Genomic DNA, 144179 nt, shown 5'->3' with positions numbered 1-144179 from the left:
AGGGTTTAACTGTAGCAAGGAACAGAGCATTGGCTATAACAGGAACCAGGACAGAGCTTTGGCTATAGTAGAAAGCAGGAATGCAGCATTGGCTTTAGCAAAAAGCAAACACAAGCTTTGGCAACAGCAGAAAGAAAGAACAGGATTTAACTGTAGCAAGGAACAGAGCTTTGGCTATAGCAGGAGCAGAAACAAACTGTAACAGCAGGAATCAAGGCATGCAGGAATAAAGCCAAGCAGGAATTAGATCCAAATAGGGAACACAAGACAAGATTAAGAGACCTCTTGCAAAGGCAAAGCTGAAAGTTCCAGGTGCATTTGCTGATGATGTCACAATTTGAATGAGGCTTGAATAGACTGTAGTGACGCTTGGATGCCGGAACACCAAAGCGAGGCTTGGATACAGGAAAACAAGCAGGAGAATCATCAGTGCATAGACAAGGCAGTCTGGAGAAGCCACAGAGCCAGATCACTGGAAAGAAGGTGAGTCTGGCCACAGGTGCAAAGCCACAACCATGACAGTATTATTCTGATTGATAGTATGTTCAGTCATTGATACTTTTAGTAATTATGTCTCAGTAATATACATTTTGATTGGATTTGTGTGTTATGTACCTAAGGGCTAGGTTTACTAAGCGGTGCTTTGGGTGAGTTAGCATTTATTTATTTATTTTATTGCATTTGTACCCCACATTTTCCAATCTATTTGCAGGTTCAATGTGGCTTACATAGTACCGTCAAAGGCGTTTGCCCAGTCGGTTGATAACAGATACAAGGTTGTATAGTGATCGTATAAGTTATAATTGGAGGGTCGGAAGGGATGAAGATTGCGTGTTGTCCAGTACGATTATAGTCTTGTTGTGTGCTGGGTGGGAGGTTTATGTGGGGTCATGGGGGTAGGCCGTTTTGAAGAGGTTGGGTTTTAGTGATTTCCTGAAGTTCAGGTGGTTGTGTATTGCTTTCACAGCTTTTGGGAGGCCATTCCATAGTTTTGTGCTTATTTAGGAGAAGCCGGAAGTGTAAGTTGTTTTGTATTTGAGTCCTTTGCAATTTGGATAGTGTAGGTTTAGGTGGGATCTTGACAATTGACTTGGTTTCTTATTGGCAGATCTATAAGGTCTGTCATGTATCCTGGGACTACTCCGTATATGATTTGTGAACTAAGGTGCAGATTTGAAGTGATTCGTTCTTATAACACGCATAAATGGGTTTACGCATGTAAACACTAACACGCCCATAGAAATGTATAGGCGCGTTAGCGTTTAACGCGCCTTAAATTTACAAGCAAGTTAAAAATGCTAATGCACCTTAGTAACATAACCCTAAAGGTTCATTACTATTTTAAAACCTATTTTCGGAGTTGTGCTGCATCTTGAAGAGAGTATATTTGAGCCTTATTTACTTCTTATTGTAGTATGACAATATGAGTATGAATTTTTAAGAGATCTATTTGTAAATACATGCATATAAATATCTCTTTAGTAGATATTATTTATCTTTATATAATTATTTGAACATATGCAATTTTATGACATTTAGTTATAATATTGTTTTATGTTAATATTTTCGCTCCTGGCCCAGCCTAAAGGCAAAACATGGCCATGTTGGGTTTAGTTAATAAAAATAAGTTTTTAAGGATTATAATTCTCCGTGTATTTATTTATTTGGATTTTGCTCACACCTTTTTCAGTAGTAGCTCAAGGTGAGTTACATTCAGGTACACTGGATATTTCTCTGTCCCAGGAGGGCTGACAATCTAAGCTTGTACCCTGAGGCAATGGAGCGTGAAGTGACTTGCCCAAGATCACAAGGAGCAGCAGCGGGATTTGAACCGGCACCTCTGGATTGCAAGACCGCATATGCCTTCGATGTTTTTGTGGTCTTTTTGTATTGACCAGCCTCTCTGTGCCTGATATACAACTGTACAAAGAACTGTGTTTAAAAATCCACTTTTTTAGTAAATAATAGTCACTGTGAGGCTCATTTTCAAAGCACTTAGCCTCCCAAAGTTCATAGAACCTATGGAACTTAGCCTCCCAAAGTGCTTTGAAAATATGCTCTGTGTATTAAAAGAATTTGGTTTGTCTATTCTGCGATTATGTTCTATTCCTGTAATTCCTCTGATGTATGAGATTCTCTTTGAGGCCCTTTTACTATATCCGCATTGGTGCCTATGAGCGCACAAACGTGCGTCAATTTGGAATACCACCCGGCTACCGCATGGCTCCGGGCGGTAATTTCATTTTTACGTGCATCTGCTAAGTGCGCCGGAAAATATATTTTATAATCCAATGCACTTCACTAGCCAGGCAGTAATCGGCATTGTTATGCACATAGACAATTACTACTCGGTTAACGCATGAGATCTTACCGCTAATGAATGTCCGTTGTCAGACAAAAAAAGGCATTTTTTTTACAGGAGTACTGAAAAATGGTCTGCACGTGCCTAAAACATACACCTTTACTAGCGCAGGCCATTTTCAGTGCACCTTAGTAAAGGACCCCTTTTGGGTAACTGCTGTGAATCCTTCACAGAATAACAGTTGGTATATAAGACTCAGAATAGAATAGAATAGAAAAATGAGGAATGCAACCTTTGCAAAACCAAGAAGAGAACCAAAGACAGCGAAGGTGGTTCCAGGAAGAACAAATCAAAGATTCAGATTAAATATTTTTATTGAAGAAGGCCCGACTTGGCCAAGTTTTGACAACATTGCACAGGCTGCCAATTCAACCAAGCAGCTGTTCAGTGTAGTAAACAGCCTACTGCAACCCCCACAACAAAACCAGCCTGCCCAGTCTAAACTGAACTGCAATGATTTTGCTGCATACTTTGCCAACAAAATTAAATGTCTCCACCAGGATTTACAGGCAATCCCACCCAGTGCCCATCCAGTCAACCAGGGGTGCACCACTCACCCCGTCCTAACAGAGACAGATGGAACATTTTTAACCTAATGACAGAGGAGAGCCTTGACAAAATCCTAAGAGACCTTCGAACCAACTACCTGCTCCCTCAATCCCTGCCCATCAAAGATAGTGCAGCAGGCAAGTATGGGACTTATAGAAGGTGCCACAAAAATTGTGAACACCTCTCTTCTAATGGGCAACTACCAACAGCATTAAAAAGGGCAGTGGTTCGCCCTCTGCTGAAGAAAAACAACCTTGACCAGGACAAACTTGAAAGTTACAGGCCAGTATCCAACATCCTGTTTCTAGGGAAACTCATAGAACAAACAGTCTGTGTTCAACTTAATGAATGGCTAGAAAAGAGTAACTGGCTAGATCCATGTCAATCTGGATTCAGACCTGGTTATGGAACAGAAATGGTCCTCGTATCCCTGCTAGATGATCTTCACAGAAACCGAGACAAGGGATTTGCCTCGATGTTAGTACTGCTAGATTTTCTCAGCAGCTTTTGACACTGTGGATCATATCTGGCTAGCATGACTGACAGAAACAGGTATCAATGGAACAGTACTTGCCTGGTTCAGATCCTATCTATCAGACAGGCAATAATCCATAATGACTGGCAGCAACTCATCACCACCATGGACACTGACCTGCGGGGTACCACAAGGATCGATACTGTCACATATTCTGTTCAATATCTACTCAAGCCACTAGCTGAGCTGATTCGGTCAGTGGACACTCAGTTCTACATTATGCGGATGATATGCAGCTACTCATACCCATTGAACCTGACTTACCTACAGCCTTGAATAAACTGATCACTTGTCTAACATCAGTTCAAGAATGGGCTAAACACAACAAACTTTGCCTGAACCCAAGTAAAACCGAGCTTCTCTGGGTCCCTAACACAAGTGGATACATACCTGACATCAAAATCCTTTTTGGGAAGTTATGAACTCCCCCTCAAATCATAAGTTAGGAACCTTGGAATACAGTTAGATTCAACACTTACTCTGATTCCCCAAATCCAAGCAACCTTCAAGAGCTGCTTCTACTATTTGCAACAGCTACGCTGCCTCTCTCCTTACATCGAGAAGGTAAATCTCATCCCAGTTGTGCCTGCCATGGTAACATCAAGACTGGATTACTGCAATGCACTATACAATGGTCTGACTACAAAGGGCCTGCACCAGCTCCAGTTGATTCAGAATGCAGCAGCAAGACTCATAGAAGGTTGTAAGCGTCGTGACCACATCACACCATTTTTGCACAAACTTCACTGGCTACCAGTACAATACAGGGCTAAATTTAAAACTCTATGTCTGATCTTCAAGGCCCTGAAAGGAAATGGCCCCAAGTATCTGAAGAATAGGATGATCCTCCACACACCTCCAAGGACACTAAGGTCCTCCCAAGGACTTTCACTAACTACAACCCCTCTCCAAAAGATGCAAAAGGCAAAAGGCAAGCGAGCCTTCTCCGGAGTAGTCCCCACACTCTGGAATGCATTGCCTGAAAGGCTCCACTTAATACAAGACTACCTCTACTTCAGGAAGTAGATGAAAGCTTGGCTCTTCACCTAGCCTTTAATGGAAGAAGTAACTAACTTGTTAAGTCTCACTTACACACACAAGGATTGACTCGGGCTTCACATACTGCAGCGGGACATGTTTCCACTCCTACCGTAGCTGAGATAATACTTAACTATCTCTCTGACCTCATGTGCAACTTTCTTCAAATCAATCACCTTACTTTCTAATTCTTCCTACTTTCTTTCTCATCTATATGTTACAACTTTGCCTTACCCTTCACTACCACTTATAATGTTCTAGTACATATTGTGTTGTCATTGCAAGTAGTATACCATGCCATACTTTGTATTGTTGTTTGAATATTTTTACTGCTGTAATTACCTACTGCTCATATTTGACCTATTCTTACTATACACCACCTTGAGTGAATTCCTTCAAAAAGGCGGTAAATAAATCCTAATAAATAAATAATAAATAAAAACAGCCTTCATCTGGAGTCATCAGATTCTTCAATAGGAAAAACAATGGACACACACGTCATTGCATTCACAGAGGATTGTGTCCTATTGTGTGTCCATTGTGTTTTTCTGTTGAAGAATCTGATGACCCCAGATGAAGGCTATTGTCAAAACTTGGCCAAGTCAGGTCCTTCTTCAATAAAAAAATATTTAATCTGCATCTCTGGTTGTTTCTCCTTCCTGGACCACCTATGCGTCTTTGATATACAACAGTGACATAAGGTTATTTGAAAATTATATCATAATATCATAGCCCTTTTTTTCCTTGTTTTTTTTCTGTTGCTTTTTATTTATTTTTCATTCTTTAAATGTCATTAATAGCCACTTCTCAGGATTCAAAGTGTTCTTGGATTGATGACATCTAAAATATAATCATCGTTGATTTTTAGATGTCTCTGACTCAGGCAATACATGACCATGTTAGGCTCAGTGCTTACAAATAACGGTTTTCATTATGTCAATTATGATATGCTAATTTGTTTATATGCGAAGGAGTGTAGAGGAAAAGCCTAATGCTTAATGCAGGTGGCCTGAGAACCAGCAGAACTGGGTTAAATTTTCATTGCAGCTACTTGTGACTCTGGGCAAGTCACTTAATCCTCGATTGCCCCTGGTGGAAAACAAGTACCTATAGATAATATGTATATGTAAGCTACTTTGATTGTAACCACAGAAAGGCAGTATATCAAATCCTATCACCTTTCCTTTGCATATTGGAATTTTGGTTGTTTAAATATGTTTAATTTATTTATTTATTGTGGTTTAATGTATAATAAGCCTCTTCTTTTATATATAAGACCCTTTGGACACCACTAGTCACCTTTCTTCATTGAGAACCATTCCAACAGGATAATTCTCTTTCAAAATCAACCCCAGGATTTAGGGCTATCCTGGTTGGAATGGTTCCTTCCTGGATAAGTCCTGCTGACCGGCTCCTTATTTGGATATTCAGTGGTATTAGCTGGATAGTGCTGCAGACTGCCTCAGCTCAATCCAGATATTGCTGGGTGTTATGAAATGCCTAACCACCACCTAGGGCAGTGATGGGCAACCTTTTGAGCTTGGTGTGTCAAAATTCGCCAAAAAACCGAGCATAACTCGGGTGGTGTGTCACTTTGAGAAAAAAAAAACATAATTTCGCGATATTTATAGTTAAATAACAAAAATGTATAATTGTAATATATAACTGTATTTAATAAACCAAAAACTAATTATTTAACTTACCTGCTTAGTGACTTCTTTGTTCATCTGTCAGTCGGTTTCTTTTGTTGGTCTTGATATTATTTAACTTGGGTGGGGTGCCGTGAACTAAGATAAGTGAGGGGGAGGGGGAATTCTTTAACTAATCTGCCTATTAGTGACTTTTTTGTTGCTGAATTTCATTGGCTAAATCTTCAATTGAAGGTTGGTATTTGTATACTTCTGCCATTTTTTTTCTATAATGCCATACATCTCGGTCCATGTCTCTTGAAAGGGTTGGCTACTGCTACTACCACTTCCTTTACTTAACCTGGTTTTTTATTTTTTGGGTTCTCCATCAGGGGGGCAGTGACAGAAGATAGAATTATAGATAGCCTGTTAGCCCTGCAGGCAATTAGGGGTTAACTAGCCTAACTGACCACCTTATGTAAATTAAGATGGCTGCCGCTATTTCTAATGGCGGGAAACGGCACCCATAGCACATGCCCTCGCCTCTCCCAGCCTCCCCCTCACCTATCTCAGTAATGATGGTCAATTAGAAATCCACGACACCCCAGAACAGTAGATTGGATGATGGTTGCTGTGGTTATGTGGTTGCTGGTAATGGCGATCACAGGGTCCCCAGAGATGCGTCCCCCATGGCATTCCGCTGCTCTCTGCTCCGCCGGCAGGAAGTGAGGTCAAAGATCCCCTAACGGCCGTGCAGGAGCCGGGGTAGAGGGAGCAGCAGGGAGGGAACGAGCGGAGGACTCGGAAGGAGCCAATAGGAGCACACACGGCACCCCCCCCAGCGGGTAAACATGCACCGGGGGGGGGGGGGGGGTGATTTCGCCGGGGGGAGGTCGCGCTGCACCTGGGGGGGGGGGGGCGCGCATCGGCGATCCGCCCCGGGTGTCAGCAAGGAACACCGCTGCTTCTCTGTATGCGGCCACGTGTCACCGAAAATGGCTACGCGTGTCATAGGTTTGCCATCAGGGACCTAGGGCTAACCCTGTGGCTTCCTAAAGTGTCTGTCTGAACACTGCTTAGTAAAAATGACCTCAGCGCATGGGAAAAACCCTCGTAAAGGCGCACTGAGGCCATCTTTTTCCATAACTTAGTAAAAGGGCCCTTAAACTACAGCTGGTAACATTGAGGGGGATAATCGAACGGGGGCGCCCATCTCTAAGGACGGCCCTGTAAAGGGGCAAGGCAACCCGTATTATCGAAACAAGATGGACGTCCATCTTTCGCTTCGATAATACGAACGGGGACGCCCAAATCATGAAATTTAGGTCGACCTTAGAGATGGTCGTCCCGGTTTTTGGCAATAATGGAAACCAAGGACGCCCATCTCAGAAACGACCAAATCCAAGCCATTTGGTCGTGGGAGGAACCAGCATTCATAGTGCACTGGTTCCACTAACTGAATGGAAAAAGCCCTTCCCAATCTGGAAAGGAACAGGCATGCATGAAGGAAATTGCATGCAAATGAGCTGCTTGCTGTTAGCTCATTTGCACACAATTTCCTTCCTAAGGAGGGGAAGCGACGACAGTTGAAAAAGTCCAAAATGTGGATGTTTCTGTGAGAAGGACATCCATGCCTTTGCTATGCCTCCGACACCCTCTTTAATTTATTTGAATTTGGATCACAAGTAGCAGCAGTGGGATTTGAACCAACCACCTCTGGATTGCAAGACCAGTGCTCTAACCACTAGGCCACTCCACTCCCTTGAAATTTGGCCGTCCCTGTGGGGGGCAGTTGAGGACGTCCAAAATGTTTGAAAGGACGTCCACGCCTTCGTTATGCCTCTGCTGACACACACATACCTCCCCCCCCAGGGACCTGCATATTGCCCCCCCAACAGGGATGGCCAAATTTCAAGGGAGTGGAGTGGAGGAGTGGTGGAGTGGCCTTGTGGTTCAAGCACTGGTCTTGCAATCCAGAGGTGGCTGGTTCAAATTCCACTGCTGCTACTTGTGATCCAAAATCCAATAAATAAATAAATAAAGAGGGTGTCGGAGGCATAGCAAAGGCATGGATGTCCTTCTCACAGAAACATCCACATTTTGGACGTCCTCAACTGCCGTCACAGGGATGGAGACATAGCGAAGGACATACTCTAAAAAAAAAAAAAGACAAAAGTTTTTGAAGTTGTTTTTTTCGGGGTGGGAAGGTGGTTAGTGACCACTGGGGAAGTCAGGGGAGGTCATCTCCGATTCCTTCCGGTGGTCATCTGGTCAGTTCAGGCACCTTTTTGATGCTTGGTTGTGAAAAAAAAATGGACCAAGTAAAGTCGGCCAAATGCTCACGAGGGACGCCCTTCTTTTTTCCATTATCGGCCGAGGACGCCCATCTATTATCCACGCCCCCATCGCGCCTTCCGGTACACTGCCGACACACCCCCTTGAACTTTGGTCATACCCCGTGAACAAAAGCAGTGAGGACGCCCAAAATCGGCTTTCGATTATGCCGATTTGGGTGCAATTTGTTGTCGAGAAGAATGGGCGCCCTTCTCCTTCGAAAATAAGCAGGGATTGTGTATTTCTGGCTACAGAAATGCAATGCTAGTAAGCACCTGTTGTGCTAAAAAATATATTATGGAAAAATAATGCATGATTTTGCCGATTAACATGTTATTCCGTTAGACCTACCACCTAGGAATGCTAAAAAATCATCTCGCACCATTCCTTAATCATTTCCCCAACTGTAAAGGTCTAAATATAAACTAATGCACGCATCAACCTTTTCCTATATGAGCACACAATTCTGGAACGCGCTGCTTGCGCAACCTAAAAAACGATCTACGAACTAACCAGCTTCCGCAACTACTGAAGACATCATTTCTTCAACAAGATGTATCACTAAGATCATCACATGTGAAATCCCCCACATGTACCCAGAATTATCTTAAAATGTTTTCTTGTTATTTCACTATTATGCTTTATCATTATCATGTAACCCAAAATCCTTCTGTAATACCAATTGCCTATTCTCTTCTCATTTCCACTATTCATGATGTATTTTAAGCCACATTGAGCCTGCAAAGAGGTGGGAAAATGTGGGATACAAATGCAACAAATAAATAAAAAATAAATAAAAATAAATAATGCATGTTAGTAACTAACTCTATAAATACCCTAAATCACCTCCACCACCAGCACCCACATGACTACCAGCCAGGATTCCTCTTCTCCCTGAATATCTTATTAGCACGTGCTACTGCATTAGCACATGGTAATTTCGTTAAAGCAAGTTACTTTACCACAGACTCCATTTTTATTTATTTGTTACATTTGTATCCCACCTTTTCCCACTTATTAGTAGGCTCAAAGTGGCTTACATAGTTCCGGAGACGTTGTTACAGACTCCGGTGTGAAACAATACAGTGCAAGGGTACTATTACAGTGACAAATACAGTAAAGAAATATCGTTAAATAGGTTGGGGTGTTTCAGACAAAATGTTAGGGTGATCATGTGGCAGGATCTACTTACTAACAATTTGGTGTATGTGTGTATATAATTGCATGATAACAAACATCATAACAACAGGAGTCTTAACGTATATATCGTACATCCCTAGAAGAACGGTTACAACACTATTTTATAATTATTTACAAGTTACTTTCACTCAAATAACAACTATCCAAATATAATAAGACATAGTTTCCCAAAGGGCCGCCCTCGGCCGATAATGGAAAAAAGAAGGCCGGCCCTTACGAGCATTGGCTGGCTTTTACTTGGTCCATTATTTTTACGGACCAAGCCTGAAAAAGGTGCCCCAACCTCACCAGATGACCACCGGAGGGAATCGGGGATGACCTCCGCCGTACTCCCCCAGTGGTCACCAACCCCCTCCAACCCTTAAAAAAAAAAAAACATTTTTTGCCATCCTCTATGCCAGCCTCAAATGTCATACCCCAGCTCCATCAAAGCAGTATGCAGGTCACTGGAGCAGTTTTAGGGGGTACTGAGCAGTGCACTTCAGGCAGGCGGACCCAGGCCCAGCCCCACCCCTACCTGTTACATTTGTGGTGGTAAATGGGAGCCCTCCAAAACCCACCCGAAACCCACTGTACCCACATGTAGGTGCCCCCCCTTCACCCATAAGAGCTATGGTAGTGGTGTACAGTTGTGGGGAGTGGGTTTTGGGGGGGATTTGGGGGGCTCAGCACCCAAGGGAAGGGAGCTATGTACCTGGGAGCTATTAATGAAGTCCACTGCAGTGCCCCTAGGGAGCCCAGTGTGGTGTCCTGGCATGTCAGGGGGACCAGTGCACTATGAATGCTGGCCCCTCCCACGACCAAATGCCTTGGATTTTGCCGGGTTTGAGATGGCCCGGCATCGGTTTCCATTATCGGTGGAAAACCGATGCTGGCCATCTCTGACAATTGGCCGGGCCAACCGTATTATCGAAACGAAGATGGCCAGCCATCTTGTTTCGATAATATGGTTCGGGACACCTCTTTACAGCGCCGGCCTTAGAGATGGCCGGTGCCGTTCCATTATGCCCCTCTAAGTCACCAAAAAAGGTGTCCTAAATGACAAGATGACCACTGGAGGAATAATGTTGTATTTTGTATTCCTGGTTTAAAGTCAGATTTCAAATCAGTGAGAGTAGGGGAAGAGACAAATGCACTCCCACTGAGTCTATTATACAACTTTTTCCATGTGTGACAACAAGGAACTGCTAAGTTCACTTGTCATGAAGCCATGGCTGGTTCAAATTGTATATTATTTGGATTTTGCTCAAACCTTTTGGCTCACTTATTGAATCCACATGCCAAAATGTTCACCTTGTAGATCTAGAGCATAGCAAGAGTGGGAATGAGCAGGCAGATATTCAGGAATAATTCCTCCAAGTCCTTTATTGTTAGATAAATTATATCAAAACAAATAGCATGTGATGTTTAATGAACAGCAGACCCTATATGGGTCGTTATTTCATCAGGGGTCCTCACAGAAAAGATACAGATATAAAATAAGTAGTGCACCATAAAGAAATAACTGGGTATGTCCTCCTTTAGGTTCCAGGCTCTACAGGTCGTCCAGAACGCGGGCGGCACATTGATTACTAGAGTATCTAGATCAGAACATATGACTCCAGTATTAAAAAAATTGCATTGGCTGCCTGTTATATTTAGAGTTATGTTTACGGTTCTTGTGTTGATACCCCAACGAGTATATGGGATTGTTCCTTTTGTAATGTTTTAAAAAATGTACAAGCCAGGACGATCGTTAAGATCTGAGAAATCTGAACAGCTCTGTTTGCCTTCTCCAGCGATGTATCACTATGCGGATACAAAGATGTGAACATTTTGATTGCTGGTCCTCTGCTATGGAATGGTATGCCCGGACATTTAAGACTGTGCGATAATATTCAGCATTTCAAATGATTCCTAAAGACTCACTATTTTTAAAGGCCTTTCTAGAAGAATAGAAGAATGAAGTGTACTGAAGTAATTGTTTTTTCAGCTAATTGTTGTTAACTATTGTTGCTTGCTATGTTTTAGTGTTTTTGTTAATTGTATGTATATTTTTCTGTTACCCACTTTGGGTAAAGGGTGGGATACAAATAAAATAAATAAATAATTTATATAATTTTGCACTCACCAGTGTCTGGCTCACCTGCCTATAGTTACCTGGATCACCCTTAGAGCCCTTTTTAAAATCTGGTGTTTGTTTGGACTCTCTCCAATTTTTAGGTACCATAGACAATTTTAATGATGTTACAAGGGAAATTACTGATGATAGATTTTGCAATTTAATTTTTGAGTTCTTTTGTAAAGTAGGGCATATACCATCGGGTCCAGGTGATTTGCTACTCTTTGTCAGTTTTCCCTATGCTATCATCCAGGTTCATTGAGATTTGTTTCAGTTGATCTAAATCATCACTGGAAAATGCCATTTTTAGCATATAGCTTCCTCAGTAAAGATCAAGGCAAAGAATTTATCATCAGTCTGCTATGGCTTTGTCTTCCCTGAGTGTGCTTTATGTCTCTGCTTTCTACATTTTGTTAATTCAATTTGCTGATTCTTGTTTCATGGAATCCCAAATTAACTTTAAAGGCAGAATTCAACAGAGTGTAAAATCACCATTAGAGGTAAGCTTGAAAGGTTCAGGGAAGTATGACTTGAGGATTCAAAATGAGCACAGTCATTCAGATTTAGAATGTATGTAGAGGTATCAAAAGAGGGGCAAAGCATCAATAACATGAACAGCCTAAGGCGGGGGAAAAGAAAAGGTCCATTGAAGTCAATTGGGAAAACAATTTTGCACTCTTAAGGGAGCAATTCTATAACTGCTTGTCTAACATTTACACACCCACAGCTCATCCATAGATCTGGTATAACTGTAGTTGCACAATTGCAGCAATATTATATAAAGTTGCATGTGTAGGGAAGCTCTGTACATTCCCCCCTCCATAGGCGGACTGACCATTTGGGGCAACCGGGCAGTGCCCGAGGGCCCAGAGGCTCTGCCCAGATGCCCGGCATGCCGCTGGTGATCTAGTGGCCTCAGTGAGAGAGGGGGGAATATGTTCTTTTCTGCCTGGCCAGCTGGGCTGCTACTATTCCCCCCTCCCCCCACCTGGCACCACCATATTTTAAAAATGGCAGCTAGACTCCCTGCGGAAGTCTTGCAAGACTACTGCAGGAAGTCTCGGCCATTTTGAAAATACAGCAGCGCCAACAGGTCCCCACCTGCCCACCGGGCTGGAAAGAACATGCCCCCCCCCCCCCCCACAGAGGCCACCAGACTACCAGGACCCCTCAGGTATGACCAGGGCAGTGGGGACATCGGCTGCGATGGCAGGGGGGTGTTGGGCAGCAGCCCAGAGCACCCTCAGTCCACCCCTGCCCCTCTTATATGCTCCACAAGTGAATGTCCACTTGCATTTACATATGATGCAGCTTATGTGCACCTTCATGGAACAGCGCCTAGTCACTTTGCTTGCCACTTAAATAAACTTAACCATGACAAGGCTGGTATTCTGTACATTTATGCACTCAGCGCTCTAAGGCATCGAGTGTTGTGAAGACCCCTACAGAACCAAAAGAAAGGCAATGGGCACTAATAGTGGCAGTCAGGGTGGCAAAGAAGCACAGTGGGTGGAATGAAGACCTCGAGGTACAGGGATGAGAGCAATACAGCAACAGGATTGGCAGGAAGATGTCAAGTAACAGGGGAGCGGTATAGAAGCCACAAATGTAGCTAGAACACCAAATGATACAGGGAGAGGGGCAGAGCACACAACACACACTTTGCCAAGCAGTATATAATAATCCTGTGAGGACCACTCCAGACTACCCAGGGTAACATGCATGTTAAATATTTCCTTACTCATACACAAGCCTTTTGACCTTTGTTATTTACAATGGTGTGAAAAGTTAAAACTTGACACACTCACTGACCCTGATATGAATGCCTTCTCAGTAAGACCTAAAATCAGTGATAAGCACCTAAACCAGTGGTTGAATGTGGGTAATTCCCAGTGCGTTTCTCTAGCAAAAAAGGTTCCGGTACTCAAATACCAGGCCAGCTTTCAGGGGTGGGGTGATCACTGAGGGACCCACCCCACAATAGCCAGGCCCTCTGCAAGCAGGCACAGAATCTAAGACGAGGCAGAATTTGTATGTAGAGCCTGAGATCTTTCATTAAAACTTGGGGACCATGGTCAATTTAGCAGACAATGGAAAGGTGCCGATACTCAGTACCCCCCCCTCAAAAAAAAAGCCCTGGTAATTCCTAATCTCAAAAGAACTTTGGGGGTCTTTTACTAAAGATTAGTGCATGTCATCTGTTACAGGAGCTATTTTATTCCTATAGGACCCCCTTTGTTCTTAACAAAGCATGTGAAAATCTGCTTTCCAAATAGACATTAGAATCCTATCAGTCATTATTTCAATAACTTAAATTCTGTTTGGGACTTAAATTAATCAAGCTGTTTGTTCAGGGACATCTTGGAACACAGTCTCTTAAAGATCTCTCCAGGCTGTGTGTACTACTGAAAGAAATCATACACTAAAGAGATGCATGCCGAATTAATGACATTATCATTACCTACAAAGTTCTGAATATTTATTATTGATCATTTTTAAGATATACATTGGGAGTGGAGGAGTGGCCTAGTGGTTAGGGTGGGACTCTGGTCCTGGGGAACTGAGTTCAATTCCACTTCAGGCACAGGCCAGCTCCTTGCGTCTCTGGGCAAGTCACTTAACCCTCCATTGCCCCAGGTACAAATAAGTACCTGTATATGTAAGCCGCATTGAGCCTACCATGAATGGGAAAGCGTGGGGTACAAATGTAACAAAAAAATATATATATGTAGTTAAACTAGTCTGCTTTCATCTATGCCTCATTAGTCTGGAATAGTTTATCTACTGATTGTGTGTACAGGAAATAATGGATTATTCTGTAACTGCACCAATCTTTATATTTATCACAGCATCTTAATGAGAATAAAATAGTGGATAGCTCTATAATAGCATTAACAAATGAATCTCACAGCATAAATGTTATAGACCAGAACAGGACTGTAGATGGAGGACTCTCGCTTAGCTTAGAGTGAACAGTGCAACCATTGCATCTGTTTTACATTTCTAATTCTAACAATACCTTGTTAATATCTAATTCAGCTCACTATGGTTTATTAGACTTGATAAACTACCTTTCCTTGTAGCAAAGCAGTTGACAATTTAAAACGTTTGTGGAAAGAAAGAAAAGAACACCATCACATAGCAGGCAAGGATGCAGTAACACTCACACAGAGAGAAAAAAATATGCCATCACTCCAATAGGAGAGAGAGGCTAGAGGACGGACTGAGATCAGGTCCCAGAATGCTGCTCTCCACCAGCTGAAGAAGGAAAAGTTTAGATAAAAAGATTTAAAAAAATGATGGCTCCACACACAGTTCTCTTTCATAGAGAAGGTGCAATAAAACAAAAGGCCAACCGCCATATCTAAGTGGGCCGAGAAACTGGTGGGAGAAATAAACAACCATCCTGTAACAAACATAATGCTTTAAATGTGTGAAGAATGACCAGCAATGAGAAAAATGAAGGTGTACCATTATATATTTGTAGGTAAGTATTAAATTTTGAAATTGAACTTTGTTACGAAAAGGGAGTCAGTGGTACTGGATCAATTGTGGAGTGATGCGGTCGTATTTCTTAGCATTAGAAGGAATCCTAAATACAGTATTTTGCACTGTCTGGCATCTGGTTAGGTACAAAACTTCTCCTCCAATGAACAAAGTTTATTATTTACCTTCTTTGATTAAAATGCCACCTGAAGTATCAGAGGCTGGTAACCAGATTCCTCAACAGGATATTGCAGTGATATGGAATAGATCAGCTATTTTTGAGGACTCACTTTCTGAAGTAACTGATTGAGCCGCACTTTCGGTGTCTTTTGTTTTTGAACAGGACCTAAATACATGACCACCTAAACTTCAGGAAATCATTAACAACTCACCTCTTCAAAACAGCTTATCCCACTGATCCAACATAAATCCCCACACCCAGCAACACAACATAATCAATGATCGTACTGGACAATTTACTATCCTCTACCCCTTGACCGCATGACGCCTGATTCACTTCTACCTCATTTGAGCACAACACAATCTTGTATTTGTTATAAACCTAAATGGCAAACGCCTCTCAGTACCTTGTAAGCCACATTGAGCCTGCAAATAAGTTGGGAAAATGTGGGATATAAATGTAACAAATAAATAATTATGATTGTTCTTTCACAATTCTCAGAATCTGGTTTGTGATCAAAAGGTTTGGATATACTACACTGATGTGACTAAAAGTACACAAAGACAGAAGAAAATTTTTCTTAGCTATGAGATCAGAACCACATTCCTTGGGAGCATCTTACTTGTTAGCATACCCTTGTAAATGTTTGATGCATTAATTGGGTGTGAAATATGTATTTTTTAAACCTCAGCAGTTAAGGGCCTTCTTAGATAAGAAGATCAGTGAAATAGCATCTACTACTACTACTTAACATTTCTAGAGCGCTACTAGGGTTACGCAGCACTGTACAGTTTAACAAAAAGGACAGTCCCTGCTCAAAGGAGCTTACAATCTAACGGGCAAAATGTCAAGTTGGGGCAGTCTAGATTTCCTGAGTAGAGGACCGGTGGTTAGGTGCCGAAGGCGACATTGAAGAGGTGGCCTTTGAGCAAGGATTTGAAGATGGGCAGGGAGGGGTCCTGGCGTATGGGCTCAGGGAGTTTATTCCAGGCATGGGGTGAGGCAAGGCAGAAAGGGCAGAGCCTGGAGTTGGCGGTGGTGGAGAAGGGTACTGAAAGGAGGGATTTGTCTTGAGAGCGGAGGTTACGGGTAGTAACGTAAGGGGAGATGAGGGTAGAGAGGTAAGGAGGGGCTGCAGATCGAGTGCATTTGTAGGTTAATAGGAGAAGCTTGAACTGTATGCGGTACCTGATCGGAAGCCAGTGAAATGACTTGAGGAGAGGGGTGATATGAGTGTATCGGTCCAGGCGGAAGATAAGACGTGCAGCAGAGTTCTGAACGGACTGAAGGGAGGATAGATGGCAAAGTGGGAGGCCAGTGAGGAGTAGGTTGCAGTAGTCAAGGCGAGAGGTAATGAGAGAGTGGATGAGAGTTCGGGTGGTGTGTTCAGAGAGGAAAGGGTGAATTTTCTTAATGTTATAGAGGAAGAAGTTATGTGTGGTAATCAATAGGAATAAAACAAAATAACACTTGGAAAAGAAAATAAGATGATACCTTTTTTATTGGACATAATTTAATACATTCTTTGACTAGCTTTTGAAGAATGTATTAAGTTATGTCCAATAAAAAAGGTATCATCTTATTTCTTTTCCAAGTGTTATTCCAACTGATTACCTTTAAAAGTGGATTAACACGGCTACCACACCTTTCCACTCAGTTATGTGTGGGAAATCGCTCAGTTGAAAACCTCTTATTTTTTATGTTACTTTGTTTTACCTCCTTGTATTTTTTGCTGCCCCTCCCCCCCGTTTATGGTTGTCTAAGGAAGAGTTAATATGTTTGTTTCCTTTGGAAGATTATTCCTATATTTAACTACTTTCCCTGTGTTTCTTTCACAAGTGTATACTTATAATAAGTTGCAAATATTATAAATAAAATGTTTTAAATGATATATAATTATTAAAAAGAAATGGCATCTTTAAAATGTAATGTTTCTACGCCAGTAAATTACTACATAAAATTTAACACAAAAAGATAATTCACATCAGTGATTAGAAATAACTCACTTCAGTACAATTAATTGAAAAGGATATTTTATGTTTCAACAATTTTATTGATGACAACAGAAGAAACAACCAGTCAGATGCATAAACCACAGCTGTGATCCCCTATAATGAATTACAAACAATATGTTGAGTTGGTCATCAAACACATTTACAGGAATTGTTCCCATCCCCTCCCCCCCCCCCCCCCCCCCCCCCACCAACCTCCAACCCTCCCCATCCCTTCCACAATAAAACAACAGCTCATAAATCATATTCTAGGGAAAGAAGAAAAAAAAAAGGGGGAAAGGAGAAAGTGTGCACTGCTCACCATACTCACTACAAACAACCCGAGTCCTCAAATCAGCCCACCCTTTCTGAAAACAGTCTCCTCGCACCACCACCAAGGCACAAAAATCAATTTGGATTAAGAATCAGACTCCTGGCTCTATGTGGCAAGGACCAAATGTACACATCCCACACTGCACAAAATACCTTCAGGCGTTTGGGGGAGCACCTGGAGTACTGACGCTCCAAAAGCATTAATGCATGCATGCGATTCCTCCAAGCCCAGAAGGAAGGAGCCTCCTCCCCCACCCAGACCCCCAGGATAATTCTCTTACCTATAGCTCCCGCCTTACGAACAAACAAAACCTTTGAGCGATTTGACATATGGAAAACTTCATATTTATCCAACAAGAATCCAACTGGAGAGCATGGCACTACTCGGCCTAGCAACTTAGTCAAATAACTAGTGACATCGAGCCAGAACCTCCTTATCTTCGGACAACTCCAAAATGCATGAAAAAAAGTTTTGACCCTGGTTACACTTCTGGCAAGTTGGGGACTCTATTGTGCCCATCTTAAAAAGTTGTTCTTGCGTGATATATGCCCTATGTAAGGTATGATATTGCCACTCCCGCAATTCCGCACTTACTGAAATCTCTGGAATATGTTTAACAAGAGTACGTGGTTCCACTAAGGCCTGAAAATATATTTTAATTCAAGTATGTACCAATTTTCTTAAAATGACAAAAAAAAAAAAAATATATATATATATATATATATATGGCTCTCTCATTCCCAGTCCAAGACTGGTTGGATTTTCAAAGCTCCAGTGTTTTGGCTCCCAGTGTTCACACCAGGACTGAAATAAGGTCGGAGTGTTCCCACAAAATTATCAGTGAAAGTGAAGAGATGAGATTTCTCATCTACATTATAAAATGAAACCTTTCCTGCTTCATAATCTACGAAAATTCCTATTATTTTTGGTTTCACTAACAGGAAAATTTTACAGCTGGTGAATGCCAAATATTCTTTTCCCTTCCACAGCCCTAATGCCCAATATCCATTGCCAGGTGAGAGTGCGATCTTCTCATTCCTGCTCACAGAATCTTTACATACTCCAAATGCCCAATCAGTAGCATCTCCCACCTTCACTTCCCAGTAATGTCTGCCTGTAGTGATACCGTGACACCCCAGGACACTAATAGAAGCATCAAATCCCTCAGGAATGTCTGGCATTTTCATTGCTGTGTCTCTATGTTGCACACTTTTCCGATCGTTGGACAGTATGATTTGAGGATGAGCAGTTTCGGGATCCAGAGTCACATCCACTGTAAATGAACGACAAACATGAATATACCCATCACATTGACTCTTCATATTTCTACTTCTAAATGTTAGTTGCTGATCCCCCTGTCACTAAGCTGCTATAGGCTTCTACTCTCTGGTAGACTTCTAGAAAGAGACTGGGTAAAAACTAGATCCAACCATTTTTTTTTTAGCAACTCCACTTCAGACAGTAACATGTTATCAGGAGGGCTTTGATATTTGACATCAAAAAGGCCAGCTTCCCCCTCCCTTCTGCCACCTCAGGGTCAAGGCTGCTCCCACTTCCTCCAGGTTCTCAGCAACTGGGTGGATCTGGAAGATGATCCAGTGTGCATAGATAGTGGGCTCAGATCTGACATACACAAGTTGCTCAGGGCCTGGAGGTGGAGTGGCCCAGACCTTGGGAACGCACCAATGCCTGTGAGCCCAAACCCTAGCTACAGTGATAAGCAGCTGAGAGATCCGTCTGCCACAAATGAGACCCCTGCAAGAATTTCAGTGGCATGCTACAATACCTTGGCATACTGGGCATGCAAGTTGGCAATCTGGCTTGAACTGGCCAAGGCTGTGCAGCACTTCTTGTCCTGCCCACAAAACCAGTGTGCCCAATTAACACATATTCTCCAAGCCAGGGGATATTGTGGGTCCTCATCATTCACAAAGAGCTCCAAAGTTAGTAGAAAAGCAACTGTTTAAAAAAAACACCTCACTTTGCTTGGTTTCCCTTAATTTTCATGTTAACCAGGAGGACAAATGAGGGTAGTGCTTCATTAAAGCCCAGCAGCCACACTATATGCCTTCAGTATCTTGCAGTATTTTTGACAGTTTCCTCCAAGCTGCTGGGTTTCCTGCAAGGTATTTTGCCCTTACATGCCAAAATTTAAAAGAAAAAGAAATACCTCTTTGTGTTTCTCTGCCACTGCTGCCCGTGTCAGTGCTGCCACCTTTTTCATTACGTATCTTGTTTCTGCCTGGTGTTATCATCCACTGCTCTGCTCAATTGTAGCTAGTGCCATTCACGTGATGCCTGCCCTAGTTTCCAAGGGGTAGCTTTATACCCACATGCCAAAACTTAAAAGAAGAAAAAACCCCTCTCCCCTTGTGTATCAAGGTCATTGCCGCCTTCGTCAGTGATGCCACTTCTGGTATAGCACTTTTGGTGCAGATTTTCCCTGTTCTCAATGACTTGAGATCTTCATGCCACAGTTGTTATGACCTTGCACCTCTTCTGTTGACTTGGGGGGGGGGGGGGGGAGGCATTCATGCCACCTCTCTTTCTGCATTGCTGAATGACCTGTACCCTTTGGGTGGGGGGGAGAGGGCTTTTTGTAATCTTCCTCATCCTTCTGCTCTACATCTTTCTAGGTGCTTTGGGGGGTCTTCATTCTACTACTTTCACCCCCTTTTTTTTTTATGAATTCCTTAAGGGTTCGTTACTACTTTTTTTGTTACACTACTCTATGATTGATGTCTTAGTAGGTTGATGCAGTCTTTCTGCTTCTATTTTACAAACTTACTGGCTCCCAGTCTTAACTGCATTGTTATTGCTGCTTTAATACTGTTCCACTGGCCAGGTTGTTGTTCCCAATGCAGATGTAGTTTTTCCCCACTCCTAGTACATTGGTTTCCCTTGTCATTTAAAAGTGCCTTATGATACAATTCTCCCCCCACCCCAATAACTCAAGGACCATTATGGGGGGGGGGGGGGGGGGCAATAATGAAAAGAATTTCTGAGCAAAAGAATTGCCATACTAAGGTAAGACCAAAGGTCTATCTATCCCAGAATCCTGTTTCCAACAGTGGATAATCCAGGTCACAGGTATATGGTAGGATACAAAAATAAAGTAGCAGAATTCCATACTACATACTCCCAGGGACAAGCAGTAGCTTTCCCCAGGTCTAACTTAATAATGGTTTATGGACTTATCTTATTTGTGTCCAAACCAGCTTTGAGCTACTGTTATTTTTCCAGGAATAACACAGCTTGCGCAGTTCACCACAAGCTGTGTTATAAGATTTAGATAAGGTGTTTTGCATGTATTTGCATGCTTTACATCTCAATACTGTGTATCCTGTGATAATTGATATTAACATGCATTATGGTAATATAATGCATGTTATTGCCATTTAATGCACACTAAGGGGTAAACACCACAAGTTATTGCCATAATGTGCCTTATTTACTGCTTTCCTTAGGTGTCTTTATTCCAGTTATTAACTCAACTTTCTTTGTGTTATGAACACCAATGCCAAGTGGCCTTAACACTATTACCTCCTGCATCAAGTCCTGCCTTCCATTTAAGACAATATCTAACATAGCTCCTTCTCTTGTTGCTCCTGAACCAGCTGCTCCATAAAGCGGACATTTATTTAGTCTACGAACTTTACCTTCCTAGCAATTCCTACATTATAATTACCCCAATGTTGACTGGATAAACGTCATCATCCATTAGAGTGCTGCCAAATCTGATAGCATCCTTAATTTCTTTTAATGCTTCGTTACCTGTTATTCACTCTGGCTGCACAAATGCCTTTTTTTTTTTAAATTCAAGGTGCTTGTATTAATAACTCACAAAATACCCAAATGTATCCATTCAAAAATAGAAGCATGTTTGGGGCAGAACAAAGGTGGTGAAAAATGTTATATGTTCAGTGGTGAAATTCAAAACTTCAAATCACACTTCTTCAAAATAATATACATAGCAACAAATATTTTATTTAAAAAAAATCATTATAGTTGTGGGCTGTGAAATGTTCTTAACTCAATCCACTAGTTTCACAAGCAGCCTTCTGCTGTTGTAATCATCAGTCCATTATATATATATAGTTTTAAAGAATTTTATCCTAATTAATTTTGTCATGAGACTTTATTCCAATTTACACTTATCTTTTAAATACTGTTCCATCCAGATGTATGTGCCAAACCAAACGATACTACATGTACTTTTGTATTTTCAAATAGGTGTGTTGTGGGAGTCAGAAAAGAATTACAAGTGTCTGTTAGATACAGTTTCCTTATGTGATTTTGAAAAGGAAAAGTATATATATATATTTTCCTTTTGAATACTACTGCAAATTCCACAGGTAAGGGGTACCCTTGGACTTTGCAGTGATGTGGACAATGTGAACTCTCCTCCCTACCACCCCAGAAAAAGGATTTAAATAATACTGAGATACTACAAATAGAAGCAATCAGAAGCAAGGGTACGTGAAGGAGGGCATTCACCTAGAGGACTGTGTAACAAGGGGTGCCACTGAAAGCCCCAAGTGTATGTGTGTGAACTAGGGTGTCATCAGTACACCTCACTTATCCAGAGGGAATACCATCGACATTCTCGCCCAAGGAACCCCCTACCCCCAAATCAACCCTGATTAAAAACAATGATCTTAACGACGCATCAGATTTACAACAAAATTCTTCCGTTGCTGAAGGGACTTTGAATATGTCATCCTACCATATACATTACTGCACTTTCGTTCTCTCACTTACAAGATGGCCTGCTCTCTAATTCTGCAATTTATAATCAGAAATTGTACAAACTATTGCCAATCATATGGCGCCTAATACCATCTGCACATAGCAAACTCCTGAGATAAAGATAAACTTACTCCCTGGCAGCTGGCTCATTGTGCTTCATAGTTGTATATCAACTTTAGTTACCTGCATATCTGGTATATTTTGTCCACCATTCTGAATTAGAACAAAGATAAAAAGTAATCAGAAATTAGATAAAACATAAACAATAAGCATAAATATATTCTTATATCTGTGAATTAAACAAAAACAAACACCTTACCGAGTTCAGTATAGTGTGTTTCTGTATGTCAGAAAAAATAATAGACAAATGTTAGATAATGCAGTATATACAAATATCCAAAAGTACACATATAACAAGGCCTTTGATAACAAGCTTAAACATTGCTTTAGATATCCTGTAATCAAAAATGTATGGAAAACAAAACAGCGAAGATGACTCACAAAAACACAAATAAAAATAAAATGGCCCAAAAATGGAATAAAATTATCAAAATATAAAAATAATCACAGAATATGTATTTAAAAATATAAATACATTAAATAGACGACACTTTGGTTATAAAAATTAAAAATAAATGTTATTAGCCAAAAGATAGCAGGGAGAAAGGGACTCGACACAGTTGTGTTTCGGCCATACAGGCCTGCGTCAGGAGTCTTCTCACTGTATGTAGATTATGAATTCTATCCAATTATTGGAGAACCATATATCTCTTTAGAATAATGTAGCGTTAAGTCCTGCCCGAAATGAAGACAAGCGGGAAGGATCGGAGCAGCGTCTTGTGCCAATGAATGTTTTATTTTCTGTTGTTTTTTTGCGAAGACTGGTTTCTTCTGTTTTTTTTGTATCAAAAATGTATATGATTTTCAGACTATTATGCTGTTTGAGATTCATTAGAATGAGAATTTAAAAAACTGTTTACAAAATTATGTCACATCTCCCATACATCCTGCTTATCAGGGGAATTTACTTTTTTTTCTTACCATAAGAATATGGCTGTCATGTTAATCTATTTAATGCACAGAAATAAAGATTATCAAATAAAATTTAAAAAATAGGTAATACCTTTTAATGGGCTAACAGTACATTTTTTTGATTAGCTTTTGGGAAGGGATGGGAAATGGGACTTGATATACCGCCTTTCTGAGGTTTTTGCAACTACATTCAAAGCGGTTTACATATATTCAGGTACTTATTTTGTACCAGGGACAATGGAGAGTTAAGTGACCTGCCCAGAGTCACAAGGAGCTGCAGTGGGAATTGAACTCAGTTCCCCAGGATCAAAGTCCACTGCACTAACCACTAGGCTAGGCTACTCCTCCACATCTTCCTCCACCATCTTCTTCAGGACAGAATAAAATAATAGAGTACTAAAATAATGCCAGAAAATCAGTAAATCATATAAAGCCTTCCAATAATACTCATAAAGGGGTAGGTGCTGGTGAGGGAAAAAGATGGAAGAAAGGTATTGTGTTCAATTCTGGTCGCCATATCTCAAAAAAAGGTTTAAAGAAGAGCAACCAAAATGATAAAGGGGATGGAACTGCTCCTGTATGAGGAAAGGCTAAAGGGGTTAGGGCTCTTCAGTTTGGAGAAGAGACGGCTGAGGGGGGATATGACTGAGGTCTACAAAATCCTGAGTGGTGTGCAGCAGGTAGAGGTAAATCGATTTTTCACTCATTCAAAAAGTAAAAAGACCAGAGGACTTTTAATGAAATTACATGGAAGTACTTTTAAAACAAAATAGGAGGAAATATTTATTCATTCAAAGAATAGTTAACTACTACTACTATTACTACTATTTAGCATTTCTATAGCGCTACAAAGCGTACGCAGTGCTGCACAAACATAGAAGAAAGACAGTCCCTGCTCAAAGAGCTTACAATCTAATAGACAAAAAATAAAGTAAGCAAATCAAATCAATTAATGTGTACAGGAAAGAGGAGAGGAGGGTAGATGGAGGCGAGTGGTTACAAGTGGTTACGAGTCAAAAGCAATGTTAAAGAGGTGGGCTTTCAGTCTAGATTTAAAGGTGGCCAAGGATGGGACAAGATGTAGGGGCTCAGGATGTTTATTCCAGTCATAGGGTGTAGCGAGACAGAAGGCGCGAAGTCTGGAGTTGGCAGTAGTGGAGGAGTGGCCTAGTGGTTAGTGTGGTGGACTTTGGTCCTGGGGAACTGAGGAACTGAATTCGATTCCCACTTCAGGCACAGGCAGCTCCTTGTGACTCTGGGCAAGTCACTTAACCCTCCATTGCCCCATGTAAGCCGCATTGAGCCTGCCATGAGTGGGAAAGCACTGGGTACAAATGTTACAAAAAAAAAAAAAAAAGGGATCAGTTAAGCTCTGGAACTCGTTGCTGGAGGATGTGATAATGGCAGTTAGCATATCTGGGTTTAAAAAAAGGTTTGGACAAGTTCATAGTCTGTTATTGAGATGGGCATGGGGGAAGCCACTGCTTGCCCTAGGATTGGTAGCATGGAATGGTACTATTATTTGGGTATCTGCCAGATACTTGTAACCTGGATTGGCTACTGCTGGAAGAAGGATACTGGGCTACATGGACTATTGGTCTGACCCAATACGGCTATTCTTATGCTCTTAAGATGGGCGAGAGGATCCAATAGAGATGTTTAAACATCTATGTTGCATAAATGCAGAGGAGGCGAGTCTCTTGCAATTGAAAGAAAACTCTGGAATGAGGGGACATAGGATGAGGGTGATCGAGTTCAGACTCAGAAGTAAACTGAAGAAATGCTTAACTTCATGAAAAGTGATGAATGTGCAGAACGGTCTCCCAGTGGGGGTGGAGACAAAAATTGTATCTAAATTCAAGAAAGCTTGAGACAAGTATATAGGATCTCTAAGGGAGCAAAAGGGAGAGTTGATGGTATGGATGGGCAAACTAGATAGGCCCTATGATCTTTATTTGCCTTCATGTTTTTTCATTTTTTCTGTTTCTATCTTAATTCCATTTCTATTTAATTCCTTTATTCAGCCTATCCTGAAATATCCTGAGGTCACAATTGATTCAGACCTCTCTTTCTCAGTACATATTTCTAATGTTGTTAAATTTGACTTCTATGTTCTGTGTCAGCTTCAAGCAGTCTATAGTTATTTTTTTTATGATACTCAACATATGTTGTTTCATGCTTTCTTAATCTCTGAGGGGCCCTTTTACAATGTTGCAGTAGAGCTACCATGGCGTTGTCCTGTGCCAACCTGGCACTACAGCTGGCCTACCACAGAAGCCGGTGGTAGTGCCGCCCCCAGCATGTACCATTTCCTGTGCAACAGAATTATTATTTTTTTTTTTTTTAACTGCCAAGTTAGCTCAGGAGCCCTTACCACCTCAAGAGGTGGCAGTAAGGACTGCCCCTGGAAATGGTTGCACAGAACATAAGAGCATACTGGGTAATAAAAGTAGCCATACTGGGTCAGATCAATGGTCCATCTAGCCCAGTATCCTGTTTTCCAAACAGTGGCCAAGCAGAAACCCAAATTGTGGCAACACGCCATACTCTAAATCCTAGGGCAAGCAGTAGCTTCCCCACGTCTGTCTCAATAGCAGACTATGGAGTTTTGCTCCAGGGATTTGTCCAAACGTTTTTTAAACCCAGATACACTAACCGCTGCCACATCCTCCTGCAAAGAGTTCCAGAGCTTAACTATTAGTTGAGTGAAAAAAATTTCCTCCTATTTGTTGGTCTGGGGACGTGTGGACTGCCCGCAGAGTGACAGCTTAGCTCTGATCCTGCACATTATACTGGCTCTTTAAAGATAAGTGCTTTTTTGCTGGTGCATTACCAAAATTTAATTTGTTATGGATACAGTTTGCTTCAAAATAACATAATGAGAAGCATTATAAAAATAATACAATGAGAAAAAAATTAAAAAGTTTTTTGGAAGGTTTTTGCCAATGATGAATGAGTAGCAGACTGTCTGGATCCTTTTCAGCTCTTTAAATCTTTTTAGATTTTGAGATCTTTGAGGCTTTTCCTTCCTTTTTTTTTTGTCATACGCTGTACTAGTTATTTTTCATTGAGTGGATTTTTGAGTGTGGCTTTATCATACATAACCTTTTCACATAACTCAGTAAGTCACCTTCTAACAAGCATACAAAAAATATGATTGCATAAGTTTTATTGTGTAGCTCCCAACATTTATAAAATAACTTCATGTCCTACAAATAAAGAACATGAAAGTAATAGATAAAGGTTCATCTTTACCTCCAAGTTTTTTCATCAATTTTCTCAAAATTATAGTTTGCCGAGGGTAGCTCAGCTGCAAACACATTTTTCCTTCAGTAGAAGTAGCCTCTGGTTTGGGAATCTCTCTTTCCTGATACCTAAAAGTAAGACAATCACTAGAATTATTTCAGGAGCATCCTCGGCTTTCAGGGTTTCCAGGAATCTTCAGAGTGACATAAAAGATAATTCATCAAGTAGGTGCCTGAGGTTAGACATCCCTTTGCATGTATATAAGTGCCAAACAATAGTGCGTATTGGCTAGATTCTATAACTGGCGCCAAAAAACCTGCTTAAGTAGTATTCTAATCCACATCTAAAGTTCAGCCCAGTTTGTAGAATACACATTTAAGCAGAGAGTTGCATGTAAATTTACTACTACTACTTATTGTTTCTAAAGCGCTACTAGACGTACGCAGTGCTGTACACTTGAACATGAAGAGACAGTCCCTGCTCGACAGAACTTACAATCTAATTAGGACAGGCAAACGGGACAAACAAGAGATAAGGGAATATTAAAGTGAGGATGATAAAGTAAGGGTTCTGAACAAGTGAATAAGGGTTAGGAGTTAAAAGCAGCATCAAAAAGGTGGGCTTTTAGCTTAGATTTGAAGACGGCCAGAGATGGAGCTTGACGTACCAGCTCAGGAAGTCTATTCCAGGCATGGGGTGCAGCAAGATAAAAGGAATGGAGTCTGGAGTTAGCAGAGGAGGAGAAGGGTGCAGATAAGAGAGATTTACCCAGTGAACGGAGTTCCCGGTGAGGAATGTAGGGAGAAATGAGAGTGGAGAGATACTGAGGAGCTGCAGAGTGAATGCACTTATAAGTCAATAAGAGGAGTTTGAACTGTATGCGGAAACGGATAGGAAGCCAGTGAAGTGACTTGAGGAGAGGGCTAATATGAGCATAACGACACTGGCGGAATATTAGTCGTGCAGCAGAATTTTGAACAGATTGAAGAGGAGAGAGATGGCTAAGTGGGAGACCTGTGAGAAGCAAGTTGCAATAGTCTAAGTGAGAGGTGATAGCGTGGATGAGGGTTCTGGTAGTGTGCTCACAAAGGAAAGGGCAAATTTTGCTGATATTATAGAGAAAGAAACGACAGGTTTTAGCAGTGTGTTGAATATGTGCAGAGAAGGAGAGGGAGGAGTCGAAGATGACCCCAAGGTTACGAGCTGATGAGACAGGAAGGATGAGAGTGTTATCCACAGAAATAGAGAATGGGGGAGGAGGAGAGGTTGGTCTAGGGGGAAAGATAAGAAGCTCAGTCTTGGTCATGTTTAGTTTCGGATGGCGCTGAGACATCCAGGCAACAATGTCAGACAGGCAGGCTGATACTTTGGCCTGGGTTTCGGCTGAGATTTCTGGTGTGGGAGTCATCAGAGTAAAGATGATACTGAAAACCATGGGATGAGATCAGAGTACCAAGGGAAGAAGTATAGATGGAGAAAAGAAGAGGTCCCAGGACAGATCCCTCAGGTGCCTAAATTTAGGCACAGCCATTTGCGCCACTGAAAACGTGGTGCAAATGCCTGCGCCTAAAATTACACGTGGAGCACCGTTATTCTGTGATTACACGTGTAACGAAGCCACATCCCCATTCCGCCCTGAAATGCCTATGACCCTCCCATTTCTACGCCCCCTTTTTTGGAAGATGTGTAAATTTTAGACATAGATCCCACACCTAAATGTACACGTATTGGTCCCAATTAAATCTAATTACTGCCAATAATTGCTTGTTAAAAAGCCAGTGATTGGCTCTAATTGTATTGTTATTTAATTAAATTGTGCGCACAAATCATGAACACACCTAAATTTGCGTGCACAACTTCTAGTTATCTTTACAAAATCAGGAGGTATGCGCTTAATTGCCCTATAAGGAAGGATGTAATTGTTCTCACAAATGCAAGGGGAAGAACACTTGGGTGGAGCATGGATGAGACATAGAAGTGTCTCCCAGTTATACCGGATTCTATATATGGTGACTAGATTCTGCGCAGAGATATACACATATCTTAATTAGTACAACAAGGTAATCAGCGTTTTTAACAGCACTTAACAAGCAATAACAAATACTAATTGGCAATAATTACAAATTATGCACGGAAATTACTGTGTATTCTAGAAAGAACTGTGCCTAAATTGCAAAGTGCACAGTTAAAAATAAACGTGCGTAGCTTAAAAGGGGCGTGTTTATGGGCATTCCAAAATTCCCATGCAAAATTATAGAATGCGGGTAAGTGCGCCTAAATCTACGCGCATGAATTTACACCAGGATTTTATTGGCATAAATGGACAAACGTAGATTTAGAAGCGCATTTAGCTGTCTGTGAGTGCCTGAAAGAGACCCCTGTCTGTGATTGGCTGAGAGAGAACTAAAGGGGCATAATCAAAAGGGAGGGACATCCAAGGAAGTGGAGCTGTGGCCAAGTGGTTAGAGCACCGGTCTTGCAATCCAGAGGTGGCCGGTTGGCAGCGCCGACCCCCTTTTGCCACAGCTTGGTAAAAGGGGCCCTGAGTTTGCTCTCCAGGGGTGCCTAGTTCAAATCTCACTGCTGCTCTGTGAGATCTTGGGCAAGTCACTTAACCCTCCACTGCCTCTGATACCGCCGGGTTAACACAGGAGCCCTTACAGTCACCTCAATGGGTGGCGGTAGGGTCTTCCCACTGAAATGGCCTCGTGGCAAGTGCTTTATTGTCGAATGGCCACTTCCTATAGGAAAGCGAGACTTCTCTTTTACCAGCTGCGGTAAAAGGGGGCATCGGCGCGAGTGTAAAACACTCGCTGATGACGGCGCCGACCCCCTTTTGCCACAGCTTGGTAAAAGGTGCTATCCAGGGGTGCCTAGTTCAAATCTCACTGCTGCTCTCACTGCTGTGAGATCTTGGGCAAGTCATTTAACCCTCCACTGCCTCTGATACAAAATTAGATTGTGAGCCCTCCAAGGACAGGGAACTTCCTATTGTACATGAGTGTAGCTCACCTTGAGCTACTAATGAAAAAGGTGTGAGAAAAAATCCAAATAATTTATATTTTTAACTTAAGTTATGCTCCTAAAGTGAATTTTTTGAAACTTTAGTACGGTTGAGTCCTTAAATCTGAATGTAACTGGAAAAAGGCAGGAGATAAATGCTTAAATTAAAAAAACAAATACTCAAAATCTCAGTGAACTTCTAAATTTAGGATCACAAAATGTGGGTGCCAACAGGGGAGGTTTTAGGGCAGGGGAAAAAGATAACAGCCTAGCACTGATATTCAGTACCTGGCTCATAAGTTTAGGCAAATGAATGACGATCCTATATTTATAAACATTAAGATGACTTTTCAGCTGAAAACAGGACACAAATTTAAGAGCCTAACTTAGGAGCCTAGATATTTAGAATATCAGGCCCTAAGCATTTATTTTCCTGCTAATTTAAGAGATCCTTTTATTAAGGTGCACTAACAGGAACATAATGGGCATCTTATCATTTAGTGCACACCGATCATACTAAATCCATTAGCACACCTTGGTAAAAGGACCCTAAACTTGTAAGCTCTATCGAGCATGTACTAACGTTACATATATGTAGTAGTGCTATAAAAATAAGCAATAGTAGCTCTTTGAGAAAACAAGAAATGAGTGTTTTATCAGTGTTTTCATGGTAAAGATGTAATTACTGGGTACCTTTCAGCTTGAAATCAAATACACAGATTTATACAGTCAAAGAGTTGTAAATGAGAAAATGATACAAAAAAGAATGAAGGATCCAAAGCAGGCAAGGGGGAGTCCTCCCGGCCCCTCCGACACAAGTTTGGGGGGGGGGGGGCTGGAGATCCGGTGAGTCTCCAGTCCCCCTAACCCCCCTTGCATCCCCTAAAAAAGCCCTGACCCAGTGGGCCACAAATCAACCTCCCCACCCCCCCAAACCTGGTGGTCTAGAGGCCCTCTTTTCTGCCCCCCCACCCTACCTTTGTTGGAGGAGGGAGGTACATTCCCTCCTCTTCCAGCAGCGCCGCCTTGAAAATGGTGGCGCCCAGCTCTGCCCAGTGCATCCACATTGTTGCTGGCTGGGGGTGGGGGTTCAGTGGAGGCACAGGGCCATGCTGCTTGCAAGTATTTGAATGCATCCATCACATGCCGCCTTTGTAACTTAAAAAACAATTCTATATTCTTATAAAGAATAAACAGACGTTGGAACAAATTCATACCTGTTTAAGGAGTCCTTCACATCCTGAAAAGGAAATGAAATAGAGATTATTTCTAGCTCTAGAACGAGGGGAAAAGGGGGCACAGGATGAAGGTGAAAAAGGATAGACTCGGGAGAAATGTAAAGAAATATTTCTTTATGAAAAGTGAGGTGAATGCTCAGAACAACCTGCCAGCAGAAATGGTGGAGATGAGGACTGTATCTGAGTTCAAGAAAGCCTGGGACAAAGCACAAAGGATCTCTGAGGGAGAAGAAAGATAGTAGACCTCGTAGTAGTTGGGAAACAATGCTCTATCAATCTGCCCATTCGTACCAAGTCCAGTCCTGGAGTACTCCTGTTAGTCAGGTTTACAGGATATCCACAATGACTATGCATGAACTTGTTTGCATATATCGCCTCCAAATCTGCAAATCTCTTTTATGCCATTCATTGTGGATATCCTGAAAACCTGACCTGGCAAGGGGTACTCCAGGACCGGACTCGGGAAACACGGGATAGAGCGTATGGTCTTACTGTCATCATTTCTGTTTCTAGTTATATTTCACAGGTCAGAGAGTAGCTAACACACACTCAGAGGTCAATATTTCAAACGAATGAAAGTGTGACGCAGCGGTGCACCTCACACTCCTGTTGGGGAGACTTGGGCAAATCTACCAAGCCGCAGGGGGTGTTGTATATAGGATTATGAGAGCATGTTTTAACTTTTTCATATGTCTTATTAACAATATAAAACCCTGTTTACTAAGCCGTGCTATAGGGGCGCTAGCATTTTTAATGCACGCTAATGCTAGAAACACCCATATGGGTGTCTCTAACATTAGCGCACACTAAATTTTTTGAGCGCACTAAAACACTAGCGTGAATTAGTAAACAGGGCCCAAAATTTGTAATTTCTATTTTATCATAACAACAACAAAAAAAAGACATTATTTTAACATTTTTTCGATCTGGGACTGATAGAATCCATGTAAACATAAGGCAGATCAAGTACATATACAGAAATGTGTGTCTAGATTGTAATGCAACATACTCTTTCAGTAATTCAATCATTACATTTTGTAACAACAAAGTAGAAATATCAGTAATCTAATGTAATACAAGATTGGGCAGACTGAATAGACCGTACAGGTCTTTCTCTGCAGTCATCTGCTATGTTATTTATAATTCACCTTTTAAAGAGAACTGCCTATCAGTGGCGTCCTAGGGGGGCTGGACACCCGGGGCGGATTGCCGATGCGCCCCGGTCCCCTGGGTGCAGCCCCCCCCACCCCCCCCCCGGAACAGCGGACCCCCCCCCCCCCCCCCCCCCCCCCCCCCCCCGGGTGCCTGCCGGCTCTTCGTTTTCATGCTCCCTCTGCCCCGGAACAGGAAGTAACCTGTTCCGGGGCAAAGGGAGCATAAAAACGAAGAACCGACAGGCGCGCGGCACCCCCTAGCAGCATGCACCCCGGGCGGACCGCCCCCACCTTGGTACGCCACTGCTGCCTATACAAAGAAAACGTATTTAAATTCAACAAAATCAAAAGCTAAACCTTACAACTCCATTACTAACAAAATAAAAGGATAACGGAGATGCCCCCGTGGATTCTGCTGGCAGATTCCCTGGATTTATAATACAGTCTCACCTTCAGCAACTCAATGTCTGAGTGCTGACATTTCTTCTCTATCTCTAAGATCAGTTGATTGAGGGACAAGCTTTGCTCTTCTAGTTGGGTCATGCGTTCCCGGAATCTCTGTAGAATCTCCTCCTCTTCCTGTTCCAGCATTGACAGAAGTACCCTCTGCTCCTCATTCAGAAACTGGTGCAGCTCCTCAAACTCTAAAATAATCTTCTGCTTCTTGATCACTGTCTCAAGCTAAGTTGATCATCAAAATAGGAAAGATTAATAAAATTGCAACAGATCTGCTGGCAGTGAACTATGCCAGAGTCCTACTAACTCTGGGACCCTTATAGTAAAGGGAATTAAGCATTTACTCCCAGATTCTATATATGGCGCCTTGCGATAAGAGCACAAATCAGCATGCGGAGCCAATTTGAACGCATAGCCTAATTTAATAGTCAGTGCCGATAATTGGATGGTAACAAACAATTACCATTAACTGGCAATAATTAGAATTTACATGCAGTACTCACTACACATATTCTATAATGTAGGCCACGTAAATTCTACCACGTGAATCCCAAAAGGGAGTGTGGCTATGGGAGGAGCATAGGCGGGTCGGGGGCGTTCCAAATGTTTTACGTGCAGTGTTACAGAACAACCTGCTCCCCACCTAAAGTTAGGCATGGGCATTTAAACCAGGTTTTCACTGGCGTAATTGGCTGTGCTTAAATTCTAGTTGCGTGGACAGATTTAGGTGTATTCTGTAAACCGCACCTAACTTTAAGTGTGGTTTACAGAATATGCCTAAGCATGTTTTCCTTCAGCGTCAATTTTTTCTTAGGTGCCTTATATAGAATTTGGTCCTTAATACGCAGAAACAGGCTACCACACGACTGCAGTATGGGGTTTTGTGGTAGTTTGCCTGTTTCTGTGTGTTAAGCCGTGTGTTACTAATTTTTTCAGAATTTTTCTGTCACTGGGTAAGGCATGGAAGCCTTAGCCAGTACATAGTAACGCGCAAGCTGACTGGTTAATGCAAAGTTAATATGGAACCACTTACCGCTTCTTAAAAAGCGGGTGCTAACCCCCCCCCCCCCCGATTCTATATAGCATGGCTAAACATCTGTGCTGAAATCCAGATGTATTCTGTAACAGGTGTAATTTAATTGACTTAAGCTAATTAGCATTGATATCACCACTTAAGCAATAATGAGCACTAATTGGCACTAATTAGAATTTATGCGCATAACTCACAATGGGGGAAATTCTATATAATGGCGCCTTAAAACTACGCGGTTAGTGTGATTCTGTAAAGTACGCCTAAAGTAGGCGTAGTTTATAGAAAATGTTCAAGTGCCGTTCTTGCGCCTAAATTTAAGCACACCCATTTAGGTCACCTAAAAACCAGGCCTAAATACCTGTGCCTAAGTTAGGCACAGAGTGGATGCATTCTATAATAGCGTGCGTAGGTTTTTGAGACGCACAAAAAACGCAAACAAATGTTTTTTGAAACGCACAACTTGCACACGTTGAAAAAGGGGGTGTGGTTATGGGCATCAGAATTTACGCATGAGTTATAGAATATGCTTAGTAAGATGTGCACGTAAATCCTAAAGCCAATTAGTGCTGCTAATTGGTTAAGTACCAGTTAACAGCGCTGATTGGCTTGTTAATCAATTAAGTTGTGCACACAATTGGCTGTGTAGCCAAATTAGTGCACACAACCTAAGGTGCCATATATAGAATTTCAGAGTAAGCGTATCTGTAATGCAGAGTGCCTAACTTCTAACGAGTGAAGGCTAAAGGGGATGTTATGGCAGGGGAATGGGCGTTTTGCCGGCATTCCAAAATGCACACGCGTTGATATCAAATATGGCCTTCTATGTGCTGGGATTTATGCCATGTTTTTGTTGGTGTAAATGGATGCGCATATTTTTAGGCGCTGGGATATCAACTAAGCATATTCTGTATATTGCACCTAAATCTAGGCGTCGCTTATAGAATACACTTAGGTGGAAATTTTTTTCTGTGTGGATTTTTCAGGCGCCATATATAGAATCTGGCTTCTCCTACATCAGCACACAACTATGGAATGCACTACCAAAGGCCTTAAAAACAATGCACAACCTAACAGCCTTCCGGAAATGACTAAAGACCAACCTGTTCAAGAAGATATACCATAATGAGCTATCATAATTGACCTAACATCAAAATTCTACCAAAACCAGATAAAACCGAACTCTCTAATCCTGACTGCTTCAATCAATTTTCACCAAAGAACTTTAACGAATCACCTCCTTTCTCTCATCCCTGAAATGAACTGTCTATCTAATTTACTTTATATTTACTTCAACATTTATGATCTTTAATGTAACACTATTTTGTATTTCTCATTCCGGAATAGCGATCGCCATTACGGCATAATGTAAGCCACTTTGAGCCTGCAAATAGGTAGGAAAATGTGGGATACAAATGCAACAAATAAATAAATAAATAAATAAGTGCTTCTGCATTAACTGGGAATAGGTATCATGCACTAATCTGAATGTTAACGCATAGCCTGCAATAAAAAATGAGAATGTCCATATTTGTTGTAACATTAGTTTTGGGTTTGCCACACATTACAATTCTATATTATAATGTGTTAAACCCAAAACAGTGCATTATAGTAGAGGGCCCCTTTATGGCACAAGAGACCTCACGTAGAGGAGCATAATTGAACGAAAACGTCTATCTCCATGGGCGTTTATCTCCGAGAACGGGTCCATGAAGGGGTGGACCAAACCGTATTTTTGAAAAAAATAGACGTCCATGTTTTATTCGCCAAGTTATGAGCTGGGCGTTTTTGTTTTTCAGTGATAATGGAAAATGAAAGCGCCCAGCTCAAAAACGAATAAATCCAAGGCATTTGTTCGTGGGAGGGGCCAGGATTCGTAGTGTACTGGTCCCCCTCACATGCCAGGACACCAACCGGGCACCCTAGGGGGCATTTTACAAAAACAAAAAAAAAGGTTAAAAGAGCTCCCAGGTGCATAGCACCCTTCCCTTGTGTGTTGAGCCCCCCAAATCTCCCTCAAAACCCACTGCCCACAAGTCTACACCATTACTATTGTCTTGTCCTCACGTTGGTGAGCCCTTAGGTCCCACCAAGGCCGAAAGACCTCAGAGGACAGCCGTGCACCCCAATCTTCACCCGCGGCGACCGCCGTCACCGGAGGTTGAGCCCCCAGCTGCAGGCGGTCAGCAGGACTGCTGGAACACAGGGTGGACGGCTGACCTGGCTAGTGTCGGGAGTTGCGGCCAGCAATCTGTGGTCAAGGTTAGCACAGTCTCAGGATATACAAAAGATGCAACGCGACCCGCTGCACGGGCTTCGGGAACAGAACCGGAAGCAAGGAGGTCCTCTGGTTCCTGGGTTAAATATCGCGCCATCCCGCCCCCCGGGAAGAGACCCACCAATCCGGCCCAGGGGAGTCAGCAGAGCCCTAGGATAGGCTCTGCCCGAACTCCAGGCAGAGTCCTCGCCCGGGTTCGCCAATCCCGTGCGAGGTAGGCGGAGCTCCAGAGCCCTCCGGCTCTGGAGCGTAGGCGTCAGCTCCGGCGCCGCCATTTTGGGTGGCACGAACCTCTTCCCGACCACCCCTCTCCAAGAGGCCGGTGTCCGTCCTCGCTGGCCGCCTATCCCGACCCAACCCGCCAGTCCCGCGGCAGCGCCGGCTCTTCCGCGGACCCTCCCTGGCCGTCCTCCGGTGCCGGGGAGGCCGCTGGCTCCCGCTCCCCACAGCGGGAGAGCAGGTATGGGAGCGGGACGCGACAGTATCCTCCCTGGATGCCCCCTCTCCCCCGGGGCCAGGTTTAAGCGGGAACCGTGCGTGGAAATCTCTGACCAACTCTGGAGCATGTACGTTGGTCGCGGGTTCCCAGGAGTTGTCTGCGGGACCAAAATGCTTCCAAGATAGCAAATAGTATAACCTCCCCCGCCGCTTCTTTGAGTCTAGAATGTCCTCCACTTCATACTCCGGATCAGGACCCGCCTCTGGAACTACGGTCTCCTGACTTTGTGGATGCCACCGGGAACAGCGGAAGCTTTTCAACAAGGAAATATGGAAGGCATTATGCACCTGTAATGTACTCGGTAACCGCAACCGGTATGTCACTGCTCCAATCCGCGATTGGATTGTAAATGGCCCAATGTACCGGGGTCCCAACTTCTGTGAGGGCACTCGGAGTCTTAGGTATTTCGTGCTTAGCCATACCTTTTGCCCTGGCTGTAACACTGGGGCGGGTCGCCGGTGGCGGTCAGCAAAGGACTTGTACTTGGCGGCTGTTCGCTGCAACTGTTCTCGGGCCATCTCCCAAACCCCCTGCAGGCCGACGAAAAGTGGGTCTCAACCCCGAGGCCCGCCCACAAGGCTCTCCAAAGCGGTGAGGGTAAATTGTGGTCCCCGATCGCTGATGAATCGGGTGGGCAGCCCATGAAGCCGGAAAATGTGTTGAATGAAGTGTTGGGCTAAGGATGCCGCCGATGGAAGCCCCGGCAGAGGGACGAAATGGGCCATCCGGGAGAAACGGTCTGCCACTACCCAAATCACCGTGTGTCCCCGGGAGCTGGGAAGGTCGGTGATGAAATCCATCGACAACTCCTTCCAGGGGGCTGTCGGCACAGGCAGCGGTTGCAAGTCTCCTACGGGATGCCCAATTACAGGCTTCGTCCGGGCGCAGACAGGGCAAGTTGTAACGAACTGGAGGATATCTCGCCTCATCTGAGGCCACCGGTACTGTCTTGAAATTAAGCGGAGGGTCTTTTGGTATCCAAAATGCCTGGCCCATACAGAAGAATGTCCCCATTGCATCACTTTTCCCCGCTCCGAGGGGCGGTACCAGTTCCTTCACCGGAACGACCCCCCCCCCCCCCCCCAGCGGCCGCACTGAGACAGTTAGGGTCCAACATAGGATGAATTTCCTCCATCTCCTCCAGAACCTCAAAGGCTCTGGAGAGGGAGTCTGCAGGGGTGTTCTGAGCCGCAGCCCGGAAAAACCAGTTGAAAGTGGAACCTAGCAAAGAATAATGACCAACGAGCCTGCCGGGGATTCAGCCGTTGGGCCTCTTGGAGATACAAAAGATTCTTGTGGTCAGTAATCACCGTAAACCGGTGCTCGGCTCCCTCCAGCAAATGTCTCCACTCTTGCAAGGCCAATTTCAATGCTAAGAGTTCTCTATCCCCCACCATATAATTGCGTTCCGCGGGGGAGAATTTACGAGAGAAGAAGGAGCAGGGTTGGCGCCGGCCCTTGGCGTTGACTTGAGAGAGGACAGCTCCTGCGCCCAAAGCGGACGCATCCACCTCCACGATAAATGGTTTCTCAGGATCCGGGGCCAACAGGATGGAGGCCGCGTCGAAAGCCTCCTTTACTTGACGGAATGCGGCTTGCGCCTCTGGTGGCAAGTCCCGTACATTCGCATGTTTCTTTGTGAGCGCCGTCAACGGCACTGTCAGCTGTGAATACCGAGGAATAAACTGACGATAGTAGTTCGCGAATCCCAAGAATCGTTGTAGCGCTTTCAATCCCAGTGGTTGAGGCCACTCCCGGATAGCGCGGAGCTTGTCAGGATCCATCCGCAACCCCCCGGGTAACAGAATGTGTCCCAAAAAGGGCAGAGATCGCTGATGAAATGAGCACTTACTGAGTTTGGCAAACAGTCGGTATCGCCGTAAACGCTGCAGTACGGCACGAACATGGCTCACATGCTCTGCGGGATCCCGGGAGAAAATCAAGATGTCATCCAGGTAGACAATCACCGTGGAGTTTAACAAATCCTCGAGCGCGAAGTTGATGAATCTTTGGAACACGGCAGGGGCGTTGCATAAGCCAAAAGGCATCACTCGATACTCAAAATGCCCCTCATGAGTGTTAAAGGCGGTCTTCCACTCATCCCCCTCCCGGACACGAACCAAGTTGTAGGCCCCCCGCAGGTCCAATTTGGTGAAGATCTGGTCTCCCTGTAACCTGTCAAAAAGTTTTGGAATGAGCGGTAAAGGGAATCGATCCTTTACCGTGATGGCATTTAACCCCCGATAATCAATACAGGGCCTCAAGGAGCCATCCTTCTTGGTCACAAAAAAAAAACCCGGCCCCGGCAGGGGACGTAGAGGGGCGGATGAACCCCTTCTGAAGATTCTCCCGGATATAGCTTTGCATCACCTTGGATTCCTCCCGGGACAAGGTATAAAGACGGCCCCAGGGTGGCATGGTGTCCGCCATCAACCGAATCGCACAGTCAAACGACCGATGAGGCGGTAAGACCTCCGCTTCCACGGGACTAAATACGTCCGCAAAGTCCCGATATTCCACCGGCAGGGTGACCGGACACGCCAGCGCCTTCCCGGGGGCAACTGCCATCGCGGGACAACTGCCGTTCCGGCCCTTCAAACAGGTTTCCAGACAGGCGTTACCCCAAGACCGGATCTTCCCCTCGGTCCAGTCAATAACGGGGGCATGGCGCCATAGCCAAGGCAATCCCAGCACCACCGGATGAATGGTCCGAGATAATACCAGAAATTGAACCTCCTCCCGGTGATCCTCCCCTACCTGAAGTTCCAAAAAAGGGGTGATCTCCGTGATCGGCTGCGGTAAGGTAGTCCCTTGAATGGTTGTTACTTGCAGCGCCGGTCGATGGGGAAGCGTAGGCCAACCCATCTGTTGCAGAAGTTCGTGGCAAATGAAGTTCCCCCCCGACCCGGAGTCCACAAGGGCCCGGGTCTGGATCACAGTCTCATGCCATCGCAGTGTTACTGGCATGGTTACCAGTGGATCCGGTAGGGAAGCAGAGTGCCCCAAGACCCCTCCCCTCAGGGTGCCTTGGGGGAAACGTTTCCCGCTCATGCGGGGCAAAAACGGACAAAATGCCCGGCCTCACCACAAAACAAGCACAGTCCGCCCTGCAAGCGTTTTCTCCTGTCCGAGGGGGCCAATCGTTGACGGCCGATCACCATCGGTTCCTCACAATTCTCTTTAGGATCCCGAGTGCCCCGGCGGGGGGACGGTCCCTTGCCCGTCCGGGACGCACCCCTCGACCACTTCTGCCGTTCTGCCGGGCTCTAGCTCTCTCCTGGAACCGGGTATCCACTTGAATACAGAGCGAAATCAGGGCGTCCAGCTGTCCCGGGACCTCCCGTCCTGCCAACTCGTCCTTGATTCGCTCTTGCAATCCCTCCAGAAAGATGGCCGCCAGGGACTCCTGATTCCAACGCAGTTCAGTAGCTAGGGTCCGAAAACGAATGGCATAATCGGCCACCGTCCCCTCGCCCTGTTGAATCCGCAGCAATTCAGACGCCACGGAAGACGGCCTGCCTGGGAGGTCGAACACCATGCGGAAACGGCACTGAAATTCTGCATAATCGTCCATGAGGGGGTCCTGCTGCTCCCACAACGGGGACGCCCATGCCAGGGCCTTGTCCTTACATAGGGAAACAACATATCCCACTTTAGTCTAGTCTGATGAAAATGCCTCCGGTTGCATCCGGAAGGCTAAGCTGCACTGATTGAGGAAACCCCGGCAGCCTCCGGGGGCCCCATCATATCGTGCAGGCTCAGGGAACCGAGGTCCCGCATGGAACCCTCCCGGACGGGGAGCCACTGCGGCCCCCTGGACCGCAGCGGCCTGGTTCTGTACCTGGAGCGACGAAAGCTGAGAGCACACGTTCTGGAGTGCCCCCGACAGGGCGTTCAGCTGCTCCTGCTGCTGCTGAAGTACCTTAGCCAGGTCCCGTAGATCAGGCTGCGTAGGCGAGCTCATGGCTTCCGGTTCCTGTCTTGTCCTCACGTTGGTGAGCCCTTAGGTCCCGCAAGGCCGAAAGACCTCAGAGGACAGCCGTGCACCCCAATCTTCACCCGCGGCGACTGCCGTTCACCGGAGGTTGAGCCCCCAGCTGCAGGCGGTCAGCAGGACTGCTGGAACCGCAGGGTGGATGGCTGACCTGGCTAGTGTCGGGAGTTGCGGCCAGCAGACACAGTCTCTGGATAACGGCTAACAATCTGTGGTCAAGGATAGCACAGTCCCTGGATATCGGCTAGCAATCTGTGGTCAAGGATAGCACAGTCTCTGGATACCGGCTAGCAATCTGTGGTCAAGGTTAGCACAGTCTCAGGATATACAAAAGATGCAACGCGACCCGCTGCACGGGCTTCGTGAACAGAACCAGAAGCAAGGAGGTCCTCTGGTTCCTGGGTTAAATATCGCGCCATCCCGCCCCCCGGGAAGAGACCCACCAATCCGGCCCAGGGGAGTCGGCAGAGCCCTAGGATAGGCTCTGCCCGAACTCCAGGCGGAGTCCTCGCCCGGGTTCGTCACTCCCGTGCGAGGTAGGCAGAGCTCCAGAGCCCTCCGGCTCTGGAGCGAAGGAGGCGTCAGCTCCGGCGCCGCCATTTTGGGCGGCGCGAACCTCTTCCCGACCACCCCTCTCCAAGAGGCCGGCGTCCGTCCTCGCTGGCCGCCGATCCCGACCCGACCCGCCAGTCCCGCGGCAGCGCCGGCTCTTCCGCGGACCCTCCCTGGCCGTCGTCCGGTGCCGCGGAGGCCGCTGGCTCCCGCTCCCCACAGCGGGAGAGCAGGTATGGGCGCGGGACGCGACAACTATAGCCCTAAGGGGTGAAGGGGGGCACCTACATGTGGGTACAGTGGGTTTGGGGGGGGGGGTTGGACGACTAAGCATTAAGCAGCACAATTGTAACAGGTAGGGGGGGGATGGGCCTGGGTCCACCTGCCTGAAGTCCACTGCACCCCCTAACAACTGCTCCAGGGACCTGCATACTGCTGCCAGGGAGGTGGGTATGACATTTGAGGGTGAAAATAAAAAGTTGTGAAACATCATTTTTTGTGATGGGAAGGGGTTAGTGACCACTGGGGGAGTCAGGGGAGGTCATCCCCGATTCCCTCTGGTGGTAATCTGGTCATTTAGGGCACTTTTTGGGGCCTTATTCGTGAAAAAACAGGGTCCAGGAAAAGTGCCCTAAATTCTAGCTATAAACGCATACTTTTTTCCATTATCGGCGAAAGGCGCCCATCTCTCCTCGGCCGATAACCACGTCCCAGTTCCACCTTCGCCACGCCTCCGACACGCCCCCGTCAACTTTGTACGCTTCCGCGATGGAGTGCAGTTGAAAACGTCCAAAATCGGCTTTCCATTATACCGATTTATTCGTTTTTGTGAGATAAACGTCTATCTCCCGATTTGGGTCGAAATCTAGGCATTTTTCTCTTTCAATTATAAGGTGGATAGTGTGTTTCTAGGGGCTCTCCAGAGCCCATTAAAACCCCAAAATAACAATATTATATCAGACACAGATGAACTTATATTTTACTTTATAAGAAGTCAGTTTAAAGATGAAATTTGTATTCTGTAGTTCAAACAAAACATAAAAGTACACAAAGAAAACGATCAGAAATGTACCGTTTCATGATACAATTGCTCTTAGTTTTCCAGTAATAATCCTTTTCAGAGCATATAGTGATGGAAACAAAGACCCTGAGGGAGACAGACACCTACCTTCAGTTCTTTAGCCTTCTTCTGTTCACTGCATTTATACTTGAAAATATCATCCAACTCCTTCCTTAGTGATGTCAAGTGACTTTCAAATTTTTCCTGTAATATTTCAATATGTTTTATTATAACATTCACTATTCTGCCTGTCACAGTCACACACCGAAACCATATCAAACAAGTGAATTTTAAAGTCCTTCGCTCCAGAATTTCATTATTACTTTTACCATTATGATATAAGAGTTAAATGACTGGTCTTCCTCATTTTTTAAAGGCACAACAAAAGGTAAAATTATGTCTTACCTGATAATTTTCTTTCTTTTAGTGCGGCAGATGAATCCAGAAACAGGTAGCGATACAGATCACTGAATTGAACTCAGCCTGATAGGCCGATCAGCCCCTCCCTCAGTCAATATAATCGCATACCACTGCAGAACATAGGTCCATGAATCCTTGGCAACCTTCCTCACAGATATTTCAACAGAATAAAGGCAATCCAGGAATCCAAAATGTGCACGCTGCCTAGAGCAGAGACCCTTCAAAGGCAAAAAGAAAAACTGCGGCGCCATGCGGGATCCTGGATTCATCTGCTGCACTAAAGAAAATAAAATTATCAGGTAAGATATCATTTTATACTCTTTAGCATAGCAGCAGATGAATCAAGAAACTGATAGAATGTATGAAAGCAGTTCCTAAAGAGGGAGGAAAGCCACCGCTCCAGCAGAAAGAACAGCTGCCCCAAAACTGGCGTCCTACTGCGCAACCACGTCCAAACAGTAATACCTAGAGAAGGTATTCAGGGACGTCCACGTAGCCACGATACAGATCTCTTCTGGGGAAATAATGTAAGCTCTGTCGAGCAGGGACTGTCTCTTCATGTTCAAGTGTACAATGCTGCGTACGTCTAGTAGCGCTTTAGAAATGATAAGTAGTAGTAGGAGGAGGAGGAGGTTGCCAACACAAGTGGAATGCACCCACGAGAAGCCGAGGCAATCGCTTCCCAAATCCACCACACAATCATCACCTTCAACGTAGCATTGCCCCTTTTGGGCCCCAACAGAAGCACAAAAAAGATGATCCGACCGCCGAAAATCATTAGTGATCTGAAGGTAGTGGAGCAGAGCCCTGCGAACATCCAAGCACAGCAGGACCCCAAAGTCTGTTGGGTGGTCCTCCTCTCGAAAGGGTTATGGACAGGGTTGCCAGGTAGAATTTTTTTTTCCAGCCCAATCCGGGCCAGAAACCAGCCCAAAACCCGCCCAAACACAAAACCCCGCCCCTGACACCCCCACCCCCGCGTCACCGGCCCCGCCCCCGCCGTCACCGGCCCCGCCTCCCACGTCATCGGGCCCGCCTCCCCGTCATCAGCCCCGCCTCCCACGTCATCGGGCCCGCCTCCCCGTCATCAGCCCCGCCTCCCCGTCATCGGCCCCGCCTCCCACGTCATCGGCCCCGCCTCCCACGTCATCGGACCCGCCCAAAACGTCACTAACCCCGCCCAAAAACGTCACTAACCCCGCCCCCCGCGGCCGAAAAAAATCAAAAAGCCGCCCAAAAAGCCGCCCGGAAGCTTAAAAAACCGCCCAAAAAACCGCAACCCGCCGCGGGCAAAAATTTCCCGCGGCGGGTCGCGGAAAACCGCCCAATTGGGCGGTAAAACCGCCCACCTGGCAACACTGGTTATGGAATTTGTCATGCAACTATGCTTCTTTGTGCTTTGTGAGTGTTTGTTTTGGGTACTGCAGCCCTCAGCACATCCTGTTCACTGTAGCCAGAGGCCGATAAAAGTTTTATCTGCAAACTAGTATAAACCAGTTTTAGCTGGACATATAAGAACAACTGTAGGTAAAACATGTGGCAATGACCAGACACATGGGCGGAACCCTATGTATGTGCAGGATTCCTCATTGGGTAATTTATGAGGTGATGCTCTGTGATGGAAGTGTATATATTTGACTGCCCATCTAGGGAACACTAGAATATATATCCTTCTGGTAGGTAGGGAATACAAAAGAAACAAAAGAAAGAATGAAAGAAAGATTCTTAGCTGCAAAGGCCAAGTCCCCACCCATAGTCACGGGCGGGGGGGGGGGGGGGGAGAGCACACACATCCCCCCCCCCCCCCCCCCCCAATGACTACAGGTGGGGACTTGGTCTTAGCAGCTAAGAATCTTTCATTCTTTCTTTTGTTTCTCTCTCCTTTCTCTCAGCTTTGTGTCCTTCATATGATAGTTTCTCTGTATCATACTTTGTAGAACTGCTGCAGCTCAGAGCCAGTGATATGCCCTGGTGAGGAACAAACTTTCCTTCCTCTTTTTCCCTTATATCTGAGTTCATACTGATTCCTTTGCAAGTACCAAGGTTACTGATGTTAGGTTTTATGAGATTACTAATGTTTGCTACAGATACCAGCTCCTGTTGTAGTGAGTAATAAAACTTCCCTTTTTTCTGTCTTTTTGGTCTCTGCCTGACTTCTTCCTGAGAATAGCTCTAAACACAGCATTACAGAAGGCAAGAAGATGGGCTGATTGACATGAAAATGTCAAGAGGATTTTTGGCAAAAAGGATGGCACCAGGGCCGTGCCTAGGGCGCCCCCCTGCAATCATCAGTTGGCGCCCCCCCTGCAGACTATCAGTTGGCGCGCGCGCCTCCCGCCCCGGACCTGCATGGCTCCAAGGCACGTCTGGGGCGCGATGGAGGAAATGGCTGGGTTTGGCCTGAGCCTCCTCCACTCCATCCCCGATTCCCCAGCACTTTAAATTTACCTCTCTCTGCCTCCGGCTCTGACGTCTGCGCAGCATCAGTGAAAGCGCTGCCTGTCTGACGTCTCTCCACCAGCCTTCCCTTTGCTCGTTCGTTCCCTCTGTGTCCCGCCTTCTTCTGACGTCATTTCCTTGAGGGCGGGACACAGAGGGAACGAACGAGCGAAGGGAAGGCTGGTGGAGAGACGTCAGACAGGCAGCGCTTTCACTGACGCTGCGCAGACGTCGGAGGCGGAGCGAGGTAAATTTAAAGCACCGGGGAATCGGGGATGGAGCGGAGGAGTAAGTTTTTTTTTTTTTAAATACAGCTCGACGGCGTGGCGCCCTTTAAGGCAGGCACCCCCCGCGGCGCTTACCGCGATTACTGTGTTGGCACAGCCCTGGATGGCACCATCAGCACCATTACCCCCGATTCCGTGAACTGAAGAAAAGGCTCCCGACACGACAAGGCCTGGAGTGCAGAGACTCTCCGAGCTGAGACCATAGCCACCAGAAATACTTCAGAGTGAGATCCTTCTCTGAGACCTTGTGAAGCTGCTCAAACGGAGCCCACTGCATGGCCTGAAGCACCAGGTTAAAGTTCCATTCTGGGCAAAGCTTGTGAAGAGGTAGGATATAAATGTCATAAATAAAATAAATAAAAATAAGAGGTGGTTTGAGGTGATCGACTCCCCATAGGAAATGAACCACATCTGGATAAGAAACCAGAGAGGACCCCGACATGCAACCCCTATAACAGGCAAGAGCCGCATCCTGCACCAGGAGTGAGTTATAGGCTAGACCTTTCCGCAGACCTTCCTGCGAGAAAGCCAATAACTGTGGCAAGGATGCTGACAAGGGATCCCATGCCTGGGAAGAACACCATGCCTCAAATGTGTGCCACATGTGCACATACGCTGTAGTTTAGACACTTCCATGCTTGCAACAACTTTGCATTGACTGGATCTGAATAACCTTTTTTCCTCAGCCTAGAGCTCTCAAGAGCCAATCGTAAGACCAAAATAGGAGGCATTCATCCTCACTGGCCCCTGGAAGAGCAAATCAGGAGACAGGGGCAGATGCAACAGAGCACTTGCTAGAAGATGAAATCAAGTCCGCATACCACAGACGATGAGGCTAATCTGAAGCCACCAGCACAACCAAATCCTGATGATACCCAATCCTGTGAAGGACCTGGTCAATGGCCAAGGGGGAAAGATGTAGAGCACCCCTTCAGACTGCCAAGGCTGGACCAGTACATCCAGGTCCTCTGACCCGGACTCCTTCCTGCGGCTGAAAAACTGGTTCACCTTTGCATTGGCTCAGATCACCATGAGATCCATCACCAGAGTGCGCCACTGCCGTTCGATCAGACGGAAGGTGTCTGTCTGCTGATAGCTCCCATTCTACCCGGTCTAGAGCATGCTGGTTGAAGAAATCAGTCTTCAAACCAACGCAGCCCGCAATGTGTGCCACCGAGAGGCATGACAGGTGGTGCTCTGCCAACTGCAAGAGTAGTTGAGCCTCCGCCGCCAGGGCAACAGTCAGCGTGCCACCCTGCTGGCTGATGTAGGACACCACAGTCATGATGTCTGACATAACTCAAACCAGCTTGCCCTCAGCACACAAGCTATCGCCCAGCCGGTTGATTGGCCATTGGGCCTCCGTCACAGACCAAAGGTCCTGTGCATACTGGTGAAGACCATGAGCCCCCAAGCCAGAAAGGCTGGCATCCGTCACCACCACTACTCACTGGGGGGATGTCAAGTGTATCCCCCTGCTCAAGTTGGTGGGATGTAACTTTCAGCGTCACCACCATGGATCCCAGAACCTGGACATAATCCCATGCGCGAGGACTCAATACACCCAACAGTTGATGAACCTGGCCCTGCAGCTTGGCTATCTTGTGGTCCAGCAGGAACACCTTCCCAAACGACATGTCAAAACAGATCCCCCCTTCCGTAGAAATGCCGCCAACACCACCACCATGACCTTGAAGAAGGTGCGGGGAGCTGTGGCAAGACCAAATGGCAGTGCTTGAAATTGAAAGTGGCAACCCAAGACAGCAAACCGGAGAAACTTCTGGTGCTGTGGCCAGATATGGATATGGAGGTAAGCTTCCTTGAGGTCAAGAGCTGTAAACAAAAACTCCCCTGGCTGCACCGCTACCAGCATGGATCTCCATGCGGAAATGCTTCACCTTCAGGAATCAGTTAACCACTTTCAGGGCCAATACCAGCCAAAAAGAACCCCCCTTTTTGGGCACCATGAAATAGATGGAATATCAGCCCCGGCCCCTCTCGTGGGGTACCACCACCCCGAGATCCAACAAGGAGTGAAGGGTGTACTCGACTGCCAAACGCTTCAAGGAAGCATAGCACAAGGACTCCAAGAAAGAATCTCGGACAGGAGAGACATCTCTGATAATATCCAAGACCCACTGATCCATGGTGATGTTGACCCACTCCTCGTAAAAGAGCCGGCTCCCTATCCTGAGGACAGAAGAGTAAACTAGCACCCCAACATTGGGAAGAACATGCCACCTGGCCTGAACAAGAGGAGCACTGTTGGAACTTGGACTGCTGAATGGCGGCCGAGGACCTACCCGGTTGGTACTGCTCAACATCCTGGAGGTGTGACCTCGCCATCCTCGACCAGAAGGTTTAGGCTTGTTTTCTGGGAGCCGAAGCAACTTGGTGTCCCCCACAAGTCTTTCATCAGCTTCTCCAAATCTTCCCCAAACAAGAGCTTACTTTGAAAGGCCAGCCTGATGAGCCACTGTTAGAGGCGACATCCGCCACCCAGTGGTAGCATCATAACAGCCTGTGGGAAGTGAATGCCAACGCCATCTGGTTGGCGGAAGCGTGCATCAAGTCATAAAGCAAATTTGTTAATATACCACCAAAGATTCCATCTATGAAAGAGAGGGCAAGGTCAGAAGGAAATCCAAATCCTGCTCATCTGCCTCCTGCACCCAGCTCTGGTATGCCTGGGCCGTGTAGGAACTACAAATGGCAGAGACCTCAAAGGAGTGCTTTAACAAAGCCTCCGGCTTCTGATCCTGTACATCCTTAAGGGCCACACCCTCCCTCGACCAGGAGAGCGGTCTTCTTGGTGACAGCCGCTACCAAGGCGTCCACCCTAGGCAAAGCAAACCTCCACCTTGAGCCCGAGCCTGGGGAGGTCCACTGCACCGTGATAAGCTCCTTGATAGATTCGTGAACTGAGAAGGCCCGAGATGGCTTGTGAGTACTTTACCATCTTCAAAAGTTCAAGGTAGAAGCCTAAGCAGATCAGAAATGTCAAGGGCTTCAAGGGCCTTAGTAATCAGGGATGATAACGCTTCCTGATGAAAGTGCGAACTACAGATGGATCATATGGCTCCTCCAGAACAATTCCCCTTCCTCCAGTTCGTCCATTTTGGACAGGACCTCAGAGCGAGAGGGGGTGGGGCCCCCAACGACCCCACCACTGACGAAGCTGCCACCTGACGTCGCTTCTGCACGGGGTCTGCAGAAACGGACTAGCCCGCAGGTTCCAGATTACCTGCGGGCTCTCCCCCCATCCACAACAGGATGTGAAAGGGGCAGCAGACAAGGGTCCGGAGGGAAAGAGTGCATCAACAACAAGGCCTGGTGCATTAAGAATGGTTCCCCAGACCCAGAAACCTCTTCCCCCTGTGGGGACTGCACTGAAGTCACCCCCACCACCTGACAAGTCCTGCAGTGCCAGAAAGTCCTGGAAGGAAACTGGAGCTGAAGGAGCTGGCTGCGTGCAAACCGCGGTTTTCAATTGTAAAGCCACACTGGTGGAAAGAGCCGACTACACTGACATGCCATGCAGTTTTGTGCAGGAAATGTCAGAGTAACATGAAGGGCAGCCTCCTCTCAAGTCAGGGTGTCAGTGCACCCGACTGGGCAGACACTAGCGGCCACTGCCACACTGAGAGCACCTTTTCACAGTCTCTGCAGCCATGCTGCAAAGATCCCTGAAGCCGTGACCTGACAGTACAAGAAAATTTAAAGGGCCACTCACCCCAAAATTTGAAGCCTCCGGGTCTCTGATCTGGATAGGGATCCCTCCCACTGGGCTGACCCTGAATAACTTGCTCCCTTGCCCCAGGCACAGTTGCCCCCAACCAGTGGTAAAACAGCTCAAAAAGACCTGTTTTCACTGATAATGCCTGCAACCACTTTTTTTTTCCATTCTGTCAGGGACCACCACGTGGGACCACCACCAGGTATAACCCCCTGAAGATGGCACCGCTCAATCACCCCCAGGCTCAACTAGGCTAGCAAAGATAGGACAGGAGCTCCTCACACAGAAGAATCCAGAAGTAGTTGGTAAGAAGCCACTGCTGGAGATAGATATACTAACTAAGGGAGGAGCTGGCTGCCCTATAAGGCTGAGTTCAGTTCAGTGATCTCTATCGCCACCTGCTGGTAGATGGACACAACCCATCAGTTTCTGGATTTATCTGCTGCTACGCTAAGGAAATTATATTTATTCTGCCTACACATGTTACATGAGAATTAATTCTGTACAGATGTGGTTCATTGGACACCTCATTTAATGTCCCTCCTTTGTTTATAAACCAAACTATACAATAAGAATAAGTAGTAAGTTAAACAGCCAATTTCACATTATTATACAACATCACTTCCAGGCTTCTTTACAAAAAATATATTTTTATAACGTTGTTGGCCCTCAATCCACATATTAAAAAGAGTGTTATGCACATTTACTAAGCCGTGATGTAGGCACGCAAACCTTTTAGCGTACGCTAAAAATTAGCACGTGCTAACGATAGAGACACCCATTATATTCCTATGGGTGCCTCTATCGTTGAATATTACAACGTTTGTGCGCCTACAGCAAGGCTTAGTAAACAGGGCCCTTAGTGTCACAGATCAAGCGTGCAGGCAGGAAAATGTCTGGGAGGCTGAGAGGACCTGGGGAGGTGCCAGACATCGCGGGGGAGGAGGTGGAGAGGACAAGGAAGAAGCCAGACCTCGTGGGGGGATGTGGACAGGACCAGGAAGAAGCGTGACCTCGCTGGGGGTGAGGGTTGGAGGGACTTATTGGTGGCTGGGCAGGCAGGCAGCAGCGGGTGGCCAGGCAGGGAGCAGCAGCGACAAACAGAGGGGGTGTTTCGTGGGAAGCACACGCTGATATTCAGCACGCTTTCCGTTAGCAGCACTCCTCATTGGTTCCCTGTGCAAAGAGCCAATCAGGAGTTCCCAGCCAAACAGTCAATGAAAGTGACGCTGAAAGGAGAGGATGGGAAGAAGAAGCTAATGACACCCATGTGAGGAGTAAAGGTAAGGAACTACTACTACTACTACTACTTAACTGGCAGATTAATTTTATTAACCACGATTAATGAATCTATATAAATAATTCCCACCTCCAACATTCTGAAGCTCACTCAGTGGCAGTGAAGCACTGAAGCCCTGTACTGTTAGTAGGCTAGGCTCCCAGCACCACTCACCCTCACTCATAGACCCGCCCTCAGCCACGCCCCATCCAGACATAATTCGCAACTCCAACGTTCTAATGAAGCCGGAAGGAAGCCACAAGTCTCCAACTTCCGTAGTTGTGCAGATCGCTGTTCCCCCATGAGTGTGTGCCCCGCCCTCGCGTCACAACGTTATGACGTCGAGGGCGGAGCACTGACACTCACCGAATCGCATCGACGTTGGAGGTGGGAATTATTTATATAGATGACATCCCATTGCAACGTTGGAGGCGCAGTATCCGCCCTTCGCCAAGCCCCCCAAAGTTGCCGCCCCTCACCCGTACAGCCCCCCCAGGTTGCCAACGCTACCACCCTCCCCCCCCCCCCCCAAGGTCGCTGCAGCCACTGCTCAACCCTCCACCCCAGGTCGCCGCCGCTCCCCCCCTCCGTCCGATGTCAGCTGCGGCCGGTACAACAACAAACAAAACAAAAAAACCTACAAAAAAGCTTTGAAAAAGGAAGCGGGGCACTGCAGGCAGCCATCAGCTGTCAGCTCTGCATCCGCTCCTCCTCTCACCTCTCAGTCACTGCCCCTGGAGTAGAACCCTGGAGGAGGGCAGCGACGTGAGAGGAGGAGCGGATGCAAAGCTGACAGCCGATGGCTGCCTGCGGTGCCCCGCTCCCTTTTTAAAAGCATTTTTGCAGGTTTTCTTTTTTTTGTTTGTTTTCTTTTTGTAGAATCATGGGGAGGGGGTTGGAAGAGGGGGTCCTGCACAGCTGTCTCCACTGTAGCCCAAGGCTAAGCAAGAGTACGGCAGACAGTGGAATCCAGAGTTAATTGTTATGGCTGTAAATTTCTCTTCAGGGTCAAGGGAGCGACTAAATATTAAAACTGTACAAGAACTATGCTTTAGCCAGTAGGTACAATACAGGCTGAAGTTTTAACCCCTTCATTACCATCCTATATAATAAAATGCACCTTGCGGCAAACTCGGGGAGGGGGTGGGGGGGGAGGAGCAGTGGCACCCGGGGTGGTGGGGGTGGAGGGGTGAGCGGCTGTGACTTCGGGAGGGGCGTGGCGGCAGGGGTGGGGCCTGAGACCACAGAGGCGGAAGGGGTCCTGAGGCCAGAGGGGAGGGGGTCCACAGACATGAGAGGGGGGAGGGGGTCCTGAGAGCAGAGACGAAGGGGGGAGGGGGGATCCAGAGACCTGAGAGAAGGGGTGGAGGGAGACCTGAGAGGAGGGGGGAGGGAGACCAGAGAGGGAGGGGGAGGAGTCCTGCGACCACAGAGCAGGAGAGGCAGGGGGAGGGGGTCCTGCGAACACAGAGAGGGCGGGGGAGGTATCTCTCACACACACAATCTCTCACACACACACACTCTCTCTCTCTCACTGTCAGTGTCTCTCTCACTCTCATACACTGTCTACAACACAGGCACTGTCTCACACTGTATCACATTCACTCTCTATGTGTCACACAGTCACTCTCAAGCACTCTCTCAATCTCATACACTCTCGCTCTCACAGAGAGTCTGTGTATCGCACACAGACTCTCTCACACTCTGTCTCACACACACACACAGTATCTGTGTGAAACACTCTCTCACACTCACTGTGGCTCACATACGAACTCGCACACACTCTCAATCTCACACACACACACTCTCTAACAGACACACTCGCAGCCACCCACATTCACTCTCTCGCTCTCACACACACAGTCACTCTCACACACACTCTCTCAAACATACACACTCCAAGGAAAACCTTGCTAGCGCCCGTTTCATTTGTGTCAGAAACGGGCCTTTTTTACTAGTTTTGCATTAATTGCTGCGGTAATTCCAATTAATGTGCAGCCATAATTATTATGTTACTAGTAAAAAAGGCCCGTTTCTGGAACGAATGAAACGGGCGCTAGCAAGGTTTTCCTGGGAGTGTGTATGTTTGAGAGAGAGAGCCAGAGTGAATGTGCGGGTGTGTGACACAGTGAGACTGTCTGTGTGACAGTGTGTGTGTGAGAATGAGAGTGTGTGGCAGGGCCCCCTCCCCTGTTCCTAATGCCCCTCACCCCGTTCCCTCCCCTCCTTTTCCTCCTCCTTCCCACACTTTGGGTTCCTTAAGGCTTTCAAAAGTCTATGTACCCCCTTGGCCCTAACGCCCAGTATCCGGATACCCCACCGCTTTCATCCTCCCCCCTCCCCCAAGATGTAACAGTTTCACGTCCTTCATTTTTTTTTTTTAAGTGTCCTATCTACCCTGTGTCCAAATGCCCGGCATTCAGATTGTGTTCCTCTCGTAAATTTTCATTTCTTTCATTCATTCAGAACTTGCCCCCCCCCCCCCCCAACACTTTCGGTTCCTTCAGTCTTTTAAAACTCTATGTACCCTATGTGCTAATGGCCAGCATTGAGATTGTTTTCCTGTCCCAAATTTGTATGTCTTTCAGTCCTTCACAACTCCACCCCCCCCCCCCCCCCCTTCTCCAGTTTAACACTTTTGTTTCCTTCAGTCTACTCGTTGTAGCTCACTTGCATTCTCTATTCCTTCGGTACCTGAGTCGGAGAATCGGGACGTCCCTTTAGATTAGGCTCCTCTTCCTGGTCTCTTCAGCCAATCAAAGCGGGCTTAGCTGGCTGTTGTCAGCGAAACGCGCTCTGATTGGTTGAAGAGACCAGGAAGAGGAGCCTAATCTAAAGGGACGTCCCGATTCTCCAGCAACCAGGAAAATATAAAAGTTTTGCTGTGGAGGGGCGGCGAAGACAAAATAGAAGGGGAGAAAAAACACCAGCGACGGCAGAGCTAAAAAAAAAAAATGCAAAAAAAAAAGACGTCTCTCAGAAGCGCAGGGAGAGTACGTCCTTAAAGGACACCCCTCACATTCGCTCCCTGCTTTTTTTTTTTCTTTTTTACTTTTTTTGGGGGCCCTTTTCCTTTCCGATTCCCTCACAGGAGCCCTAAAGAGAGGTCAGACATCTCATTAGGGTTCCTACGGTAAGGGAATCGGAAAAACGGTAGTGCATCTCATTATAATGGGCTGCAACGGTAGTGCAGCTCATTATAATAGCTTTTCAATCATTTGCATTCCGTTTTCTTTGCCTGCTACCATGGCAGGGAAAATGCCCTTAGTGCATGCCCGGGGTGAACTACTTGCGTTTTAAACTGGCTGGAACCAATTTAAAACGCAAGTTGTGGGCTAGTTAGGTTTTGTGCATCTGGGCCTCAGTCCTTCAGAAATCCCCCCTCCCCCCATTTAACACTTTCAGTTCCTTCAGTCTTTTAAAACTCTCCTATCAACCCTGTGTCCTAATGGCCAGCACTCAGATTGTTTTGCTTTGCCAAATTGTCTGTCACTGATGTCACTGAGGTCAGTGCGTGACTGCCTAGCAGACCACTTCCAGCAGGCACGGTCCCAAGCACATCCTGTTAGAGGTGAGAATTATTATATAGGATGTGTGCAACTGACACTATCCTATGGCTTGCACATGCAACTTTGCACGCTAAGCGTACAATTATAGAATCAAAGAGAATATGACTTGCAAAAGCCATTACAAAATAGTGCTTAGGAGGTTTATTAGTGTGTACATGCATAAACGTATGCGTACCCGCAAAAATGCTAGTATTATGTAAATGTGTGGTTATAGTACTGCCCTCTTATTGTAATACAAAATAAGTTACTGATAATGGAATGACAACATAGAAAATATGCAATGTTGCAATATCTATTTGAATGGGGAAAACTGACCCACATTAAACCAGAACTTCCCATTTTGAGAAGGCGCCCAAAGAGGAGGGATGGAGTGCTAGTTCCTCCCTCCTCCAACTACTATAACAAGGTAGGCCACGGGCGGGGTTTGGGGCGTTGTCGGGAGAGAGGGACAGTGGTCCACTGGACCACCAGGGCATTTTAGTTGTTGTTGGCAGGTGGAAAGGGGGGGGGGGAAGCTAGTGGTCCCACTGAACCACCAGGATTTTCTGTCCCCATCCCATTCCTACAGGCCCTGTGTCTCTGTCCCAACCCCATCCCTGCAGGTTCTGTCCCCGTCCCATCCCCATGGCCTCTGTCCTAATCTGCAGAAACTTTGAACACTTATGATTTTATTTAAATCTACTGATGCTAATAAAGATAATTTAAAAAAAAAAAGTATAAAATGGAACTATGTGCTGTGCAACTGTTGTTTATAAATCACAAATAGAAAACAATAATGAGCAACTATAATAACCCCAGCACCACCACTACCCTCTACTCTTCCAACCCCAACAACAGCTGACTTCTACTACCCCAAGGAATCCCCTGTTAAAATGTCCAGGGGTACAAAATACAACTCACTCTATATACCCAAAGCGGGGGAGAAATATGCCCTATGAAACACTGTTATGATATTTTAATCTGTGGCTGAATAAGTCATCAACAGTCTCATGATTCAGTCTAGCCCTCCTGTCTTCCACAGCCCTTCCTGCAATAGAAGATGTCTTCTTAGAAGAAGATGTGCTGATAGCAGGAACGTACAGTATCCACCATGCAAATTTTGCTTTGCTTGTTTTTCCAAAAAATCAAAATATTGTTGTCTGCATCACTCAAACATAAACAACAGTCCAGTTCATTAATAGGCTTCAAAGCACAAAATGACACTGGGACAAAGTTTGTCCCCATCCCTACGGCCTCTGTCCCCATCCCCGCCCCAAGCCAGTGGGATCTGTACCCGCAGGTCCCCGTCCCCATGTCATTCTCTATCCCAGAAGCTAAACCAGAGTGCTACCAAGCACAATTTCACTGGGTGTTTCATGAGCTAGAACCCTGAAGCTGGGTTTGTTGCAATTGGTATCTTATTCCTCTGAATGACTTGTGACACAGGAAACACAGCCCGTGTCAGGTCCATGATATAAAGACTCGTCCCTAATTTGAAGGCTCTTGGTGCCGTATGTTGTTACTTGTGTGCTTGCACTTTGACCCTCTCCGTGTTATTGTAGATACAAGTGAATAATTCAAGCACAGCAAGTCCGATTTCCCTATTACATTTCCTAAGAAAAACAAATTCATATTTGCAGCATAGTATACCCTGGACTAAATCAGCCTGCTAAACAAATCTGATCGATTAGACCAATGGTGGCCCTACCATTAGACCAAGGCAGGGGACTCAGGTGGCACTCTTTATGGAGCGGCATCTTTCCCTCTTCCTTCCTCAACTCCCCTCCCCAGCCTACCTTCTTTTTTTGTTTTTTAAAAAGTCAGTGGTGGCAGCTATCCCCATAAGCTACCCTGCCACTGGCACCGGCATCTTCTCTGTACTGCAGGCTGCCTCTCTGATGCAACTTCCTCTTTCCTCAGAAATGGGGCGCAGTACAGAGGAGACGCCGGTGGCAGGGCAATGTATGGGGGTCACTGTGGTCACCAACGTTTGAAAACAAAAAAAGAATTTAGGCTCGGGTAGGGGGGTTGAGGAAGGAAGTGGGGCCAAGTGGTGGGGAGGGAGTGTGATGCTGGGAGGCCGGGGCACCGTCTCATCCCTGCCTCAGGCGACAGATTGCTTTGGGCCGCCCCTGCCAGTGGTTCCCAAACCTGTCAGATTTTCTGCATCCTCTCACTGAATATGCATGAGAGAAATTTGCAGCTGTGGAAAGCAGTGCATGCCAAACACTCTCATGAGTATTCACTGCAGATATCCTGAAAACCTGGCTGACTGGGGCTCTCCCAGGACAGGTTTGGGATTGGGGACCACTGGATTAGACTGCAAACTCCACAGAGCAGGGGCAGTCTGTCTCTATTCTGTATCTGTGCAGTGCTGCAAATGCCTTGTAGAACTACAGTAGAAATCCAGCCTTGAGTCACTGCTGAGAAGCCATGAGCTAAATACAATAAAAAGTTATGTGGTGTGATAATAAAGATTATTGATACATACCTTGTATTCCTCTGCAGCCTCCTCCATGGGGGTCACATGGTGAGACTTGTGATCCTGGGATCTGTCACACCCCACACAGAGCAGTCTCCAATCCTCAGCACAGAAAAGCTTCACTTTCTTGCCATGTTCCTCACACAGATTATCCTCTTGTAGTCTTTTGGAAAGCTGAAGACTCTTGGCTATTTCTATTACATTTGCCAGCTGCCTGTTGGGCCTGAGGTTTCTCTCTGTAGATGTTTCTTTGCACTGGGGACAGGGGAAGTTGGTGTCTAATTTCTGCCAGTAGAAAGTGATACAGGAGCGGCAGAAGTTGTGCCCACAGTCTATGGTCACGGGGTCTGTAAAGTAATTCAAGCAAAAGGCACAGGAACCAACGGCGGGCAGGCTCTCCTTCGCATCGCACACTTTAGCCATGTTTCTCAGAGGCAATTGAGCTTTAGATTCACTTTCAAAGATTTTGTGCTGCGTTAAAAAAAAAAAGGAAGTAACTCTCAAAACGTTTTGGCAAAAGGTTAAAAAAAAAACGGGATCCTCACGGATTCGATTTAAAAACCTTTAAAAGTTAATTTTTTCTTTGCCCAGTCGTTTGCACGTGGATATTTTACATATATCCTCCAAAATAAATGTTTTTAGATAAAGTCAGCTGATGTAGTTAACGCTATTCTCCCGGGATCCTCCTCCTTACCAATCTTGTCCTCCTTAAACGTTGCGATCCTCCGTGGGGCGGTACATTACATCACAGGGGGCGTAACTTAGCGGATCGGGCGTTCTCAAGCGTAAAATAAGGTTTTCACGGCTGCTACTGCGTTACAGTATACAGTGGATGAAGCAGCTCACAGGTTTTGCTTGCTGCCTTGCTGCGTTTTGAGTGAACGGCAATGACGGCTGCGCGGGGAGTGGAAACAAAGATTAATCAAATGTCTTCCTTACTTACACAGTGGACTAGATAGGCTCACTCCCACTCCTTGAAGTTTTGCCACGGAAACAGGGGAACACAGAATCGCAGCGCTGGGTTATGTCCGGTGATTGCTGCATACTGTAAGCAGCAGCGGCCGTCAAAACAAAGAAGACGCGCTCCAGCCTTAAGGTCGTACTTGGATCAGGACAACTAGCAGTTAGAAATGAGGAATATGAAGTCTTTTATAAACATACTAGTAAAAAAGCCCCGTTTCTGATGCAAATGAAACGGGGGCTAGCAATGTTTTCTTCTGTGTGCATGTGGGAGTGTGTGTGTCCCTGCCCTCTGGCCTCTCTCCCCTCCCCCCTCTGAGTCCTTCACTGTTATAGAGCCAGCGATTTGATTTCGTGCTCTGCTGTTTTCCTTCACTGACTGTGTTACAGAGAGGGCGGGGCAGACACTCATAGAACGTTGGTGTTGCCTTTTATATAGAGATGGTGTTGCCTTTTATATAGAGAAGATTTATAAAAATTGTGACTCCTTTAATTTTGTTCCAGCGCATGTCAGAAGCAAAGCCAAAAAAAAAAAGTCCTCCGAAGCAGCAAAAGGAGATATTTTCAGGCTTCATCAGCAGTAGCACTAAACGGTGCCCGCTGAGGCTGTAACTTTTGTAGTGTAACTTAGGGAGCCAGGCAGCCACTAATCTGACAGAGGCGGGGGGGGGGGGGGGGGGGGGGGGAGGGGAGGGGAAGAGAGGAGGGGTCGTTCTCAAACGTAGCAGGAACTGCAGTGGTGGGCTTGTCTGCCAAGGAGCTTTAATAAACAGGAGTGGAAGTGAGCCTATCTAGTCCACTGTAAGCAAGGAAGCCAATTAGGACAATCTAAGTTTCCCCTTCCCAGCGCAGCCGTCATCCGTGTTCACTCAAAACAAAGCAAGCAAACTTGGGAGCTGCTGCATCCACATTGTCGTTTTTTTTTTAAATTGTTGGTCCATCTGTAACAAGTCTAAAACTGTCTCAATTGGATAGGCAGTGTCTTAAATGGTGGAGGACAAAAGTTGGGGGGGGTCACTTATTGGGCAGCTTTTTAATTTATTTGTAAGCTTCCCATATGTAGATATAAATATCATGAAATAACAATTGAATATCACTAAAACAGCTTTAAAAATATTATATCTGGTAGAAACAGCAATTTTAAACTCTTTATACAGTACCGATGGCCAAAATTCAGTGAGGATATCCAGTTTCCTGATGGGTTCATCTTAAATGTTGTTTTAATCTGCCTTGGGAAGCCTGGTGTTATAAAGGTGATGGAATATATTGAAATTAAATGGAAGTAGAATTAAACTCTCCTTTCATTGGGGCACATGGCATCACATCTTCATCTGTTTTGTAGACATTTACCTTTTAGATACACAAATGGATTATTCTGTTTGAGCATATTTCAGGGACAAGTGGTTGGGCATTCTTGGTTTGTTTACTATTAGAAAATGAGAAAACAGATTGTATTGTTGGATCTGCTCCTTTGTATTGCCGTCTTGGAGATTGCGGATCGACTGCCCTGTTGTTTTCTATAGCCTCACAAATGTCATACATAGAATGTTTCTTACATAGAAAATGATGGCAGATAAAGGTCATAATTGACTTATTCCATTTGCCCATCCATACCATCTACTATCTCTTTCTCTACCTAAGAAATCCCATATGCTTGTCCTACACATCCTTGAATTCAGATGCAACATCTCCACCACCTCCACCGAGAGGCCATTCCACACATCCACTACCCTTTCTGTAAAGAAGTATTTCCTTAGATTACTCCTGAATCTATCCTCTTTGAACTCATTCCAGAGTTCCCTTCAGTTGAAAGAGGCTTGCCTTCTGTGCGTTTGTACCACGGAGATGTTGAATGTCTCTATCATGTCTCCTCTGCCGTCTTTCTTCCAAGGTATATATATTGAGGTGTATACATCTGCCCCTATACGCTTTATGAGGACTGTCATATAGACTTTGATGTGTGTTCTTTGGAGGGGGGCGGGGGAGAGGAGATATGATGGAGACATTTGGAGGCATATTTTCAAAGCACTTTGGGAGGCTAAGTTCCATAGGTTTCTATGGAACTTTGGGAGGCTAAGTGCTTTGAAAATGAGCCTCTTGGTGTCTTTGTGGTATAGATGCACATGAGGTGAGTCTCTTTCGACAGAAAAGAAACTCTGGCATGAGAGGGCATAGGATGAACTGCCCAAAACACAGCAGCCAGACTCATATTCGGAAATACGAAAGCGCTAAACCCTTAAGAGAAAAACTACACTGGCTCCCACTTAAAGAATGTATTGAGTTCAAAAAATGCACTCTAGTTCATAAAATCATTCACGGTGAGGCCCGGTCTACATGTCAGACCTCATAGACCTACCACCCAGGAACACAAAAAAGTCAGCATGCACATTCCTGAATCTCCACTACCCCAGCTGCAAAGGACTAAAATATAAATTAACATATACATCCAGCTTCTCCTACATAAGCACACAACTATGGAATGCACTACCAAACGCCATAAAAACAATGCACGACCTTACAAACTTCCAAAAATCACTAAAAACCAACTTGTTCAATAAGGCATACCACAATGAGCCATCCTAAATACCAGACAATGAAACCTATACCAGAACTGGACAAAACCGAACTCTCTACAATCAACTGCTTCATTCACTGTCACTAGTGAACTTTAATGCAATACCACTTTATTTCTTATTCCGAAAATGAATTATCTAATCTACTCTGTCACTTATGAACTTTAATGCAATACCACTTTGTATTACTCATTCCAGAAATGGCGATCGCCATCACGGAATAATGTAAGCCACATTGAGACTGCAAATAGGTGGGAAAATGTGGGATACAGATGCAACAAATAAATAAATAAGTCAAAATAATAAAAATATGTTCTGCCAAACAGATCTCTCATTTGTTGAAACATAACTAAATGGGCTATAAGCCCCTAATGCAGTCCATTGATTTTCTTATATTTTGTTCTTGTGGTGACTTATACTGTGCCAAAACTGGAAACACAGTGAGACAGAATAATATAATTCAGTAACATCCAAAACTTATTTTTTATGTTTTTTAATCATCTTTATTAAAAGCAAAACATGTTGGTTGATAAGCTTCATACAGAATAAGAAAAAACAGTAAACCATCCAACATGGCACAATAAAAACTTTTACAGAGAACATACTCTAAGAATCTTTCCCTTCCCGTACTCCCCTCCCTCCCTATAAGTCCACCTGACTGTTTCCACCTGCCAAAATAACACAACAGATGTACAGATCAGTAGGACTCAAAGCATTTCATAACAAGCACTGCCTCTACTGTATGCAAATCTTTCTCATGAATATTCATTGTCAATATCCTGACAAACCTAACTGCCTTGGGTAACTCCAGGACCAGGTTATCCTAACTACCCTAAGAGGCAGACACGATTGTATAATTAACGCTATAATTTTATTTGTATTTGGGTAATAACTGAGAAAATGCTATTACAAATTATATTACAAAGCATGAAGTTGACTTGGTTAATTTCTGCTGTATATCAACCAGTAGTAAATAATAGTAATAAACAACGTTAACTGCATTTTTATAATATATCCCAGCATTCTTCAAAACAGAAGGAACAAGTTCCCACAAACCATCTTTCTCTTTTAATCTAGGCACAGAAAAAAAAAAGCTTTCAAATGTTCCCTGGTTTCAACCTAATGCATATTAAGTGTGGGATATGAATGTCATAAATAAATAGATAGAAACTGTGAATATTGAGCACCTGATTCTCATAGCATGATGTCTGTTTTAGTGGCCCATTACCAGGAGAAAAAAAAATCTCTGCACAAATATAACATGTGCTAGGGTGTCCCTGTAACCAGCCCCTCCAACTGACCACTGATTAAGACTTATATCAAGCTAGTAAAAAAAGGCCCGTTTCAGTTTTTAAGGAAACGGGCGCTAGCAAGGTTTTCCTCATAGTGTGTATGTTTGAGAGAGTGTGTGTGTGTGTGAGAGTGACTGTGTGAGAGAGAGAGTGACTACGAGTATGTGTGTGTGTCAGAGAGAGAGAATGAGATTGGGTGCGATTGTGTCTGTGAGAGAGTGTGTGTGTGTCAGAATGACAGTGTGTGCGAGTACATATGTGAGACACAGCGAGACCGAGAGTTTGCTGAACCCCCTTCCCCTCCCCCCCCTCCCCCCCTTCCACCCCTGTCTGAGTTCCTGAAACCCCTCCCACTTCTTCACATGTGAGTTCCAGGTCCCCCCCCCCCCCGCCACTTCTTCCCATCCCCCTCTCCCCTTCCCACTCCGCCTCTCCCCCCTCTCTGAGTTCCAGGACCCCCCTCTCCCTCCTCTTCCCCTTCATCCCCTCCCCCCTACCCCCTGATCCAGGACCCCCTCCCCTTCCAGTTCCAGGACCTGCCTCTACCCTTCCAGTTGATTTCCAGGAATCCCCTCCCCCGTGTCATTTCAGGACCCTCCTCTGTAGTTTCATGACCCCCTTCCTCCCTCCCGTGTCGGTCATGACCCCCCCTTCCCTCCCCTGTCCTTTCAGGACCCCCATCCCCACCTCCTGCATGTTTTTACCTCCCGCACGCTTCACACAGCCTCTTCTTTCGCTTTTGTTTCAGCTGTTCCTGTGGTCCCCCTCAAGGGCGGGACCACACGAACAGCCGAAACAGAAGCGAAAGAAGGACCCCCTTCCCCCCCGTGTCGTTCATGACCCCCTTTTCCCTCCCCTATCGTTTCAGGACCCCCCCCCCCCCCCCCCCCCCACCTCCTGCACGTTTTTACCTCCTGCACTGTAGGGACTCCACTTCACACAGCCTCTTCTTTCTCTTCTTACATGAACAGCAGAAACAGAAGTGATAGACGAGGCTGTGTGATGCGGATGACGTCACTGATCTACTGCCGGAATCAGACCACGGAGCCACGGTCCCAGGCAGAGACCGAACGTTGGAGGTGAGAATTATTATATAGGATTACTACTCCACCTATGAAAAGTTAATCCAATATTATACTTCCTCTGTGTACAGCCATATGCTGCACAAGCTGGCCTGTTTGAAAATACAAGTGAGATAAATAAAAAATGCTATCAACAATAAAGAACGACAAGGTGGATGCAGCAACTCATAGGTTTGCTTACTTTGTTTTGAGTGAACAGGGATGACAGCTACACTGGGAAGGGGAAACTTAGACTGACCTAATTGGTTTCAGCATTCTGACATCACTTCATCTCCTGTCTATTAAACCTCCTTGTTGTCTGCACTGAGGACGGGACCCTGTATTCAGTCTACAATGAACTTTTGTATGAACACTTGGTGGCGCACTAGGACTGCGGCAATTCCAGATTGAGACAACTTTATTGGCACGAGAGTTGAACACTCATGTTCTATAATCATACAGTAAAGTATTAATTAAGCTGTAGATTGGGAGGGTCAGGGATTAGTACACTGCAGAGTCTCTTACAGTTGTGGAGAAAAATACATGTCCTGTTTTTAATTCAATTCTTGTATACCGCTGTCACGTCTGTGGTCGTGACCCCCCTCAGGCTTACCTTATTTCTTGCGGTCAGCTTCTAAGCTGGCTTCTGTCTGGCCTTTCTAAGTTAGCTCTGTCTCTGTCTCTGTGTGCTGGCTGCTTCCAGCATGGCTCTGATTTCTCCACTATACTGCACCTGTGTGTGTTGGGCCTCTCTGTGCTTCTGTATGCCTTCTGCTTGTGTTTTGGTTTGTGTTCCTCTTGCCCTCTGGTGGCCAGACCTGTTGGCTGCATTGGATTGTCTATGTGCTGTTTCCCGTTCCAGACTTCAGCCCAGTCCAGTCCGGATCTTCCGGCCTGCCAGACTTGCTTGTCTTGTTTGAGCCTGCTCAGCACCCGTAGCTGCCAGGTGATTGCTGCATCTGAATCTCAGCTGCTGCTGGGCATATTAGCCATTTGGAAACTCTCTGCTTTGCCTAAGGCCCTGGTTTGTTGGTGCTTGCTGCACTTCTGCCTAGTCCAGTTTATAGTCTGTATTCTTGCCTGATTCTAGTTTAGTCTTTGTGTAGTATCTTGTACTGTATTGCTTGTTTCCCAGTCTTGTTTCTTGTTTGTATGTCTTTGTCTAGTTCTAGGTTGTCTGTGTTTCTTGTTCAGTGGCTGCCTGGCAGCTTTCAGTCCTGTCCCTTATCTATCAGTGTTTGTTCCCTGTTTCAGTGGCTGCTTGCAGCTTTCAGTTCTGTCCCTTGTCTGTCTGAGAGTCCTAGTCTAATATTCTGCCTAGCCTCCCTGTGTGTTCTAGTCCTTGTGTGTATCCTGCTGGTATCCAGTTCCGGCCCTGTCCGGTAAGTCCTGCCAGCCATCTGCACTCAGGGGCTCAACTCCTGAGGAACGGTGGTCAAGTTCAGGTGAAGTCTAGCTGGCCCTGTCAGAGTTCTGCCTTATCCTGGTTTGGGGTGGTTTTGCCTTCCACTGCCGCTTCTCAGCAGTGGCCCAAGGGCTCACAAACCTAGTTCCTGGTTTTGGAAAACGTGACAACCGCTAATATCTCCTTTCATTCTAGGTGAGACAAAGTAAATAGTGGCAGTGTGAGGTAAGAAAAACATTAGAGTCTATTGGTGTAATGCCACTCTACTCCTTAAAAAACCCTCACTTGACCCTACCTGTCCCTCCAACTATCGCCCCATCTCCCTTTCCTCTCCAAATTACTTGAACGCGCTGTTCACCACCACTGTCTTGACTTCCTTTCTTCTCAAACTATTCTTGACCCACTCCAATCTGGTTTCCGCCCTCTTCACTCTACTGAAACTGCACTTACCAAAGTCTCTAATGACCTGCTGCTGGCTAAATCCAGAGGTCTCTATTCTATCCTTATCCTTCTTGACCTATCTGCTGCTTTCGACACTGTTGACCACACCATACTCCTTGATACGCTATCATCGATTGGATTCCAGGGCCCTGTTCTTTCCTGGTTCTCCTCTTACCTCTCACTTCGCACTTTCAGTGTTCACTCTGGTGGTTCCTCTTGAACTTCCATCCCGCTTTCAGTTGGTGTCTCCCAGGGTTCTGTCCTTGGACCCCTCCTTTTCTCCATCTATACCTCTTCCCTTGGTACCCTGATTTCATCTCATGGCTTTCAATACCATCTTTATGCAGATGACTCTCAGATCTACATCTCCACCCCTGAAATCTCAACCATAATCCAGGACAAAATTTCATCCTGCTTGTCTGACATTGCTGCTTGGATGTCTCAACGCCATCTGAAGCTAAACATGACTAAAACTGAACTTCTCATTTTTCCCCCTAAATCCACCTCCCCTCTTCCCCCATTCTCTATCTCTGTTAATGGCTCTCACATCCTCCCTGTCTCCTCGGCTCGCAATCTTGGAGTCATCTTTGATTCCTCTCTCTTCTTCTCTGCACATATTCAACAGATCGCCAAAACCTGTCGCTTCTTTATCTACAACATTAGCAAAATCCACCCCTTCCTTTCTGAATACGCTACCAGAACCCTTATCCAAACCCTTGTCACCTCTCGTTTGGATTATTGCAATTTACTTCTCACTGGTCTTCCTCTCAGCCATCTCTCTCCTCTCCAGTCTGTCCAAAATTCTGCAGCACGACTTATTTTCCGCCAAAATCGTTATGCCCACACTAGCCCACTCCTCAAGTCACTTCACTGGCTCCGTCTGCTTCCGCATTCAGTTTAAACTTCTGGTACTGACCTTTAAATGCATCCACTCTGCAGCCCCCCATTACCTCTCCACTCTCATCTCTCCCTACATTCCTCCCCGTGAACTCCGCTCACTGGACAAATCTCTCTTGTCGTCCTCCTTCTCCTCCACTGCTAACTCCAGGCTTCATTCCTTTTCCCTCGCAGCACCTTGTGCCTGGAATAGACTTCCTGAGCATGTACGTCTAGCTCCATCTCTACCTGTTTTCAAATCTATGCTGAAAACCCACCTTTTCACCACTGCTTTTGGCTCCTAGCCACTACTCAATTGCCTCCCCCTGTTCCTTCTCACCCAGTACTTCCCTCGCCCTTAATTTATCTTGTCTGTCTGTATTATATTTTTAGATTGTAAGCTCTATTGAGCAGGGACTGTCTCTCTATGTCAGGTGTTCAGTGCTGCGTGCGTCTGGTAGCGCTATACAAATGTTAATAATAATAATAATGCATGAGACTAAAAACACCCATCTACCCTCTCTCCCAATCCTTCTAGCCAGTGACTCTCTCTCTCTCTTTACCCTTTTCCATTTAGCATGCCCCCTCACTCTCCCCATTCATCCAGTGTCTCCCCTTTCTCTGTGCATCCTTCTATCCAGGGTCTCCCCTTTCTCTCCCTACCCATCCATCTACCCTCTCTCCCAATCCTTCCATCCAATGTCTCTCTCTTCCCTTCCTTCCATCCAGTGTCTCATTCTCTCTTCCCTTCCTTCCTTCCAGTCTCTCTCTCTCTTCCCTTCCTTCCATCCAGTGTTTCTCTCTCTCTCTCTCTCTACCCTTTTCCATTCAGCATGTCCCCCTCTCTCCCCATCCTTCCAGTGCCTCTCCTCTTTCTCTCCCTATCCTTCCATCCAGCGTCTTTCCTCTTTCTGCTCCCATCCTTCCAGCATCTCCCCTCTTTCTCTCCCGATATTTCCAGTCATCTCTTTGTACCCACCCCTCTTCTATCCAGTGTCCTCAATCTTCTATCATTTCTCCCCTCTGCTGTCTCCATTCTGCACCTCCTGCCTCCCTCTCCATGCCCTTTCCCTTCCCTGGTATCTGTTTCCTGGCTACGACTGCTTCTCCCAATGAGCAGTAGCGGCTGTGGCAGCACAAGAAAAAATGCAAGCGCAGGGCCGCCGGAACTTTCAGGCATACACTGTCGGCTCTGCCAGTCCTTTCCCCTCGCTGACGACGTCAACTTCTCGTTCTGGGAAAGAGGACCGACAGAGCTGACAGCACATACCTGAAGGCTCCTGCTGCCCTGCACTTGCTTTTTTTTGTTGTTTTGCCGCAACTGCTGCTGTTCATCAGGAGAAGCAGCAGTGGTGGTGGCAGTGTAGGAAAAATGGCCCGGCAGTGTGTTTCATTGGGAGACTTCCGCGCTTTGGCGGGAGATGACGCATCAAAGTGGGAGTCTCCTGTTGAATGCAGGAAACTTGGCAGGTCTGTCATGCTTTGAAAGCAGAACTATGGTGCATCATAGCATTATATTACTTCTGGGTAGTAGAAGACATGTTATGAGGTGCATCACTACTGTTGTCTTTCTCGTGACAAGTTGGGATAAAATGGGGCAGACTGACCAGGCAACTTAGCAGTGCCTGGGGGCCCAGAGGCTCTGCCCTGTTGCCCGCCACCACCGTCGTACATGACAGCCATCCCCAGTCCTACCTTGAAGGGCCCTGGTGGTCTAGTGGCCTCTGCAGGGTTAGGAAAGAATCCCACTCTTTCCTGCCAGCTGCTGATACTCTGCCTGATGGCACTGCCGTGTTTTAAACATGGCTGATGAGACCCACAAGATTACCATGGTAAGTCTTGGCAGCACCAGGCACAGTAGCCATAGCGGGCAGGAAAGAGTGGGATTCTTTCTTTCCCCTGAAGAAGCTACTAGACCACCGGGGCCCTTTCAAAGTAGGATCGGGGAGGGCCTACTTTGGCTCAGGGGTCTGTAGTGTGTGGGAGGAGAGCGGCAACTGCGGTGGTGGTGGGGAGGGCTGTAGAGGGCAGCAGACAGTGGCCGGGAGGGGCCCCAATGACCTTTACTGCCCGGGGGGCCTCAACCACTGTCAGTTTGCCCAGGGATAAAGTATGCGGATAGGGAAGAGACAAGATTCTGACTGGGGGAGAGGGGGAGTGAGAGATTTGAGGAGAGATTTGTTGATACAATTTATAGGAACAAAAGTCAGTGAGTGGGCAAGGAAGGAAAGGTGAAAAGAGAGCTGTGGACTGTGAATAGATATTGGAAGTGGAAAGCAGGGAGAGCGTGAAAGAATCCAAATGACTTTGGGGTAAGAGGATCAGGGAATGAGTGTGAGAGTGCGTGAGAAAATCAGAGGGGTTGTGCTACGTGAAATAATAATTCTTTCCTCTCTTGATCCCAGATCTCCGTCCCCAATCCAGGACTACTTTCTCCTGCACTTTCTAATCCTTCTTCCTTTCTCTCTTCTGCCTGATTCCATTCCCCTTCTCTTTACCCCCCCCCCCCCATCTCAAATTCCTTTTCTGTTTCCTTCCTTGATCCCCTCTCTCTCCTCATTGCCCAGATCCCTTCCCCTTCCTTATATATATATCCTCCTCCCTTCCTAGTACGGATCACTAAGATCCTCTTTCCCCACAACTAGCCCAAAAAAATTACTCAGGAACACAAGAAAGTTTAGAAAGACTTTTTATAAAGTAAAATAACTATTTACATAAGTTAATATGAAAATATATACAAAAATGTATGCAAATATGCTGCATATTGCCACAGAATTTCAGAAACTTTACGGCAGAATTTTCCAGTTCTTGCCACAGAATCTACCCTTGAGCAGCCGAAGCTGTGGTCCTAGGGAGCATGCTGACAAACTGAATTAGTCGTTTTATGCCACTTCATCTATAGATTCATACTACAGTGGTGAAGGTCTCTCATACTTCAAAGTACTTGTTGGTGTCACATTATCATAAGAGAAACAAGAAAGGAGGAATAAACAAATCCTCACAGATGTGTAGACACCACACGAATGAGTGTGGCGAATACGAGGATATTTAATGTTCAAGGACCTGCATGCATTACATCATCAGTTTTCCGGAGTAGTTATTGCCTAGCAGAGCAGTAGCAGCTTATTCATACACGGGCACCATGATTGGTTCAGCAAAGGACCATTGTTTTAATACGTTTCCTGCTTTTTCTATCGACATAGGCTTCACAGGTTTGATGACCCCTGAGGTAGACTCACATGCCAAAACATGGCCATGTCAGGTCCTTCAATGTGTTGCTACAATAAAGGTCCTTGAACATTGAATATCCTCCTTGTATTCACCTCTCATTCATTTGGTGTTGCATTATCATAAGCATTGTCTATCAATTGTTATTGCTACCATTAAGTCACTTTGGGGTTGATATCCAGCCACAGCTTATCTAATTAGACAAGCAAATACATGTCTCGGTGAAATTTAACCAGATATTCATGTACTTATACAGTTAAACTAATGGAGCTAAATATAGCAGCTAGTTAACCATATAAAATTATCCAGTTCACTTCACACTGATTTAACCAGTTAAATAACTGAACAGCAGTGAATATTGGCACTTTCTGTTTAATGTTTAACCCATAATCTCTTCAAATCTCAGACTCCTGTTATGCTAGATCATGAATTATTTGGACAAAAATTAACAGGTATGAAAGGCAAGAGATTAAAAAAAAGCAGAGATTTGCCCAGATAACTCCCACAGTTACCCCTTCCTCTTTCAATCTGTCACAGCTACAGTTGTACAGCCATTTAATCACAACTTTATTTTTGTGTTTTAGGATTGTTGTTTTCTGTGTGAGCAGCTTGCTTTCAGTTCTGTACTTTCACAGGGGATTGGAGAGGGTACTGAAACATAATATTTTCTATTCTTCCTTTAAGCAGAGCTGCCAGTTCCAGGAGGGTGATTTGTGCTGATTTTGAACATACATCTCAGTGCATGATGGTACTGGCAGTCCATATTCAGAAGGGTTTAACTGGACACGAGCTGCTGAGCTGGCCATCTGGCAATATTCAGTGGCATTTAGGCGCTTAGGGCTAGATTCTATATATGGCACTTAAAAAAATTTCGAGCGGAAAACGTTTCCGTCTAAGTGTATTCTATAAGATTTAGGCATAGTTGATATCCCAGTGTCTAAAACTACGTACCTCCATTTACCCCAATGAAAACATGGTGTAAATCCCTGCACATAGATTTACGCGCACTGGGCCATATTCTCTGACAACGCGCGTAAATTGGGAATGTTCACAAAATGCCTATTTCTCTGTCTATGACCACACCCCCTTTGAACTGCACGCATTAGAATTTAGGTGCAGTTCATTGTAGAATATGCTTAGCGAGTTGTGCGCGTAAATTCTAATTAGTGCTTACTATTGCTTGTTAGGTGCTGTTATCAACACTGATTAGCTTGTTACGCTAGGCACAATATATAGAATCCGGCAGGTAGTGCTGCTGAATTTTCTCTGTGGCTGCCCAAGCACTGTCTGGTTGATGCTGGGGTGATTTGGGGATGGAGCCAGAACTTAACTTCTTGGCGGTGCTATTCAGTTCGCTAACTGGATAAATAATTGGATAAAATTAAGACAGTAAAAAGGCGATCCTAATACCAGTCTGAATATTGGACGGTGACTGGTTAACTTGCTGATAACCGCACATACCTAGATATGCAATACTAGAGCCCAGACACGACCTGGCATTGAAATTTTCAGGGTTAATTCAGCCCATGGCTGTAAGCAGCTTGAAAACCACTGACTACCTCAATGTATTTATTTAACCAGACGTATAACTCGCACAGTGCAAACTACAGCTTTTTCTAGATGAGGAATAAATAAAAGTTAAACCAATGAGAAGAAAAAAATTAGTGCTGCTGCAGACGCACAATGAAGCTGCTGCTAGCTCTACAATTAGGTCAGGGAAAATGTTGGAGCTCTGGAGTAGTGGAGCTGCAAGTACCAGAGATAGGAGGTTGTAAATTCTTCCTGGGTAGTCCAGAGAGGTTGAGCATGTGAAACATGATAGAGAGTGAGGAGAACCGAGTCCTAAACAGGAGAAGAGGGACATTTCATAAGCACTGGGAGATTTCAGAGCCTGAGGAATGATATTTTGATTGATTTCTTTCTATGCCTGTATGCTTAATTGTATCATGTCAACCTATTCTCTATGTAACACCAATTGTAACTTCTACTCTGGAATGGCGAATGCCATAACAGAACATTGTAAGCCACTTTGAACCTACGACTAGGTGGGAAAATGTGGGATACAAATGCAACAAATAAAATAGTGTGCTAGGAGACATGGATTGAGAGAGGAGGGTGTTCTCTATGTCCATGCAAGTGTACTGCTTTAAAATTGTTGGAGGAGGAGGAGGAGGAGGAGGAGACTGAGGCTGCCAGAGGTCCCTAAAGTGAAATGGCACTTAGGAGCAGAGAGGGTGCAAAACCCATCCACTAGTAAAAGGGAGTACAAGAGATCCGTAGAAGGGACAGCTCAACACAGAGGACCCCTTTGTTACTTTTTTTCCCATCATATTACTTTTATATATATATTTTGTGCCTGAGGAGAACCCAATAAATGGACATTTTTATTCCTAACCCTTATCAACCTCCTTTAGTCACTTTTTCTGTGTGGGTTTTGTGTGCCTGTCTAGAAAGCATTCAAAGAGCATAGAACCCTTTATACTTGTTTTGTGTGCTTAGGGAGAGTATTTTGGAGGAGATTTTAATTTTATAATCTCAGAAACTAAAATTAGCACCCCTGGAGTCACCCTCAACTCCAACACATCAAGGGACCGGCTCCACAGGTAGTATTCATCCTTACATCCAATTATGTATTTTTACAGGATTGTTCTAGGAACCATTACAGTCATGGAAATGGGGTATCATATGGCCTAACTGAGGGGCACAAGGCTGGAGATTTGCCTAACATGCTTGCGTCAACTCCTGATGAATAACATTATTTTAAAAATATATTGAAATGTGATCTGAGCTCAGTGAAATAAAAATGAAGACCACAGCTCTAATCATGACAACATGAAAAATACAAGCAGTATCCAGAGACAGAAGAGCTTGGAGGGTGTCACGGTCAGGGCCGTTCCATCTGTAAAAGAAGAAATCAGAATCAGAGGAAGATGGAGCTATCTGGTAAGTTTACAGTGACTTTAGACTCCAAGGGCCCTATTTACTAAGCTGCGTTATAGGCACGTTAGCATTTTTAATGCGCGTTAACTGTGTACACGCCTACAATATCCCTATAGGCACCTGTACGGTTAACGCGCATGCTAATTGTAGGCGTGTTAAAAATGCTATTGCGTCTTAGTAAACAGGGCCCCAAGTCAACAGGGTTATACTAAGCCAGTTCTAGTTTTGCCCCACTGCTTTTTTTGTTGGGACTCAGTTTGCATTTCTTTGAGACAACCCGGAACTACAATTTCATAGGTGATGAACAAATTACTAAGTAGCACAAGCTAGAGAATAAAAACAGTGACTATGTTTTCTTGCAGTAAATGAGTACCCGCAAACCTAATGCAAATTAATTATAAGAAAATTATATGTTTACACAGGAGCTATGATATTGGGCAACAACCATTGTCCTTTCAGTGTCCTGTAAGATAGAAAAAGGTTGAGTTGGTGTGACTTCTGTGTGCCTCTTAGGTTGAGTTGGAAGGACTGTCCAGGGGATGTGGCAAATGCCTAGCATAGTGAACTCTTTCCAACACTGGGTAACCAGAAGAATAGAGGACCTTATTTGCATTAACTAGTTTTAAGGCAGCTCTCAGATTACTTTGATAGGATATTGGCATTTCAGCTTAGACAGTCGGGTTTCTGCACGATTCACACCTATTAAAAGACATCTGTGTGACTGGAGGCAGCCCAGATTGCCATTATAGTATCATGGGGGCAGAGGGGCAAGATTTCCCGGGCCCGGCACTAGAAGGTTCTGCTCCCTTGGTCTGTCTCACTAATGCTCCTGTGTATCGGGTACCAGGTTGCATTGGTCCCAGCACACAGATGCAGGAGAGTGACAGACTGAGGGAGGAGCAGATGTAGGAAGGTAAAGGGGCAGGGAGCGGTGGTGGCCCGAGTGGGGGGTGCTGCTGCAGTCCTGCCCTGGGTCTGCCCCAGTATAGTATTCTTTGATTTAAACATGGCTTTTGATTTGAGCGTACTATTCTGCTTATACTTGGAGTGCTGCAGAGTTTTAGCACCTATCTTATTCAATATCCTTTTAGCTTAGCTTGTTCAATCAGTACATACTGTATTTTTATGCCAAAATTATTCAGCTTGTTGCATTTACTGATATTTGTGCTCCTGATATTGCTCCTTTGAATCGTTTGTATGAATTCTTTTGCCGGTCGGCTTCATAGCAGGCTTAAATTGAATCCTATTAAATGTGAGGCCATGTGGTTTGCAAGAAGAGCCCCTCTTCCAAATGTTGCCCCTATGATTGGTGGCACTACCATTACTATTAAGGAATTTATTGCCATTTTAGCAATCTGTGTGGATTCCTAGCTTACTTTTAAGCACTAGATTGGAACTATAATCATCTTTACAAATATTGTGCTATGCCTTTTTATTATGACTTTCAAGCTCTGTAATGTCTCTGATAACCAGATTTTCATAAGCTGTATCCTGAGCTTCACCTGCTGAGTATGTAAAACCTTTTGTATAGTACTACTGTAGATTCTAAGATGTGTTTTTATTGTAGTAATGGCCTATTTTACAGTTTATACTCTGCCCCTGACGCAAAACATGGCCATGTCGGGCATGTAGAGAGTGTTTTTATCCAATTGTGGTGAATAAATTGTGTTTTATCCTAACACACTGGTCTGCCCTTTTTGCTGTTATGGATCTTGCGGGTTGCTTGCCTGTATGTTTTTCATGTCCAACATGGGGGCAATTCTATAAGTGAATGCCAAGTTAGGGTTCTTATAGAAGACTAGTATAAGTTGACAGTGGCACACCTAAATATAAGTGAGAACATTTAAGCCATGTCTATGCTGGCGTAAATGTTAGCACCCAAATGTAACATTCTATGTTTGATTTTCAAGGTCATCAGATAAAATGGGCCAAAGTATTTAAAGAATAAGTTAGCACTGTACACACCTTTGAGACCTCTAAGGTCCTCTCAAGGAGCATCAATTGCACGATGTGATACCTGTCAGCGAGCCTTCTCAGGAGTAGCCCCCCACGCGCTGGAATTTACTCCCAGAGGGGCTACGTTTAACTCGAGAATATCTCTACTTCAGGAAGCAGGTGAAAGGCTGGCTCTTCTCCCAAGCCTTTAATACATATGGGATTAAATTCTATAAATGGCACCGAAAGATCGTTGCTGAAAAAAATAGCACTTAGCACTATTCTATAAATGGCGCTCAAAGGAGGGTCTTTTACAAAGGCGTGCTAGCATTTTTACGTGCACTAGAAGTTAGGGTGCACTAAATGCTAAGACATCCATAGAAATATAATTGGCATATTAGCATTTAGCGCATGCTAAAAACCCTAGCGTACCTTTGTAAAAGGGCCCAAAGTTAGATGCCACTTATAGAGTAGCGCTTAGCTTTGCGATCCATAACTACTTTTAGGCACGACCATTTACAACAACTGAACACTGGTGGAAATCCACATGCCTAACGATCCCCCTTGTTCTATAGCAATGGGAACACCCCTGATCCACCCATGACCCTCCCATGGCCATGCCCCTTTTTTGGAGCCATGTGAAAAATTTACATGCGGTTCTGGGCACATAAATTTGCGTGAGTAAATTTCAATTAATGCCAATTAGCACTGAAGATTATTAGGGCAGAATTATCAGCGCTAATTGGCTCATTAATGAAATAAATTGAACATGGAATTTTAAAGTGTCATTTATAGATAGAATTTAGGGGATGGTGACTGACAATAAACTCATTCCACATCTGGACTAGTTGGCTACACACATTAACTTACATCAGTTCCTTATAACTTGTTTAACTGTATAGAGAACTTGCCTTGAGTTTAGCCACCCATCTGTTTATCCAGACTGACTCTACTACCCATCTTGTCCCCATCTATATATCTGCACTTGGCCCCTTGGCTACATGGTAATTTGTATTGTAGAAAAGCATTTGCATCATATCTATGTTATTTGAATGTTCAAATGCGTTCTTATTAGGTGGTTCATTCATATTATGCTGACATCGTATTATATCTATGTTATTTGAATGTTCTTCCAAGTCTAGTATGGTATGACATGGTTGTTCTGTAGTGCTTTTAAATATGTATATTTTTGATACTGTTTCATGGTCCTATTATTAGTTTTTCAATTTGCTGTTTCTAAATGTATTGTTATGCTGTTAAGAAAACTGGGTGAATCACTTCATAAAGGTGGTTAATAAATCCCAATAAATAAATAAATAAATAAATAAAAACTTACAGTAATCTGTAAGTTAGGTGTGAAAGTGGATCCCCCCTCCCCCTATTGGCCTGCCCATGCTCTGTCCATGTAAACAATTACACGCTATGGAAGTTTAAAACCTATTTATTGAGTAACGTTTAGGCGCTATACTGCTGTGTGTACAAAGTATACACTTACCCACATTGCTGGGTGTATTCTATAAGGTGCCCGTTTACTAAGTGGCGGTAAACCCAACGTGGGCCTACCGCTCGCCATTCCAGAACTACCACCGGCTCAATGCGAGCACCGGCCATAGTTCCACCACCAGCAAGCAGCATTTCTAGCGCCAGCAGAAATATTTGAAAACTATTTCCAGAGGTTACCCAGCAGTAATGGCTATCGCCAGGGTAGTGTGGGAGACCTTACCATCGCCCCACACATGGCCACATGCATGGCCATGTTTTTTTCAGCCTTTTTACCCACGGCAGTAAAAAGGGCCTCAGCACGCGGTAAAAAAAAAGGCCCCCACCGCTAGTGCAGAGCCCTTTTTACCGCAGCTTAGTAAAAGGGTCCCCAAATCTGTGCACACATTCGACAGGTACATTTAAGCAACCTGTTAAAGAATGAGGGGGTATGTGTACATATTTTAATTTTCTATAACAATTTTATTTTCTTTCATTTTTCAGGTTAGGGGCCCCTTTTACAAAGGTGCGCTAGCATTTTTAGCGCATGCTAAAAAGTAGCATGTGTTAACCGTGTAGATGACCGTAGGAATATTATGGGCATCTACATGGTTAACGCACACTATAACGCTGGCGCACCTTTGTAAAAGACCCCCTAATTTTTTTTTATGTATATGTAGATTTTTACAGAGGATATTTTTCAAAGCCATTTCTATGGGCAAATCAATAATTTAGCTCTTAAAATGGGATTTTGTAAAATTAGTTGCCCTAGATCAATGCCATTTCAAAAGTACATTTAATTACTGCATGGGGCAGCATTGCTTGGGACGAGGTTAGGATGGAGCTTGAAGCTGCATAGGTACTTTTTTGTTTTTTTTCAAAAGCACACAAACGTCACTTACCTGAACAGAGGGCTGACGAGCTGAACTTCCCAAGTTTATCTTTTATTGACTCCAGTTTCTTTGTGTCATTATATCCTGTAAAAGAAAGGGACTATTTCACATCTCAACTCTGAGGCTGCTCAATGGCTAGAATCAATCATGTAAGAATATAAGAACATAACAATTGGGTCAGACAGAAGGTCCATCTAGCCCAGTAGCCTGTTTCTAACAGAGGCCAATCCAGGTCACAAGAACCTGGCAGAATCGCAAGAAGTTTTAAGATTCCAAGCTACTTAACCCAAACAGTGGCGTAGCTACAGGTGGGCCTGGGTGGGCCAGGGCCCACCCATCTTGGACTCAGGCCATCCAAAATTGTGGCACTGTTACTGTGGCTGACCGGGATCCCTAAACCTTGCCAGCTGAACATTTTGTCCTCCTTGGGCAGCCAGTGCCCTTCCAAAGAGCAGCCGGCAGCACTTTCCCTCGATCTGATGCTGACATTGGCCCTGCTGCATATGCTCAGTGTTCATGCATGCATGGCCTGCTGGTAGCAGCGGCAGCTCAAGACAAGTGCTGCTAGCTGCCGTTTAACACAGCGTTGACTGCCCGAAGAGGAGGAAATCTTCAGCTGGTGGGGTTTGGGGATCCTACCATCTCAGGTATTTAATATTTTGGGTTGGCAGGCAGCTGAGTGGGAAGGGGTGGAGAGCGGAGCCGGGGAGGGGAGGGAGACAAATTCCATGTCCATCCACCTTAGGCTCAGGCCCACCCAAAACTGATCACCTGGCTATGCCCCTGAACCCAAAGGATAAGCAGTGCTTTTTCCAGGTCTACCTTAATAATGGTTTATGGACTTTACCTTCAGGAATCTGTCCAAAACGTTTTCTAATACATCTACATTAACTATGTCTTCTGGCCATAAGTTCCAGAGCTTAATAGTTCTTCTTATTTGTTTTAAATATTTTTCTATGTAACTTCATGGCACGCTCCCTGATCTTTGTACTTTTTGAAAGCGTAAACTATATTCTGTGGAATGCAGCTGTTACCTATAACAAAGAAGTTCCTTTTCTTGCAGGATGAATGCAAAGACTTCACAGGAGCTTTAGGTAAGAGAGTTATCTTCCATATAGGAATCTGGAGTGCCTGTGAGATGGCATTTCGGAGTTCATATCTGAAAAATAACAACAACAACAAAATCACTACAGTTGGTAAATGCAATAGTGTAAGAGGCATCACTGAAACCAGTAGAGTCTGAGACATGCTATCAGCATCTTAGGCATGGATGCATAGAAAGAATATGATACAATGAAAGCCCCAGTAATGGCAGCAGACTTAAAATTAAATCAAAGGATAACATTTTTTTTTTCATTCAGTGTAAGATTAAGTGGTGGAATTTGTTACCAGAGGACATGATGAAGGCATCTAGTATAGCTAGGTTTAAAATGGATTTGGTTAATTCATGAAGGAAAAGTCTGTAAACAATTAGTAGCCAGACTGGTTTGGGAAAAGTCACTGCTTATGTGCAGATTGCAGATGTGAGCATTACTCTTTGGGGCCTGCCAGATACTACCGAGTGACCCCTTGGTCTGACGCAACATGACACATCTTATTTTCGTACGGTCCCTCTGGTTTGCCCCTATTCTTCTTGATGCAATGCCAAAGATCATCAGTTGATCTCTGACTTTCCAGTGACCGTTTGAGAGCTAGACAACAGAGAATGGAGGTTAATGGAATTGACTATGTGAAAAGTAAGGTGATGTATGACATGCCCTGGGACCTGGTTCATGGGCCAAATCTGCTCAGTATTTTGCGAGGGATATTGTGGTGGGAAATTTTGATCTACTTTTTAATTTGTTGTACCTTTTAGTGTCTTCCACAAAAAGCCTGAGGGCTTAGATGGTATAAGAAGTGATCTAAGAAAGCTCAAGGAGTGGTTTAATACTTGGCAGCTAATTTTTAGTACTTAAAAAAAAAAGTAGTACAGAAATCTGGAGGACTAGTACATGATATGAGGTAAGAAACTGATGCACACTGAGCTGGGAAGAGACTTGAGGTGATTATATTTGAGGATTTAAAGGTAGTTAAACAGTGGGACTAGGCAGTAGCCAATGTCAGAAGGATGCTAGTATTGGAAAACTACCAAACTGGTGTGAAGTCTGCACCTATATATCTAAACTAAATAGGTCTAAATATGCCTAGTGGTTAGAGCACCAGGTATGCAGGGGAAGCCAGTTCAAATCCTCCTTCTGATCTTGAGCAATTACTCAATCCTCCATTGCCTCAGGTACAAAAGTCCCTAGCATCTCACCTAAGTACCCTCATATGCTCTGGTTGTTCTAGCACCTTTCTTTTGGTGCTTTTTAACTGTCCGAGCATCTTTCTTTCAGTACCCCTTTCCAGCTTCCTGATTTTACTCTCTATTTCTATTTTCCAGTTGATTTAAGGTATCTGTCAAATATTTCTTTTCTTTGATTTGTCGCATCACAGATATCAAATGTCTGTCAGTTGCCTTTCGTAGCTTTCTCACTGGTAGCTTTATTCTTCCAGGTTTTGGTGAGTTCTCTTTGTTTATCCTGTCTTTGGAAATACAGGGTTTGTAGCAGTGTATTATTTCCTTTTTATCTTCATGAGTTCACTTAAGTGTAGTTAATATTTTAACTTTTTCATTAGTTGCTGTGGTATGTCTTCTCCTGTAGTGAGTCCATAAACAGGGTCACCATAACCTAGTTTTGCAGCCTAGATATTATCTTGATTTCAAATATCTGCACTATTCTTGCTTCCATCTTTAGCCCTAGTGCTTGTGCCTAGAGAGGGTCCCTTTTTTATCTTGGGCACCCGGAGTCCAATATGTATTTTACTTTGCTTCCTGCCAACCTTAAAGTGTAGTAGTTGCCTTGCTGAAATTTGGTGTAGATCTTATGCAATGAAGTCACCACCTGACTTGAAAGAAGATCTTTACTTTCTCTTCATTAGGGAGGTATAGCTCCACTAATGAACTTCATCCTGTGATCACCACAGATCTCTGTAGTCATCCTTTGTTGGTGAAACCCCATTATTTGAGTACTGAAATGGTGGGGCCTGAACACTGGATTATTGTCTCTACTTTCTGTATGTCCTGTGACAAAAGCCCCAGTGACTCATATCTGTCCTCTCAAGGAGAAGATAATCAGTATCTGCAGGGGAAGGCAAAAAAAAAAAAAAAGTAACCCCCCTAGCTTCCACTTGGGATTTCAATGTGAAATTTTACGGCTTTATTTGTTGTTACTATCTATATTTCTATGCCGAGTAGAATGAGATTAAACATGGCGAAGTTACTGAATTTTTAGCATGACCACCTAGTGATTTTCACACATTCAAAAATGTTTGCACTGTAAAACTAATGCAGAGTGGAAGAAAATCCAATCCAAGAAACCAATCAGAACTCACGTAATGAGAACTCCAAATAGACTTTATTAGGACCCTACACGGTCCGTGTTTCGGCTATAATCCTTGTTGGATTTGTGGAAGGTGTGAACTCCTTCTTTTTTCTGCACTGTAAAACTACCATTATTTGATTTTTTAAAAATGTCACAGTGATGTAGAGTTTCATGAACAATCAGTTGAATTTGAATAATTTCTACTATGTCTAGGGAGCAATGTTGGAGGCCAATCACAAGCTCCACCCAGGGCCGTGCTGATGCGGTAAGCGCCACTGCCCTGCGTCCGTCCGCTCACTTGCAAAATCTTTCACCTGAACTTGTGATTCTCCTATCTCCGCTGCCCTCCCCTTTTCATGCACAGGAGCAGTATTAATTGAGGCAGGCACGCTCTTCAAGTTACGTGAGAATACAACCAGATTGCTATTTATGCTTCGGTTTGGGGCTAGCTCCTCAGTCAGGGTGAGTTTCAGAGCTTGAAACAGCATTCAAATTAAAGAGAACCTGAAATTTTAAAAGTGCTAAAAATAAGTTTTAAAAGTATTTGCGTAAATCTAATTGCAGAATTCAGGTGCTGGGAGTCTGTACTTGGTTGTCATATGCTCAGATTTGTTTAAATCATATGCAAATTAGTCCGGTGTTTTTCACTAAACATTCCCATGAGTGTCTGTATGTTAATCTGCATTCAAATAGCGCTCTCTGATTGGATGATCAGCTTCTGTTAAGAAATCTGCCCGGGAAGTGAACAGAGTGAGAGCTGTCCTTTGCCAAGAGAGACATCCAGCTGTGACTTCCTGTGTTTGTTGACTGAAGTTATAAAAGAGTGCCTGATTGTGGTAAATGAGAAAATATAAGTGAAAAGAGATTGGTGGCGATTGAAGTTTCTCTAGTGAGAAAAGGATCTGAATATTTCAGGATTACTTGAAGTTTATGAAGAATAGAAAAGGGTGAATTTCAGTTTAAGAGTGTTTAAATGCTGTAAGCTATATAAAGGCTAGGTAGATTTAAGTGACTGTAAGCAAGGAAACCTTAATATTTGATCTGAAATAAATATTTGATCTGAGATAGTTGATCAGAGATACGTAAATGTTTGATCTGAATTATATCCTTTGGTGCAAAGGAGATTAGAATGCAATAGAGTATTTCTTTCTGTTTTCCAGTACAGTCAAATAATTCCATTCCACTTAAATAATTTTTTGTTATATATATGAGGGAGTAGTATCTGGATTTATTGTAAATCAAATTGATTCCATTCAAAGGAATTCATATTCACCTTCACCTTCATGCATTTATCCGATATTATCTTTTAAGGATGAAGTTTTATTTTATGTTCACTCTGTCTCTTGTGAGCTGAGCACAGTTAGTTTCCTCGGCTGGCACGACTACATATTAGAGGTATTTTGATACTGTGTGAAGTTTTACCACAGACGGGTGACATATATAAAACATTCTCCTTGGATAGGATGTGATATGTGAAAATACATTTTGCTTTAATGAAATTGCTAAACTTTAGAGTCAGAGACTTATCAATGAGGGATACATACAGTGCTATTTTTTCCTGAGGTCCGGCTTACTTGCCTGCTCCCTTCTGTTCCTGCTCTGCTGGACGGGGGGGGGGGGGGGGGGGGGGGGGCGCCAACCGATAGTCTGCAGGGGGGCACCAGAGACCCTAGGCACGGCCCTGGCTCCACCCAAAGCCGCCAACAATCGCAAAACTCAAGGAAGCGCTGCAGATGATCTGGAACAGCCGACCAAAGGGACTGATCGACAAGGTTATTAAGAACTTCCCAAAGCAACTGAAGGCTTGTGTTAAAGCTGGGGGTGGGCACTTTGAGCATTCACAGTGATTGCAAATTCTGACACATTGCTAATTGTATTGTCTGAATGATGTTATTTTACTGTGTTTTAGCTTGAACATTTTTAATGTGTAAAAATCACTAGGTAGTAACGCTAAATTGTCTATAACAACATAGCTTAAGATAAAATGTTGTTTAATAGTAGTATGTAAGTACGATGACTAAATATGCATACAAAATTTCTTGTTGAAATTCAAAGAGGTTGCTGAGAATACGGCAAAATCTGTAGGGGGTTACTTTTTTTCCCCCCTCACCTGGTAGGTATAAACCTCTCTTTCTATTAGTTTCTTGATGAAAGGGTCCCAGTTCCTGAATACTGATCACTTTTTGATAGATCCTCTATAATATTTGCTCCTGTTTATAACAGGGGCGTATCTGGAATCCGGCGGTAGGGGGGCCAGAGCCAGAGAGGGGGGGCACATTTTTGCCTCCCCCCCCCCCCGCCGCCGCCTCTCTCCACCCCCTCCCCGCCGTCAACCCTCCCCCGCTGCTTACTTTTGCTGGCGGGGTCCGACCCGCAATCTCCATATTTCGGCTTCCTCCGTGGCCATGTGCTTCCAGGAAGTAACGCTGCAGCGCTGATTCGTTGAATCTAGTTCGGCGTCTGACGTCCCACACGTCAGACGCCGAACTAGATTCAACGAATCAGCGCTGCAGCGTTACTTCCTGGAAGCACATGGCCACGGAGGAAGCCGAAATATGGAGATTGCGGGTCGGACCCCGCCAGCAAAAGTAAGCAGCGGGGGAGGGTTGACGGCGGGGAGGGGGGCCAGGACGAAATCTGCGGGGGCCCAGGCCCCTGTGGCCCCACGCAGATACGCCCCTGGTTTATAATGGATGAAAGCTCGAGGGATCCTCAGTATTTTACTATTGATTCCTCTCTTCCCTGTCTTCTAATGATGGTCTAAGGAAACAACAAGGCAGCAGCTGATCTGTAAACTCAAAATTGGGAACAAACCAAGTAGATCAATAGGAAACACAAAGAAATCTTTCCAGGAGGGAAGTCCAGAGATGAGAGGACTCCACTGCAAGCTGAGCTGTAGTACCTGAGGAGACAACCAGGGAAATGGTGTGGCTCAGGCTTCATTGGCATCAGTGTTGTGTGGGAAGACTGGCAAGATTAGATAAAAAAGCACCACAGTGGCTCAACTTCTATGTACTACAGTGCCTTTTCCAAGAGGTTTTTGCCCCTGACACAGGAAAAACCTGGCCTGTGATGGGCACTATTTTGGTTTGAGTGTCATCGATAAAGATTTCTTTCTGTCTTCTATCGATCTGTCTTCTAATAATGCATCTCTAGATTTTGTATACTGATCATTTTTGTAAGTGCCCCCCTATGAGGGAGTCCCCAGTATTTGAATATTAGCTCATCTGTGTGTCTCTCTGCTGACGATGGAAACCGTAGTGTTTGAGAATTGATCTGTTTCAGTTTTTCTGATGCAGGGAGCCATAGGCACTGAATATTGCATACCTGCTGGACGTATGCAATTGATGGTATATCAGCTCAGTGATAGGAACATCTGGCCGAATGAGTGTGCAACCCACAACTTCAGAGCCATTTTGCAGCATGAGGACTCGACCAGCAACTAAGAATAAATCCCAAATATAGATTAAGTTAAAAGGTTAGATAGTAAAAAAGGATTTACAAGTTCAATGTTAATAGTAAGTCTGAAAAAAGAGCAGAATTCCCGGGAGGAGTGTGTTAAAGGGAGACACAGCTCAAAAAGAAGTGCCATCTCTGACGCTGTAGGACATTATAGAGACATTTCATTATAAACATCACTCTTTTCTCTGAGAGTGTAGGACAACTTCTCAACAGATGCAATCACTGCTAGTTTGGACTGGAGGACCAATAGGCTATGGATAGTGAGGTCTTCCTTAAAGTGGTTATCGTACATCTAGCGGCTTGCATGAGATGGCCTCTATCTCTACCCCAAAGCTCTACATCCTGGCAATGTCCCAAGAGTAGTATAGTGAAACAAGAGTAAAGGACTTCCCTGATTTCAGTATGTACTGTCCTTCAAAACTGATCAATTACTGGGCAAGTCCACCATTTGTGGAAAAAAAGTACTACGCTCTCCACATTCCTTCAACACAGATCAGAAGAAACTGATGAGCATAAAAAGAGATGGACCTGTAGGCCTGATGTAGCAATCTCTACATGAGTTCCACCCAACGACAGCACACGGATATATTACGACTTCCCAATCTGATCATCCAAATTTGCATCTCCCTGTTCCAGTACACAATCAAGCATCACTTAGGACCTTATTCTATAAAGATTATGTTTCTAAATTTACGTTTCTAAATTACGAGCGTTATCTATCATAAATTATGCTCGTAATTTAGAAACGTAATGTTAGGAGCATAACCTTTATAGAATAAGGTCCTTAGGGGTCCTTTTACTAAGGTGCACTGAAAAATGGCCTGTGGTAGTATAGACACGTGTTATGGGTGCGCGCAGAATCATTTTTCAGCGCACCTGCAAAAAATGCCTGTTTAAAATTTTTGCCAAAAATGGGCATGCGGCAAAATGAAAATTGCCGGGCGTCCATTTTGGGTCTGAGACCTTACCGCCAGTCATTGACCTAGCAGTAAAGTCTCATGCGGTAACTGGTGTTTGCTGATCGGTTGGCTGTTCTTTTGTTCTCTCTGTGGATTAACTTGGATACATAAAGGAATTATTCAAGCCTATCAGCTTCTTCTCAGAGAAAGTTGATTGTGACCCCTGAGGCAGGCGCTTTGGCGCCGAAACATGGACCGTGTCGGGTCCTTGATATGATTATTCTGAATAAACTGGTTTTTTATATCATCTCCCTATTGGTTTGCACATTTGTCAGCCTCTACTTTTGCTGTTTTGCTACACAAGTGAAATGCTACTTGGCACATGTTCGATAAGCTTGTCCGAAAATAAAGATTATGTTTTGGCCGCACGTATCGGACACGCGCCAAAAATGAAATTACCACAAAAGCCGTGCGGTAGCCAGGCGGTAACTCCATTTTGGTGCTCGTTGAGTGCACATAGAGCCTTATGCAGTTTAGTAAAAGGACCCCTTAGTGTTCACTGTTTTGATGTGTACTTTCTAGCACCCTGTATAGAATTGCCTCCATTGATCCCTGAGACTAAAGCTTCATCCAAAGAATGAACTTTCTTTGCTTCACCTGTGAAGTCTCCAGTCAGTGGCAGGTTGCTGTCTGTGAATAGCTGCCGCTGCCCCAGAGTGGCAGGCCCATGCTTTCCCAACATGTCTCCAACAGCACAGTGCAAGGGGTATACCGGTGAGCAGCTGGACTCATACCCAGGCTGAAAAATAAAAGCACAGGATGAAAAGGTTTAAATATCACTCTATGTTATTTTAAATATTTATAGCCTGTGGATCTCATTAAACTATATACAATTCTTCCATATGACATTAGAATCTCACAAATATAGAAAATATATGAACCCATCAAAACAAAAATATATTAAAATGATAGATAGATAGATAGATAATTTCCAATAAAAGTGATCTAGAAGGAAAATATGGGCATTATTTCAGGATCATATAAACGGAGAAAAAAATACTTTTTACTAAAGCGTAATTCACGCTGAGGGGTGAATTCTATATATGGCACTGAAAAAAGCACTATTGTATAAGCAGCGCTTAAAGTTAGACACGGTTTATAGAATAGCGCTTATGCCCGGGAATAGCACCTAAGTTTAGGCACAGCCATTTGCATGAACTGAAATGTGGTGCAAATGTATGTGCCTAAGGGCCCTGATTACTAAGCCGCACTGTAGGTGAACTAATGTTTTTAGCAAAGTTGTAATTCTATAAGGAGAGTAACAACATTTAAGCACCATGAACAAGTGAAAATTGCCAGAATACCAGCATGTATGTGCCAGTGGCTCTGGACCCCCTTCCCGCCGAAGTCTGGCTACGCCCCTGGTATGTGCGCATAGTTGCATAAATGCCAATATTCTGGCTATGTGGTATTCTATAAAATGGTACCTGAAGGCAATGGCGTTTAGTTTGAGATGGGAATTCACATGGGTGCAAAGTTCTGTGCATTTTTTAAATAAAATCTAGGCACCAGCATCTATACAGCTTTAAGGCTGGTGCAAGTGATTGCATCCCTTTACTGCAGCTGCATCTCTGATGTAACTTCCTGTTTCCTTAGAGGCGATCGCAGTAGAGAAGAGGCCAGTGCCAGCGGCAGGGCAGCATATGAGAATTGCTTCCGCCGCTGCTTTTTAAAAACGTAAAAAGAAGGTAAAATTGGGAAACAGGGTGGAGGAAGGAAAGTGGGAGATGCCAGAACTTGGCCCGGGGGGGGGGGGGGGGGGGGCATCTCAGCCCTGCCTCAGATGGCATCTTGCCTTGTGCCGCCCCTGCCCAGCACTAAAAAAGAAATCTATTTTTTAGTGTGCACCAGTCACAAAATTACCACAGGATGTCTGAGCACGCCCTGCAGTAAGGCCTTTGTTGCTGCGGTATATTTGTAGATGAAACAAAGATTTCTTACATCTCTGAAGATCTCATAAGGATTATATGGCTCACCATCTTCAGTACACAGTAGACTGTTTTCCTGAATGTACCACTGGAGCTCTGACACCTAGGCAGAAACATGCAATACATTGATATGGTTATTACCAGGGCTGAGACAGCCTAAATCGTAAACATTTGACCAATGCTATGTGTTTTACAAAAACTTTTTTAAATAACAAAACTGAGACACAAATACAATAATCCAATTCAAAGGCAAGCAGTAGCTAAAATCACCAAACGTTACTGTAAGAAACAGTTGAGAAATGCTAGCTCATAGATATTGGTAGTGAACAATCTGCGTTAGACAGTGTACTACTCCTCCAATTCGACATGTCCAGCGCATTTGACATGGTTAGTCACCAAATACTCTCGAACATCTTAGACTACTTCAGGATTGGAGGAAACGTACTAAAGTGGTTCCAAGGATTCCTAAAAGCTAGAACCTACCAAGTGATCTCAAAATCAAAACGTCAGTACCATGGACACCAGAATGTGGTGTTCCACAAGGATCACCGTTGTCACCAACCTTATTCAACCTAATGATGACACCTCTAGCTAAGTCGCTATCCAAACAAGGTCTCAATCCATATATCTATGCAGATGATGTCACAATATACATCCCTTTCAAGCATGACCTAACTGAAATTGCAAAAGAAATCCAATGTAGCCTCCAAATAATGAATTCATGGGCGGATGTATTTCAACTGAAATTAAACGCAGAAAAGACACAGTGTCTCATCCTATTCTCACAATACAACTCAAAAAAAGACAACACTATATACACCCCAGAATACACTCTTACGGTCTCCGATAGCTTGAAAATCCTGGGAGTAACGATTGATCAAAACCTCACACTAGAAGACCAAGCAAAAAATACAACAAAGAAAATGTTCTACGCCATGTGGAAACTTAAAAGAATCAAACCCTACTTCCCAAGAGACACATTCCGCAGCCTAGTACAGTCAATGGTGTTAAGTCACCTAGACTACTGCAACGCAATATACGCGGGTTGCAAAGAACAAGTCATTAAGAAGCTTCAGACAGCCCAAAACACGGCAGCCAGACTTATATTCGGGAAAGCAAAATACGAAAGCGCCAAACCGCTAAGAGAGAAACTACACTGGCTTCCACTAAAGGAACGAATTGAGTTCAAAGTATGCACAATGGTCCATAAAATTATAAATGGAGAAGCTCCGGCCTACATGTCAGACCTCATAGACCTACCTGCTAGGAATGCTAAAAGGTCAGCACGTACATTCCTTAACCTCCACTACCCCAACTGCAAAGGATTAAAATATAAGTCCACCTACGCAACCAGCTTCTCCTACATTTGCACACAGCTATGGAACGCGCTCCCGAAGACCATAAAGACAACGCAAGATCTAACCATCTTTCGCAAACTACTGAAAACGGAACTATTCAAAAAAGCATACAACAAACAACCGTCCTAACTTCTAAACAACAACAACGAAGACTGAGACCGAAACGACATAACCACTGCCGTACACTATTACTCTCACCATAATACCATCACCTGAGCAACTACATAAAGCCGACACCTACACAAGACCACAATGTATTCTACTACACATATACGCACTTATTTGCAAACCACGTGTTACAAGTACGCAAGTACACAATGCATTCTTCTACCATGTATGTACGCACTTGATTGCAAAATCATGTGCATATCTAAAGTCTGGAAATGGCAATAGCCATGATGGCAAATGTAAGCCACATTGAGCCTGCAAATAGGTGGGAAACTGTGGGATACAAATGCTACAAAATAAATAAATAAATAAATACGTGGAGGGGCATAATCGAACACGAACGCCCATCTCCATGGGCGTCTATCTCCGAGGACGGGTACGTGAAGGGGCGGGACCGACCGTATTTTCGAAAAAGATGGACGTCCATCTTTTTTTTTGATAATACAGTTTGTGGCGGGCAAATGCATCGGATTTGGGCGGATTTGAGCTGGGCGGTATCGTTTTTCAGCGATAATGGAAACCGAAGGCGCCCAGCTCAAAAACGAACAAATCCAAGGCATTTGGTCATGGGAGGGGCCAGGATTCGTAGTGCACTGGTCCCCCTCACATGCCAGGACACCAACCGGGCACTTGTAACAATTAAAAAAAAATTTAAATACCTCCCAAGTCCTTAGCTCCCTTCCCTTGGGTGCTGAGCCCCCCAAATCCCCCCAAAACCCACAACTCTACACCATTACCATAGCACTTATGGCTGAAGTGGGGGCACCTAGATGTGGGTACAGTGGGTTTTGGGGGCGGTTTGGAGCGCTCCCATTTACCAGCACAAGTGTAACAGGTGGGGGGGGGGGGGGGGAAGGGCCTGGGTCCACCTGGTTGAAGTGCACTGCACCCACTAACAACTGCTCCAGGGACCTGCATACTGCTGTGATGGAGCTGGGTATGACATTTGAGGCTGGCATACAGGAATGAAAAAAAAAGTTTTTAAAGTTTTTTTTTTTGGGTGGGAGGGGGTTAGTGACCACTAGAGGAGTCAGGGGAGGTCATCCCCGATTCCCTCCGGTGGTCATCTAGGCAGTTGGGGCACTTTTTGTGGACTTGTTCGTGAAAAAAAAGGGTCCAGAAAAAGTGACCCAAATTCTCGCTTCTGGCGCCCTTCTTTTTTCCATTATCGGCTGAGCGCGCCCATCTCTCCTTGGCCGATAAACACGCCCCAGTCCCGCCTTCACCACGCCTCCGACAAGCCCCCGTCAACTTTGTCCGTTCCCACGACAGATTGCAGTTGGAGGTGCCCAAAATCGGCTTTGGATTATATCGATTTGGGAGCCCACGGGAGAAAGGCGTCCATCTCCCGATTTGGGCCGAAATATGGGCGTCTTTCTCTTTTGAAAATACGCTGGATAGGACCTCTAAGGGAATGAAAGTGAGTGTAGATAGCATGGATGGGCTGACTGGATAGGCCATATGGTCTATCTGCCTTCATTTTGCTTTATTTCTATCTCTGAGGCTGAACTGGAGTTAGGAGGGACAAGGCAGTTGGCAAGGCAGGAGTTTGCAAGGATTGAGGTACATGGGAGATTGCCATCTGAGATGAAAGAACAGATCAGACAGAGAAGTTTACATTTCATAAACACTGTCATGTTAAAATGTGAACTTGATTGGACGCTTGAAATGAGTCAGAATTGTGGATTTTGTGGAGAAGAAAATTACTGCATTAATAGTGCCGTTCTTCGACAGAGAAAGATTAATTACTTTTCCTATGTGGACGATATTCCCTATTACTACAGATGTGAGTATGGTGAAGGATTTAATGAATACTGTTTTCAAGATTTATAGATGGACAACACAGCATTCCCTAAAAATTAACTCTGACAAAATTAATGTATCATGGGTCAAAGCTAATCTGAAAGATCTACAATTAGAAATTGTTCCCCCTGATATTCAGCTGGCAGCGATTTTTTAAACGCTGACCATCGCTGGCTGAATTAGCCCTCAATATTCAGTGCCGGACATGTCCAGGCACTGGCACTGAATATTGGGAGCTAAGTGTGGGCAGGAAAGCTGTAGGAGCTTATGCAGGCCTGGTTGAATATTTGCCGGAACCTACATAACTATTTTTTAAAAACTCTCCTGGTCTCTCTAATACCCCCTCCCTCCTACCCCCCGCCATGTTTCTGAGTCTCACCCCTCCCCCTGAACGAATTCCCCTGCCCACACCCACCTCCCGATGTCTAGGTAGATTCCCCCAGGCCTACCTGTTTCCCTGGTGGTCCAACGGGGGTCTTTTGAGAGCAGGATCACAGCAAGGGATGGACTGACAGTGATCTAGGCCCCCAGGCAGTAAAGGTCATTGGCAGTGGCGTAGCTAAGGGGGGTGCCAGGGGAACGGCTGCTCCCCCAAACGGAGTTCTGCCGGTGCCTATTTTTTCTCAACATGTTGCATTGAAAATGTGCACTGGCGCCAGTCCGCTCTCACGCCGCTTTCGCTCACCCGGCGCCATCATCCTGGTTCCACTTCTGGTCATTGGACCACCCTAGGCTCCCCATCCCATCCCAGATTTCAGCTAACAAACTGTGGCAGTGCCTGTCCGTGTCCTGACTCCCGATCCTCTCCATGGGCAGCCAGAAATAAGAAAATGGTTAGGGAGCCAGTCGCGCAAGCAGTCTCTCTGCATAGCTCGGCAGGTCCCGCCTCCCTCTGACACACACTTGGGGGTGGGACTGGCCAAAAGGTATGCAGAGTACCTGAGCGGCTGGCTCCATGACCATTTTCTTCTGTCTGGGCTGCCCTTGAGAGAGTGAATGGCTCATAGATGATCATGTAAGAGAGAGGCACTGGGCCCCCTACATCTCTTGGGTCCTCAGGTACTGCCCAGTTACCTGTATGGTCAATTTGCCCCTGAATGCAGTCCCCACTCCTGCCCCTTCACAGCTGCCTTTCAAAATAGCTGCCATGACCAGCCGCGAGAGGTTGTGGCAGCCATTTTGAAAGGCAGCCACGAGGGGGCTTGAGCTAGGGGGCTGCGCTCCTGCCTCAAAGACTCCTGCTGGACCACCAGGGAGATAGGTAGGCCCGGGGGGCTCATAAACATCGAGAGATGGGTTGGGGGGTTGTTCAGGGGGGAAGAGAGAGAAGGGTTTTAGAAAGGCTGGGATCAGGAGGGTTTTATTTTTAAAAAACTAGTTATGCAGGTGCTGGCCTGATATTCAGTGCCAGCACCTGCGTAGATAAGCAGCCTAATTTAGGACAGCTTTTGAGCTGTCCGTAGGCCGCTTATGCCTAATTTTAGGCACAGCCATTTGCACTAACTAAAACATGGTGCAAATACCTGCATGTAAATTTAGGCGCAGATACCCTTAGGGCCCTATTTACTAATACACGCTATAGGCACGCTAGCATTTTTAGTTAGAGTAACAAATTAGCAAGCGCTAATGCTAGAGACACCCATAGGAATATATGGGTGTCTCTAGCGTTAGTGCACACTAAGTTTTAGCGTGCGCTAAAAAAACACTAGCGCACCTTAGTAAATAGGTCCTAATTCTCTAACTTTTCATGCTTAACTTAAAGGTACACCCATAATCCACCCATACTCTCCCAAGACCCTCCACTTTCCACACCCCTTTTGTTTGACTTGTGCATAATTTAGGTATGGATCCCGCATCTAAATTTATGTGCATACATTTCAATTAAATCTAATTAGTACCAATAATTGCTTGTTAAAAAGCCAATTATCGGCACTAATTAACTCGTTATTCAATTAAATTGCACACACAAATTGAGAGCGTGCCCAAATTCGCATGCGCAATTTTTAGCGACTTTTATAGATGTAAGAAGAAAGGGTGTTCACAGGGGGAGGGGCATTGGCGGGACATGGGCGTGTCCAACAATTGCTTGCATAACTAATAGAATAAATTAGTGGCTAAAGTGTCACATTTATCCAATTCACTTAATTGGAGTAGGTCTTAAGGAGGGGGCTAAACATATACCATATAAAAAATTCCAGCGCTCTACCAAAAGCTTGTATCAGCATTTTTTGAAAATTCATATAATCATCTGTAGCTAAACCACACTTTAACAAGCCATCAATGGCAACTCATTTCACATGGATGTTACTTTGACTAATCTGTACTGTGTCCCCTTGATGTGGGCTATATGATCTTATATTTGCTATTATGAGATTGTTTTTATTTCTTATGATAAAATCTTTAAAAAAAAAGCTTTTAGGCTGCAATCAAAAGAAAAAAGAAAAATAACCAGCTTTACAAGCAAAGAAACATGCCTTTTATCCTGACTATCAGGTTTAGCAGCATATCTGTGGGCTCTGCATTTATTCTGTTTCTAAGCCTCAGGGGAGCCTTTTTAAGTTGCTGGATCTTCTTTATAAAAGGAATGAAGGGACCTAACCAATCAGCCACACCTTGCAGATTGTACTCCTCTTTCTTATGCAAGCTTGAACTCAGAGGATTAGAAAAACCCCATTTGGGAATGAGTCATGAGGAAGGTATTTTTATATATGTAAAAATCAACCTGGGGCACAGAAGGGATGACTAATACTCAGCAGAAAAAAAAAACCTGATCTGTGATTTATCAAAAGAATATATGTATATAGGCTTGCTAACCTCTCGATGAACTTATTTTTACTAAATTTGGAGAAAAAGAGCTCAGTGAGTCAAAAAATTCCAAAAGATATTCAAAGAGCTAAGCGATATTAGTTTCTCAAGAAGGGCACCTTGTACCAAGCGGCAATAAAAGGGTTCCTGTGGTGGCACTGGCGCACGGGTTTGCTGCGTGTTGAGGGCCCTTTTTACTGCTGCCCGGTAAAAGTGGGGGGGGGGGGGGGGTTGCACCAAAAGGAAATGGATGTGCAGTAAGGTGAACACTTGCCACATAGTCATTTCCCGGGATGGACTTACTGCCACCTATTTAAAAGGCGGTAAGGGCTCCCAAGCTAACCTGGCGGTAACCAGGCACCATGCAAGGCTGCCCGATTACCACTGGGAAAGCCCTCAGCACTAAAAAAAATAAAAATATTTTTTTCAACCCTGGAAATAGCGAGTGGTGGGGGCAGGCACTACATAGTAACATAGTAAATGATGGCAGATAAAGACCTGAATGGTCCATCCAGTCTGCCCAGCAAGATAAACTCATTTTACATGGTATGTGATACTTTATATGTATACCTGATTTTGATTTGTCCTTGCCTTTCTCAGGGCACAGACCGTAAAAGTCTGCCCAGCACTGTTCTTGTACTAAAAGTTCTGAGGCTAATGTCAAAGCCCCTTAAAATTTACACTCCAGCCCATCCCTATTCAGTCATGATCAGGGCTGTAGACCATAGAAGTCTGCCCAGCACCGGTTTCGCTTCCCAATTACCGGCGTCTCCACCCAATCTCCACTAAGATTCCGTAGATCTATTCCTTCTAAACAGGATCCTTCATGTTTATCCCAAGCATGTTTGAATTCCATTCTGGTGCTCACAAATGGGAATAGTGTGTCAAATGTCCAAGTGAGTGCCCACCTGGGCAGCAGTGACCATCAAACAGTTTCGTTTGATATAACAGCTGAAGTGGAGGGCAACCACTCAAAACTCAAAGTCCTGGATTTCAAGCATGCTGACTTTAGTAAAATGGGGGAATACCTGAGGAAGGAGCTGATGGGCTGGGAGGACATACGAGAAGTGGAAGGGCAGTGGTCCAGGCTGAAAGAAGCTATAAATATGACCTATTCTTGAATTGCTGGGGCTGTACAAGATAGATAGATGAACAAGGTTAGACTTTATGGATGTGTTGTCTGCCCTTATTATAACCTGATTTACTGCTGTTGTGTGTTTACAAACTATGGAAATTCATGAGACAGAGCTTAGAACTATCCAACCATCACTCCATTTTCTCACTTACGTCTAAAAAGGCCATATCTGCTGCCTTTAAATCCACTTCTATGGTTACATCACTGGCGCTTCCATCAGGGAAGATCTGCTGAGCCTAGAATACAAGAGATATTATGAGAAAAGCCTTTATAATGTTGCTATCATCCAAGTCTTGAAACAGAAAACCAAAGCAGTATATCTCCCCAAACTCTTTGCCCAGATTCAAAACCTAAATATCATATGCCATGTTATATAAATATGACTTTTTTGATAAGCATGAATGAAAATGGAAATGTGTCTTGTAAATGCCTATGTTCTCCTGTAATTCCAGCCTGAAGGAAGGGCCTATATATTCAAACATTTCACCTAATTGCATAGTCTCTCAGCTGAAGATTGCCCTCATTCTATAAACAGAGTCTAAGCCTGTAGAATAGCATTGTGTAGAAGGAGCCTCAAATTCTAGTCTTCAAGGGCCACAAACAGATTGAGTTTTCAGGATATCTAATCTAATCTAGCACTTTTATACCACACAATTCCTAGCATGAGGTTCAAGGTGGTTTACAGTGAATGGACTAGATTATCAGGGAAGGCAGGGAAGGGAGGGGGAAAGAGGGGACAGGAGGGCAGAAGGTGGTGTTGCCAAAGAGTGGCTACATGAGGTACCTAGGTGGCTACGATTTGTCGAAAAGTAGGGTTTTCAGATTCTCGCTAGTCTCACTAATGATTATGCATGAGATAGATTTGCATACAGTTGAGGTAGTGGGAATGCAAATCTTCTCTAAAGAATACGTATGACATAATCCTGAAAACCTAACTGGACTGGAGTTTAAGACCCCTGATGGATAGCATGTATAGCAGAAAAAAAACTAAGGGGTCCTTTTACGAAGCTGTGGCAAAAGGGGGCCTGCGCTGGTGTCGACGCATGTTTTTGACGAATGCCAAGGCCCCCTTTTACCGCAGCAGGTAAAAGGCAAGTTTTCCTTTTCCTAAAGAAATGGCCGTACGGCAAGTGAACTACTTGCCACGTGGCCATTTTTTGGGGGGGAGCACTTAGCGCCACCCATTGAGGTAGTGGTAAGGGCTCCCGTGCTAACCTGGAGGTAACACTTTATTTTACTGCCGGGTACTCATTGGCACTTAAAAAAAAATTGAAATATTTTTGCAGCGTCGGAAATGGTGCACACTGGGGGAGGAAACTACCACCGGGCTGCTGCAGTAGCCCAGTGGTGCTTCACTTTTAGCGAGCAGTAAGCCCGGGTTGGGCTTACAGCCACTTCGTAAAAGGGCGCCTAAGTGTATTCAATTATCCAGTGTTTTTAGGCTGCTTGTATCCCTTCCCAAATTAGCATGAACCAGCCATTCTCAACTGGGAGGGGTAAAAGAAACCAAGGCTACATGCTTATGAGAAAGTCAATTTTATTCACTTACCAAATACAAATACAATAGATTCTCATGAGAGATCAATACAGTTACATGATGAGATGTTCACTGTCTGCATCTCCGAAATACTATTCTGATTCAGCTGCTTATATCGTTTGTTTCAGACAATGATTTACAAGACTTTTTCTGCAAACTATCCTTCTCACATATTATTATCTAGTTCCCAGCATCTGGTTTTCTTAAGCTGTTGGACAACATTCTTCTGTTGTTTGTACTAGTTTCTTTTCCCAAGGCCTGCCTTGCCTGTAAGAGTATCATAATAGATCATAAATACCAGCGATCATGCTGGCTCATCAATCTTTGATAGATTCCAGTGTCACACAGACTTATCAAGCTCTGGCCTTTTGACCAGTGGCATAGCCGGGGGGGGGGGGGGGGGTGCTAGGGGAGCGTCCGCTCCCCCAAACAGAGTTCTACCAGTTCCGGTGCCTATTTTTTTCTCAATGTGTTGCATTGAAAATGTGCGCCAGCGGAAGTCCGCTTTCGCGCCGTCAACCTGGCTCCGCTTCTGCTTTTGACCCATTCCTTAGTGCATGATTGTTCTCATAATTCTACACCAGTTGCTTCTGTCTACACTAACAAGGATATATCACATCTACCAAGAATAGGAAGGAGGGAGGGAGGGGAGCACCTGTAGAATATCACTCCTTTATCATCATCCTCCATTTTATTCCATCCTTCTGTGCAGCTGTAAATGGAATATCCCTTTCTTAGTTCATCCCTAGCATCCTTCCCCTACCACAGTGCACCACAAAAACTGCAATAATCTAAACAATGTGACTGTTTCATAACTAATCTTAATTAATTTGTTCAAAAAGTTAGTTAAATGTGACCATCTTTAGGATGATTAGGATTCTCATGGTCGGGCAATTTCCTACTAGGGTTCTCTCTTCAGCAACATTGTGGTTCCTATACTTACTTCAACTTCCAAGCATTCAAATATGAAAAGTCAGACAGAGTTATAGTCCAAAACAAGGTACAATGTGTATTTTAAATTTTTTGTATGCTCCTTTCCTTTAACATAGGCAGTCAGGACACTGCCTTCTCACTCCCTAAGAACTGAACCAAGAGATAGAGAGTTGGGTTAACAGGCCAAAGCTTTTATTAATACATTTGAATTCAAAACATAACCTGAGCTATATTATGCCCAAAACATCAACATTTGTGGAATCAAATCCTAATCTCCCAAATATTTGAGGATAGTCAAAGTAAATTCACTTTGATTTTTGTTTTTGTTTTTATATTATGATAAAAAGGAGGAAAAAATATAATATAACAAAAAACAAAGTGAATTTACTTTGACTATCATCAAGTATTTGGGTGGTTAGGGTTTGATTCCACAAATTTTGATGTTTTAACGTAGCTATTGATTGTGGAATAGTTCAGTATTTTTGAGCATTTTCTATATTATATCCAAACATAATAGTCCCCTCCTCCCTTCCTGCAAACCCATCATGTGAGCAGCTGGACTGCACTGACTGAACCTCTGCTACAGCAAAAGGTGCCCTTTGTTTCTTACTCTTGGGTAATGTTGATTCTGGCCTTGTGTGAATAGGCAGCCAGCCTGGCTGCCTCTCATTACCCCCTCCCAACACAACTTGCTAGCTCTTCTCTGCCTGCTGATGTTTCCGGAGTTGAACATTCCCAGTGCAGTATGCCACCAACTGGAGTTGTGACAACAATAATGCATTGAAATTCATTTGAATAACTATCATATTCTTTGTGCATCAAATTACTTGATTCATAATTACAACCAGATTCATTCTACCCTATTACAGATCTCTCAGTTATAGATCTTTATCTTTATTTATTTGGTGTTTTTTTTTACTATTATTATTTTTTACGGAGAAATTTAAATGCATTATTAGGAAAAAATAGTAATACAAAATATATAGAAATTATTGAGAATGTCAAGCTCGCATCATGGAGAAATATACCAACATTTTCAGAGTGACAAAAATTTCAAATGATCTGAAAATCATAGGATACAGCACAAACAAAATTTAAGAATACAATTAAACTAGACCCTCTCATGAAAGAGGAGCAATTCCCTGCTCTTGAGTATCCTGAATAACAGTTTTATCCATATGAAAAGCTGAGTAGGATATAGAAATACAAATTTATTGTTGCCATGGGTTATCAGGCATTTACAAGGAAAGGAAAAAGGTTGCCCCACACTCAACTAATTCCTTTGGCTTCAGCTGTAAGAAAGCTTCCCTTTTCAAATATGTAGACCTGGCTACCTCTGGGAACATTTGAATTGCTTGTCCGGAAAAAACGTAACTGTTCCTTAGGAAAATAAGACTTTAATATAGATACTTTCTGCTCTTCTGAATGAACGGTTGCAATCATTGTGGCTCCCCTGGCGATCAGATCGTGTGACGACTCTAAAAATCTAGTGTCTGAAGTTGGAAGGGTTCCAGGGGTCATCCAGGAAACCACATACTACTCATCATTTGCTGGTAAAGCCTGATGTCAGTTCTGGGCAAAGTGGTGCAAACTATTATTTACAGAACACATAGACACACGTGGTTTAATGGAACAGAGTCAACATGGATTCAGCCAAGGGATGTCTTGCTTAAGCAAATTGCTACATTTTTCATAGTCAGATTTATTAGGGCAGGTAGGCACAGTTTCCATGCTGAAACAGCTTTAGATGACAGGTTCTCATTGCTTCAGCAGCTCTGAGTTGCAAGCTCCAGAATCTTTGGTCAGAGTGCAGAGGGTCTCTATAGAAACTCCTGGGATCTGCCATGGAACAGCTTCATGTGACAGGGACTGCTGCTAAAAGGCAGCCAAACTGAGAGTGGCAGGTTTCTTTGACAGCAGCTTAGCAGCTGCTACCTGCTTCCATTCGGCTGCAAGCCTTGTAAGGGTTTCAAGTGATTAGAGCCATATTTAAGGACTAAGCAATGGAAAAATGAGCAAAATGAAGTTTTAGATGTTTAGCTGATTTGTAAATTAGGCCATGGGGCAAAGGACCCAAGGAACTTACAGGACAATTTATCTTTGAACGAGAGGTTTGTCCCTTCCCCTGCCCTTTCAAAAAGCTGGAGGAAATTAAAGCCTAGTGCAAAGGATATGTTGCTTCAAAACTATGCTAGCTGCTAGACAGGGGGTAAGAAAGAAGGCCATCAAGACAGGGCACTGATGCAGTGAGCTCCTGCTGAAACTTGCCTTAAAGCTCTTTTTGCATACTTTTTTCACCTTTTTGATCCAAAAGGTGAAAATAAAAGGCAAGGCTAGAATTCACCTTTCAGGGTCTTCCCTATTGGTTATAGTCTGATGGCTGGTCACACTGCTGCAACCCTGTGTTTCAAACGCAGTGATCAGCTGCAGGGCTTTGTTTTGAAGCTGGAAATATCCTTTGACTCTATTTGCTAGGACAGCATCATCCCAGCTGATGACACATATCCCCACAACACAGCTGCTGGAGGACAAAGATGTGTGTTATCAAGAGCTTGTTATAAATGCCAGCTTGGAGAAACTGTCCAGGCAAGAGGAAGAGCTGGGCTTGGAGGAAAGAGCCCTCTTCAGATCTGTGGATTTTGTTGTGGGTAACGTTAGAGCACAGAGGACTGGCTTATTTGTTAGAAGAAAAGCAAAGTACTGAGCTCAGCTCCACAAAAATGATATCACATTTGCCAGAGTCCGAGTTAGCAGAGATGAAGGACCTGTGGAATCTGCTAGGAAGGTTAACAGTGAAGCAAATGCAATCTCTGATTAAATCTGCCTGAGCTTTGTGTATGGGTGATACCCATGGGCAGGGTACATAAGTACATAAGTACATAAGTAATGCCATACTGGGAAAAGACCAAGGGTCCATCGGGCCCAGCATCTTGTCCACGACAGCGGCCAATCCAGGCCAAGGGCACCTGGCAAGCTTCCCAAACGTACAAACATTCTATACATCTTATTCCTGGGATTTTGGATTTTTCCAAGTCCGTTTAGTAGCAGTTTATGGACTTGTCCTTTAGGAAACCGTCCAACCCCTTTTTAAACTCTGCTAAGCTAACCGCCTTCACCACATTTTCCGGCAATGAATTCCAGAGTTTAATTACACGTTGGGTGAAGAAACTGTTTCTCCGATTTGTTTTAAATTTACTACACTGTAGTTTAATCGCATGCCCCCTAGTCCTAGTATTTTTGGAAAGCGTGAACAGACGCTTCACATCCACCTGTTCCACTCCACTCATTATTTTATATACCTCTATCATGTCTCCCCTCAGCCATCTCTTCTCCAAGCTGAATAGCCCTAGCCTCCTTAGTCTTTCTTCATAGGGAAGTCGTCCCATCCCCGCTATCATTTTAGTCGCCCTTCGCTGCACCTTTTCCAATTCTACTATATCTTTCTTGAGATGCGGCAACCAGAATTGAACACAATACTCAAGGTGCGGTCGCACCATGGAGCGATACAACGGCATTATAACATCCTCACACCTGTTTTCCATACCTTTCCTAATAATACCCAACATTCTATTCGCTTTCCTAGCCGCAGCAGCACACTGAGCAGAAGGTTTCAGCGTGTTATCGACGACGACACCCAGATCCCTTTCTTGGTCCGTAACTCCTAACGTGGAACCTTGCATGACGTAGCTATAATTCGGGTTCTTTTTTCCCACATGCATCACCTTGCACTTGCTCACATTAAACGTCATCTGCCATTTAGCCGCCCAGTCTCCCAGTCTCGTAAGGTCCTCTTGTAATTTTTCACAATCCTGTCGTGAGTTAACGACTTTGAATAACTTTGTGTCATCAGCAAATTTAATTACCTCGCTAGTTACTCCCATCTCTAAATCATTTATAAATATATTAAAAAGCAGCGGTCCTAGCACAGACCCCTGAGGAACCCCACTTCCTCCAGTGTGTGGCATGCATTTTGAGAGATATAAAAAAGGATCTAGGAGTATGGAGATCCTTCCTAAATGAATACAAAGGTGTATCTATGTGGTGGGCTACACTGGTACCCAGCAGAGATTTTGATACAAACTCAGATGTTTTAGGGAGAAACACTGTGGAGTATATTGCCAGGATGCCTCATATTTGGATCAGTGAAAAGCAGACCTTCTCCTGAGCCATTACTCACCACTGATACTATGGATTTAGACTGCTACCGTACACTGCAAGTACCATCAGACTGCAGACAGAATATTGCATGATATTTGTTGTCATCAAAGGTGAAAGGATCAGGTCCTATTCCAAAGCAAACCGGAAGTAATGCAACATCAGGATCAGTGAAAAGCAGGCTTGCTCCTAAGGCATTGCACCAAAGGGATGTGCCAAAAGGGCAGGTCACCAGGCTGCCACAGGAAGTCTCAGCAGCCATTTTAAAGAGACAACGGGCAGAGCAGTTGGCAGGAAAGAGTGGGGCTCTTTCCTGCCCCCAAAGAGGCCACTAGACCACCATAGCTTGTTAGGGTAGGTCTGAGGAGGCCTACTGATGCTCAGAGGAGGCAACGGTGGTAGCTGCGGTGGTGGTGCTGCCAGGAGGGATGGTCAGGGGGCGGACTCAGGGAGGTGAAGAGTTTTGGTTTCGGTGCTAATAATTGCTTGTTAAAAAGCCAATTATTGGCACTATTTGGCTCATTATATAATTAAATTACAGGCACAAATTTGGTGTATGTCCAAAGTTGCATGCACAATTTTTATAGAATTCAGGGGATAATGATAGTCCATCTACGCATTATTCTGTAAGTATGTGCATATCTTTAATTGCAAGTGGGCATTCATATGGGTAGATTCTGGGTGTAGCATGAGCAGGGTGAACACCTACCTGCATATCTGCTAAATCTAGGCACAAGCATTTAACTATGCACCCTCTAGATACCTAAATATGTAGAGATACCCTTTTATGGAGAGAAGACATAGTAGATGATGTGGATGGGAAAACTGGATAGGCCATATGGCCTTTATCTGCTGTCATTTTTTATATTTCTATGTTTCTATGGAACGGTGATGTTTGGTTGCTATGGGCCCGATATTCAGCCGGCAGTGGGCAGCACATTTGCTGTCCGCTGACAGCATTAAACCCAGATATTCAATGCCAGGCCATATCTGGCGACCAGCATTGAGTATCCGGGTTTATTTTGGCCGCTAAAATGTTAACTGGCTATGCCGATATTTAGCGCTAACTAATTAACTTTTTAGTGGTCAAAGATAGGCCTGCTATTCAAGAGGCCTATTTTGCCTGCTCACCATAGCCAATTTGGCACTGAATATTGGCACCTAAGTGGCTATGTTGAGCAATATAGCTGGTTAGCGGCTAGCCGCTAACCGGGATATTCAGCAGGAGATAAACGGTTATATCCCGCTGAATATCCATGCTTAGGCACTTCAAGTAGCAACAGTTTACTCCTCAACCCAATAGTACTATATGTATTTCTTTGACTGTCTTTCTTTTCTCATGGCAGTTAATGGCTTTTATTGTAAACTGCATAGAAGCCACCTTGGCCTCTTGTGGTATATCCTTGGCCCCTTGTGGTATATTAAGTGTCTGTAAATAAATAAACCCTATATAGTTAATGATTTTAAGACTGCTTTTTCAGAATCCTAAATTAAACAGCTTAGGATATGGATGGAGGCTGACCATCACCACTATCAGCCTAATTGGGCATTTCATCCTTGCTTTTGCCTAACTACTCCTTTGCACTATCCATTTGGTAATGTGGCGTTAGAAAAATTTTAGTCTCACTGTATAGGGAGTATTACTGAAAATTTACAGTTAGAGGACTTATTCATTTAACAGTGGCTACTAAACATAGAAGTCCTTTTGAATACAGACCACCTGTGTATATCCTATGCATTTTTGAATTCCATCACCATGTTTGTTCAGGGCCCACCTGATGACTCAGGTGCATTGATAAATTACTGCTACTACTATAAATCATTTCTATAGCGCTACCAGTCGTACGCAGCGCTTCACAAATTAAAATGAAGAAAAGACAGTCCCTGCTCAAAAGAGCTTACCATCTAAATCAGGACAGACAGACAGGACAAATAAGGGATAAGGGTAGGACAGACAGATAGGACATATGGGGAAGGGACTATTGAAGAGAGGAAGACAAGATAAAGGTTACGAGCAGGTGACAAGTTAGGAATTAAAAGCAGCATAAAACAGGTAGGCCTTTAGCCCGGATTTGAAGGCGGCCAGGGATGGAGCTTGACATAATGGCTCAGGGAGTCAATTCCAGGCATAAGGTGTGGCAAGATAAAAGGAACTGAGTCTGGAGTTAGCGATGGGGGAGAAGGGTACAATTAGGAGAGATTTGCCTAGTGGATGGAGTTCCTGGGAAGGGGTGTAGGGAGAGATGAGGGTGGAGAGGTAGTGAGGGGCAGCAGAGTGAATGCACTTATAGGTTAATAAGAGGAGCTTGAACTGTATACGGAAACAGATAGGGAGCCAGTGAAGTGACTTCAGAAGAGGGCTGATATGGGCATAGCAACTTTGGCAAAATATTAATCGTGCAGCAGCATTTTGAACAGATTGAAGAGGAAAGAGATGGCTGAGTGGAAGACCGGTGAGAAGCAAGTTGCAGTAGTCCAAGCGAGAGGTGATGAGAGTGTGGATAAGGGTTCTGGTTGCGTGCTCAGAAAGGAGAGGGCGAATTTTGGCGATATTATAGAGGAAGAAACAACAGGTTTTAGCAATCTGTTGAATATGTGCAGAGAAGGAGAGGGAGGAGTCGAAGATGACTCCAAGGTTACGAGCAGATGAGACAGGAAGAATGAGGGCGTTGTCGACAGAAATAGAGAGTGGGGGAAGGGGAGAGGTTGGTTTAGGTGGGAAGATAAGGAGCTCAGTTTTGGACATATTGAGCTTCAAATGGCGGTGAGACATCCAGGCAGCAATGTCAGACAGGCAGGCAGATATCTTGGCCTGGATTTCTGCCGAGATTTCTGGTGTGGAGAGGTAGATCTGGGAGTCATCAGCGTAAAGGTAATATTCAAAACCGTGGGCTGAGATCAGGGCACCAAGGGAGGAAGTATAGATGGAGAAAAGGAGAGGTCCTAGGACAGATCCTTGAGGTACACCCACTGAGAGCGGGATAGAGGAAGAGGAGGATCTACCAGAGTATATATACTAAAAGTATGCTGAGAGAGATAAGAAGAAAACCAGGAAAGAGCAGAGTTCTGAAATCCAAGTGAGGACAACGTGCCAAGGAGTAGGCTGTGATCAACAGTGTCAAAAGCAGCAGAAAGATCGAGAAGGATGAGGATAGAGTAGAGCCCTTTGGATTTAGCCAGGAATAGATCATTGAAGACTTTAGCAAGTGTAGTTTCAGTTGAATGAAGGGGGCGAAAGGCAGACTGGAGAGGATCAAGAATTGCCAGCGACGGAGGACAGCACGTTCTAGTATCTTGGATAAGAAAGGGAGGAGGGAGATGGGGCAATAGATGGAAAGAGAGGTAGGATCCAGAGAAGGTTTTTTGAGGAGTGGGGTGACTACGGCATGTTTGAAGGCATCAGGGACAGTCGCAGTGGAAAGTGACAGATTGAGGATATGACAGATGAAAGGGGTGACAGCAGGAGAGATAGTGTTCAGTAGATGAGTGGGGACAGGGTCAGTGGGGCAGGTGGTTAGTTTTGAGGATGAAAGAAGAAGTAAGTGCTGCCATATGGAGATTTGTGTTCAGTTTCTTAGACTCATTCTGTGTTCCTTTGACTGGGATGCTGCAGAAGTATATTTCACTCCCCTCAAGGAGGAAAACTCTCAGCCATCACTCAGTGACACTGGGTTCCAGCAGGAACCATTGTTTATGTCCACTATCTGAGCACTGTATTTACTCACCAAAAGTACTTTTCCTTTTATTCTGCCTGTGAAGACTGCCTCAGCACGCAGCCATTCCCCATCTTCCGTGCTCTGCGGCAGAATGTTTGAGCACTGCATCCTTCAGGTCACAGAAGAAAAGAAAAAAACACATCTGATCAGTGTGAGTCCAAGCCAATGTCCAGAACTGGATATACGGTTTATTTCTAAATTGATAGAAATCACACTCAATAAATGGTCTGATATATACACATATACAGCAAGGGACACATCAGATTTAGGTGCACACAGGAATATAGCTGCAAGTATGTATGCACATTGCTCATTTAGCAAGAGGTACATGCAACACACAGTTGGGATGTGCAGGCAAAAAAAAAAAATAACCAAAATACATTTCATTTTACATATGAGTTGCCATTCTGTGTCAGACCAAGGGTCCATCTAGCCCAGTATCCTGTTTCCAACAGTTGCCAGCCTGTTGTTTCCTGTGCCATTTGTAGGTTGTTCTTTGTTTGTTTTTTTAAGGCTGAACTAGACGAGAACAACACTGAAGCAGAAATAAAATACACAAATAGACATGGACTGGCTATGATAGGTTTTTAAGAAGTGAAATAGCTCCTCCTGGGAAGCAGCTGAAATTTAGTGATCTCAGGGTTTATTTTATTTCCTGTCCTTTTATATTAGACTCAAATTCAACTGTGTTCTATATAGATGACTGAGTCAATCTTTCAGTACCTTTACTTTGGCTGGTTCAATCTGTCACAGAGGCCATAGTAGGGACTCCTGAGGCTTGTGTAGTAGCCTGAGGAATTCAGCAGTAAGGAGTATTAGCCTGAATTTTAAATGTTTCTACTGTAAATCACCAAAAGAATTACACTGCAAATCTGATCTCATCTGTAGGCAGGCAGACTGCTGTGTGACAGGTGCAGAGTTTATATATGTAAAGTCAAGTTAGTGATGCTGAATAGTGCCATGTATATATAGTGCTTTCTGTAGGGGCCTTTGGCCCCCACAGTTCCTCCCCTCCCTTTTCAAGGGGTTCAGCTTTTAAAAGGGGGGGGAAGCTCTGGTGAAAGTAGAGTCTTCTTTTGACTATAAAACATCTCCCAGAATCTGACCTTATGCCCCGATGATCAAAGGTAAATGCGGGTGCTAGAGGCTACTAGCGCCGGACTAGCACCCACATTTACCTTCGCATATATATGATCAGAGGGGTCTGGCGCGGCAAACAGTGCCCGTGACAGGCAATAGTATTCTGCCACTATGATCAGAGAACAGCGCTCTGATTGTAGGGCCGGAATAGCACCTTAACCCTACACCAGCTCAGAGCTGGCGTTAGGGTTAAGGCTCCCTCTGTTCCTGCCCCATCCCCTCCCCCTATCCAAAGTCAGGCAGCCTGGGCGGTCACTGTCAACCCAGACTGCCACCATGTACTGGGGGAGTCCATTGGAACCACGGACCCCCCATTGCCAAGGCCCTGGTGGCCTAGTGGCCCCCCAAGCTGCAAAAACAACCCCCTCCTCTTCCATCCAAAATGGCAACGCCCTGCCCAGTGCATCCTGGGATGTGCTGGGTGGGGCTTCTCTACCATACAATGACCTTACATCATTGTACCACCACTCTCTTTCCATTGTTTTGTATTTTCTCTTCTTTGGCCCCGTAATATATTAAGTACGACGTATTTTAACAGACCCCAGCTGATTTCTGATTGCAAGGGCAATTAGGTATGTTTTGTACTTATTCCAGGTATTCTTTTACAGTCTTTGTTTCAACCACATCTACTGCAAGGCTATCTTCTATAAAGCTGCTTCAGAGTCCACCTCCATGGAGCCTTATAAATTGACCTTTTGTTTTAGAATACTTTTTTTATGCAAAGGTTTGTTTCCTGTGTGTTATTTTTACCTCCATGTAGGAGTGTCCTGAGCCCAAAACTTACCCTGGGTGACACAGACCCAGTACTGATTTCTTCCAAGCTTTGGAGGAGGTAGGGTGGTAGCAGCAGCAGTGGGTCCAATGGAGGGTGGGGGAAGGAGTGATTATATTTTGAACACTGAGTGGGGAGGGGAAGCAAGAGCTCCCATGTTAAAGTTGTTGGAGTACACTAATAACCCTAGCTCCATGTGTGCACTTGATCATTCCCCAAGTTTTTTAAAGATCATATCTCATTTCATCAACTTCCTTAGGGATGGTCATTCTATTGCAAACCTTACAGTCACCTCCTAAAAGGCAAAATGTTCCCTCCAACCTCTCTGTAATATCTAAGAAGAGCGACCAAAATGATGAAGGAGATGGAACTCCTCTCATATGAGAAAAGGCTAAAGAGGTTAAGGCTCTTCACCCTGGAAAAGAGATGGCTGAGGGGAGATATGATTGAAATCTACAAAATCCTAACTGCTGTAGAATGAGTAGAAGTGAATCAATTTTTTACTCTTTCAAAAAGTACAAAGACTAGGGAACACTCAATGAGGTTAAATGGAAATGCTTTTAAAACAAATAGAAAGAAATAGTTTTTCACTCAACGAATAGTTAAGCTCTGGAATGTGTTGCCGGAGGAAATGGTAACAGCGGTGAGCTCTACAGCGAACAATCCAACTCATGCTTCCGGGTCCTCCTCAAGACCCACCTGTTCTCCCAGGCTTTCCCTTTCCTTACCCCTGGTTGATGTAGCTCAACTGTCTGCTCTGAAACAGCTCCCACCCACCCCCTTTTGATTTCCCTCTGTGCTATCCATATTTTAGTTTTTGTAGTTCCTTTCCACTGTTCTATTTTTGTTGTAAACTGCTCCAATTTCCCCTGAAGGGCGGTATATCAAGCCTCTAATAAACTAAACTAAACATTTAAGATTGTATCCATCATATTTGTTATTCCTATCTGTTGGTACAGTATGATCCTCGGAATACGATGCCATCATCCTATTATGTAGGCAAGAGAAATTTTTGTTTTTTTTATAACGCCAAATAGAAAATTCCCAGGGAGATGAGATGATGTTTTAGATCTCAGAGAAAGAGAAAATATTTTAAAGAGAAGAGAAACTACTGAGGGAGATCCTTTCCAGAGAATCCCATCTGTTTGCTGAGAGGTAGCAAAAAATCAGGAGGAAGACTTCAGGAGACTAGTATTCAAGTACAGCCCTGAACTGAATATCCGGATATAAAAAGCCAGGAGTAGCTGTCATTTAAAAAAAAATGCTCTCTTCCACTTGCTGAAAGCACCAAATCCTTGCTTTGGGAACTCCCTTGGCTCCTCCTCAAGTTATATGTAGACAAAATGTATTCATTTGCTGGCAGCTGATTAAAAAAACCCGAAAATTAGATGGCCAGAACCTGATGCTGACTACATAAGTGCTTTTGAAGATCGACACCTTTATCGTTATAAAACCTGTGTAGAGAATTCATTCTTTAAGAGAAGTGTGCCAGCTCTACAATTTGAGTTGCAGCCACTTTCTGAGGCCAGAACTGAAAGAACAGAATTAAGCAATACGTGAGTCAACTAATTACTAGATAGTAATGAAGATGGGAACGTCACCATGACAAAATGGTTTACTTCATGCTGCCTGGGTGGAAAGGGGCCCGTACAACACCAATAGGCTCTTTATTTATTTATATATGTATTTAAATTTCATATATACCGCCTGCGAGCCCCCAAACTATTGAAGTGGTATACACTCAGGCTCAGTCCTAGAGGCACACTTAACCATTTTGGATTTCTAGATATCATAAGAACATAAGCGTTGCCATACTGGGACAGACCGAAGGTCCATCAAGCCCAGTATCCTGTTTCCAACAGTGGCTAATCCAGGTCACAAGTACCTGGCAAGATCCCAAAACAGTACATTTTATGCTGCTTATCCTGGAAATAAGCAGTGGATTTCCCAAGTTCATCTTAATAATGGCTTATGGACTTTTCTTTTAGGAAGATATCCAAACCTTTTTAAAACCCCGCTAAGCTAACTGCTTTTACCACATTCTCTTGCGATGAATTCTAGAGCTTAATTACATGTTGAGTGAAGAAATGAAATAGATCTCCAAACATATTCCAGGCGATATTCAAAGCAATTTAACTGGCCAAAAACAGCCGCTGACTGGTTAAATATCTTGTTTGTGGCTAACCACAAATATTCAGTAGGACTTAACTAGTTATCTTCACTGAATATTCATGGTTAGCGCCTACTGAGAAACCAGCTAACTCGTGGAAATATGTAGGCTCTGATAATCAGCGCCTGACTGCATAAGATAACCGGTTAAATTGGGCCGCATAAATAGAAGTCTTATTTTTGACTGGTATAACTTAAGCTATCAGACGCTGATTATTATCTTAACCTGTTAAGTTTTAGCAGCCAAAAATAAAACCAGATATTCAATGCCAGTGGCCGGATAGGGCCCGGCTTATATGTTATGCCAGTCTGGTTAGGCCTGCCTCTAGAAGAGAACCATAGCAGATGGATCTCACAGAAATTGCTGTATATATGGCAACGAGAAGTATTTGGTGGCACTGTAAGGCACTAGCAATGCCGGTTTGGTATTGTGTCTCTGTGCATATAGAAACCAGTGGATTATCATGCCTCCTCTACTGACAGCATCCTCTGCTGACTGAAGGTGGAATTACACTCAGCCTTACTGTGTCTCTAGTCTGACTGATTCTAGCCTGCAAATGTGCTATAAAAGATGAACACTATCATATTTCTATTCCTTGGCATGTATTATAAATTAGACATAAAAAGAGTGATGCTCAAAGCTGTCCTTGCCTTCTGTTCCTATCCCCCCTCTACTACCCATCTGGGCTTTAGGATATCCCTTCTGCACATATATGAGATATATTTGCATACACCGCCTCCAGTCTGTGTAAATATGCATCATGCATCATTTACTAGAGATATCCTAAAAACTCAATTGGGTAGGTAGAAACCCATTTTGAACAACACTATTCTATGAAACTGTATGGTTTCAAATATGTAAAGACAATCACCATATTTGCATTGTCAGGGTTTTTTTCACAGTTGTATAAATAGCTACAATCTTTTACCAAATTACGAAAGAATGAGTTATTAGGTAATCAGAAGATGAGCAGGCTCAGTGTTTTTACAGGAAGTATTGATTGCAAAACAGAGATAGTCTCTTACTAAATCATTTGCATAGTTGCAGAAGAACAAAGGTTCATTGAATTCACATTTCTCCATTTGTCAAGAGCTCCCTTTACGTGTAACCAAGCTCGTAAATGTTCTGTTCAAACCTGCATGTCTTGTTTTTAAGATCTGGCAAGGACATGCTGCATTATATTTATGTCATTTGATCAATTTTCCGCAACTTGTTAAACGATCTCAATTTTCACAAAATTTAAAACTGTACTACCCTGATCTACAGTTCTTATTAAGCTGCCTTTATATGCAATACTTAAAGGTTTTAGAAAAAAGCTGAAAATGTTTTTTTTAATTTATGGGCACTTTTAGTAAGCAGTGCTAAAAAGTGGCCTGCGCTAACCCCAGCACGGGTCTTTACCACACATTAAGGCCACTTTTACCGCTGCCGGGAAATGGCCAATTTTTCTATTTTGCCAATAATGGCCACATACTAATTTTCCTATTAGCGCGTGAGCGCTTACCAACATCTATTTTGAAGGTGATAAAGACTCACTCGCTAACTGATTTACTCTCCACCCCAGACCCGCCCCAATGCAAAAACATTTAGCACGGGATAGCACGCGCACATGCAAAAAGTACCACGTGACGCCTGAGCACGTCCCACGATAGTGCATTTTAACCTATGGTAAGCATGTGTTATTGCTTACCACAGCTTAGTAAAAGGACCTCTTAGTAAATCTGTAAAGACTGATCACTTCTGATAAGATGTATTCTTGGCTGTCCAATTCTTATGATATCTTGGCTAATCTTTTGAAATTTGTATTATAATTGTGCTGTTATGTGATAGAAGTGTTTTGATTAATATCTATAAATTATTACCAGAGATGGTGTTATTGTTATTCCTAGAAAAGTTCTACTTTAGGTGCTCTTTTACTAAGGTGTGTAGGCGTCTATGTGTGTCCAACGCGCATAAAATTGGCACTACTGCCTGGCTACCGCGTGCCCCGTGCGGTAATTCCATTTTTGGTGCACCCAAAACACGCGGTAGAAAATAATTTCTACAGTAATACCTCAGTTTTTGTGGACTTCGGTTATCGTCGGTTTCGGTTTTCGTCGATTTTTTCCGCGAAACATTTGTCTCGGATTTCGTCGGTTGCCTCGGATTTCGTCAGCGTGCCCACATGATCTCGCTGCTAATTTTGCGAAAACAAAGGGCGACCCACGCATTCTCCTGCTCAGTGTGGCGTTGTTTCTCGTTGTGTGAGCATCACCCCGTGCGTGTAGCCAAACAATTCCATTGCTTTCCAGTGTTGATTCATATGGAAATAATTGCCTCGATTTTCATCAGTTTCGGATTTTGCCGATTGTTTTCGGATGGATTATCGACGAAAACCGAGGTATCACTGTATTTGCTACTGCGTAGTGCTAACCCAGCGGTAATCGGCAGTTACACGCATTGAATGCTTACCGCCTGGTTAGTGCGTGAGACCTTAATGGGTGGCGGTAAGGTTTCAGGCCAAAAAATGGACTCGCGCTCGTTTTAATTTTGCCGCACGTCCATTTTCCGGCACAAAAGAAAAATGCTTTTTTTTCCAGGCATGCTGAGGAAATGGACCCAGCACAGGCCACTTTCAGGCGTGCCTTAGAAAAAGGGCCTCTTAATTCTTTTGTAATCTGCATTAGAGCACATCAGTACATTGTGGAATAGAAATTGATATTTCTATTTGTATTTGAAGCACCGCAGTCAGCTCAGTTCTCTGGCTCAAAAGGTTCACCTGATGCCTCATTAGCCAGTGCTGTCACTGCCATGCTGGAGATCCTGGTCTGAAGCTTCTGTTTTCTTGGGACAGCAGGAAGACTGTATTGAAAATAGGATGGGGAAAGTATCAGCAATTACTCAACATTGACACCTATTGGCCAGCCTCAGAATATATGTGGCCTAGTGGTTAGAGTGGTGGACTTTGGTCCTGGGGAACTGGGTTCGATTCCCACTGCAGGCACAGGCAGCTCCTTGTGACTCTGGGCAAGTCACTTAACCCTCCATTGCCCCAGGTACAAATAAGTACCTGTATATAATATGTAAGCCTCATTGAGCCTGCTATCAGTGGGAAATAAAATAAATAAAGAAATAAATAAATAAATAAATAAATAAATAACAGCCTTGACTATGGCACTGGAATGTCTGGATTATATGATACAGGGCTAAAAATGGTTGATGTGGCAATTGAATTTAGGGACATTGGGCTCGATATTCAGCTGGCAGGAGGCAGCCTGCATAAATGCCGTGGTCGGCGCTGACCCCAAATATTCAATGTCCAAGCTGTTTCCAGTGATAGGCATTGAATATCCAGGTTTCTTTGTCTGTCACTGGCTAAGCCAATACTCAGCGCTGGCCGGTTAAGTTAATAGAGGGCAAAGATAGGACTGTTATTTTTGCAGTCTGATTTGCCTGCTAAACTTAGCTGGTTAGTGCTGAATATTGCTGGTTAACTTTTTGGCACTGACCATAAAGATTCAGCGGAGATAACCGGGTATCTCCCAATGAATATTAGCAGTTAGCCGGCTAAACACTATTTAACAAGCCAAGAGTTCTGACAAATTCTCAATACTGTATTTTGCAAGTATTTTCAGAATAGCCACTGTAGCAGTTTTGTGTCCATAATTTTTAGTTAATTTTTTACTCATTTATTATTCATAGAAGGCCTTTGGAGCTCTGTGCATTTCTGGTTCTGACATTACGTAATGTTTCAGCCTGCTAGGGATACAGCGGACATTCATACAACCCTCTATGTATAAAGGTTGCCCACCCATGCCATAAAGTGGATGGGATTTCATATACCACCTCTCTGTGGTTACAATCAAAGTGGTTTACATATTATACACAGGTACTTATTTTGTTCCTGGGGCAATGGAGTGTTAAGTGACTTGCCCAGAGCCACAAGGAGCTGCAGTGGGACTCAAGCCCAGTTCCCCTGGCTCTCAGGGCACTAACTATTAGGCTACTCCTCCACTCCACTTAGAAGCAGTGGCATACCAAGGGTGGGGCGGTGGAGGCAGTCCACCCCGAGTGCACGCTGCAAGAGGGTGCAGGGAGCAGCCATGTGGCTATCGGCTCCACAGGTTCCCTGCTCCCTCTAATGTTACTTCCGGAAGGTGATGCACCGGGGAGGTGGAGGTGATATGCCGGGGGGGGGGGGGAGGTGTGATGTGCCAGGGAGGTGCACAGCGGTGCTCAGTCCCAGGTGGCAGCTGACATAGGAACACCACTGCCTAGAAGATATAGACAGAATAGAAACTGTGCAGCACAAATGCCTGAAACCCTATGAGATGAGGCTTAAAGACTTAAATATATATAACAGACCATTAAAAAACTCCAAACAGCCCAAAACACCGCAGCCAGACTCATCTTTGGCAAAACTAGATACGAAAGGGCAAAACCTCTAAGAGAGAAACTACACTGGCTACCACTCAAAGAACGAATTGAGTTCAAGATCTGCACAACCATCCACAAAATCATCCACGCAGACGCCCCACTTTATATGTTAAACCTAGTGGACCTACCACCTAGAAACGCCAAAAGATCGGCCCGCAAATTCCTCAATCTGAACTTCCCCAGCTGTAAAGGAATTAAATACAAACAGTCATAAGCTACTACTTTTGAGTATAAAAGCACACAGATCTGGAACGCACTACCCATGGCCCTGAAAAAAATGGACAATCTAACCAGCTTTCGCAAATCTTTGAAGACACATCTCTTCAACAAAGCCTACTAAGGACATCTTTACTAAATCATTCCTCAAACTACTCAGATGCATCAAAAACACCTCTCACAACACCTTACCTAGCACCTTGCATCTAAATTACCTACCTTAGCTTATTATCGACTGTATCTAAGATCATGTAATGACTGCATCATAACAACACTCTGTAAGCCACACTGAGCCTGCAAAAAGGTGGGATAATGTGGGGTACAAATGCAATAAATAATAAATAATAATAATAACAGAGCAGTGATCTTAACTCTCTTGAATGCACATCAACCATTTTGGAAGTATCCATAAAGAACATGCATGAGGTATTTGCATACAGCTGAAACACAGTTCATACATATCTATCTCATGCATATTCATAGAGCTATCCTAGTTAATTGTACCTACATGCCAAGGTTGAGAACCAGTGCCCTAGAGGACAGCATAGAAGAAAGAAGGGGAATGCGTTAAGAGATATTCAAATATTTTAAAGGTATAAATGCTATCAATGATATCATTCTGAACTTTAGGTTAAATTGTCAGTATTCTTGTATCTGGCTAACTGTAGATATTAGTAACAGTGATAATTATTATATCATGACTACTAATTTGTGGAGTGGAGGAGTAGCCTAGTGATTAGTACAGTGGACCTTGATCCTGGGGAACTGGGTTCATTTCCCAGTGCAGCTCCTTGTGACTCTGGGCAAGTCAGTTAGGGGTCCTTTTACAAAGGCATGCTGAAAAATGGCTTGAGGTAGTGTAGGTGTAGGTTTTGGGCCGATCCATCTTTTAGCGCGCCTGTAAAAATGGCCCTTTTTTTTGCCAAAAATGGACGTGTGGCAAAATCAAAATTGCCACGCATCCATTTTGGGTCTGAGAACTTACCGCCAGCCATTGACCTAGCGATAAAGAATCTGGGCGGTAATCACTTACGCGCGTCCATTACGCGTGCCCGAAAATAAAAAAATATTTTTCAGACACGCATATCGGATGCATGCCAAAATTGAAATTACCGCAAGAGCCACGCGGTAGTCAGGTGGTAACTTCATTTTGACACGCATTGGGCGCGTAGACATGAAACATTGTAAAAGGGCCTCTTAACCCTCCATTGCCCCAGGTACAAATAAGTACCTGTATATATATATTTTTAATTGATTATTTATTTATTATATTTATATCCCACCTTTATCCAAGTTGGATAACAATAGTCACATACATAGCCTTAAATACATATTAATCGCTGAGCATTTGATTATGGAACATGATCAGTATAGTTGCTGTGGCCAGAAAGCACACAAAAGACAATTGTCATGTACATATACATAATATGTAAACTGCTTTGAATGTAGTTGCACAAACCACAGAAAGGTAGTATATCTAGTCCCATTTCCCCTTTCCCCCATCTCTTCCATAGAAACAAACCCCTCAATTCTATAAAATTTGCCAAAAATTGTGCGTGCAATTTTGAGCATTCGCCCAATTAGCATGTGCAATGTAATTGAATAACAAACTAATTAGCGCCAATAATTGGCTTTTTAACAAGCCATTTTCAGCACTAATTAGATTTAATTGGATTTTTACGCCTCAATTTTATGCACGAGTAAACTAAGGGAGCGCAGAAATGGGGCGTTCCTAGTATTCATGTGTGTTGTTATACTTTAGGCGTGACATTTGCAGCATGTTTCAGTTGGTACAAAGTTAGCCACAATTTCCAGATATAAGCACTGTTTCATAAACCGCACCTAACTTTATAGAACAGAGCTTTTTTTCAGTGCCATTTGTTTTGGTGCCATGTTTAGAATTCACCCCATAATGTGAAAACACTCACCTAGAGCCATTAACATAATGGATCACCAGTGAACGGCCCAGTATGCTGTAGGGCCCTGACAGTGGTAATCCTGGATCAATGTAGTCTTCTGATAAGAAGTTTTCGTTTGTCAGCATGCCGTACTTCCCACTTATGTCCCCAACTTCATACTGATCTGCTGTGCCATTACCAGGGGCTGGAGATGACGTCATGTTAACATGGAATGGATTGAAATGGCCCTTGATGTAATTGTCAGCACAGGCCTCGAGGGAGTTCTGCTTTATAGGTAGTATGTGAACATGGTATCCCCCACTCAAGCCATTTAATTCAGTGAAATTGACTTTTATTAAAGTGGAGTCCAGATCCAGATTTTGAGAAACTTGGAATTCTCCTTTGGCTTGCCCTGGACCAAACCACTGTTCAGTTTTCCCGGTAACTGGATGCAGTATTGTTACATTTGCACAGCCTATTCTATCGACTACCCTTTCTGCCCCATGGATCACCACAGACCTTCCAACAATTGAAGCAAACCCAGACAGAGCAGATGTAGTGTCCGTGAAAAAGCTTTTCGCTTGGCCTAGTCTTGTGTGGTTGGGGAGCTGGATAGGCATAAGTTTTCCTGAAAAATCTCCTACTTCACATCGGAATGGGCTGAAGGGGTGACACTCCAGGTTGTAATTGATGTTGCTGACACTGGAAGGATTGAAATGTCCATGGGTGCTGGCGCACGCCTTTGTGCTGGAGTCCATTTCTGTACTGATTGGGAACTCATGGACATGCCAGTTATGGTTTGTGGTTGTCGGCACTGAGGAGTTGCTATATGAGAGTTCAATGAAAATAGACAAGTCAGCATAAGGATTATTTTTCAACTGCCTGAAGACAATCCTGCCAACCAATGTCTTTCGAAACACAGCAACTGCTGTGGTCATTTCACCCTCATTCTCAATATTACCACAAAGAATTCTTGAATTGTCTGATTTGTGGATGACAATGGAGCGTCCAATGATACTATTTCTGCCAAAAAGGGGCAAGTTCCAATCTATATATGTAGACTGAAAATTCTTTAGGCCCTGCAAAGACCCATACCTCCCACTGAGATCTCCCAGTTCATATTGGTCATGAGTTCCTGCAAGTGCTTTGGGGTATGTTGATGCACTGATATTAATGCTGAAGGGATTCCAGTGACCTCCTGTGTTGCTTTCACTGCACAAGTTTTCTTTTGCAAATTTTCTCAGTCGGACAGGGTACTGGTGAACATGAAAGTAACTGATATTGTTGCTGAGGTTCTCCAGCTTCACTACTAATTGTGTAGGATCAAACGGGGAAATCTGTCTGAAGTGGAATGAACCTTTAGTTCCCTTCATGTTAATGACAGCAGTTGCATCTATGGGCAGCAGTTCCCTTACTTCGGCACATAGCCACTGATCTTTGTAATTCAAATGAACAAAAGCCTGGATTTTAGTCCCAGGCAATTCCAAGTGGGACTTCACCTTTTTCTGAGGTGTGCCAACTTTTATCGGAATAAAGTCAGTCGGGCTGTGCTCGTTCAGGATATTGTCACATCTTGACAATAAATGCATAGTGACTGTGAGCTCCGTATTATGTTCCTCATCAAGTGCAATTAAATCTGTCAAAACGGTCAAAGGCCCTTCACCGTTATGCTGTCGAAAATGCACCTCACCAGCAAGAGAAGTATAAAACTTAGCATGCCAAGTCTGTGTTGTGTTTGCTTTTGTCCTTACTGTGGCACATGCTTCAAGGCCACAGGATTGTACCAGGATCGAGAAATCTGTCAGGCTGTTATTCCTCTGAAATAGCTCTTCTACATTCACAGGCTGACTGGTATCATTAACAATGAACTGGGACAGCTGGTCGCCGATGTTCTCCTGGTGGCAAGGGTCTGGGAAATGGCCATACATGACAGGGTATTCATGCACAGAGAAGACTGTCTGTTCACACAAGCCAGTCAAATTTATCACTGCCATTTGATGGATGGAGTCAAACTTCAAGTTTCCTTTTATCCCTGCCATGTTCACATCTACTGTATAATTCTCAGCCCATGCTGCCACTACAAGTAATAGAAAAAGACAAAACCATAAAGTTAGAAAGACCTTAAGACAGTGGTGAATGTGATAGTCTTAAAATAGAGCATCTGGCAGTTTAAATACATCAACATTAATTGTCCTTAATTCATGCCATTGAAGATACCAGCATATATAGTGGCTATCAAAATCCTACACCCTCTTCCAAAATATCCACATTTTGCTGCCCAGATGTTTAAATGCCATTTCAAAACAGGTGCCATTCACAAGCAGGGAAGCTTCCTACATCTAGATGTCAAGGAGCGTAGGGAAAGAGAGTGTCCTGGGTGGGCCTACCAGACAGACATGCATTCCCCATTTCACATAGGGAATCCATGTCTATATTAAAAAAAGATAGATGTCTGTATTTACATGTGCTCTGAGGCATGTGCAAGTGGCTGCTGTAATGGACGGATGTAAGTACAAATATTTGGGCCTGACCTGAGCCCTTCCCCAATACCCAACCTCCTCACCGATACCACCTCAACATCTAATCCCACTATTCCTTATGGCTTTCCTGCAGTTAATACCTCCCCTGACAACAGGCCTTCCCCCAAAAGAAAATCCCTGTGACACCCCCCCCCCCCAATGGCAGCAACTCTTCCAATAGAAGACTCCCCCACCAGATGAACTGCCTATAGGACTCCCCCTGATACAACCCCTCCAAGTATGGGTAAGTACCTACCATGGGTACCTACCCCTCCCAAGGTCAAAGCCCCACTGAGGACCCTTTTTCCCGCAGCTTAGTAAAAGGCCCCCTGAATTTCATATTGTGAATTCTCAGAACTGCATCAGTGTTCATTTATTAATTTTTTTCTTTTATCAATAAACACTAAAAATCTATTACATGCTTGCAAAACAATCTCTAAGTCTAATACAGGCAGAAATAAGATTATATAAATACATAAGCATCACATTACTGGGACAGACTGAAGCCTTAATTCTTCTGTCTGTTTACCTGTCTTATCTAGATTGTAAGCTCTTTGAGCAGGGACTGTCTTTTTTGTGTATGGTGTACAGCGCTGCGTATGTCTTGTAGCGCTATAGAAATGATAAGTAGTAGTAGTAGGACCCTGTTTACTAAGCAACGCTAGCATTTTTATCTCGTGCTAAACGCTAGAGTCGCCTATACGTTCCTATGGGCAACTTAGCGTTTAGCACTTGCTAATCATTAGCATATACTAAAAACGTTAATGCGCCCTCAGCATTAATAAACAGGGCCATTAGTATCCTGTTTCCAATAGTGGCCAATCCAGGTCACAAGTATCTGGCAAGATCTCAAAAGAGTAAAACAGATTTTATGCTGCTTACCCTGGAATAAGCAGTGGATTTTCTCAAGTCCATCTTAATAACAGTTTATGGACAAAACGGATTTACACATTGAGTCATTTTACTGCATGTCAATCATCGTTTGTGGTATATATAATTCAATGTCCATGCCACTTGTATTATGTAGGGCGTATTATAAGAAAGATGAGAATTCGTTTGATAGAACACAAAAGTCGTTTAGTAACAAGAAATCTTACAGCCCCACTTGTTACCCATTGTTTACAATTCAGTCACAAGTTTTCTGAATTACATTGGTTTATTATAGATCATGTTCCTACCACTCAGTCTGGCGGGGATCGAGTTTCAGTTTTAACCCGCCGGGAACAGGAGTGGATTTATAAATTACAGACTATTAGCCCTCAAGGCTTGAATGAGAACATTGAGTGGAAAACGATTATTTGAGACTGTAGCCTGGTGGGGTATTATTTATGAGATTCCTATTTCCTGTTTTTTTAAGTTCTATTTGTGGGCAAAAGTATATATTTTTCAACAACACCTTGAATATAAGTTTGTATGTGTACCAGCAGTATACCATCAGCATATGAAAGTGTTGTATAACCTTTAAATATTAAAAAAAACATTCTTTTCATTGTGTAGTGATATCATGAGAATGATTTCCGGTTCCTGCCTCAAGATGGGCGCCTTTATAAGCTGCAACAGTGAACACTATGAATGTCATATACATTGTTTGGTCAAGAGGAGATGGCTTTAACCCAAGTCCCTGAGGAAAGATTGTTGAAACCCGCGGAGTCGGGCATTTCCAGGGGAAGGCAGTCGGAGACCCAATAGTGGCTATGGTACCTTGAAAGAGCGAGCGAGGACTTAATGAGAAAGCTGATAAAACTTTGCAAGATAAGTTCACGTTTTTTTGAATCTTTGATTTGTTTTTGTAGCACTACTTGAATAGCACGTTTATAAAATGAAAGAAAAAAAGAGAGTAGCCCGATGAAAGAAGTGCTATGCCACTAGGCAATAGAAATGCAATTGCCTTTAAATAGTGGTTTTTGCTGAGGGCACTCTTGAGAAAAAGTTTAAATAGACAAAAGTTTGAACAATTGCAAAAAAAATTTTAAAAACTCCCAGAAGTGATTATTTTCACAAAGGTTTGCTCAATGTGTGGTTAAACCAGCCGTGGCTATTCTAGGGTAGAAGAAGTAGTCTTGGTTCCTTTTTTACATTAGAATGTCAACACAATACACAATAAAACATTTTAATAGACAGCTTGGAGTGTAAGCAATGATAGAACATATAGATAGATGAGACACAGTAAGAAAATAAGGGACTAGTTTAAAGAAAGTTGTTTGAACATTATCTTAGCTAGGATAGGAGTGGAACGGTTCTTCTTAACATACTTATAAATGATCTGTAGATGGGAACAATGAGCGAGGCAATCAAATTTGCAGAAGACACCACATTATTCAAGGCTGTTAAATCACATGTGGACTATGAAGTATTGCAGAAGGACCTTGTGAGACTGGGAATCCGAATGGAAGATGAGATTTAATGTGGACAAGAGGGAAAAACATCTCAAAAGCAGCACAAAGCAGCAGATGGGCATTTTTCTTGCAAAAAACATCCAAGTCATGATTTTTGAAACTCAGAGTTAGGATGTTTAGCTCCACAGTTCATCTAAATCACAAGTGCTCATGAGCCTCCCTATAGGAGCCCTGGATTTACTGATGGAATATGGGTAGATTTCGGGGCTATGGATAAATCAGAAGTGCTATGTCTGACACTTAGAACAAAGATGGCATGGCACCTTTTCCCTCCATTGAGCATGACAAATTGAAATATTTGGGCCTATTTATTCCTTGGCATCTATCACATCTTTATAGCACTAATGTACATCATTCATTACAAATCACCAAGTCGTGGAGGGGCATAATCGAACGCAAACACCTATCTCCATGGGCGTTTATCTCCGAGAACGGATCCATGAAGGGGTGGGCCGAACCGTATTTTCGAAAAAATGGACGTTTTTGAGCTGAGGGTTTGTTTGTTTTTTTTAGCGATAATGGAAACTAAAAACGCCCAGCTCAAAAACATCCTAATCCAAGCCATTTGGTCATGGGAGGAGCCAGGATTGGTAGTACACTCGCCCCCCTGATATGCCAGGACACCAACTGGGCACCCTAGGTCAGTGCGGTGGACTTCAGAAAAAGCTCCCACATGCATAACTCCCTTACCACGGGTGCTGAGCTCCCAACCCCTTCCCCAAAACCCACTACCCACAAATGTACAACACTACCATAGCTCTTAGGGTTGAAGGGGGCACCTACATGTGGGTACAGTGGGTTTTGGAGGCCTCCCATTTACCAGCACAAGTGTTACAGGTGGGGGGGGATGGGCCTGGGTCCCGCCTGCCTTAAGTGCACTGCGGTACCCACTAAAAGTGCTCCAGGGACCTGCATTCACGCAGGCCTCTAGGACTTGTTGCTGCTGTATAACATTGGCACACCAGTTGACACCTGAAGACTAATGTCTCCGAAAACGTCCTTTATTGGAATAAGCACATTTACTCACAGTTAACTGCAGAGGTTGTGCCCCACTGGCAACATGTCTCCCTGGTACTGAGATTAGCAGTAGGTCAGAGCTGGCAGAATGCTGTACAATGCCCTCTTTCAGCCACATTCAAGGTAAGAACTAAGTTGTCTAACGTGGCTAACACAGGAAAGGGAACTAAAACTGGCTTACAAAAATGGCCACTACCGCATGGACTACAACAGGAAACACAACAGGGCACACTCTGACCCAGTAGGCAGGGGGAAAAGCACCATGGGAGAAGAGCCTACCAACTACCAACATCGTGAGACTGTAACACAAGCTAATGAAATCACGGAGCCCAATACCCTACACCCACCACAATGCAATGCTGATGTGACCCTGTAGTGCACCCGAGAGCCACATCTGACCCAGGGAAAGGCTGTGAGAGGATCAAACACATTCTGCTGTCGTGGAGGTGGGTACGGCATTTGAGGCTGGCATACAGGCTGGGAAAAAAGTTTTTAAAGTGGGGGTTTTTTGGTGGGAGGGGGTTAGTGACCACTGGGGGAGTCCGGGGACATCATCCCCGATTCCCTCCAGTGGTCATCTGGGCAGTTGGGGCACTTTTTTGGGACTTGTTTGTGAAAAAAAAGGGTCCAAAAAAAGTGACCCAAAATCGCGGTAAAAACGCCTTTTTTTTCGATTATCAGCTATAGACGCCCATCTCTCCTCGGCTGATAACCACGCCCCAGTCCCGCCTCCGACACGCCCCCGTCAACTTTATTCGTTTCCGAGACGGAGTACAGTTGGAAACGCCCAAAATCGGCTTTCGATTATACCGATTTGGGCGCCTTTGCGAGAAAAATGCCCATCTCCCGATTTGGGTCAAAATATAGGCGTTTTTCGATTATAAGCTGGATTGTGTACTAGGTAACATTTCTCCTCAAAATGGTACTCTTACCCAAATGGATGTATTCTCTTCAGTATTTATCTATTATTTTAAAAACATGTAACTTGCAATATTATAATACTATGATTAGAAAATTTTTGTGGGGGCCAAATAAACCTCATATTGCTTTATGTCACTTGCAATTATTGCATTAAGAATTAGATTTGGGGTTGCAAGACCTCCAAGCATACAATGTTGCTCGTCATTTAAGATTTATTTGAGACCGCATTTTTGTCTCTTTTGAAATTAGTTTTGAACAGAGTGGGAGGAGACCTTGCTTTTTCTTATTTAGTTCACGCCAGAGGTGGTGGACTCCCTCAGTATTTAAAGAATCATTTATTATTTAGACCCATGAGATGAGCATGGACACTCTTTGAATAAAATATGGTTTACACTCTACTTATTTTAGATATCTGCCAATAGTTGGCAACGCTGATTTTCCTCTGGGACTGATGGATGCCTATTTCAAAAGATAGGTCTCTGGAGGACCATCCTGATTCATCATGCGCTTGAGGATGAGAAGGCAACAATGTAATTTTATGATGCTCTCAAAGATGCTTATATGTTGAGACCACGGGACTGGTATACATATCTACAGTTGCAGCACTAAATATAATCTATAATTCTATGCCCTTGTCATTATGTGGCAAACTCAATATTAAGAAATTCAAGGTGCTTTTGAAGGCATGGTTATTCAGGCAGGCATACTCTAGAGACTATCAGGGGCATAATTGAAAGAGAAGGACGCCCATCTTCTGACACAAATCGGGAGATGGGCGTCCTTCTCTCAGGGTCGTCCAAATCGGCATAATCGAAAGCCACGGGGATGACCAAAGTTCCCGGGGGGGGTGTCGACAGTGTACCGGGGGGGGTGCTTAAGAGATTGGCGTCCTCGGCCGATAATGGAAAAAAGAAGGGCGTCCCTGACGAGCATTTGGCCGACTTTACTTGGTCCAATTTGTTTCATGACCAAGCCTTGAAAAGGTGCCCGAACTGACCAGATGACCACCGGAGGGAATTGGGGATGACCTCCCCTTACTCCCCCAGTGGCCATCAACCCCCTCCCACCCCCCCAAAAAAATTTTTTTAATCATTTTTTTCCAGCCTCTATGCCAGCCTCAAATGTCATATCCAGCTCCATCACAGCAGTATGCAGGTCCCTGGAGCAGTTTTTAGTGGGTGCAGTGCACGTCAGGCAGGCGGGCCCAGGCCCCCCCCCCTATCGCTTACACTTGTGGTGGTAAATATGAGCCCTCCAAAACCCACCCGAAACCCACTATACCCACCCTTTAAGGGCTATGGTAGTGTTGTACAGTTGTGGGGAGTGAGTTTTGCGGGGCTTGGGGCGGGCTGAGCACCCAAGGTAAGGGAGCTATGCACCTGGGAGCAATTTGTGAAGTCCACTGCAGTGCCCCCTAGGGTGCCTGGTTGGTGTACTGGCATGTGAGGGGGACCAGTGCACTACGAATGCTGGCTCCTCCCACGACCAAATGACTTGGATTTGGTCGTTTTTGAAATGGGCGTCCTCGGTTTCCATTATCGCCGACCTAAGGACAACCATCTCTAAGGACGACCTAAATTTGCTGATTTGGGCATCCCCGACCGTATTATCGAAACGAAAGATGGACGTCCATCTTGTTTCGATAATACGGGTTGCCCTGCCCCTCTACGGGGCCATCCTGTGAGGACGCCCTCATGAAAACTTGGGTGCCCCATTCGATTATGCCCCTCTAAGGCAATTCGATTTGGACACTGGCGCCTTGAGAAAGAGTATGCAGGCTTAGCTGTTAGTTATATTTTACTGTGCTCTTAAACGAATGAATGGTTTGCTTTCCTATTGGACATTGTAATTCTTTTTCTTGCTTTTAATTTTTGAATTTGTTAACCGCTTTGATCTGCATGTCAGTTTAAGCAGTATATCAAGCCATGAATAAATAAAATAAATATATTCTCTACTTCATAAGTATGCGGTAGACTTCACTGAATGATGGCCTCTTCCTGCTGTACATAAGGGTTTGGTGGGCTGTTATTGTGAAGGACTTTAAAAAATTGAAACCAGACACTATGAAGAAAATCACTGATCGCTGGTCGCGGGATTTTGGGACATAATCTGTGGAGGAATTACTATGGAGCTTTAGAGATAACTCACGATTAGTTGAGAGTATATAATTACAAGAGTTACATCACAAATTCTTAATGGGAATTGAGGGTTCTTAATGGGTGTTGAGGGTTGGGATTTGATATTTCAAAGTCTGGCAGAGTTAACTGTGCATTTTGATAATCTTTTGATTTGGGGGGATTTTAATGGGGAAGTGGACTAATTCTAAGGCACGGCTATTTTTGGATCATGTTGAAGATTTAGGTCTGCAATGGATGAAGCAGGCCCCTACCCATGTACGGGGCCTTGCACTGGACCTTGTGTTCATGGGTCCAGAATGTAAACATTGTTTGTGTTCTTTGGGAGTTTATCCATTATCCTGGAGTGATCATTTTTTGGCTGTAGTTTCTTTGGAAAAGGAAATGGGGCGCAGGGCTGTGGATAAAGGAAATGGAGTATGGGTTAACTAGAATTCTTGATAATAAAAATGTTAATTTATCTATAAAACAGCTTTTCACACTTAACAGTGTTTGGAACTAAGCTCTTCGATTGGCCTCGGTTGGAAACAGGATGCTAGGCTTGATGGACCTTTGGTCTGATCCAGGATGGCAATTCTCATGTTCTTTTGTCTCTCTAACCTCATCTCCCTCTTCACTCTTTCTCCTTCAATTTTCTCTTTTCCTTTCCTATATGTAACCCAACCCCTCTTCCATGATCCTGCTCACTTCCCACAGGTAGTAAAGCGGGAGCTGGGTAGAAGTAAATTCAAGGCAGGCCCACTAAGAACTGTCATACCAGCAAGGGTGTGGCTATTTGGCTCTCATGAATTAGACACACCTCTAGTTGCTAGGCTCCTGCAAGGCACTACTGTCTACCACTCGAGTTCAAGTTCCCTTGAACTTGGGTTGTAGCTAAGTAGCCTCTGTGGGTTTGAATCCTGTAAAACTTCTCAGAGAGGTTCTGAAATTAGGAATGGCTATCTTCACTCCTGCAAGAGTGCTTAAATCATTGACTGCACACCTTCCTTCTATCCCGTGCAGCAAGAGTCTAAAATACACAGTTCTTTTTCCTATATCTCACCCCCCTCTTTGGAATTCCCTATGTTAAGTCTTTTGTGGCGAACCATCATATCTAAAGTTTAGATCTCCATTAAAGGTCCATCTCTTTTCCTTGAGTTTTCCAGGCTCTACTAGCTGATTAGGTGGATGGGGAATCATACAGTACTTGGCTGTAACCATTTTCTTTTCTCAGCCCTTTTGACTACTCTATCCTATCCTATTACATATTGCATCCTGTTCTAATTCTGATTTATTTTACTTTGAATATCGTAAACCACTTTGATTGCATTTGTTGAAAAGCAGTATATCAAGAGGCTCATTTTCAAAGCAATTAGACTTACAAAGCCATATGATACATGAAGATTACCGCACTAGTTCCTATTTTACCCACAGAGTATTGTTGTAACTTGACCTCATTCTGCTGGCTATTAATTAATCTCCATCATATTTGTTGTCATGGCCTGTGCCTTCCACAATTATATGTGCATTAAAATATATGCAAGATGCTGCAGTTATATAATCACATAATTCCACAGGGTGTAATTAAAACATGCCAGAGTTAATTAAAGCTGTGCTTACTTAGAGTTTCTGATCCAGGCTCCAGCACTCTCTTGTCCAAGCCCAAGCAACAGCATCATCATCCCCTTCAGCCCTCCTTCTTCCAGCACCAGTAACAACATCAGACCCCCTTCTCAAGGCCTCAGCAAAAGTATCAGGCCCAAGCCCCAGGACAGAATCAGCACCTGTCTTCTGCCAGTATCAGCATCCTTCTTCCAATCACAGACTCCCTTCTACCAGCCTCCTTCCATCCTCAACCCTTCTCCTCCCTATGCAGGTACTTTCTCTGACCCTAAAGGGCTTACAATCAAGTTTTTTTTACAACTTTTTTTTTGTACCTGGGGCTTGGAGCTGCAGTGGGAATTGAACCCACGTTGCTAGGACCAAAGTCACTAACCAACCCACTATCAGTGGGGCCGATATTCAGCTGGCAGCAGGCAGCACACGTATAGCCCCTCACCAGCACTGACCCTGGATATTCAATGCAAAGCCGTTTCCAGTAACAGGCATTGAATACCCAGGTTTTTTAAAAGGCGGCTAGCTGATATTCAGCACTATCGGCAGTCCTATGTACTAACCTTAGCTGATTAGCGCTGAAAATTAGGGCCTATATCGGACCTGCTCCTGGAATGACCCCCAGGATAACTGGCTAGTGTTTCGGCACTAACTGGTGATTTTTAGTTGGAATAATCAGTTATCTTACACTGAAAATGACCGATTAGCTGCCAAGACACAAGTTATGTATTCGGTAACACCACAAACCTGGAGTAAATGTGGCAGAGACACACACAACTGTATAGTATTCTTTAGGTTAACATGCATAACTGGAGGTCCTGTCCGTCTCCTGCCCTAGCTCAGCCCATGTATATACTCCTTTCCATTTATGCGCTAAGTTACAGATAGAGCTTAAGCACCGTGCTCGCACTTTCACAGGAAGATGTGCACTTAAGGGGTCTTTTTACTAAGCTACGGTAAAAGGGGGCCTGCGCTAGAATCAGCATTTGTTTTTTGATGCGCACTGAGGCCCCCTGTTACCGCAGCGGGTAAAGGGCTGTCTTTTTTTCTGGAACAGAAATGGCTATGTGGTAAATGAACCACTTGCTGCGGCCCTTTCTGGGGGGGGGGGGGGAGCACTTACCACCACCCATTGAGGTGGCAGTAAGGGCTCCCACGCTAACCCAGTGTAACCAGGCAGTGCCAGAAACAGCGCATGCTGGGGGTAGGAACTACCATCGGGCTCTTGCAGTAGTTCCGGTCTGGCATGCGGCAAACCTGTTGCTGCGCAGCAACCCTTTAGTGCTAATAATCTGTAAATTTCTATATGCAAGAATTGCCCTTTATGCGTATCGTGCCAGGGCAAGGCATAGGCAAGGCAGTCCTGAAAATTATCTGGATAGTGGCTGACTCAGGAGCTTAGCCAGATGGCCAACTTTGGGTGGGCCTGAGCCCAAGGTGGGTGGGCATAGAATTTGCTCCCCCCCCCCCCCATACCCCTCCAGTTTGCTCCACTCCTCCCTGCCCACAAACCCCAAATATTAAATACTTGAGCTGGCGGGGATCCCCAAACTCTGCCAGCTGAAGATTTCCTCCTGCTCGAGCTGCCGGCAGCACTTGCCTCAAATTGATGCTGTTGTCAGCAGGCCGTGCACGCTCAGTGCTTTTGCATGTGCAAAAACTGAGCATGTGCAAAAGGGCCGGTCTCAGCATCAGATCAAAGCATGTGCTGCTGGCTGACATTTGGAAGAGCGCTGGCTGAGTTTGGGGATCCCCACCAGCCACAGCAAGAGTGTCACAATTTTGGGTGGGCCTGAGTCCAAAGTGGGTGGGCCACTGCCGGTGACTTGTCTGGATAACTTAGGCCAAACAGAAATCTGTTCTAAGTTATCTGTATAAGTTATCCTGATAGCAGTCTAAAGTTCTGGCATTAACTACATTATCTGGATATTCAGGACCGGCCACTGTATTGTTAGTGCTGCTGAATAGTTGAATACATTTTGACTGCCCCAGCTGAATATTGACCTGCTAAATTTTAGGCTCCTAAATTTCCAAGGTCCCTACTGTAGTTTTAAGTGCCTTAAAATTAGGCCAGATCAAGGGGGAGTGGGTTGGGCACAGAACAAAGTTAGGTGCTTAGGCTTCATTTCAGCAGGGTGGCTAACTTAGGTTCCGGAAATCAGGTGATTTCATTAGCTGACCTAAATTTAGGAAGCCCAATCAAATGTAGGTCCTTAAATTTTGAAAAGGAAGCTGACCTAGACGTATAGGCAGTCAGATGCACAAATGGGTGGCATCCCGGCATGCACAGAAATGAGGTCAGCGTAGGGGTGAAGGGGTTGAGTAATTAGGGAGGGGCTGGCAGACAGGCCTAAGCAGGATAATCAGGGATAGAAATGAGAAGGGAGTAAAGGGTAGTGGTGGGGTAAGGGGAAGGAAAGGCAGGTAACAGGAGGAGAAGTACAGGAGGCATGGAAAAAGGAGTGGCCACAGGAGGCATTAAGTGTGGCGTTTGCAAGGGTGCAATCGCCATTTTGCCTGCTGCGCCTACGGCTCATTACTCACCATTCTGCTTCTTCCTCTTCTTTATTTCTGGCTGGCCACTCTTTTGACCTTTCCTTCAGGCTGCAGGTGCCATCGTTGCTTGGTGGTTGAGCTGGAGCAGCAGAGGGTGCGGGTCCTCAGGTCATTGAATGCTGGAAGATGGCACTAGGGACATGCTGCACTCACCACAGGTAATCTTGGTGGCACATTCTTCCCATAGATCAGATGGCCGGAGGGTGTGTTGTGCTGCTGTGATTCCATTCTGGTGTGCTGCGCTCCTGGCTGGGCTGCAGGCCTCCCTGATTGCATTGTCTTGGCACCTTTATGCAGCGGCACATGCTGGTGGGCACATTGGAGGTTGCATGCAAATGAGTGCTGGCTCGGGAATGCAGGTGCAAGTTTGCCACCAGCTTGGAGAATGAAGATCGCTGCAGTGTGGACCTTTGTGGAGCTTCCCTGGGGAGGGGATGTCAGTATTTGTGGCAGCACAGTGCTGAGGCCTGGGTTACGAGTGAGGCCTGGGAAGCAGGATTAAGGTGGCATTGTCAGAGAATACTGAGATGTTTTTGACACCTGAAAGCCACCGTCACGTGGACACTCTAGCTGAAGGGTCGTTTTAGATGGGATAGCATCGATCCACACTTATATCTGAGGTGGCTCTTCTGATACTAGTATATATATATATATATATATATACCATGACCACTGGTTAGTTTGTGCTGCGGCTTACCCTTGGAACCTGTGATTTGTTGCAGAGTCTTTAGCTCTCTACAGTATACTAATAATCCACAGGATTGGTAGCATGGAATGTTTCTACTAACTGAGTTTCTGCTTGTGCCCTTGATTAGTCGATGTTGGAAACAGGATGCTGGGGCTAGACGGACCACTGGTCTGACCCAGTATGGCTATTATCATGTACTTATGTTGTGTTCAGTAAGGCAGCAAATTAGATTTGAGTTTGATCAAGAAGGGCTCTAAATAAATATAATTCCACTAGGCTCTTCATGACATCACACACTACCTTTATTCAGTCTTCATAACTGAATTCCTTTATGATATGTTTATGATATGCAGCTGCATTCTACTGATGATCCCTGCTCTTTAACATGTATTTCTGATCTCTCTGCGAAACTAAATTCATTGCTGCTTACCACATTAAGATACATAAAGCTACTTAAAACCAGGGCCGGGCTCTTCTCCCCTCTAGTACTCTTGAATCTGAGATCCTCCGAAAAGTACTGTTTGTACTTAGTAAAATACTGCTAGAAAATTAATACAGGGTTACCCCGGTCATCTAATCTGTAGAACATTCACAGGAACAAGAAGAAACAGGAGTTTTTTTTAATTTCACTGTTAAAACTACTGAGTTTGTACTTTCTTCCCATTCAAAGGACGGGGGGGGGGGGGGGGGGGGGGGGGAGGGAAATGGCAAAATGATAGTTAAGTTGTTTCTCACAGATTTGAGTTCACTCTCCTTTACAGTTTTCTTACATAGTCAAGGTTTTTGTTTTCCTCTTATAAATCAGGCGAACTGCTTATAATGGACTTTCTTTACTGTTCCGGAACAAAGTTGGTGCTTGAAGGAGATTACACACATCCAGGGGTGTGCAGGTAAAGTTTTAACAATGGGTTCTCTCTGGGCATAGCCAGCCCTGCAATGGGGGGGGGGGGGCAGGAGTGAACTGGTGAGGGCAACACAGGCGTCTCTCTCTCCCCCCCCCCCCCCCCCGGTACAAGCATGCTAGGCATACCTTTGTTGGCAGGGGTGCTGAGCCCCACCAGCCAATAAATGGACTGCCACCACTTGTTTCTGGCTCTGAGCAGCATGCTGGGACTTCTCTGGCATGCATGAGAAGTCCCAGCCTGCTGCTCAGAGCTGGAATCAAGGAGCGGGGAGAAGCAGCAGTCTATTTACTTGGCTGGCAGGGTTCAGCATCCCTGCCACCAAAGTAAAAGAGACTTCAGGAGGGAGCTTGAGCCCGCATTTTGGGAGCCAGTTGTTAAAGTAGCCAGGGGGGGGGGGGGGGGGTGCTTTAACAACCGGCTCCCAAAATTCTTTAAAACTTAACAAATGGCTCTCGCGAGCCCATGAGAGCCCGTTCCAGCACACCACTGCACCCATCTCTCGTCAATTTAGGGTGCACTACAAAATTGTTCAGATAGTCTTACGAAATTCCTTCCCTATTGTTTCTCACAAAATTCCCTCCTTACTAATCATGCTGTCTTATGTTACCAGTGTCTAATTCCTTAATCTACAACAAACACAAGCTATGTACCGCAAAAGATAAATGTCTCCTAAGGAGTTTCTCATTTATCCCATCACAAACAAGTAATTCTCTGAGAACAAGCAGGCTGCATTATTCTCACACGTGGGTTGACGTCCGCGTTGGCCCAGGAATCGGCATTTACCATAGCAAAATCAAAATCTTTGCTAGAGCCTTCTGGCGCACGTACAGCGCACACTGCTTATGCGCGGACTAACTTTTGCCCGCGGCGTGAGCACGTACCTCAGTATCTTTTTTCCATGACGAGGTGCAGCAGGTTCCTCCTGTGCTCCTCATTTTGCCTGGGATGAAGAGCCTTCTTTTCAGCGATTTTTTCGCGTAAGTTTTGCCGTCTTATTTAGTTTCTTTAAAAAAAAAAGGCTGTGTTTTTTTCCTTTTAAATCCTCAGTTTTTTTCCCTTGTTTTAAGTTTTCTTTCTTTTTCAACATGGCCACTTTTAGGCCGCATGGTCGGGTTTCTCCCTTTTTTGTGCCCTTTTTACTAGGCACAATCGAGTCTTTTGATTTCACCGGTGCCGTTTTTCCTTCCATGTCATCAAAGATACCCAGCGGCTTCAAACGTTGCACTCAGTGCAACCGGACCATCTCAGGTACTAATACCCATTCTTGGTGTATCCAGTACCTTGGGCCCGACCATACCCAACTAGTTGTGCTCTGTGTTTTCATATGAATAAATGGACCCAAGTAGCTCGAAGCCCAATGTGAGAAACCTTTTGGGGCTTGATCCAGTCCTTCGACGTTGGCATTGGCATCGGTACCGAGGTTGATGGCGTCAACATCGAGGGATGCATCAACGTCAGGAGCACAGGTAATGGCTGCTGAGAGGCCAAGACACGCTGGGAGCAGTGAGGCATTGAGTGGGTCTCCACCTGTCTCGAGGCCTCCTGCTGTGCAGGCCCCACGGGGCCGACCATCATCAAACCCGACCCTGAGGCGATGTGAGGATTCGATGTCATCCTCGTCGGCATTGAGGAGTCTCGGTGACGGGCATCAAGCGAAGGCAAAGAAGCACCGTCACCGTTCTCCTTCAACACACGGTGCCAGGAGCTCCGGGGTGTTGAAGGATTCAGCACCAGAGAAGTGTCGGCACCAGAAGGACCGCTCCCCCTCCATACAGGAGGTGCCGATGTGTCAGCCTCTTAGCAGTCCAGTTCCTGCTCCTGAACAAGCAATTCTGCCACTGGCTGCTCCACCGGCTCCTCAGCTTTCTCCGATGGCAGCTCTCGATGAGTGCATCTGGGCCCTGCTTGCACCTTCCATGCCGCCTGCTGCAGTGGCATCTGGCCCTTCACCTGCGGTGAGGTCCCCCATCCTGGGTGCCGCAAGTCGGCTGCAACCCAGGTTGACTCCCCTTCGACGTTGGTGGAGGAAGCTTCACCGCAGTCCATGCGGGTGTCAGCCTCTCGACATCACCATCGAGGACGTCGGTCCTCGGCATCGAGGCAGGCTCAGTCTTGGAGCTCACTTAGGGAAGTGCTTTCCGATACTGATGAAGAGCATTCATGGGAGTCAGAGGAAGATCCCAGTTACTTCTCCTCCGATGAGTCTTTTGGGTTTCCCTCTGAATCTTCCCCTCCACCTGCAAGGAGACTGTCTTCCTGAGAGCCTTTCCTTTAACTCGTTTGTGCGGGAAATGGTTGAGGCTATTCCATTCCCTATGGAAGTGGAGGATGAGCCCAGGGCTGAGATGCTCAAGGTCCTGGACTACACCTCTCCACCTAAGGAGGCTGGGATGGCTCCTTTGCATAAGATACTCAAGGAAGTCCTTATGCAAAACCGGTTGTTCCCTCTGTCTGCCTCCTTGATCCCTAAAAAGACTGATTCTCAGTATCGGATACACGGTGAACCTGTGTTGATGAGGTCTCAGTTACCCCACAATTTCATGGTGGTGGACTCCACCCTCAAGAGAGTGGTTAGAGCACTGGTCTTGCAATCCAGAGGTGGCCAGTTCAAATCCCACTGCTGCTCCTTGTGATTTTGGGCAAATCACTTAACCCTCCATTGCCTCGGGTACAGACTTAGATTGTGAGCCTTCCTGGGACAGACAAATATCCAGAGTACCTGAATGTAACTCACCTTGAGCTAATACTGAAAAAGGTGTGAGCAAAATCTAAATAAATAAATAAATAATTGGTTCCACAAGTTGTCACTTATATCTGCTCAGGTTTATATACCAGGGTGCTTGTCATTGATGACATTCCCAGTGCATTCCTCAAGTGTATCATTCAGCTTGGAATATTCCATTGAAGAAATACATGTTCTGGTTGCTATACCAGTCTCCTCAAGACTACTGGTCCTTGGTCAGGAAGATAGTTTGGGTGTCCCTCTGGAGGTACTTGTCAACTGTACTTATTGTATGTCAAAGTCCAGACCGTAAAGGTGACTAGGCCATTGGTGGTCATATACATAAGTGGCAAGCAACAGATCGTGCCCAGCTACTGTGGTATGTAGCCATGTTATCCCTGATTTGCATATGCATAATCTTGTTTTCAAACTGCTCTCTGCCTCCAGTGGTGTTCAAGGGGTAATGGCATTACTATTGAACTATAGGGCACATACCTGGCTGCACACCCACCCTCTTTATTATTAATTTTGATGTATACAGAAGTACAGTTTCCTGCTATTTCTTTTACAAGTCCTACCACGCTGTATAAATTCCCTACCACTCTCAGTATTTCTTTACAATTCCTCACACTCCATCTCAACTGCTCATGCAGAGGCTCGGCCTGCCGGGCTAGAACAATGGAAATGGCTTTTGTCATGCGTTGCCTGACAGATCAATCTATTCTTTGCCTGGTGGGCCAGAACAATAAAGATGGCTTCTGCCATGCATGGTCTGAAAAAATCTATTCTTCGCATGGCATCTTTTATTCGCCATTGTTTTTGAGGTAATGCGCCCCTCATCATGCTTGGAGTGTTGGGTGTTTAGCACCAACTGCCTCAGACATGGAAGCTGCCATTTTCCTACAAATAAGTTATTTGAAGAAAAGCAGGGTAACAAACTTCATTAGTTGGTAGTTGTGGCATTCCAGCCTGGCTTTCCACAGGTTTAACAGCCATGTTCTATATTATCTCAACTGCATGATCACCATTGCTGCTTAGTACCTGCAATGGTTACAAGTAGCGACTTGAAAGGTTAGGGAGATGGGACCTCTCCCTTGGCTGAAGACTAGCAGACATAACACTATTCTGAACAAAGTCAACTTCATTATATCTACAAGGTGGGCTTCTTTATCTATGGGCAGAACTGTCTGTCTTGGGTGTATATGCATACCGGGGAATTTGCACAGCTATGAGGAGGGTAGATGGGGAGACCGCAATAAGCAACATGTTGCTATCTTGATCTATGGTGATGGGTCCTAGCCTGTTAAGAGTACACAGCAGTATGTCTTAGACCAAATTAAGGTCAAATGGAAGTGGTTTGGTCTCATGCTAGCAGTGGCATGGATGATGTCTAAGACCAGGGGCAGTCCCCCTCTTGTACAGAGGAGGGCCGTTGCCAGAGTAACAGATGATTGGCGGTGCCTACCTCAGACTTGTACGGAATGGGGAGGCTGAAGGTATCAAGAAAGAGAGTCAACGGTTGTGAAGGGGAATATGCTTTTATGGTAACCCCTGATCATAAGCAGTGATGATAGTGCCTAGGCATGTCTATGGTACATGCCCCAGGTGGAGCAAAAAATCTACCTGGTGAGTAAGGTGGAAGTAGAGGGAGCTGTGTGACTCAAAATGCTGGACACCTTGCCCAAAAAGGATCTAGACAGAAGATCAAGCCATGTATTTAATTGCTGATTAGTGTAAGCTGCATGCATGATTGTAACTGTACGATATTGTAAACGTCTTTGCATATGTAAGATGATGAATGCTGCAGCCATAATAAATTCCAGTCTTCTTGCATAATGTGTCAACTGTTAATATAAGTAATGTTTGGCGTGGGATCGAAGGAGAGTGCCAAGGTGCCGCCTGCTCAGCTTGTGTTAGGATCCAATGTTTTCTGAAAGAGGCAACTAATAAGGATCCTACATTGAGGCATTTAGTCTTGTCTTAATATTGGAATCAATATTACATCCATTTTCTTTTCTTGATCTTTCCATTTTCATGCTTCTCTCTGTGTGCCTCTCTGTTTTTCAGGACAAATTTCAAATTTTTTCAGTATCTTTGTCACAGCTTCTTCAGTTTATAATAACTGCCCCTAGTTCCTGTGAATTCTCAGAGTACAAACTCTGGTTACTGATGCAGGTCTTATGTCTCGTATTGCTAATCCTAGTTTTCTGCCAAGTCTCTGAATAGCTGTCTCTAGATATTAAAAGTCAATTATCATATCACTGTAACTTACTGCCGACTCTCCTTTCACACTTAAGTAGCACTAACACAGCCCACCCCGCATGGATTCTCTAGTCTTTCTTTCTTTTCTGTCTTCTTACCTTCTCTTTCTATACTGTATATACACATTCTTTCTTTTCATCTGGTTTCTCCCTCATGGTTTCTACATATCATGTTTCATTTCAGTACAAGAGAAAGTATGATTCTCCTATTATGCACAGTACAACCTGAAGGATTTTTATAGTTTATCCACTTAAATGTTCTGTTTTGGCAGAAACATTGATTAATCCATTCAATTTCTATATTCTTTGTTTCTGCATAATTTATATTCATGAGAAAATGACAACAAAACAAACCTTTTATCTAAATATCAATAGTGCTGAAATATAGTGTTACTTACCACACAGTGCAAGAAACGTTACTACCAGAAAAGGACACATGCTGACGGATCTTTTTCCTCAGAAAGCACAGAGCAGAATGCACTGGCCCGGGATGTTCAGTGCTTTATGAATGAATTACACAACCTACACCTTGCCCTGCTACACCTTACTGGTAGTCTGTGATTGGCTAGGACAATATTGGCTGGCTACTACTTTTAACTCTTTTGTCACTGGAGATCATTGACTGGAAAATAGCTCTTGCAAGGGCTACACTGGGAGAAAGCTAATCATTTTAGCTTAACAAAATTAAACAGCATTTCAATTGAGGTCATTGTTAACAGCTTGTACAAGATGACATCAAGAATTGCAAAATAGCAGTGAAAGGAAAGGTCAGTAGGAAAAAGGAGGTGATGATGCCCCTGTATAAGACTCTGGTGAAACCTCATTTAGAATATTGTCTGGAGAGTGCACCTTCGAAAGGATATACACAGGATGGAGTAGGCACACAGGGCAGCCACTAATAAGTGGTCTTCATCCAACCCAGACCCGCATCACAGAGAAAACTTATTTCTCTCTCGGTATTCTATTCTGTCTCCACTCGGCTCACCACTCACACTGTCACAGCTCCCATCGAATGAGCTTGGGAGTGGGTCAATGGTCTGTAATAGAGATAGGGGTATTGGGAGTTTAAAAGAAAAGACTCATGTTACTGTACACCACCTTGAGTGAATTCCTTAAAAAAGGAGGTAAATAAATCCTAATAAATAAATGTTGGCACCTCTCTCAGTCCACGTGCTCATTCTCTCATCAAAAATCACTTGGCACTCCAGGAGTTTGTTAAAATGCACACCAACTTTACTGGAACTTCTGCAACCAGCAGTCAACACTTCAAATTCTTTATATACACAGTTCTGTTCAAGACCATTGACCCCTCTTCTTCACAGCTGTACAGATTTACACCCTCTCCTGTCCTTTATCCATCCTGTTGTGTCAGGAATAAATCCAAAGCTGTTTCTACTACTCCTGATATCAATCCAGTTCTTTCAGGCATAGACCCTTTAGGCTGTCCTTACTTCCAGCCATGAACCTCACAGGGCTACACTCTGACTTGGACAGGCTTCCCCTGTCCTAGTCCCACTTAGAGGGGCAGCAACTTTATTTATTTTTGTTACATTTGTACCCCGCGCTTTCCCACTCATGGCAGGCTCAATGTGGCTTACATGGGGCAATGGAGGGTTAAGTGACTTGCCCAGAGTCACAAGGAGCTGCCTGTACCTGAAGTGGGAATCGAACTCAGTTCCTCAGTTCTCCAGGACCAAAGTCCACCACCCTAACCACTAGGCCACTCCTCCACTTCTTTTGTAATCAACCTATATTTATTTTTTTTCACTCCAGAATCCCCCAATACTCACCAAGGATTGCAACCAAAGATGTGGATATTCAGTACTGGCATGTGGACATGTTTTGGCATTAAATATCTAGATTAGATTCAGCTTGTGGCAGTCAGTGGCTTTAATATCGCTGACCACCGTGAGCTGAATATTGGGGGAGTAAGTTCTTTAAGGTTTCAGTCAGGGGGTCTTTTACAAAGAGTCAGTAAGCCCAATGCGGTCTTCCAAAAATGCTAAATCAGGACTACTGCCGGCCCAATGTGGCCATTGACAGTAGTTCCACCCCGAGCATGCGCCATTTCCGGGGGAAAAAGAAAATCCCTGGAAATGGCTTGCATGGTGGTAACCCAGAAGTAATCAGTTACTGCTGGGTTACCATGGATGGCGGTAAGGGCTCCCTGCCACATGGCCACACAGAAAGAGTTCTCTTACTGCATGGCCATGTTTGGGGGCTTCTTACCCGCTGTGGTAAAAATGGCCCTGGTGCGCGAAAAAAAAATGGCCTCCACCACTAGCACAGGGCCCTTTTTCTCGCAGCTTGGTAAAAGGACCCCTCAGTTCCTTAAATCTACATATAACTTAATCTTCAATATGTTAACTGAATTTCAGTGAATTTCAGCACATATTTCAATTCCTTTTTTAACTATCTATATTCACTAAAAAAAACAGTTTGCATAGGGTATCTAGGCAGGAATGGGGACTTTCTGAATAGATGTTCACAGTTTCCTGAGTATTTTCCAAAAGTCTGTGCTAAACTCGGAGCCTTTTGTAAAATAATTAATATGGAGGCGTATTTTCAAAGAACTTCGACTTTAAAAGTTACATAATAACATATGGAACTTTGTAAGTGTAAGTGCAAGTGCTTTGAAAATGAGTCCTGTGGAGAGGCATAATCGAAAGGGGCGCCCAAGTTTTCCTGAGGACGTCCTCGCAGGACGTCCCGGTAAAGGGGCGGAGAAACCCGTATTATCGAAACAAGATGGGCGTCCATCTTTTGTTTCGATAATACGGTCGGAGATGCCCAAATCGTGAAATTTAGGTCAACCTTAGAGATGGTTGTCAGAGATGGTCGTCCCCGATTTTCGGCGATAATGGAAACCGAGGACGCCCATCTCAGAAACGACCAAATCCAAGCCATTTAGTCATGGGAGGAGCCAGCATTCGTAGTGCACTGGTCCCCCTCACAAGCCAGGACACCAACTGGGCATCCTAGGGGGCACTGCAGTGGACTTCATAAATTGCTCCCAGGTGCATAGCTCCCTTACCTTGTGTGCTGAGCCCTCCAAACCCTCCTCCCCACAACTATACACCACTACCATAGCCCTAAGGGGTGAAGGGGGGCACCTACATGTAGGTACAGTGGGTTTCTGGTGGGTTTTGAAGGGCTCATATTTACCACCACAAGTGTAACAGGTAGGGGGGGATGGGCCTGGGTCCGCCTGCCTGAAGTGCACTGCACCCACTAAAAATGCTCCAGGGACCTGCATACTGCTGTCATGGAGCTGGGTATGACATTTGAGGCTGGAAAATATATTTAAAATGTTTTTTTTAAGGGTGGGAGGGGGTTGGTGACCACTGGGGGAGTAAGGGGAGGTCATCCCTGATTCTCTCTGGTGGTCATCTGGTCAGTTCGGGCACCTTTTTGAGGCTTGGTCATAACAAAAAATGGACCAAGTAAAGTTGCCCAAGTGCTCATCAGGGACGCCCTTCTTTTTTCAATTATTGGTCGAGGACGCCCATGTGTTAAGCACGCCCCAGTCCCGCCTTCGCTACGCTTCCGACACGCCCCCTTGAACTTTGGTTGTCCCCGCGATGGAAAGCAGTTGAGGATGCCCAAAATCGGCTTTCGATTATGCCGATTTGGGCGACCCTGGGAGAAGGACGCCCATCTCCCGATTTGTGTTGAAAGATGGGCGCCCTTCTCTTTTGAAAATAAGCCTGATAGTAACATAGTAAATGATGGCAGATAAAGATGAGCATGCCCATCCAGTCTGCCCAGAAAGGTGGCTGGGGTATACCTGCCACTCCATGCAGGTTTCCTCTTTTGTTTTTAGGGTTTTACCTGCCACCCCTTATGTGTCTTTTTTTTAGTGTGAAAAGGCATTGAAGTTTGTTTGAGTAGAAGTAGAAAAGTGACAACCAAGGAGAAGACTGGAAGAACAAATTGGGAGTCCAATAGAGTTCAAAGGTTTATTACATAATTCAAAATTCATGTTGACCCAATATGGCCCTGTTTTGCTGTGTTCTGCCTCCATCGAGGGTCTGTAACTGTGATATGCCAAATGCTACGCACATGAAAATAATAGATCTTACTTCCTTTATAGGCTCTGCTCTTCATAAAATGAAATACTGCAACGTGCGCGTTGATTTACCCAAGCAAATCTGTTCTTTAGATGTATAAGTGGCACCTAACTCCTCTAAAATCACCTTCAAAATCAAGGTTTTTACTGCAAAATTTCACAATGTGGTTATTTTTACAGTCCTGTTTATAATTTCTAGATGGAAACACCAGCATTCATATGTCTATCACATGTACATGTAAAAATTGATTTTAGAAGTCTGCTAATTACATGTGGAATCTCCATTATATAGAGTTTTCATAGGGTCATGGTTTGGGAGGGGTTGGAGCAGGATGTATACCTGTACGAGGAAATATTTCCACATCAAGTTTTACTCTGGCTCAAAGGCATGCATACTTTTTAATAAAATGCTTGAAACAAGAGATTAAAGGAGTCATTCTCCTTAATCCTATATAAGTACATAAGAACATCAGTGTTGCCATACTGGGACAGACTGAAGGTCCATCAAGCCCAGTATCCCTTTTCCAACAGTGGCCCTTCCAGGTCACAAGTACCTGGCAAGATCCCAAAATAGTACAATACATTTTATGCTGCTTATCCCAGAAATAAGCAGTAGATTTTCCCAAGTCCATTTTAGTAATGGTTTTATGGACTTTTCTTTTAGGAAGATATCCAAACCTTTTTTAACCTCCACTAAGCTAACTGCTTTTACCACATTGTCTGGCAACAAATTCCAGAGTTTAATTACACGTTGAGTGAAGAAATATTTTCTCAGATTTGTTTTAAATTTACTACTTTGTAGCTTCATTGTGTGCCCCCTAGTCCTAGGTATTAATCCGCAAATAAAACTTTTCCGGAGACCTGAAGGTGGTAGAACTAGAGGACATGAATTGAGGTTGAAGGGGGACAGACTCAGGAGTAATGTCAGGAAGTATTTTTTCATGGAGAGGGTGGTAGATACGTGGAATGCCCTCCCGCAGGAGGTGGTGGAGATGACAACGGTAATTGAATTCAAACATGTGTGGGATAAACACAAAGGAATTCTATTTAGAAGGAATGGATCTATGGAATCTTAGCGGAGATTGGGTGGTGGCACTGGTATTTGGAGAGTAAAACCGGTGCAGGGCAGACTTCTACTGTCTGTGCCTTGATCGTGACTGAATAGATATGGATGGGCTGGAGTGTAAATTTTAAGGGGCTTCAACGTTAGCTTCAGAACTTTTAGTACAGGAACAGTGCTGGGCATACTTTTACGGTCTGTGCCCTGAGAAAGGCAGGGACAAATCAAACTCAGGTATACATATAAAGTATCTCATACCACGTAAAATGAGTTTATCTTGTTGGGCAGACTGGATGGACCGTTCAGGTCTTTATCTGCCATCATTTACTATGTTACTATGTGGTGCCTGCCCCCACCACTCGCTATTTCCAGTGCTCAAAAACATGAGTTTATCTTGTTGGGCAGACTGGATAGACCGTTCAGATCTTTATCTGCCATCATTCATTTACTATGAGTAAACAAGCGATCCACATCTACCCATTCCACTCCACTCAGTATTTTATTTGCCACTATCATATCTCCCCTCAGCTGTCTTTTCGCCAAGCTGAAGAGCCCATGCCGTTTCAGTCTTTCTTCATAGGGGAAGTCATCCCATCCCCTTTATCATTTTCGTCGCCCTTCTCTGTACCTTTTCTATCTTTTTTGACCAGAATTGCACACAGTATTCAAGGTGTGGTCGTACCATGGAGTGATACAAAGGCAATATAACATCCTCGTTTTTATTTTCCATTCCTTTCCTAATAATACCTAACATTCTATTTGCTTTACTTGCTGCCGCAGCACACTGAGCAAAGGGTTTCAAAGTATCGTCAACAATGTCTCCTAGATCCTTATCCTGGTCAGTTACTCCTTATGTGCAACATTGCATCATGTAGCTATAGTTCGATTTTTTCTTTCCCACATGCATCACTTTGCACTTGCTCACATTAAACATCATCTGCCATTTGGATGCCCAGTCTCCCAGTCTTGTAAGGTCGTCTTGCAATTTTTCACAATCCTCTTGCAATTTAACAACACTAAATAACGTTGTGTCATCAGCAAATTTAATTACCTCACTAGTTATTCTCATATCTAGATCATTTATAAATATGTTAAAAAGCAGCGGTCCCAACACAGACCCCTGCGGAACCCCACTATCTACTCTTCTCCATTGAGAATACTGACCATTTAACCCTACTCTCTGTTTTCTATCCTTTAACCAGTTTATAATTCACAATAGAATACTACTTCCTATCCCATGAGGTACTTTGTCAAATGCCATTAGAAAATCCAGATACACAATATCGACCAGCTCGCCTTTATCCACGTTTGTTCACCCCTTCAAAGAAATGAATAGATTGGTGAGGCAAGATTTCCCTTCATGTTGGCTTTGTCTCATTAATCCATACTTTTGAATATGCTCTGTAATTTTGCTCTTTATAATAGTCTCTACCATTTTGCCCGGTACCGACATCAGGCCTGAAATTTCCCAGATCACCTCTGGAACCTTTTTTAAATATCAGCGTTACATGGGCTACCCTCCAATCTTCCGGTACCATGTTTGATTTTAAAGATAAATTACATATTACTAACAATAGTTCTGCAAGTTCATTTTTCACTTCTATCAATACTCTGGGATGTATACCATCCGGTCCTGGTGAATTGCTACTCTTCAGTTTGTCAAATTGCCCCATTACATCTTCCAGGTTTACAGTGATTTGATTCAGTTTCTCTGACTTGTCAGCATTGAATACCATTTCTGGCACTGGTATCTCTCCCACATCTTCCTTTGTGAAGACCGAAGCAAAGAATTCATTTAATCTCTCCGCTATGGCCTTGTCTTCCCTGAGTGCCCCTTTTACCCCTCAGTCATCTAGCGGTCCTACTGATTCTTTTGCTGGCTTCTTGATTTTATTTATTTTTAATCATTTATTTATAAGGCTTCTTGATTTTAATGTACCTAAAATAAGTTTTTACTATGCATTTTTGCCTCCAATGCAATCTTCTTTTCAAAGTCTCTCTTTGCCTTCCTTATCAGTGCTTTGCATTTGATTTGCAATTCTTTATGTAGTTTCTTATTATTTTCAGTTGGATCCTTCATCCATGTTCTGAAGGATTTTCTTTTAGCTCTCATAGCTTCCTTCACCTCACTTTTGAACCATGCTGGCTGTCGTTTGTTCTTCCTTCCTCCTTTTTTAATAGATGGAATATATTTGGCTTGGGCTACTAGGATGGTATTTTTAAACAGCATCCATGCCTGATGTAAATTTTTGAACTTTGCAGCTGCTCCTCTAAGTTCTTTTTCACCGTTCTCATTTTATCATAGTCTCCTTTTTGAAAGTTAAATGCTAACGAATTGGATTTCCTGTGTGAACTTACTCCAGAGCTTATATCAAATGTGAGCATGTTATGATCACTGTTATCAAGAGGTTTCAGCAGCATTACCTTCTGCAGCAGATCATTCGCTCCACTAGAGACTAGGTCTAGAATTGTTCCTGATCTTGTTGGCTCCTGAACCATCTGCGCCATAAAACAGTCCTTGATTCCATCAAGGAATTTCACCTTTCTAGCATGCACTGATGTTACATTTATCCAATCAATATTGGGGTAATTGAAATCATCCATTATTATGGTGCTCCCCAGTTTGTTAGCCTCCCTAATTTCTGATAACATTTCTACATCTGTCTGTTCATCCTGGCCAGGTGGATGATAGTACACTCCTATCACTATCCTTTTCCCCTATACACATGGAATTTCATTCCATAGGGATTCCAAGATATTTGTATGTCCTGTAGAATTTTGTCTATTCGATTCAAGGCCCTCCTTAACATACAATACTACCCCTCCACCAATTTGATCAACCCTATCACTGTGATAAAATTTGTAACCTGGTATGACAGTGTCCCACTGGTTATTCTCCTTCTACCAGGCCTCAGAAATGCCTATTATATCTAATTTTTCATTTAGTACAATATATTCTAACTCTCCCATTTTATTTCTTAGGCTTCTGGCATTCACATATAGACATTTCAGACTATGTTTGTTGTTCCTATTTACATCTTGCTCAGCAGTTGACAGTGATAATGTGCAATCCTGAAAATCTGTCTGCTTTTTATATAAAGACTCCTGGTGTATTATGTGCTCTAGTGCAACCTTGCTTTTGAGATGCCCTTTCTTCCCTGTTTTGTTGATATCTCTGAAAGATACCTTATTCCGAACCATGCACTTTTGAGCAACTGTCGGCCTTCCTCCAGTTTCTTGTTTAAAGCTGCTCTATCTCCTTGTTAAATGCTGATGCTAGCAGCCTAGTCCCATCCTGGATAAGGTGGAGCCCATCCTTTTGGAATAGGCTCCCCCTTCCCCAGAATGTTGCCCAGTTCCTAACAAATCTAAAACCCTCCTCCCTGCAACATCATCTTATCCATGCATTGAGACTCTGGAGCTCTGCCTGTCTCTTGGTCCCTGCGTGTTGAACGGGGAACATTTCTAAAAATGCTACCCTGGAGGATCTGGATTTCAGCTTTCTACCTAGGAGCTTAAATTTGGCTTCCAGAACCTCCCTCCCACATTTTCCTATATCTTTGGTATCTACATGTATCAAGATAGCCGGCTCCTCCCTATCTAAAATCCTATCTAGGTGACGTGTGTCTGCCACCTTTGCAACAGGCAGGCAAGTCACCAGGTGATCTTCACGTCCACCAGCCACCCAGCTATCTACATGCCTAATAATTAAATCACCAACTACAAACAGCCATCCTAACCCTTCCTTCCTAAGCAGAAGCTCCTGGAGACACATCCTTGGTATAAGAGGATATTGCATCCCGGCTGGTCCTGACTACAGTACTACAATGTCCCTGTAGGTCTCCTCTATGTACCTCTCTGTCTCCCTCAGCTCCTCCAAGTGTGCTACTCTAGCCTCAAGAGAATGGTCTCATTCTCTGAAAGCTAGGAGCTCTTTTCATTGAGCACATACATATAATCTCTCACCAATTGGGAGATAATCATACATGTGATACTCAGTGCAAAAGACTGGACAGCAGTCCTCTCGCTGCTGGACTGTTGTCTGCATCTTAGTATTATAGAGTTGTTTAATTAAAACTTTATTAGATGAATATAAAGAGGCTTAAGATTATATGGTATAATGTGTTTTATTTAGTGTTTGCTTCCCAGAAACTAATTAAATGTATTTAAAACTAATAAAGATGTAATTAAAACTCTAATGAAAACACTCCTCTTGTTATCCTAATTAGAATAATGACTATAAATGAAGTGATATCCCAAGGGTGGATAGGAGCTGGGGAGGGGGTGGAAACCAAATTAAGTCCTGCTATGCCTGTTAGAGGCTATCTGTTATTGCTATGGTACAAAGTCCAAATTTTAAAACTACGGGGAAAAGGGTGTAGAGACTAGTTGATAGATTGCTTTTTTTTAAATTTATTTTATTCTGCCTATCAATAACCTACAATTCCTCCTTTAAACCCCAGTCTTTAAGTTCCCAAAGCACAGAGCAAAATAATGTTCTCTTACCGGGGAAATGTCCTCCTCTCTCAGAACTTCTACCTTCAAAATGAATCAAAATAAAGCAACCCGGAGGGCAACAGCAACACAAATTCAAAGGTGCAACAGAGCAGTGAAGAGAGCCGCAGATGGAACAACAAAATGGAGTCAATCATGGGAGGAAGCAAAGTTTATTAAAGGACCCGACACAGTCCATGTTTCAGCAAACGCTTGCGTCAAGGGTCGGATAAAGTCACAGCAGAATGTGAAACTTTATTAAAGAACCAGACACGGTCCATGTTTTGGCAAATGCCTGACTTAGGCGTTTGCCAAAACACAGACTGTGTCTGGTCCTTTAATAAACTTTGAACATTGTGCTGTGACTTTATCTGACTCCTGACATAGGCGTTTGCCGAAACATGGACTGTGTCGGGTCCTTTAATAAACTTTGCTTCCTCCTATGATTGATACTATTTTGTTGTTCCATTTGCAGCCTTCTTCACTGCTCTGTTGTACCTTCAAAATGAAACCAAGTTAAAATTGTGGCCTCATTACTTAATTTCACTATATTAAACTTGGGTTCAAAATAATTTATCTTTTTTTATTTTTATGTATGCACTTTAAAAAAATACTATAAAGTGTTTTAAATTATTTTAAATGTGCTCAGACCATACCGCTTACACCCATTATATCCCCAAGAGGAATATGTGGTGGTGTCACAATGGAACCATCATTGCACATATGATGTTCCACCTCCTAATATTTGTGTATGTACATACAGCTGAGCCCAAGTAGATCTTAATCACCGGTGTATGCGTATATTTATAATACATATGTATAAGTCATAAACTACTCACATTAAATATTGCTAGACTTGAGCTCAAACCTCCACCCATAAATTATGGTGCTTTCCTTATTACCATCTAATACATGGATAATAAAACATACCATTCAACATTTGTTTGAACCTAAAGGAGGTAAATGTTAATTCATGACACCCTGATCTCACTTCCCCCACATATCTTACATAAACCAACCCACAATGCGATATACACCCATATTCACATAATTATTTCACTTCCCGTGGGGTATATTGTGCTCGTGCTTGTGCTTCATTAAAATCACATATCATTCATCCATTCCAATCTTGCCATCAAAATAACTGCTCCCTTTAACTCTGGCCGAGTTTCAAAAGTCTTCATCAGAAAGGGAAAAATACTAATCTTTTAAACCAATTTACAGGCATCATAAATCCCCCGGGTAGGATCGCCTCTGGAACCCTTCCTCACTCCACGGAGAGCACTTACATGTGTAGGTTTGTAAAATGGGGTAGCTACATTTGGAAGTGCTAACATCTCCAGATGGAAGCTGCCAGGAGTATGACGTTCGTGTTTTCAATGTATATATTTTTTAAATGGCTGCTCCTGGAGAACATACTGACAAATACATACATGTGCATTCTTGCATATATTTTAGAAAGGCTATAGATCAAGGGACCCTGTTCAAAAATACCACTGGAAATGAGCATGTCCCAATCGGTGGTGTAGCCATGGGTGGGTCTGGGTGGGCCAGGACCCACCTA

The 144179-nt window shown here is 44.2% G+C and overlaps 2 protein-coding genes across 2 annotated transcripts; both read right to left on the bottom strand.

The window, feature by feature from the left end:
* Positions 1-17635: 17635 nt before the first annotated feature.
* On the bottom strand, positions 17636-57042 carry LOC115466360 (E3 ubiquitin-protein ligase TRIM39-like). Its single transcript, XM_030197550.1, has 8 exons — positions 56231-57042; positions 42139-42234; positions 32612-32842; positions 30987-31009; positions 26776-26894; positions 22808-22828; positions 22672-22701; positions 17636-19012 (listed from the first exon to the last, which is right to left on the bottom strand). The coding sequence occupies exons 1-8, from the start codon at positions 56642-56644 to the stop codon at positions 18474-18476; spliced, it is 1473 nt and encodes a 490-aa protein (XP_030053410.1). The 5' UTR covers positions 56645-57042; the 3' UTR covers positions 17636-18473.
* A 13338-nt stretch (positions 57043-70380) lies between these two features.
* LOC115466359 lies at positions 70381-133480 on the bottom strand. The gene is made up of 10 exons (XM_030197548.1): positions 133391-133480; positions 113310-115356; positions 102677-102776; positions 92479-92562; positions 85071-85160; positions 83727-83868; positions 82036-82150; positions 76339-76463; positions 75314-75388; positions 70381-70956 (listed from the first exon to the last, which is right to left on the bottom strand). The coding sequence occupies exons 1-10, from the start codon at positions 133428-133430 to the stop codon at positions 70880-70882; spliced, it is 2895 nt and encodes a 964-aa protein (XP_030053408.1). The 5' UTR covers positions 133431-133480; the 3' UTR covers positions 70381-70879.
* Positions 133481-144179: the final 10699 nt, after the last annotated feature.

This window comes from Microcaecilia unicolor, chromosome 3, assembly GCF_901765095.1.
Source record: "Microcaecilia unicolor chromosome 3, aMicUni1.1, whole genome shotgun sequence".
Taxonomy (NCBI): domain Eukaryota; kingdom Metazoa; phylum Chordata; class Amphibia; order Gymnophiona; family Siphonopidae; genus Microcaecilia; species Microcaecilia unicolor.
Note: the sequence above shows the minus strand (reverse complement) of the source record. Positions and strands in the feature narration are given on the sequence as shown.

Excerpts from the sequence above, each read along its gene's own strand:
- LOC115466360 (XM_030197550.1), bottom strand. The coding sequence starts at position 56,644 with ATGGCTAAAGTGTGCGATGCGAAGGAGAGCCTGCCCGCCGTTGGTTCC. Across the intron at positions 32,843-42,138 it reads AGAAGGCTAAAGAACTGAAG|CTTGAGACAGTGATCAAGAA; the intron begins GTAGGTGTCTGT and ends TGATCAACTTAG. Across the intron at positions 31,010-32,611 it reads CAGACATTGAGTTGCTGAAG|GATGTGAAGGACTCCTTAAA; the intron begins GTGAGACTGTAT and ends TTTCCTTTTCAG.
- LOC115466359 (XM_030197548.1), bottom strand. The coding sequence starts at position 133,430 with ATGTGTCCTTTTCTGGTAGTAACGTTTCTTGCACTGTGTG. Across the intron at positions 92,563-102,676 it reads TAAAAGGAAAAGTACTTTTG|GCTCAGCAGATCTTCCCTGA; the intron begins GTGAGTAAATAC and ends CTTGTATTCTAG. Across the intron at positions 83,869-85,070 it reads CTTATGAGATCTTCAGAGAT|CCTGGGTATGAGTCCAGCTG; the intron begins GTAAGAAATCTT and ends TTTATTTTTCAG.